General features: G+C 46.5%; 2 protein-coding genes across 6 annotated transcripts; one reads left to right on the forward strand and one right to left on the reverse strand.

Annotated features, from left to right (window-relative positions):
* The first annotated feature begins 2,060 nt into the window (after positions 1-2,060).
* Adcy7 (adenylate cyclase 7) lies at positions 2,061-42,831 on the forward strand. Of its 4 annotated transcripts, XM_027405525.2 has the most exons (26): positions 2,061-2,372; positions 19,718-20,125; positions 21,355-21,558; positions 22,414-22,581; positions 23,290-23,439; positions 23,751-23,899; positions 24,269-24,380; positions 26,448-26,575; positions 27,807-27,965; positions 28,115-28,247; positions 30,293-30,484; positions 30,750-30,784; positions 31,287-31,367; positions 31,523-31,595; positions 32,595-32,692; positions 34,196-34,280; positions 34,501-34,626; positions 35,336-35,434; positions 36,066-36,241; positions 37,041-37,209; positions 37,438-37,593; positions 38,066-38,212; positions 38,908-39,012; positions 39,195-39,309; positions 40,251-40,375; positions 40,528-42,831. In XM_027405525.2, exons 2-26 carry the CDS (start codon positions 19,955-19,957, stop codon positions 40,672-40,674), a joined length of 3,303 nt encoding a protein of 1,100 aa, XP_027261326.1. In that variant the 5' UTR covers positions 2,061-2,372; positions 19,718-19,954; the 3' UTR covers positions 40,675-42,831. The 4 variants fall into 4 exon arrangements, with proteins under 4 accessions (XP_027261326.1, XP_027261329.1, XP_027261330.1 ...); XM_027405528.2 differs by lacking the exon at positions 22,414-22,581; XM_027405529.2 differs by lacking the exons at positions 21,355-21,558; positions 22,414-22,581 and having other exon boundaries at positions 2,065-2,372.
* A 2,669-nt stretch (positions 42,832-45,500) lies between these two features.
* Positions 45,501-77,481, reverse strand: Brd7 (bromodomain containing 7). 2 transcript variants are annotated; one of them, XM_027405532.2, is made up of 17 exons: positions 77,294-77,481; positions 76,894-77,102; positions 72,632-72,761; positions 72,262-72,319; positions 68,888-69,032; positions 65,714-65,824; positions 58,323-58,507; positions 57,436-57,559; positions 56,737-56,812; positions 55,523-55,630; positions 54,644-54,779; positions 52,008-52,119; positions 49,868-49,924; positions 47,277-47,388; positions 46,884-47,027; positions 46,070-46,213; positions 45,501-45,733 (listed from the first exon to the last, which is right to left on the reverse strand). In XM_027405532.2, exons 1-17 carry the CDS (start codon positions 77,340-77,342, stop codon positions 45,678-45,680), a joined length of 1,956 nt encoding a protein of 651 aa, XP_027261333.1. In that variant the 5' UTR covers positions 77,343-77,481; the 3' UTR covers positions 45,501-45,677. The 2 variants fall into 2 exon arrangements, with proteins under 2 accessions (XP_027261333.1, XP_027261332.1); XM_027405531.2 differs by having other exon boundaries at positions 72,602-72,761.
* Between the last annotated feature and the right edge of the window lie 65,624 nt (positions 77,482-143,105).

The following is a 143,105-nucleotide window of genomic DNA, read 5'->3' on the forward strand; positions in this document are numbered from 1 at the left end:
GCTAGGGAGCCTCGGTTCATTGTGTGGTGACCTCTATGAGCCGCTGCCTTCTTACTGAGGAGTAGCCCATGTTGTATAGGTCCACGAAGGCTTGCATCGCTGTTGCAGGGCAGGCAGGGTGTCTTCAGTTTGAAGATCATGATTAAAGCTGCACATATATTGTGCAAACTCCTAATTGTAGAGTCACAGGGGAAGAGTTTTGGGTTACCTTTCGTCTGCATACCCAGCAGCTCTCCAGTGTTCCCATTCCTGTCAGGATCCAGAACTGGCATTGCCCCATGTCCTTGTCAATACGTTGTATGTTCCTTTAACTGACCTGGTGGTACAGTATAATCTGTGTGGCTTTACTTTTCTGCTGGTTCATGGTGCTAAGTACTAAGGTGCTTAGTGATTGTTAAGTAGCATCTTTGTTGAAACAACTGTTTAATCTTTTGTCTAATTTGTTTATTGTTTGCTTGTGGCAGGGTCTCACTATGTTGCTCAGGCTGACTTGAAACTCCTGAGCTGAAGCAATCCTCCTGCCTCAGTCCCCTGGGTAGCTAGGACTAAAAGTGTTTGGCTGGTGCCTGTCTTTTAATTGGACTGATGTCTTTATTGCTGTTATTATTATTATTATTATTATTATTATTATTATTATTATTTTGTTGTTGTTGTTTGTGATAGGGTCTCACTATGTAGTCCTTACTGGCCAAGAACTCACTGTGTACACTGGGCTGGCTGGCTTTGAACTAAAAAAGATCCACCTACCTGCCCCTGCCTCCCAAGTGCACCACTTTGCCTGGCCAATTGTCTTTTTGTTACTGATCTGTGGGTAATCTATTTTTAAATGTTTTATTACATTTTTATTTGATATGTGTGTGTTCACATATCACCATGCATGTGTGGAGGTCAGAGGGCAACCTGTGAAAATCGGTTCTCTCTCTACCACGTGGGTTTCCAGGATTGAACTCAGTATGCCAGGCTTGGCAGCAGGCTCCTTTGCCCACTGAGCCATCTTGCTGGCTCTGTGGGTGATCCTTGTATATTTTTCAGGAGTAATTTCCAGTTGTGTGTGTTGCAGAGGTCTTTGCCCTGTCTCTTCCTCGGTGACACCTGTTTCTTCTTTGCTTCAGGACACGCAGACCTGGGGAGAGAGTTGCTCAGTGAAGGGTATACCAATGTTTGGCTTCTCTGTGACGTTCCCTCTGTCCTCCTGTAGCTTCTGTGACAATCCAGAGTCCTGTGTGGTTTGATGGCAGACTTGTAGGCCACCTTGTACCCACCAGCACAGGGACTGGCTCTGAAATCCCGTCCATGTCCTGGTACTTGACCGGTGTGCTCTGAATGCTGGGCATAAAAGGATGTAGCTCTCAGCAAGGATGTAGCCCTTGGGAAGACAGCCCAAAGGAAAAGGATAGTAGCTGGGGCTACACCAGGGATGCCCCATACTGTGGGAGGAGGAAACATGCCTTGCTTTGAGGAGCTCACGTGGAGTTGGGGGGTTGTCTAGAGAAAAGGTAGAAAAGAATCCCAGTACTCTAGGTTACATGCAGGGAAGGCTGCCTGAGGACCAGGTGGGTGCTCTCTCCTCCCAGCCCTTTGCAGTCTGTGTGTTACTACTGAGCAACCCATGAATGAGGACTGATGCCATGGAAGGAAAGCCAGATTTGAGTCCTGGGCTCATGACGACAATGAATGCCGAGTCTTCAGGCAGGATCTCTCTGTTTTGGAATCAGAATCCTGATGCTGAGCCTGGACGTTACTCCTGCCCTAGCCCTGACTAGGGACAGATGTGGCGTCCAGAAAGACATGTGACCTCTCAGATGGATACCCTAGCCCACTACATCACTCCAGTGGAATGAGTCCAGGGAGGGAAGGGGCCTGTCTGGGATTGGCTGAGCTGGAGGCTCGTGCCAGGCTGTCATCTTTAATTGCTCAGTAAGGATGTGTCTGCTCTCTGGTTGGAGCAATCGTCTTGGGGCTTCTAATGGAGATTTTCACTTCTTGTTTTATAATTTTTTTAAAAATTGTTCCAGCTTTGAGCTTCAAATTTCCATGAAGTCATTGGATCTGGGAGCCTGGCCTGGCAGCTCCCCCACTCCTGCGGCAGGCTTGCAGGCCGGGAGAGGGGCCCTCCTCACACCCCCACCACAGCAGGAGCTGAGCGGAGCTGAGGGCCCAGCCTTAGTTAGTCCTCTGCTGTTACCACTGCCACCACTGCCGAGCAGGAAGTGGTGGGTCTCAGATGTGACTCACTCTCATTAGGTAGCCGGTGGAGGGAGCCTTCCCATGTGTGAGACTGGTCGCCTTCAGAGCAAGGGTATCCAGGGTCCAGCCTCCTCCCTGCAGGCACAGACCTGGGTTGGGCGGCTTCAGTGCCTCGGAAGAGCCAGGTAAAGTGTGATTTTGGCATGGGATGGCGTCTGTTCTTTGACTGGGGCCTTGGGTCCCAGGCCTGTGGGAGGGAGGTGAGCCCAGGCCTGGCTGCTGGTGGGCTGGGCCAGCTGGTGGGGAGAGGGGGTTCCTCAGTCTCCTGGGCAGACAGCTGGGAGGGCGGCTCCTCACTTGGAAACCCAGACGGTTTGGCTTTTCCCAGTCTGGCAAAGCGGTGCTGCAAAACGGGTCTTAGGCAGCAATGCTGCTCACTTGGCCCTGTTACCTGGAATTCTGGGAACTGCATAGTCTCAGATTCCTGAGTTTCTTTCAAGATTGTGATTTTACATTTACAAGTACATTTCATTTTTCTCACAGAAAATAAAAATTATCAAGGAAACTTATTAAATAAAGCAACAAAAGTAATTCTGAATGTGGGGCCTAGGGTGTAGCTCACCCTACACCCTAGGGTAGAGTACTTGCTTAGCATTCCTGAGGTGCTGGGTTCCATCCACAGCACCAAAAATAAGACAGAAAAAAATTTAGACAAAATATTCTGAAAGCAATATGCACTTAAGAGAAAGAAAACCAAAATGTCTAAGAAAAAGGGAACAATTCCCTTCCCTCTTTCCCTCTGTTTCAAGGCCCTAGGGTCAAGGTGGGCCACTTGGAGGGGTCCATGCACACGGCACTGGTTGGGACAGGTGCCTCTCCCCCATTCAGGGGCAATACAGGGGCCATTCTCCCTGTCCAGCCGCTGGGAGAGGGTGGCATGGTGCCTGGATGTGGGGCCAAGACAGATTTCAAAGGCTTGGACTGGAGGCCACCATATGGGCTGGCTCTGCCTAGAAGGCTCTGTGTCACCATGAGTTGTCACCAGCTCTCAGCTGTAAATGTGATGTGAGGGGCGGTCTAGTCTCATGGGCCCCATGGCATGGATATTTATTGTTGCTCAGGAGGTCACAGCCTGTGTGTGGATGAGCACATTTAAAATTTAAGTATTTAATGTTTGAGTGAGTCTTGTAAAAATCAAAACAAAAATTGTAAAAAGAGATTGAATCTGGCATGGAATGTGTTATTGTCTTGGAGCGTGGAGAGACCGCATTGATGAGGGTTGGGCTTCAGAGGAAGTCTGATGCAAGACACACTTCAGGAAGTTCAGGCTTGAGGTCTCTTCATGTCTGTAGAGTACCTTGTGTTCTGGGGCTCCCTGTTCCAGGTGTCTGTGTGGTGGTGTGGGCAGGAGAGTTTCAGTAGAAGGAGGCAAGGCCCCATTGTAGGAGCTGGAAGAAGTGCTTGTGTCCCAGTGTCTGACTTCCAGGGCTGGAAATGGCTTTGCAAAGGCCTCCATGCTGGGACTTGGCCCTGGGGCTCTAGGGAATGGAGGTGGACATGGAGGGTGAAAGCAGGAGTGACCTCTTGGAAGGAAGACAGCAGTCCAGTTTGACCCCGTCTAAAGGACAAGTGAGCATCCTTATAGTCTGTGACTATTTCTTTGACCGTGTGTGGTCAGGGGCTGGGGTCTGTGTTGTCCTGGGTCAAGTCCTCCCTTCTCCAGTCCCCACCTGTGTACTATAAGGGTAATGGGCCACCATGCTTGGGGGAGAGAATGGGGTCAGGACACCAATTTCTGACGAGGTACAGGGTCAAAGCAGAGAACTAGTCTGTTGTGGACTAGTGGTGGGACTGATATTGGTGGCCTCCCTGCCAGCTGGAGAGTCAGTTTCCTCAAAGAGAGGTCCCTGTGCAGTGTAACTGCTGTCTTTGGACCTACTGTGAGATGGTGGGTGACATGGGACTTTCCATATGCCTGCCCACCTGAGTCCTTAGCTGGGCTGAGCCTGCTTGGCCATGTAGTCGTGTTCAGCTTCAGCAGAGAGCTGTACCAGGACAGTGCACCCTTGCTGCTCCACCATTGCTTGGGTCATCCTGAGCGGCAAGGTGGTCTGTCCCTTGCTGTGGCCTCTTATTCCTTCTGCCCTGGAAGACAAAGCTGTGGGGTCCTTCATACTAAGCAGATAACCCCCCATCCCTTTGCTGGGCACAAGGTGGTGCTTAGCCCAGCTGGAGAATGATCTTGGTTTTCCTGGGAGCAGGCAGAGGGGTCACTGAGCAGGCCCAAGTCACAGTAGTCCCTGCTCAAGCCTTTCAGGCCTCAAAGGGGAAGCACTCACTGAACTAGACAGGCCTGTGCAGAACCAGACCAAGAATAAGTTTGATTTGCAAGTCATCCCCATCTGATCAGTGCCAGAGGAAGAGGTCATCAGGCTACCCACCCCTCGTGCCAGCACAACCCTACTTTATAGGACCATCAAGGAATGGAGCCTGTGTCTGCTGTGAAATGACTTGCTGTTGGTCCCCAGTACTCCAGAAATGCTGGTCATTATCATGTCATGGGGCTCTCCCCCGCCTAGGGTGGTAGACAGTGATGGTTAGATAGGGTCAATGGGAAGCTCCTGGATAGCTGGTGTCCCTTGTGTAAGTCACTCACTTTTTCTGTCTGTTCCTCTGTTTGCTCATTTGTAAGATGGGGCTAGTGGTGCCAGGTAGGTAAATATGAGGGTCAGAGGCATGCTTTGATGGTGGCTTGTAGAGCATCTGCTTCTTCTGGGCCTTGGGGGAGGGATATTTCATGGCCTCTTCTCTTGTCCATTGGCCTTTTGTCCTCTGATGCAGGGTGGCACAGCACCTCCAGCTAGCCACAGGCATCCGGCCTAACCTGCCACTGCACAGTGTTTCAGCATTGCATCATGGCTGGGCTTCCCCAGTTTTGGTTCAGACCCCCAGCTCTATTTCCCTAGTTTGCCTTCTCCAGGGACACCTAGACCAGGGCTTGCCTGCTGCCATCTGCTGTCCTTGCAGGCTGTATGTAGTATGGTCTAGGTGATGGTTCGGTAGAACTGAATGAACCCTGTGGTCAGCACAGGATGAGGGGTGGCCAGCCTGGACCCATTAAGAAGTCCACCATATTGGGACCTCTAGTAGTGTAAGGCCAGTTTCTCCTCTGCAGAGGTCAATTGTGAGTTCTGTCAGCCTCCCAGGCCTCCCATCAAGCCTGTTCTCTCAGTTCGGCACCATCCCTGTGCCCTCATCCCCTCTTGGCCAGCCTTCTGACTTGCTCACAACACTGGCTTGGCTCCCTCCTGCTGTTTGCCTGTGCAGTCCCTCTGCCCACCAGTGCAGCCTCTACACTGCATGCTTGCACTTACTTGGCTGGTGTTCCTTTGAGAGGATCCTTTTCAGGAATACCGTGGTCCGCCAAGAAGGGATCTCAATATGTTTGCCCTAAGTCCATCCATGTGGCAGCTGCCTCCTGCTCTTGGCTCTGGTCAACCCCCTCTTCTGTGGCAGGTTCCTGTGGTCACTGGATAACTTCCTTTTTATGTCCTCTCCTTATGCCTCTGTGCCTATCCCTGTCTCTCATCCCACCTGTGGCTGGCCACTAGAAGGAATTCCCTGCAATTTAGGCCTCTTTGAAATCTTTGCTACTGTACCCTATTTCTCAGAAGTGCTTTCTGGACCTCCAGGGTCACCTTCTTTGCTTCCTTCCTGGGCATCAGCACCCAGATGGCCCAACAGAGTGGCCATGGCCCTGGAATGAAGGCCTGGCTCCTGGAAGGTATTCGTGCCCCTTTTGCATAATGGCAGGCTGGCATCTGGAGAACATGATATTCCCTGAAGGAGGGAATGGGTGCCAATGGTGCTTCTGGAGCCCTACACCTGGATTGTCACCTGGTTACCGGGCCCAGTTGTCCACCTTGGAAGTGGCTTAGTCTCATGTCCAAGGCCCAGATGCCTGGCATCATTGCTTCTCACTGGCTGAGTAGGGAGAGGCAGGGTTCTGGAGCGCAGGTGGGACAACTGAAGGCTACTGGGCTCTGCAGCCACCAGGCCAGTGTGAATTTCCCTGGCAAGCACTGTGGGAGGGCACAGTCACCTAGTCTCCTGCTCAGAAGAATATAGACTTGGGGCCCACCTGCTGGGGGTGTCTGTCCCTGTCTCCATTCTCCAGGAACAGTCACCTCCTCCTCTGGGCCTCAGTGCATCCATTCACTTCTGCAGCAGGCTGACTGGCCCTGCTCCCCATGCCTGTCTTCAGGACCCCATCTACCTGGGCAGGAGGAGTCCTTTGAAGTGAGCTGGAGGTCCTGCTCTAATGGAGCCTGACTGATGGGAGGTGGCCTCTTTTGAAACACCCAGACTCCCTGGAGCCATCACTCAGCCCTTGGGGAGATGCATGGCAATGCCAGTGATGCTGAGGGGCTCAGGGGGCAGGGCTGGTATGTCAGGGGAATAAGGGAGAAGAGCTGCTTGGGGGAGGGCAGGGGCTTTCAGGCAGTGAGATGGATACCCCTGGGAAGATATTCCTGGTCCTTCTACACCAAGGTTTCTTAGGCTGCCAACCTCATGTTTAGAGTAGGCTGGCATGACTCTGTGAGGCTACGGTGCTGACTATACTATCTCATAGTCTTGGTTGTGAGCCTAGACTTTAACGGCTGAGCTATCCCTCCAGCCACTGTGTAGTATTTCTTGTAAGAAGCCACTAATAGTTAGGTTCCATTACCACCAGTTCATTCTTTGTATCAGGAGACTGAAGCCCAGAGGGGTTAGTAAACAAGTCTAAAGCCACACAGCACCCTCTGGGTGGAGTGAGATCCATACCCTGACTCTGAGCTCAGAATTTGCACTCTCAACCTCTAGGCTCTGCTGTTTTTCCATTGTGGGCACACGGTGCACCTTGTCCACCCTCCCATTTCCTCTCCCCATTTAGTGAGTTCATCACATGGCTTCCCTCTCCTCACATGTGTTGTACAAGAACCCTGTGCTGTTTTTTCCTTGTGGTTTCAACACCTTGCCCTGGGCCTGGTGGATGTCAGGAGTCCAGAGAGTAGTTGGTGATGGCAGTGGGGGCCTGGACGGCAGGGTGGACCCCTTTCTGCTTTCAGCATTTGTAGACTGAAAAGGTGGCTTTACAGGTCAAATGGGACCCCACAATTGGCCTGCCTATACTGCCCACGTGGTGCTGACTCTAATGCAGACTGGAGTAGGGTCTGCATGCCTGCTAGGCAAGATGCTGAGCAGTGTATATCCCCATGGCGTAGCATTTGAGGTGGCACTTATGGGCCGGGCAGCCTTGGGGAAGCCAACACGGTCATTGAAGCCAGGCAGAAGGGAGTGGGTGGTCTTCCTAGAGGAGCTGGCTCAGCAGGGCTGGAGCTGGCCCGGTCGATGTGCTAGGAGGTGGGCAATGAGCAGCATTTTCAGGCCACCCGAACCCAATGATGAAAGGGTGGGGCTTATTTGGGGAAGCAAAATCAGTCAAACCCTACAGCCACCAGGAAGACCCAAGAAGTTGCTGAGTTTTGGGCTGGGGTAAGCAGGGGGACCAGCTTGGTATTCTTTGTGTTCTGGCCAGGGGCACTGGAAGATTGTCCTCCAGGGAGGCCAGGGTTTGGGGAGCAGGACCTACTGAGACAGAGCCTCTTCCATGTGTGTCTTTAGCATGCAGCCTACAGCATAGCTCTGGAAGGCTGGAGTTTGGGGAAGGATCCAGGGACTAGAGGAGGCTGCCCAGGCTTCAGGTCACTTTGGGAAGGGAGTCTGAGCCTGTGGGTAGGTGTGGCTCCGGAAGTCAGGCTGTGGTTTAGGGGACACGGGTGAGGGGGTGCTGCTTTCACTGAACGCTAGCGCTTCCGGCTCTCAGATCTGCCCCTCCCCCATTATGGACAAGTCCTTTTGGCCTTGACAGGGGTCTTAGGCAGTCTTGGGAGGTGAGGCTTTCAGTACCTGGGGCTAAGGAAGCCTTTTTACAGCTGGTGCTTGCTTGTGTGGGCTGTTGGGCTTCTGGACAGGTGGTAGCACCAGGTTGCTGTTGGGACAGAGGCCTTGCTGGCCTCCCTAAGTGGCCTGCTGGGTTCTGGTGGGACAGGCTGCTCACTCCAATGATCCATCCCTCTGCTGAAAAAGCAGGGCAGAAGCTCAGGAGCCCTGGAGTGACCAGGCCTGGAGAGGGTTAAGAATTGCCTGGGTCATGGAGCTGGGTAGGAGAAGGTGGAGCTGAACTGTGTTTTGAGTTTTGTTTCCTGCCAGGTCTGGCCTGGAAACTGAGGCACGTGGGCACTGGGAGCCATCTTCTTTCTTCCTTTTCCCGGGGAAGAAGGAGTCCCTACCTGGAAACTTCCTGAGTGCAACTGCTGAGCCCATGACAGCAACAGAGCCCAGGCCCATGCTCTTGGCCTCTTCTCTCCCTTCCTTTACCCAGGAGCACAAAGTCAGGCTGGTCCCTGGAAGGTCTCCTCACCCTGTCTGACCCAGGCTCAGGTGGAAGTGGGGCCCTTTGCCTTGAGGAGCTCCTGGGAAGCTGCCACCATGGCCTTAGGAGACTTTCTGAACGTGGAGCTCCTAGTTGGGTCTGGGAGACTAAAGCTAGTGTTTCCTAAAGGAGGTTCATTAGATCAGTGCAGAGAGAGGCCCTCAATCAGCTGCTGGAATGTAGGATGCTGACCTGCTCCAATGCAGAGGGACTTTAAAGGGAAGAGGGTGAGCCAAACCCAGCATTGCCTGTGATGGACCACTGTGGGTGAGTGCATAGCTTTGTGTGGCTGTCTTGCTTGGCACAGTGTACGTCAAGGAATGCAGGTGAAAAGTTTAGAATGAGCCTGGGGGCTGAAGAGATGGCTCAGTGGTTAAGAGCACTTGTTGCTCGTACAGAGGACCTGCATTTGATTCCCAGCACCCACACGGTGCTTCACAACCATCCATAATTCCAGTTCCAGGAGATTGGACAGTTGACCTGAAGGCACCACATGCACGTGGTGTACATAGACATTCAGGCAAAACACTCACATATAAGATTAAGTTAATAAATTAAATTTAGGGCTGGCATGTTGGCTCAGAAGTTAAGGGCACACACTGGCTGCTCTTTCAGAGGACCCAGATTCAATTCCCAGGACCTACATGGTGGCTCACAAGCATCTGTAACTCCAGATCCAGGAGGTAAGGTGATCTTTTTTGGTCTCCTCAGAACAGGTGTACATATGATGCACATACCACGTGAAGGCAAAACACCCATACACATCAAAGTCAAAAATGAAGTATTAAAAATTAATAAATTGAATTTTAAAAAGAAAGAGAGAGAGAATGAGGCTGGACCTTGGAATGAGGCAGGGCTGAGTTCGAATCTCCATCACCCTAGGCAGTGAGCCTTGGACTATAGGCTAGAATCCCAGAGGTATACGCCAAGGCTAGCAGTGGCTCCTGGTGAGCTGCAGGCTCTGAGAAAAGATGCTTTTTCTCATGGCCATGTCCAGAGGCTGCAGAGCACTTCCGTCTGTTTGCAAGCCTGGGACTCTGGCTTAGGGCAGGGTCCAACACTTTTTAGGATGTCACCTGCCAGCTCCCCCAGCTCACACCAGCATCCTCGGCCCCTTCCACGGTCACTGTATGGCTACTTCCTCAGGATCCAGTTGGACTTGACCCAAGTTATCAGCTCTGCTGTTGCCTGGGACCCCAAAAGCTGGTGACTTCTGCTCTGTCCTCCCCAGGAGCCAGTGCTGTGGGCTTCAGACAGGACTGGAGGTGGGTTTTTTCCCAGCTCACTCCTTTGCGCCCCCCTGATGCTTTTTGCTGCTGTGGTAACAGAGCCACATGGCTGTCCTCACTCTGTGCTGGCTCAGCACCTTGCCCTCATGACCCCATGGAGCCCTCGCTAAGCCTTGCAGTCAGACTGCACTTCTCCTCCATTTCCAAAAGAGGAAACTGAGGCATAGAGCAGTCACGCAGCTGTGTCTGATAGAGTCAGGGTCACTTTTTCTATTAAGACTTTCTAAAAAATGTATTTATTTTTATTTTATGTGCACTGGTGTTTTGCCTGTATGAGGGTGTCGGATCCCTTGGAGCAGGAATTGGAGACAGTTGTGAGCTGCCATGTGGGTGCTGGGAATCAAACTGGGGTCCTCTGGAAGAGCAGTCAGTGCTCTTAACGACTGAGACATCTCTCCAGCCTCCTCTATTAAGACCTTTTATAATCGCACAGGCAATGGGACAACAGAACTAGATGGTAAGAATGAGAACGGAGACTTAGTCATTAGGACCAGAGTGGATTTTGGTGGGAGGGGAAACATGTTCCAGTTTAGTGTTTAGCAGGCATGACATTGATGCTGTAGAGTTTTCACAGGGAGCTGTGCACACCACGGACAGTTGCACAAGTTCTGCCACAAAGATGTGTTGTAGCAGCCTAGAGTGATCGACACACGTCAGTCATTTGCTATCCCCAGCAACGGAACATGGAATCTTGGTTTTTGTTTTGTTTTGTTTCTTTTTTATTTTTATTTTTTTTTGGTTTTTTTGAGACAGGTTTTCTCTGTGTAGCCCTGGCTGTCCTGGAACTCACTCTGTAGACCAGGCTGGCCTTGAATGTACAGAGATCCGCCAGCCTCTGCTTTCTGAGTGTTGGGATTGAAGTCGTGGGCCACCACCGCCTGGCTTGGAACATGGAAGCTTGTATGTGTTCCTACACAAATGCAAGAGTATGTGCACAATCAATTATTGCAGTAGATTTGCCAAGTCCAAAGGTGTCTCTGTGTGTATGTAGTTGGTGCATGCTCCTGCCAGGAGTAGTCGTGAGTGCCCATTTCACAGACTTTATCATGTGTCCTCGTCTTTGCCAATCAGACAGGTAAAATAGTTTTTCATGGTAGTTTTAGTTTGCATTTCCTATATCTAGTATAGGTGATGTCATCTTTTTTCTCAAATGTTTAAAACCTATTTGATTGACTTTTCTCTTACCTTTGGGTTTGTGATCTTCTCTCATTCTTGGTCTTTTTAACTTGTAGGTGTTCTTCACATATGAGGGAGTTTAGCTCCTAATGATGTGGGTTGTAATATATTTCCCTCACATGTAGTTCTTCTGTTGATTATTCTTTTGGTAAGGTTTTTTTTTTTTAAGATTTTTTATTTATTTATTATGTATACAACATTCTGCTTCCATGTATATCTGCACACCAGAAGAGGGCACCAGATCTCATAACAAATGGCTGTGAGCCACCATGTGGTTGCTGGGAATTGAACTCAGGACCTCTGGAAGAGCAGTCAGTGCTCTTAACCTCTGAGCCATCTCTCCAGCCCGGTAAGGTGTTTTTTTTTTTTTTTTTAAATCAAGTTGTAAATTTTGTTTATTTAAATGTTTGAATCTGTCAGTTTTCTCTTTATGGCTTTTGAGTTTGAACTGGGTTAGAAGGCCTTAGCCAGCCTGGCAGTGGTGAAGTACGCCTTTAGTGCCAGCACTTGGGAGGGAGCAGAGGCGGGTGGATCTGTGAGTTTGAGGCCAGCCAGGGCTATACAGTGAGTTCCAGGACAACCAGGGCTACACAGAGAAACCCTGCCTTGAAAATCAAAACCAAAACCAAACCAAACCAAAACAAAACAAAAAAGCCTTAGCTATGTGAGTGTTGACATGAGAGTGCTTGCACAGGCTCTTGCTCTCTTTAGAACCTGTCCTGTGTTGGTTGAGACACTGTTCAGCCCATATTTAAGACTCAATTGCTCGGTTTTGCTGTCCTCTAGACTATTTGGGAAACAGCTTTTCTCCTAGTGTCCATCCATCACAGCGACTCAGTGTCTGGGTGAGGCCCTGTGCAGTGTGAAGCCAGCAGGCGGCCTCCCAAACTGCCATGTGGGCTGGGCCTGGCATCAGTGAGGTCCTGAGGCCGTTAGACTTCCTCTTTCTGTTCTTCCTTATCAAGGGAAAGGGGAGCAGAACTCTGTTGAGTGTGGGTGTGAAAGTGTTTCCATTCTAAAGGGTGGAAGGAGCTACAGGGCATCGTTTAAAAGAATGAATCATAAGTAGTGGAATTTGGAGCACAAAGTGGGGACAGGACCAGTGACATGGCTCAACTGGTAAAGGTGCTTGTCACCAAGACTGACAATTTAGGATCCATGTGGGGAAAGAAGAAAAATGCTCTCCCAAGTTGTCCTCTGACACACAAACATGTGTGCCCACCCACGAAGTAAATAAGTGTAAAAAAGTTAAAGAAGGGGCTGGAGAGATGGCTTGGCAGTTAAGAGCACTGGCTGCTCTTCCAGAGGTCCAGAGTTCAATTCCCAGAAACCACATGTTGGGAATCTAATACCGTCTTCTGGCATGCATACATACAAATAGAACATGCATATGCATAAATAAACAAGCCTTTAAAAAAAGTTAAAGAAGAGGTGGGACAAACCTGATATCCCTTGGGTGACTGGCCGTGGGTCAGTTAGTTAGCACATTGTCTGGCTCCCACTGTGTGCAGAGTCCCCAGACATGATATGGAGGCCCCGAGTTCTCTGCCTTTTGGAGCTTGTCCTGTACAGCTTCTGCTGGCCATGGCCAGGTGCTTGGCATACAGGTGTTGTTCTGTATTTGGAATGCATGCCGAGGGATGAGTGAAGGAATGAATGAATGACCAACTCTTCTGGGACAGGTCCACCAGATTTGTGGACACATCTGCTGTATTTTCATTTTAACAGAGAAGCTGTGCTGGCCCCCTCCTGTAATTTCAGCACTGGGCACTTCTGAGCCTGAGGCAGGAGGATCTGGAGTTTGAATCAGTTTGGGCAACATAGTAAGACCTTGTCACAAACAATGAGGGGCTGGAGAGATGGCTCAGTGGCTAAGGGCCCTTTGGTGCTCTTCCAGAGGACTAAAGTTCAGTTCCCAGCCCCTGCATCTGGTTGTTCACAGCCATCTGTAACTCAAGTTGCAGAGATCGGATGCTTTCTTCTGGTTTCCCTGGGCACCCCAAACCCCACCCCACCTATACACAGAGAAAAGCTATAAAGATGTGAGGCTTAGGAGGTGGCCTTCTGCTTTACAGTGGGAGAAGGGAGGATCACAATGCCCAGGACCACTCTTTCCTTCAGCCCAGGTGTGGTGCCAGCCTGCCTTTGGTTTGTCCTTAGTCTTCAGATTCTTCACTGAGTGAGGCAATTTCCACCCAAGGCCTTGCAGAACCCAGGTCAGAGTGGAGACCTCAGAGGTTTGGTATTACTGCTTTTTTGAAAGAGGGGAAATTGAGGCCCAACTCAGGTGAGAGCCTTGCCCAGAGTTACATACAGCAAGATAGTGACTGGTGTGACAGTCTGGACCACGACTGTGGCCCCAGGGCCAAGTGAAGCCATCCCAGAGAAAACAGGAGACTGAAGTAGCTGCCCTGGGAGTCTCCAATGATTGCTCTGCCTGGGGCTTGGCAGACAGTCCTCTGGAGATGGGGGTAGGTGAGAGACGTATTGGGGACTGGTCCTATCACACTTACCTCTCTAGGGTGGGCCTCACTGCTCAGTTTTGGTCCTGAAGGACTTCCTTTGTCTAGGTTGGCCCTTAGCTTTGGACTCATGTGTACTTTTATCCTTGCAGGCTTGGTTGGCCCAGCAGCTTGTAACTTTGTAGACCCATGTCAATCCAGAGGAAGTTAGGACCCTTGCTGAGTACGAACAACACTGCCCCTCCAGCAGCCAGTACAGATATGGGAGCAAATAGTAAATCAGGCCGCAGGCTCCTCTACTCTACTAAGGGGAGCCCCTGTGTTCTTGCCTTTTAGCTGATGGATGCTTTCTTTGTTTTCCATGGTCATTCCTAGGCTCTGCATCTTACCCTGCATTGTTGCAGGCTTACTTCACAAAGACTAGCTGGGGACAGCTGTAGAATAGACAGGAAGCATCCTGTCTGGGCCCGCTGCGGAGGCCAGGACTGGGGTCTGACCAGCATACTGAGCTGGAAGGAAACATGGAAGCCACAACCCTCAGGACTCCAGGGCCAAGACCAAGCTGGGGAGGGAGGCCCAAGGAGAGAGGCCCTTGGGTGGGATTACTTGGTCCTGGGGTTTCCTGGGTGCCCCTGACACTTCTGGTAGCATGTGCATGAAGCTCAGGGTCTCCTGGAAAAAGATGGCTTAGAATGAGACCTCAGCAAATGAGGCTCTGAGGGTGGTGATACTGATCTCCAGGCCTGGGAACAGGGTCTGTAGTGGGTGTGACGGGAGTAGTAGATTACCAGGCTGGGGTGGGGCCAGGGCCTGGTGGGGCCTCTCTTCCTCACAGGCCTACAGAGGAGCCCTCATCCTCATGGCCCCCACTTCCCTTTTCTGAGGACACCAGGGCCCCAAGCTCTCTGCAGCTCCAGGCTCGCTGAGGAAGCTGGACTGGGGTTCCTGTCAGCTCTGTCTAGGTAAGGAAGTGGATACAAGCCTGGGTGGTTTAGAACATACGGCTGCTGGTTCCACTGGGTGTGGGTCTCCCAGGTAGCCTGGAAGCCCAGTCCTGTGCCCATCTCTGATGTCCCAGCCTCCTGCCTCCTATCACTGTCTTGCTCGGGAACATGGACACCACTGGTTAGGATTGGTGAGGAGGTCCCAGCCCTGCCTGGGATACAAGAAAGGAATGAGTGTGGCTCAGAGGGCTTCCTGGATGAGGCACCCCTCCTGGATCCGGTGGCTTGGCCTTGTCCCTGCCCCTATAGGACAGAGGGAAATGTCTGATGACCTCCACTTAGCCCCTACCCTTTTTTACCACCATGTTGTCCTTGCCTTATGGGATAGGGACAGGAAAGGGGTCGGCATTGCGGTGTTAGTGGCTTTCTGGTTGTTAGTTCTGTGAGAGTGAGAGGCAGGGTGAGGAGTGGGCTGTGCATGGCCTGTGTTCAAATCACAGCTTCCTGTCTCATTAGCTGTGTGACCATGACAATGACTGAGCCTGTCTGTAGCTCATTTCCCACACGTAGGAACTGAGAACAGTGGGCCTACAGGCAAGTGTGCAGACCCAAGCATAGCGTCTCATAAGGCCTGGAGCACTTTGTTTTTTGGATAGGGTTGGTGATCACAAAACCCCAGAGATCTCTGCACAGTTCCCCCATTTCAGGGGGATGTGAGACCACACCCAGCTTTTTACATTTAAACTCAGGTCCTCCTGCTTGCACAGGACGGGCTCTTGTTCGCGGAACCATCTCCTCAGTCCAGCCGCAGGAACTTCTGAGGGAGCTATGGCAAAGGGTTCCCAGTCTCCAGCTAATGCACTGACTAGAAGGAAGGAGTGGGTCTGTGGAGGATTCCTGTCCTGGTGAGATGTGTCTGGGTCTAACCTTGGAACTGGCTCAGGGTGGAGCTGGCCTATCCGAGTGGCTGCTGCTGGTGGGTCCCTGACCCTCTCATGGACCAGAGAGAAGCTTTGCTTCCAGCTGTAGTCTTGTATTCCTCTGCTCAGCTATTCCAGGGGCCGAATAAGAGCCCTGGGTGGGCCAAATCCTTATGCCTGGTGCATCCCATTGTCCACTTCCATCCCCAGCCACTGGTGCCTGGAAATGGCCTAATTAGATTGACAAATAAAATCTTTACCAGGCCTGGTTTCCCATGGGCTCGGTGGTGAGGTGGTGGCTCTTGCAGCAGCTCCTCAGCCTGGCTTTGTGCTTGGGGAGACAGGTCATGTCTGGGACCAGAGGAGGCAGGAGCATGTGTTGGAGTGTGCACATGTGTACTCTCACACCACACACATGTGTCCTGGTGGCCTGCAGCCTGGCTTTGCCTAGAGGAGTGTCTCTGGAGACTTGTCTCAACCATTGGTGTCTGAGGTTTCTCAGCCCAGCAGTCCCAGCCCACTGGTGTTTGGCACTGAGACAGAGAGCCCGGCAGGACTGCAGTTTGTGTGCTTGTGGCATTTGGCTTTGTCCCCTAGAGTGGCAATGGAGAAGCCTGGGCCCAGGAGCTGTGGTTTGAATCGCAGCCCTTCTGGCAAGCACCTCCAGCTGTGTGATCTTAGGCAAGCTGCTGTACCCCCTCTGGGCTCAGCTCTGCACCTGTTAGGAAATGTTTAAACGTGTGTGCAGTTACTGCAGAGCTGGGCAGTGTTCAGAGATGGGCCTTGCCTGTTCTGCAGCCCATGGCATAGGGCTGGGCACATGCAGCTGGTGCTTAGTCAGCACTTCCTGTGGATTTGAAAGTGGCCTGCCTAGATAAAGAAGAGGCAAATGAGGGAGCTTCATGCTAACAGAACTGACAGCCTGTAGGAGACAGTATTTTCCTAGATAGCAATTTGCAATATGCCTACTGCTGTAGGCCCTTGGGAAGCCTGGGCTCATGCCTAGGACCCCTGGCTAGATAGGTACTTGTGGACAGCTGCTTGGGTGCAGTCCCAAGTCCCTAGGCCTTTTCTTTTCTGTTTCTGGGCCTGTGCTAAAGTCAGAGGGAGGCAGAGCTGGAGGAATGTCCAGGGGCTTCACAGCAGTGGGCCCTGCACAGGTTCCCTGGGATCCTGTGCTCTTCGTCACTGAGGGCTCTGTTCCTTCCTGGACACTTTCTTTGAAGCTTCTACTGGAAGCTGGCCATTTGCCCTTTGTGACCTCTCCAGTAGACTGCCCACCCTGTATCCTCCACCCTGTCGCCTCAAAGTGAGGCATTCCTAAAGGGGTCACCAGTCCTGCTGCAACATGGTCTTGACTATGTGAGGCTTCTATTGCAACAGGGCAGCTGCCTCTAGGTGGAGTCTGTGTATGGTTGCTATGTTTTTATTTCTCCTCTTTTTATAATTTATTTTTATTTTGCATGCATTGGTGGTTTTGCTTTGATATATGTCTGTGTGAGGGTGTCAGATTCCCCTGGAACTGGAATCACGAACAGTTGTGAGTTGCCATGTGGGTGCTGGGAATAGAACCTTGGTCTTCTGGAAGAGTAATCTTAACCACCGAACCATCTCTCCAAACCCTTATTTTTCCTCTTGAAGGTTGGTAAGGTCAGCCTATGTATTAGTCAGGATTCTCAAAACTCCTAGAGCAGTGGTTCTCAATTTATGGGTCTTGACCTCTTGGGGTTGAATGACTCTTTCACTGGGGTTGCATATCAGATACTGATACTGTGAATATCAGCTATTTACATTATGACTCATAACAGTAGCAAAATTGCAGTTATGAAGTAGCAACAAAAATAATTTTATGGTTATGGGTCACCACAACATGAGGAACTGTGTTAAAGGGTGGTAGAATTGGGAAGGTTGAGAATCACTGCTCTAGAGGAATAGAACTTACTGACTGAAAAAAAATATATGGGATTTATTAGGATGTATAGAAATATCAAATGTATTAGAATACATTATTTATATATGAGAGATATGTATGGAATATATATTTCACACACACACACACACACACACACACACACACACACACATACGTGGCTGTAGTCCAACAATGCTGTCTACCAATGGAAAATCCAAGAATCCAGTAGTTGTACAGTCCATGAGGCTGGATGTCTCACCTGGTCTTCAGTATACTCTGGAATCCTAAAGAAGTAAGCTCTAATGTCAGTGAAGGAATGGACTTGTGAGAGTCAGAGCAAGCAGGCAAAGAGCAAAAGCTTCCTTCTTTCGGGTCCTTTATATAGACTGCCACCAGAAGGTGTAGCCCAGGTTAAAGGTGGCTCTTCCCACCTTAAAAGATCCAGATTAAAGGAGGGTCTTCCCACTCCAGATTATTTAATTAAGACAAGTCCCTTGTAGGTGTGCCCAGATGCTTAGTTTTAGTTGAATCCAGATGTAGTCAAGTTGACAAGCAAGAATATTGTCACAGCCTCCACCACAAGGCTGTAACTTGAGCTGGCCCATCACAAGTGAGTCTGAGAAGTCCTTTGGGAATGAACAGTTGTGTTGATGGGTGTAGAGGGGTCTGTGGTGAGCTCAGCCAGCCTGGAGTCCACCTGTATCTTCGTAGTAAAGGCTACCTTGTCCCTCCCTGACTGTCCTATGAGGTAGGCCTTGCATGCTGAATGGGTCAGGCATGCTGGCACATAACTGTAATCCTATCGAAAAAGGAGGCTGAGGCAGAAGGATGGCAGGTTCAAGGCCTACTTGGGTTACAGAATGAGTTCAAGGCCAGCATGGGTGTCTTAGTGAGATCCTGTATCAAAAGAAAAAAGAGGCATGGGGCTATAGTTCCATAAAAGAGTATTTGACTAGCATATGTGAGGTTCCAGGTTCAACTCCTTGTATCAGGAAAAAAAAACAAAAACAAAAACAAAAAAACTCTGTGTCTGTGGGTTGCCTTAAGAAAACACATCTCAAGCTAGGTGTGGTGTTTTATCCTAACACTTGAGAGGTAGAGGCAGGTAGATCTCTGAGTTTGAGGCCAGCCTGGACTACAGAGTGAGTTCCAGGCCAGCTGGGGCTACATAGTGAGGCCCTGTCTCAAATAGAAACAAACAACAAACCTACAAGAAAGACACATCTGGGACTGGAGACATGGCTAGTGGTTAAGAGTTCTTGAGGCTCTTACAGAGGACCTGAGTCCAGTTCCCATAGCCCATGCTGAGTGGCTCACAGCTACCTATAACTACAGCTCCAGGGCATCTGATGCCTTCTTCTGGCCTCTGCGTACATGTAGCATACTCTCACACATGCATAATTAAAAATAAAAATAAGCTGAGCAGTGGTGGCACATGTCTTTACTCCCAGCACTCAGGAGGTGGGTGGATCTCTTGAGTTTGAGGCCAGCCTGCTCTACGGAGCAAGTTCCAGGACAGGCAGAGCTACACAGAGAAACCCTGTCTCAAAACAAACAAACAAACAACAAAAAAAACAACCCCCCCAAAATAATAAAAAATCTAACTAAATAAATAAAAAGAAAGAAAACATGCTGTCTCGTGGATACTTAGCATAGTCAGGTACAGGGGTTGCCCAGGTTGAAGCTGGCGGTATAGAAGCTGAGCCTGTGGCCCTTGATCTCCCCAAGCCGTATGGATCCTGACACTGTCCTTAAATCCCAGGTATCCAGAGAGTGTGTTGTTTACACAGTGACCCTGGGAATAGAGCAGAGGTTAGACCAGATCCTACATCATGCTCATCTGATCTGGCAGTAGCTCTACTGAAGCTCAGCGAACAAAGGAAGGTGGAGCAACAAGCTCTGTGGGGATCCCTAGGGATCCACTTAGAAAAAGAGATGTGTGTGGCTTAGCCTCCCACCTTGCACACGATGCTGGGAAGTTGGTCCCCGAACTGGAAGTGGCTTAGTGAGGCTTTGAGTGGCAGTGTGCTGGCCCAGTCTCCAGGGTGAGAAAGGTGCTGTGGGTCTGTGCCATCCACTGTAGTGCCCACATGCTTGTGGCCCCTAGAAACTGACTGGGAATTTACTTAGACAGGGTCTTGTTATATAGTCCAGATGTCCTCAAGCTCACAATCCTCCTGTCTCAGCCTCCTTAGTACTACGCCTGGCATCCATAATTCCATTTCTAATGACTTTGAGTTCACACATACTCAGGTACTGTATGAAACTGGCCCCACCTTCCCTCATGCCAGCCCTTCCCTAATTTGGCCCATGGACATCAAATGCTTTTGGTCTGCTTTGACTCCACAGATCTGAGGACGTGGAAGGTCCTGCCAGTCCATCCTAGATACCCTGAAGACACCAGTGACCAACACTCCGTGGCTGGAGCCAGTGCCATGTGCCCATGGAGCCACAGGCTCTGGGTGCCTCTGCCCAGTCCTGCCTGGTAGCCTCAGAGAGGCCACATACAAGAGTGTCAGGAAACAGATGTATCTCAGGCCGTGGGGCTCCTGAGCAGGCTGCTGGACCAGGCCACTGGGGAAGAAGATGCCAGCCAAAGGGCGCTACTTCCTAAATGAGGGTGATGAAGGCCCCAACCAGGCAAAGCTCTATGAGAAGTACCGCCTCACCAGCCAGCATGGGCCACTGTTGCTCTTGCTCCTCCTGGTGGCTGTGGCCACCTGCATCGCACTCATCATCATCACCTTCAGCCATGAGGTAAGGCCTTGGACTACGGCACTTTGACCTTCCTGCTCTGATAGGAAAGCTTTAGCATGGTGGTGCCTGCATGAAGCTTCATTTTCTTCCTTTGTGAACTGCTAGGTGGGTGGGAAACAAGTCAATTTAAATTTGATCTTCAAATCTGGCTGATTTTAGCTATTATAATTAATTGTATGAAATCATCCTCTTTTTTTCACCATGAAATTCAATCTGTTAAATATCCGAGTCAAGGCTTATATATTACTTCCTTCCCTTGTCTGACCATGGCAGACATCACCAATCAATCCTTGTATTCCCTTGAATCTGGCTACGATATCAAATTCTTTTTCCTCCTTCTCATCTTCCTTCTCCTTCCCTCACTTCCCCTTTCCTCCTTTTCCTCTTCCTTTCCCCTTCTTCCTGTTGCTTGTCATCCTCTTCTTTTTCTTTTCTTTATTTTATTTTATTTTTTTTAGACAGGGTTTCATTATGTAGCCCAGGCTGGCCTTGAATTCAGTCTCTTAAGTGCTGGTATGGAATCCTTAGCCCTGTCAGGGCAGACATTACCAGCATTGCTCCTGACCTGCGCCTTGCTTTGCTGCAGCCAGTAGCCGTGTGCAGTTCTTTGTCACTCAGCATATGACTGTTGAGAACCTGCTGGTTTTCTTCATTTTCTTGCTGATTGTTGTAAATGCAATCAGAAGTTCCTGAGGTGATATCAGAGGCTGCAAGGAGTTCTGTGTTGGTAGCCAGTGCCCTGCAGGGAGTGGGAAGGGACAGTTAGACCTTGCAGCTACATCACAGACACCACTTTCCTGTCATTGTCCAGAGGTGCCCCGTGCTTCTGCCCTCGTGATGCTTAGGGTCCAGGATCTTCTGGACCCTTCTCCCCACCTGCGCCTCTGCTCTTTGTGTCCCTCCAAAGCCGGTTCTTAGGCACAGATTCCTCTCCTCCAAGACTTTAAGGTTTTGCCCTGTTCTGGCTCCTGTGGTTCCACTTGTCCCCCACAGGGGAGCAGTGGTCTCTTAGGGCAGGGTGGGGGTGCTCAAGCTGCTGCAATGATTGGGAAAGGCAGTGCTAGCAGAGATGGCGTTACACGCTGGCCTGAGGTTTTGGGGAGACCAGGTGTCGGGGGAGCCCAACACTGCTGTGTGGAAGGTGCTTGAAGTGATTCTGGGTGGACTCCTGGAGGAGTGAGTGTTCCTCGGGAGAAAGTCAGGGTACTCTGTCTGTTTGCTCTACCCAGGATCCCCCCAGACACCAGGCTATCCTGGGCACTGCGTTCTTCATGCTGACGCTGTTTGTGGCTCTCTATGTGCTGGTATATGTTGAGTGCCTGGTGCGGCGATGGCTGTGGGCCTTGGCTCTACTCACCTGGGCCTGCCTCATGATGCTCGGCTTTGTGCTGGTGTGGGACTCCTGGAAGAATGATGCCTGTGCGTGGGAGCAGGTAATGGTGGGAGCCGATGCCACTGGGCTTGGGAGCAAGCAGTTGGGATATGCAACCAGCAGTTTTCTGCCTACTTGTGGCTTTGGGGCTTATGGGAGCGGGCCAGGGCAGGCCTGTGCTGTGGCCTCCCTGCAGGCTATGACACTGGGTTTAAGATGGCCCCAAGCTGGCTCTCTTCTCAGGGTGTCCCCTTGGGTATCTGGCATTTTTGGATAGAATCTGGCATTTTGGTTAGAGATGACAGAATTCCAACTCAAGGAGGCAAAAAGGCACCAATGGGTTGGAGAGCCAGGAAGAGCTGAGTAGGGCTGGCCCTTGCTCCAGTAGCCTGGCTGCTTAGGGCTCTGTGTTCCTCTGTGTTACTTTGTTGTTGAGCAGCCTGTCCCCAGGTGGAGGCTGAGATGGCTGCTCACTCACTGGGCTAGCCCAGGTGACAGCTGGATATCTTGGTTGAGTTGCACTGGCCTGACCTGGTAGTCACAGTCGCATCACAGTCTATGCCTTTTTCTGTGACCAGGTGTGCTCAGGCTCATGAAACCATAGATTCAAGGGCAGGCATGGGGAGTGAGGCTGCACTGCCTGTGGGCAGCAACAAGTGGTGACCCCCATCCCAGCCTTCCAGTCCTACCAGACCAACAGCTGAGGGCTCTGACACAGACACAAACTCAGTATTCCGATGACGAGCAAGGCACTCTAGGTCTTCCTGTCCTGCTGTGTGTCTGTCTGTCCCTGTGCCTCACCATACAGGGGAGAGATGAGAGATCCCAGAATTGGGATGTCCCCGGTGACTACAGGCTTGGTTCTCCTTCTGCTTGGTTCTGGGCCATGTTGAATCTCTGGGTGCACTGTCCCCAGGTGCCTTTCTTCCTGTTCATTGTCTTTGTGGTGTATGCATTACTGCCCCTCAGCACGAGGGCAGCCATCACAGTGGGGATGGTTTCCACTGTTTCCCACCTCCTGATGTTTGGAGCTGTGACAGGAGCCTTCAAGATGTCCGTGTCCGGAGCACAGCTGGCGCTGCAGGTGAGGGCCACGGATGCTGGGTGTGGGCAGGTGAGGGCCTGGTGGAGGTTGAACTCTGGGACTGTTTGCAGACCAGTGGTGGCAGGCAGGGCCCCTTCCTGTTTGTCGTAACTGCCGGTTTAGGATTTTCTGTGGTCTCAGGCCCTAGCTGAGCTCAGGGCCCTGCTATGGTGAGGTCCCTTTTTGAGCATCTCTCCCCAGGGCCCTGAACTAACTTGATAGTACCCCAGTCTTGGTGTGTGTGACTCTGTTGAGTAAGTGTGCCCCCAATTCACATCACTGGGGTGCAGGGATGTGTCTTCCTTCTGACTGGCCTAGATGTCTACTTCTGGGGGAGAGGCCAGAGCTCTGGATAGCCAGCTGGGTGCTGTACCTCCTGTGGCAGGGTTTGGGGCTCAGTGAGGCATTGAAAGTATCTCCTTGGAAGTTCTTGGCATTCTGACTCTGGTTCCCTGGCCTTAATGGATGAGGTATGTGTCTGGTAGGGCAGAGGCCCAAGTCCTGGTCCTGTGGTCATACAACTCATTAGGGAACCAGCTGCTACCTTGGGCCTCAGTTTTCTGCCTAACCTAGGAAAAAAAATGACAACTTGAAGAGTATTGGGGTCAGACAGTGGGGACAAATGCCACCATGTCTGTTGTGGGGTTCACGCTGAACAAGTGTGCCGCTGGACCGTGCTGAACCTTGCTTGCCCTCGGCTGCCCTCAGCTCCTGGCCAATGCCATTATCCTCCTGGGTGGGAACTTCACGGGTGCCTTCCACAAGCACCAGCTGCAGGATGCTTCCCGGGACCTCTTCATCTACACAGTCAAGTGCATCCAGATCCGCCGGAAGCTGCGTGTGGAGAAGCGCCAGCAGGTAGAGACCTGCATCGCCACATCCCTTCTCCCTGGCTGCCGTGCATCCCACCTTGTCCTCCCACCACTAGGCCAAATACTGCACGTGTGGCCCATGTGGCTGGTCCCTTGTGGGTCTCAGTCCTCGGAGCTTTGGTGACAGGGAGGGCATGTGCTCCAACAGGGTGATGCTGTGTACATATAACCCAGCAGGAAACATTGGCATCATGGGCAGAATCTGTGGGAAGAATGACATCCAGGTGGCTAGCCTAGGGCCTACTAATCCTCTGCCTGTCCCCACCGTCCTCCCACTGGTCTGCCCTCTTGTGCCAGGAGAACCTGCTGCTTTCGGTGCTCCCAGCTCACATATCCATGGGCATGAAGCTGGCCATCATTGAGCGCCTCAAAGAGGGTGGTGACCACCGCCACATGCCTGACAACAACTTTCACAGCCTCTATGTCAAGCGGCACCAGAATGTCAGGTGGGCAAGAGAATTTGGTCACCACTTCCCGGGCCCTGGGCAGATAAGATAGTGCTCTGTTGGGAGCCTCAGTCCGTACAGGTATTGGAGGTCAGGCCCTTCTTTGAGCCTTAGTTTCTCCTTGTTTCTTTTCCTTCTTTTTCTGGGGCTGAAAACTGAACCAGGGCCTTGTACTTGCTAGGCAAGTGCTCTCCTTGTTTCTTCATCGGGAGAGTCAGATCAAGGCTCTTAAAGGCTAGGGTGGTATTAGGGGAAGAAGACCCAGTTTCCTCTAGAATCATAGCTGTCCATGTGAATTAGCTGGACAGTCTGGTGGAGAGAAAAGGGCTGGATCAGATCTCTGATCCAAACTCTGTCCACCCGGACTAGTATCTTGTATGCAGACATTGTGGGCTTCACACGGCTGGCCAGTGACTGCTCGCCCAAGGAGCTGGTGGTGGTACTCAACGAGCTGTTCGGGAAATTTGACCAGATTGCCAAGGTGAGCGTGGGCACGCCATTGGACTGCTGCTGCCTCACAGGGCATCCAGTGCTTCGTGAGCTGGGAGTGGATGGGAGACTGGGGCCGAGTGTCTACGTAGTAGGTGGTTTCTGCATACTCCATGTGAGTGGGGTGCCAAGATGCAGGAGCTGGCTCCCACCTCAGCAGGAGGAGAGCAAGGTGTGAGTGCAGGCCCAGGCTGTTTATGGGTCCAGCTCAGATGGGGGCTTAGACTTGCAACCTGCAGATGGCTTCCAATCTGCCAGCCTTGTCTCACTCAGAGTCTCAGCTTAACCAATTCCCAGGTGAACTGTGCATATAAGAAAGCTTGAGAAGCCTTCCAAAGAAACCTGTGCCCCAGTGTCATGGTGCACACCTTTAATCTCAGCACTTGGAAGGCAGAGCTGGCTGATCTCTGTGAGTTTGAGACTAGGAAGGAGTTGGGGACAAACACAACTCAGACCCAGGGAGGGAGGGGAAGCCTGTAGGGCAAGGGAACAAGGCCTGGAGCAGATGCAAATCTCTGTCTCCATGATGTGAAGGCGGCAAGGCACATGGGAGCCCCTTCTCTCTGGCCTGTCTGTCTTGCTGCCCCTGGCACGCTCTGGCTTGTATTTGACTGATGTTTTTCTAATAAAGGTTATCTTTATCCCAAGCTCCTTTTATTTCTCAATATTTGGCATCCCTGTGTCTTGCAGCCCCTTAAAAACCTATCACAGGTCATCCTGACCTCACCTTGACCACGCCCTGACAGGCATGGTCAGGCACACCTGTAGCCAGCTTTTAGCAGGCATGGCTTTCACTGTTCCCTACATCCAGGAATGTATTTTCATCTTTTACCAAATCTCCTCGTGGCTCCTGAGTGTTGGTGCTGAGCTGTGTGACTGGGGCTGCCCTTTGGGCACTCATGGCCCAAGAGTCCTGTGCTTTCTAGAGAGGTGCAGGATGGGAGCCAGTTGAGCACTGGCTGGACACAGGGCAGGACTGACCTGGGCACAGTTGCCCCCTCCCAGGGGAGGGGGAAACTTAGATGTTCCAGCCCTGCCCTCCTCCCCTTGAGAGTCAGAGAACAGGGCTGCCTGCTGGGGCACCTGGGGTAGGGTGATGAGCAGGGTGTAAGAAACTGCAAAGCAAAGGCTGGTGTTCACATGAGACCCTACATGTGGTCCCTGCTAGAGGGCTTAAGAGGACTGATGGTCTCAGCACAGTCTCTGGTGGGACTGCAGACTCCCTTCCGGGGCCCTCCTTCCCCAGGCATTTCCTTTGGGGACCCACTGTCACCCTTGTTGGCTCCAGGTCTAGCAGCATAGCATCTCTGGGCTTAACTTCTGCTGATCTCTGCTTAGGATGCCTGCTGCAACTCCTGCCTGACTTACTCTGCTTTGGCTATACTGACTGTCCTAGTTTTATTTCAAATAGCTTCTTGGCCTCAGGACCTTTGTACATGTTGGAATGCTCTTCTTTTTGTTAATATTTTATTTTCTTATCTTTATTTTTTTGTGTACATTTGCCCGTGTGAGGGTGTTAGATCCCCTGGGGCTGGAGTTACAGACAGTTGTGAGCTCCCATGTAGGTGCTGGGAATTGAACCCGGGACCTCTGGAAAGAGCAGCCAGTGCTCTTAACCACTGAGCCATCCCTCTAGCACCCAGAATGCTTTCCTTCTAGGACTGTGATGGTTCTGGTTTCCTGGGCCCTTCCTTGTTCTCCAGTGCCTCATTTTCTCCTAGGCATATCTTCCAGTTGTATTGATTGAGTTCTATCCTCCTACTTGCATGCTCATTCCACAGCTGCAGGATTTGTATCTGTAGTTTGCTGCTATGCCCTATTACCTGGCCAGGTATACAGTAGGTGCTCAAACACTACATGGACAAATAAAAAAGACAGTCCCTCCTGAATAGCCTTTACTAAGCCTGGCTTTCATCTGGAATCCTGGCTGGGTCTCTCCGTGTCTCTCATCGGCTCTGCAGCAGTTGCTGAACCAGCACCGACGTCCACTCCTGGTGGAGAGGAATCCAGCTGGCCCCAGGCCTGCCCTGAGCATGCCCTTTGCTTGCTTACCCTGCAGGCCAATGAGTGCATGCGGATCAAGATCCTGGGTGACTGCTACTACTGTGTGTCAGGCCTGCCTGTGTCGCTGCCCACCCATGCCCGCAACTGCGTGAAGATGGGTCTGGACATCTGTGAGGCCATTAAGTAGGTGCAGGTGGGCCAGGGCACAGGAACATGTCCCCTTGCTAAACTACAAACTGAGGTGGGTGGGGGGTGAGGCTTGCCTGGATTCTCAGCATGCCATGTGGAGGATGTACACTCCTTCTGTTGGCTTCCCTTACTCAGGCACCACCTATGACTTCAAAAGTCCTAGAAGCATCTAAAACCCTGAGTTAGGTCGGGCATGGTGGCTCACGCCTTTAATCCCAGACTGAGGAGGCAGAGGCAGGTAGATCTCTGTGGGTTCGAGGCCAGCCTGGTCTACATAGCAAGTTCCAGGACTACATAGAGAGACCCTGTCTCAAAAAACAAAATAAAATAAATAAAAAACTCTCCCCCTCCAAGGACTGAGACAGCAGGAGAAGCTCAGGGCAGATAGCAGGAAGGCCTTTCAGGGGCAAGGTCCAGCTCCAAGACTCCATCTGCTTTCCCTTCCTCTGGGAAGCTTCTGGTGCCAGAGGACTTACTGTCCAGCAACAGGGAGGCCTGGAGCGTCTGGGCCCTACTGCTGGCTTCCGTCTGTTGGTGAGGTGCTCAGGGGTGTGCAGGAAGAAACATGAGATGATGGTGCAGGTGGCCTCTCTAGGCGGCAGAGGAGGTGCTCCATCCAGTACCACTGTGTGTGCCTCCAGGAGCTCTTCCCACAGTGCACAACACCCAAGACACCTGCCATGGGACCCAGCAGGTCCCCATTCTGCGTTGTGTATCGGTAGCTTTTGTTCCTGCTGTCTCTAGCCCTGGTGGCTTCAGCTCAACCCTAGTCCTAGTGGTGGATACAGGTGCCTGAGGAGTGTAGAGCTCTGCTCATCCCTGGGGGATGGGTGGGTGCCACATCCTGGGGGGGGCTTCACCCTGGAGGTTCCTCGTACTGAATAGGGCCCACATTTCCTGCAGCTGGAGTAGAGAAGCCCCCAGGGTTCTTGTCTGTGCTGGGTGTTGGGTAGGGCTTAGCATCCTCCACACCCTGGCAGCCTTATCAGAGCCAACCAGGGCTGCATGCAGGACAAGGGATACCAGGGACAGTATGTGGCCCAGCAGCATCCTAAGTCCCTTTCTCTTCCTACACACCCTTGAGCTGGGTGTGAGCTTGCCCACTCCCAGGGGTAGGGTTCTTGGCCTCTCTGAAGAGGAAGCCCTGCCTCCCTCCTTGGTGCCCTGGCATACCCAAGACCTCAAGCATGGCCTTGAGCTGCTGTGACAGACTGCTCTGCTCCAGGCAGGTTCGTGAGGCCACAGGAGTGGACATCAGCATGCGTGTGGGTATCCACTCCGGGAATGTTCTGTGTGGGGTCATCGGGCTCCGCAAGTGGCAGTATGATGTGTGGTCCCATGATGTGTCCCTGGCCAACAGGATGGAGGCAGCTGGAGTCCCTGGGTGAGTTTCATTGGGGCAGGGGCAGAGACCAGGGTGATCAGGGCGGGGCCAGGTGTGGAGGCAGGGGATGGAGCCAGTCCCGCCTGCTATGTACCCCTAAATGGGTGCCTGGGCTGACATGCTGCTTTATCTGACTTGGGTCTCCCCAGCCGGGTGCACATCACAGAGGCGACACTGAACCACCTGGACAAGGCATACGAGGTGGAGGATGGGAACGGGCAGCAGCGTGACCCCTATCTGAAAGAGATGAACATCCGAACCTACCTGGTGATCGACCCCCGGGTACAAGGGCTTGGGGGTGGGTGGGGATTGGGTGGCCTGGGAATAGGGTCCCAACTACTAGCAACTGACCCTTAAGACTGTGGTGAGGTGGCAGAGACTAGCCCAAACTAGGAGGGCACTTCCTTGAACTGGGCACATTCTAGGCACCAAGGAACAATGTTTGTGTTTCTGTAAGGCAGGGAGCAAGGGCTATGTCAGCAACTCTGGGCATAGAGTGCAGTGATAGTGCAGTTCCATGAAGCTAATTGCAGGAAGGCCTCTTCACCCGGGTGACTACTCCAGGAAGCAGGGAATGGCCAGGCAAGGCAGCCTGCTCCTAGAGCTTGCTGGTCTGGGGCTCTCAGGTGGTTCAAGTTACCCCCTCTCTTGGAGCTCAGCTTGCCCTGGTGCTCAACTGGAGAGGCTGCTGGGTTTGTCTGCTGACTGTTCCAGGTTGGCAGTCTGCTTTTTTTTTTTTTTTTTTTTTTTTTTTTTTGTCTGTAGCCTTAACCTCCTGAATCATCCTTGGAGTTTGCTCAAGAATGCTGTCAGGAGCTCCTTCCAGCTTTCTTGGTCCTGGCCCTGGAGGAGGCCTGCAAACCCACCTAGCCTCCACTGCCTGCCTTGGCTCCTCCATGCCCCCCTTATCTTGCTAATGTCCACAGTGCAGCCACCACATACAGGAAAATGCCTGCTCCTAGTCTTACTGTCCCCATGTGGTCCTGTTTATTTATCTTTTTCCTTGTTTATTGTCATTCATGCTGCCAAAGATCACTGGCCCTCTAGCCTGCAGATTGCCCAGCTTTGCTCTGAGCATGCATTTAGTGGCTTTGAAATGGATGGAGCCCCAACCTCAAAGACATCTGCAGGCATAGTAGTTCCAAAGCCCACCCCCAGAGCTGCCAGATTGAGCCAGCAGAATTGCAGGATGCTGGCCAGACTCCAGCCAAGCTCCAGAGAAGCAGCAGCATGTGTGTGCTTGCCACTAGCAGTGTGGGACTGGTGTTCTGCCTGGTCCCTCTCTCTAGCTCTGTTTATCTGTTGGTTCATTCACATAACTGGCAGTTTAGAGGGACTTGTAGGAGTTCTTCGTTCTTGTCTCCAGCCAGCATGTGACCAGGGTTACTGGCAGTAGAGGAGCCTCAGAGGAAGGTCCTCAATTCCAGACCCAGCAGCTCTTGCTCACTGCATGGCTTGGCTGTCCTCTGCTTGGATCCTAGGACCTTCTCCGGTAGAACTCCACATCCTGGTCCTAGACTGAGTAGATGGCAGGCAGTGAGGGTTAAAGAGGTTTAAGTGTCCAGTAAATTTGCCACTGTGCTTTGGCCAGGCTCTGGGGCTGTAGGTGGGCTGCTGCCTGTTGGTGTTGACAAATCTGAGGAGATGGGTTCTGGAGGGAGAATGAGGGGGACAAGAGCCTCAGCAGACACAGGTTGCCTGTGCTTGTGTCTGACAACCTTGGGGCTCTTTCTTTTCCTCCCTTGCTTGTAGCCTTGCCTGGCCATCCTGACTGGAGAAGGCCAAGGCATGTGCTGGGGGGGACTTGGGGCTCAGTGGTACTAAAGCAGGAGGCAGAGCTGGACCCTCAGGGCCTGGCTAAGACACTGAGGCCCCAGCATGATGCTGGACCAGCAAGTGTGTGGCAAATGGGCCTGGAGCTGAAGTTGAGGCTGGGTGTGGCACTCCTTCAGACTGTCCTGGAGTGAGCCCATGTCTTAGTGGCTGTGCTTATGGATTCAGGCCAGCACACATTTTTTTTTTCTCATTGCTCTCACCAGAAGGAGCATGTGTGAGCCACCTGTGGGTGGGCAGAACAAGGCTCCTGCTTACCCCTTTCTTGAGGGGGCTGAGCTTGAGCTGTGTGGACATCAGCCTCTTCCTGGTCTGGGGCAGGGATAACTGAGGGCTTCAGCCAGTCCCCAGGACAACCCATGCGTCAAGAAGAGGCTCAGAAACTTAACACTTTCCCCTTTACCAGACCAGCCAATGCTCTAGGCATGTTCACATGCATGCCAGAGGCAGTTGAGGGGGAACAAGTGGGACAGGTCATGTTTATGTATTTGCAGAGCCAGCAGCCGCCTCCACCCAGCCATCACCTCCCCAAGCCCAAGGGGGATGCAACCCTGAAGATTCGGGCTTCAGTGCGTGTAACGCGCTATCTCGAGTCCTGGGGGGCAGCACGGCCCTTCGCACACCTCAACCACCGGGAGAGTGTGAGCAGCAGCGAGACCCCCAGTCCCACTGGACAGAGGCCAAAAGTAGGTCCCCTCCCATCTGGTTGCTGGGTCAGGAGCCCTCTGAGAAGGGACAGGAAGCAAAAGGCTCTGTTCTGCCCTTTTCCTCTAGCTGTATTGTGGGTAGTTTCTGCCAAGCCTCCCTTCTGGATGGGAGGAGGTGTTTGGAGAACGCTCCAATGGGGCTTGGAATCTCCTGGTCCTTTTCCAGTCTAAGGAAAGAAAACCAGGCCCCTGGTGAATTAGGGTCAGTGTTCAGGGACTGGTCATCTCCTCTCACCCCTTTCAGGCCACTCCTCTGCGCCGACACCGTGCCATTGACAGGTAGGTGCACTGCTCTCTGGGCACTCTGCTCACTGGTGGCGCTGTGCCAATCTCCTCCTGCAGGCACCCCTGACCAGTCTCTGTCTGGGGCAGCCCCTCCAGGTCCAGCCCAAGCCTTCATGGGTTTGCCAGGGCTTGGGTTTGTCCTCTCCAGGTGTGGGACTCCCAGGTCCCAGGCTCTTTGAATGGCTGGGGGCGGGGTGCCCACTGCATGCTACCCTAGGTCTGGAACAGAGGGTTGCTATGTGTTGGTGGTGAAGGAAGGTGTTTCTCTGGTTTCTATGCTGGTCCTGCTCCTAGCCAAGGTGGCCTTGGTCTGGGGGTTAGGGATATGTCCTCTGCTTCTTGCTGGGCTGCTGGCCCTTTGCTTAACCCTGCCCCCCTTTCATGAATTTGGAGACCCCACTAGATACCAGTAATCCAACTGGTAAATCCAACATCCATAATCTAGCCTCCAGCTGAGTAGGCCCTTGGGGTGATGGAGTTGGGGCTCTAATTCTAGGAGTACATCCCCCAAGGGGCGCTTGGAGGATGACTGTGATGACGAGATGCTCTCGGCCATCGAGGGACTCAGCTCCACCAGGTGAGGCCTGTGATTTCCACCCAGCTCTTCCCTCCCATGGGAGGGCTGGTCCCCTCCTGCTGGATACTGAGCCCTGGCTGTGGCCTGTGGCTCCTTCCCTTGCCCTGGGGCTGCCTCTCCTGCTCTGTGGGCACATTGTGCTGCTGTTCCCCCAGGCCCTGCTGCTCCAAGTCCGATGACTTCCACACCTTTGGTCCCATCTTCCTGGAGAAGGGCTTTGAGCGTGAGGTGAGGGTGGGGCAGTTACCACTGAGCAACAGGTCTAGGCCTGGTGGGTGGGGCATGAACTGCTGGGCTCAGCAAATCACATAGGGTGGGGAGGCCCATGTGGCTCCTAACTGGCTGTTGGGGTGGACAGGGTTCTATGCAGTCTCATTTGTGGCTCTTTCTGTTTGCCTCACCCCTTTAACTGACACCACTCTAGAGATCTGTCCCGAGGTTTGAGGCAAGTGAGTGCTTCAGACTTCCAGGAGAAAGACACCCCAAATCCAGTCTCCTGGTTGCACACCTGTGGAACCTCTTGCCTGGCTGCTGTGACATACTTTTTGGGCTCTAGTGGCTCTATAGGTCGAGAGCAACTCATGGCTCCCTGCAGGTCTTGGGTCCATATTGGAATCGAATCTACCTTTCCCCCAAGCAGCCAGGCAGGTGCCAGGTCCAGTTTAGATAGGAACCTGCCACCCATGGTGCTGAAGCTGCTTGTCCTTAGCTTTAGGCTGTGGCCATCCAAGGAGGCTCCTGCTTTCATGGCATGGTGTCCAGTACTGAGAGGAGGAACCTTCTCCATGGGGATTCTGAGTAAAATTACTAGGAAGAGAGCGGAGGGGGTTTCCCTTGGCTATGGGTCACATGACCTGAGTCTTGGTTGCTCCTTTACCATGGGAGCATGATAATGTGGTGACAAAATGGTGCCATGTGGAGGGGTAGCCAGAGGGATCCCTACCTGTTTGTCCAGGGAACCAGGCCCAGATAATACTCCTTTGTAAGGGGTGAGGTCAGGAGCTCAAGCTTGTTTCCCTGAGAAATGAAAGCAAAAGCTTTGCTGGGTGGCAGGTATTGCCAGTGCAGAGAGGAACTGTATAATGTTGGCAGGTGAATGGCTGTATGTAGCACTACCTCCAACTCCAGGAGAGGTGCCCGCCATTTTATTTTAGTGTATGAACTTGGGGTAGACATTAAGGGACCTTGCTGGTAGCTGTCTCTCACAGTCATGTCACCCCTCCCCAGTATCGCCTGGTGCCTATCCCCCGGGCTCGCTACGACTTTGCCTGTGCCAGCCTTGTCTTCATCTGCATCCTGCTTGTCCACCTTCTTGTGATGCCCAGGTCAGCCTGTGGTGGGAGGGATGAGCAAGCCCACTGGGGTCCAGTTGGAGGGGTGGTGACTTTGGCAGGACTCAGCAGAAACTGGCAAGGTGCTCCATGGCTAGCTGGAAGGGACCAGTGACTTCAGCTCTGGATCCTCCATCACTGGAGCAGAGGATATAGCCTGGAGTTATTGGCCCCTTCTTGTGACAGAGTGTGAAACTGTCCCAGGCTCCCGTCTGCTGCCTTAGCCTCTGGAAACAGTGGGCACTGTCATTTCCCCCCTTTCAAGCAGAGAAAGTGAGACTTGTAAGGGTATAGTGGCATCCAGTCTGGATTCAAGAGTCCTGAAATTCCTACTTCAGGTTCTGGGGTCCTGCTGGTGTGGATAGGGACAAGGGGCCAGAGGGAACAAAGCTTAGCCACAGATAGTTTCCAGAAAGCAGTTAAAACAAAGCATGGCTGGTATTGTGGTTTTGGATGTACTTAGTAGACTACGCAGTGCTAGTGAGATGGCTCAGCAGGTAAAGGCAACTTCCAACAAGCCCAACAACTCGAGTTCAATCCCACCCACATAGTTAAAAGACAGAACTGACTCCAGAGTTATTCTCTAACCTCCACATGCATGTTGTGGCATGTAGGTGCCCACATTTACATGCACGCGCACACGCACACACTCACAGGCTAAATAGCAAGCAAGTATGGTGACCTAGTGATTCCACAACACTGAGTGGCAGAGATATGAGGAATATGAGGACTGCTGCAAGTTTGAGGCCAGACTGGTCTACATAGAAAGTTCCAGATCAATCAGAGCTGTAAGACCCTCTTTCAAAACCAAACTAAAGCCAGACACTGGTGGCACACACCTTTAATCCCAGTACTTTGGAGGCAGAAACAGGCAGATCTCTGACTTCCAGGCCAGCCTGGCCTACAGAGTGAGTTCCAGGATAGCCAGAGCTACATAGATAAACCCTGTCTTGAAAAACTAAAACAACAACAAGACCAAAAACAAACCAAATAAAAATTATATATGCATGCTTAAAATTTTTCTATTGTATTTATGCGTGTTTTACCTGTGTTTATGTATTTGTACCACATGTGTGCTTGGTGGCTGAAGCTATTAAAGGAGCGTGTCCAATCCTCTGGAACTGGAACTGAAGTTATAGGTGTTTGGAACCAACCATTTAGGTGTTGGGAATCAAACCTGGATCCTTTTGCAAGAGCAACAAGTGCTCCTAATCCCCAACCTCCAGAGCCATCTCTTCAGCCTCCTACACAGATGCTTTTGTGTTTTACATGCCAGACATGGTTCCAGAGTCTTATGATGTAACTCACTTCTTATAAACTTGGCCTCTAGGGGGACTTGACAACCTTGATATTTAAGATTGCTGTTTGTGGGACATTTGGAGTCACTTTTCAAGGTCTCTTTTGCTGGGTGCAGAATACCCACTGGGGAGGGACAGGCGACCATGAACTGGATTACTGGTGGAAGGGACCTGGAATCACGTTTCCCCTCCTTTTCAGGATGGCCACTCTGGGCGTGTCCTTTGGACTGGTGGCCTGCCTGCTGGGGCTGGTGCTGAGTTTCTGCTTTGCTACTGAGTTCTCAGTGAGTAGAGCCCTAAATCCAGTGCATTCCTCCATCCCTGTGGCCTCTCCCTCGCCAGTAGTCTTGCTCTGGGTGCTCCACCTTACCCCCAGGACTATTGGGTGCCTGAAGACTGCTTCCAAGTCCTCAGCCTCCCAGGCCGCTTAGTGCCATCCATCCTCCCGAGTAAAGCTGTCCTTCGTCCCAGCTGCTGTTTTGCATGACTTGTCCCTCTCCATAGAGGTGCTTTCCAGCCCGAGGTACACTCCAGGCCATCTCGGAGAGTGTGGAGACACAGCCCCTGCTCAGGCTATCCTTGGTTGTGCTGACTGTTGGTAGCCTACTGACTGTTGCCATCATCAACATGGTGAGTTATGGGGCTGGGACAGCAAGTCCTAGCAGGGCTGTGCCAGGATCTTCTGGGGAACCCAGATCCTAGAATCCTAGTCTCATTGCCCAAATAGTTCCATCTAGAGTGACCCCTCCATAGCTCTGCAGTGGTCTGTTCCCCCCTCCCCGCCCCCGCCAGTGCAGGCTTAGAGCTCTTCACCCCCTGAAGGGAGGGCTTGAGGCACCCAGAAATTCCACAGATATGTGCTGCCTGATCCTCCTTCCCAGGCTCTTTGGGACTTTTTTTTTTTTTTTGTCGGTAAGGGATAAGACTCGCCCTCTGGTCCCAGTCAAATGTGGGTTGCTGAGCAGTCTGTAGGAACTCAAACCCTGCCTTATGCTAGTTCCTTCCTTTAGAACAGAGGTCTCCTCCACACTGTCCCTGACACTGTGTCAGGGACACTGTGTAGGCTACAGCTTTGGGAGTGTACTGTTATGCTTCTTCCAGGAGCTTTCTCTCATGCCCGCCCTGGCTGTAGTTGTCTCAACACTTCTATTCTCTGTCTCTCCCTACTCCGGGGTCCTCCACACCTGGTGGTTGCTGTGGACACAGCCACTTCTGGGCTCAGCTGAGAGCCTAGCACCCAGCCTCAGGGCACCTTTGGTGCCCACAGTTGTCTTGGGTCACTCACCTTGGGCCTGTCAGTTCTTCATCCCTTGACCTACGGCAACCTGTCTCCCCTTAGCCACTGATGCTTAGCCCAGGCCCAGAGTGGCCAGGAGGCAATGAGACAAGCTCGCTGGCTGCAAGGAATAGAGTTGGAATCCCGTGTGAGCTCCTCCTGGTGAGTATGCTCATCCTGACTTCCACACCACCCAGCCCCTGCCAGTCTTCTCATGCTGCTGGGCCACTCTGGCCAGAGTGCAGCTCACGGTTCAAAGATCTGAATCTGGGGCCTTGGAGAGAAAGAATGAGTCCAGTGTCTCCCAACATAAGTGGAGAAGGCCAGGTCCAGGCAACCAAACTTGTTCCCAATGCCAGGGAAACAGGACACTGGGGCTTAGCTGCTTGTTCTAAGCCCTGGGGTGGGCAAGCCTGCAGATCAGCATCAGTTGCACTCGAGGGTGTCTTTGGGTCACTTGCCCTGTACAGTAAGATTCTCTACACTCAGAGAGGTTAATCGAGGCTTTAAAGGAATGACGGGCTGGGCCAGGGCAGCTGACATAAGCCAAGGTGTGCCTGGAGAGGCCCAAGTCAAGAATAGGAGCCATGAGAAGTGGTTAGACTAGGGCTGACCCTCATACCAGTGCCATGCAGTTTCCCTGCTGATCTCTGATGGAAAGGGAAGCGGTGGGATGGCGCAGACACCTGGCATTGGAGCCTCAGCAGGAAGGAGCTGGCAGTAGATTGGTACTGCTAGCTTGCTCTGGGCATGCCTCCTGATAACTGACACAGGACATTGTCCCCACCCGCAGTACTACACCTGCAGCTGCATCCTGGGCTTCATCTCGTGCTCCGTTTTCCTGCGGATGAGCCTGGAACTGAAGGCCCTGCTGCTGACAGTGGCCTTGGTGGCTTACCTGCTGCTCTTCAACCTCTCCCCCTGCTGGCATGTTCCAGGCAACAGCACTGAAACCAACAGTACACACAGGTGGGGTCCTGCCTGCTGGTGTCTCTGGAGCCCACTACTGCAAGCTTGTTTGTTTTGACCTAGCGCCTGGCCAGAACATGGTGCGTTGTCCATGGTCCCACTGAACCAGACACTGTGGATAAATGGGTTTCTGCTTTAGGAGAGGCAGTGGCTGGTCCAGGCTCCAGGTCTCCAGCAGTGAGAGCTGGGTATGTGGCTTACTGATAGGTTCTTGCGGAGGTCCTAACAATCAGGTCCCCCCCCCCCCCCCCCGCCCCGAGGCAACGTTTCTCTGTAGCTTTGGAGGCTGTCCTGGAACTAGCTCTTGTAGACCAGGCTGGTTTGGAACTCACTGAGATCCACCTGCGTCTGCCTCCTGAGTGCTGGGATTAAAAGCGTGTGCCACCACCGCTCAGCCAGGCTCCTCCTCTTTCTGAGCCTGTCAAGGGGTGAGAAGGGAGCCTCGAGCCAGCTAAGTCTGCCCTGTGGCCTGGGTCACCAATGTCAGCTGTGCAGATGCCTGTTGCCTCCTGGGCAGTCGCGAGCTCCTGTGTGTAGAGAAGGGTTCTGCAGCCTTCAGGGCTTTGGGCCGAGGGAAGGACTTGGATGTCTTGCAGCCCACCTTGAGGACCTAGAAAAAAAAAAAAAACTGTTTGCCTTGCTCTGGCCAGGTCCTTATGCCAATCTACAGCCATTGTTGCAGCTCCTCAGTCAGCAAACAGGCCTTTTGGAGTGACCCTGCAGCCCCTTTACTGAGGCTGCCCCCTCAGTCCCCCCTGCTTCCCTGTACAGCTGCAAATGTTTACTCCCTACTCCTTAGGACACAAACACTCCTGCCTGCTGGACAAAGCACACCCAGCCACACCCTTGCTCTGGGGGCTCAGGTGACTGCCTCCTCCCCTGGCAGATGTTTAGAGAAAGATCTGAAGACCATGATCAACTTCTACCTGGTCCTGTTCTATGCCACCCTCATCTTGCTGTCTAGACAGGTGTGTAGGCTCCTTGCCCAGTCTCTGCTGAGCCAACAGTCAGTGCTGAGGGCTGGGGCCTAAGATACTGACATGGCAGAGGCCTGTCTTGGAGGTGCTGGTCTTGGTCTGCACAGGGCTGGGCAGGGTGGGCAGCACTGCAGGTAGGCTGGTCCAGCACCCTATGTCCCAGCCCTGGGTGGTGTGTCGCAGGTGTGACAGCTAGGACACTGGCTCCCTGGTTTGCAGATTGACTACTATTGCCGCTTGGATTGTCTGTGGAAGAAGAAGTTCAAGAAAGAGCATGAGGAGTTTGAAACAATGGAGAATGTGAACCGCCTCCTCCTGGAAAATGTTCTGCCAGCGCATGTGGCTGCCCACTTCATTGGCGACAAGGCGGCTGAGGTGTGTGAAGGCGGGGTACTCTAGGAGTCTGTGGGCACAGCTGCCCAGTGCTGGCAAAGCCTGGGCTCCTCAGCATTACCCCCAGAGCATGCTAGATGGAAAGGCAGGCTTGCAGTCAAGTCAGAGGTCTATGTCCACCAGAGGGTGTGGGCCAGATACCTCCCTGGCCTTCACTTCTACCCTGGAAAACAGATCATCATGAGGTTCAAACATGCTGAGGTCTCTATCATCCGGGTGTTCTGTATTGGTAAGATTTCTGTACTTCCATGAGAGGCATGTGGCAGGGCCTTTCTGACACAGGAAACGGGCCCCATGACAACTCAGTATAAAACCACCTCTTGACTGGACCCCTTCTGCTTTAGCTGTATTCAAACTGTCACAGCTCACACAGCTGGCCAGCCTGGACTCTCACTCCCCACCAGCACCTGAATCCAGGGTTAGTGGTCTTAGGGTTCTGTTTCTCCTGATGCAGGACTGGTACCATCAGTCTTATGACTGTGTCTGTGTCATGTTTGCCTCGGTTCCGGACTTCAAAGTGTTCTACACTGAGTGCGATGTCAACAAAGAAGGGTTGGAGTGCCTTCGCCTGCTGAATGAGATCATTGCTGATTTTGACGAGGTAAGGCCTGGCCAGTCTACATAGGGGTAAACAGCCTGTCACCTGTGTGGTGGCAAGGGCAGGGTGGAGGCTCAATGGTAGAATGCAAGCTTAACTATGTGTAAAGCTCTGGCTTAATCCTTAGTCCTGGAAGAGAAAACAGCAGTTAAACAAAACATTTTTTTTTTTGTTTTGTTTTTTGAAACAGGGTTTCTCTGTGGCTTTGGAGGCTGTCCTGGAACTAGCTCTTGTAGACCAGGCTGGTCTCTAACTCACAGAGATCCATCCACCTACCTCTGCCTCCTGAGTGCTGGGATTAAAGGCATGCGCCACCAATGCCTGGCATTTTTATTTTTTTAAATCAAGTAAGCAAACTTTCATTAAATCCGTACTGGACAAGTGCCAACAGGTAGATATAGGTCCTTCCAGAACAACTTTGACACAGGCTAAGCCCATGCTGTCAACAATTCAGGAACTCAGCTTGGGCTGGTTTGTGGGAGACACTGACCCACCTCTAAGTAAATGATGCTGGGTAGGTTGCTCTTAAAAGGATCAGCATGCAGAGAAGGGAAGGGATGAGAAGATAGAGGATGGGAGCTGTGTCCTCACCTGCAGTCATGAGCTCAGATGGACAAGGCCATGCATGCGATGTGTCTGTGGATCCCCTCTTCCTTTTCTCAGCACCAAGGCTATAGTGGCTTCTTTTTGTTTTGCAGCTGCTGCTGAAGCCCAAGTTCAGTGGTGTGGAGAAGATTAAGACCATTGGCAGCACCTATATGGCTGCAGCAGGGCTCAGCATCCCCTCAGGACACGAGAACCAGGTACCCCCGGCCTGTGTGAAAATCAATACTACAGGCTATCCCTAGTCCTATCACCTTACTAAAGGTTGTGTGTCAGGGGGCACAGCCTGGAGATCCCTAGCGGGGAACAGAAACTATTTCCATGGGATGTGTGTCCCTCAGTCAAGGCTGCATAGAGTGGGTATGCAATCCATGTCCTGCAGGATCTGGAGCGGCAGCATGCGCACATTGGTGTCTTGGTGGAGTTCAGCATGGCCCTGATGAGCAAGCTGGATGGCATCAACAGGCACTCCTTCAACTCTTTCCGCCTCCGAGTTGGTGAGGCTCACAAATGGGAGGCTCAGCCTTGTGCACATCCTCTTGGTTGGAGGGTGTCCTGGGCCCTTTGCTATGAGGTTTCAGCAGACTCTCTGGTGTTACCATTAATACTGACCTCTTTTGCATATGGTCATGTAACCTTTGTGGGGGAAATGTGTATTTGTGTGTGGTTTGGGAGATGACTATCTTATTTCTTGACTGTCTCCCTGGAATCTGGGGTTAGCAAATGAGTTTAGGCTGGCTGGCCAGCCAGTGAGCCCAAGAGATCTGCCTGTGTCCATGTCCCCAATACTAGGATTACAGGTGTCATCACACTTCTTACATGGGGTGCTGGGGATCCAACTCAGGTCCCCAATGTTTGTGTGACAAACTGAGCTCTCTCTCCAACCCCTTTTATTAGTAAATTTAAAATTGCATTTATTTAGTGTGACATACCACAGTGCATGTATGGAGGTCAGAGAACAACTTACAAGAGTCGTTTCTCTTTTCACCATGCAGGTTCTGGGAATTTAACTCAGATCACCAGACTTGGTGGCACCATTATTTAATAAACCATCTTGTCAGCCAGCCACCAACCCTACCTTTGAAATTTTTAATAATATACAACTCTATAAATGCAGGACCAAAAATCATGGCTACAAATAAATGATCTTGCAATACAGAGACTAAAACTGATTAAACCAAACCAGTCATAGTCAGCTTTACGGGAAGGCACTTACAGCCTATTTATTTTTGTTTAAAAAGATAAATTAGCATATACTAGGGAAGAGCTAATGAATCCAGGAGTATGGACAAGAGACAGCAGGAACCTTTCACACCTCAGAGGCACAACCTGCAGAAGAGAACAGATCCAAGGGAACTTGCACCCCCATTGCCCTGTTACTCACCTCTGTAGGCTCCCCCAGTGTTATTATATACCGCTAACTGTAAACCATCTTAAGGCATAAACCATGGGCCTGTGATTGCTGGAGTGATTGGAGCACGAAAGCCTCAGTATGACATCTGGGGAAACACAGTCAATGTTGCCAGCCGAATGGAGAGCACTGGAGAGCTTGGGAAAATCCAGGTAAAAGTCCACTGGGAAGCATTGACTAGGGGAAAAGACATGCCCTGAGGAGATATCCTGCTCTAGGACCTGGCCCTTCTATCACTTGTCCATGTGGCTCTAGCCATCACTGTTAGGAGTAGACAGCAGAACACTGTTCTTTTTCATTTCAGGTTACAGAAGAGACGTGCACCATCCTCCAGGGACTAGGATATTCTTGTGAGTGCCGAGGGCTGATCAACGTCAAAGGCAAAGGCGAGCTGCGGACTTACTTTGTGTGTACAGACACTGCCAAGTTTCAAGGACTGGGGCTGAACTGAGGTGTCTGGTAGTCAGTCTCCTTCCCTGAGGGAGCCAAGAATGCAGCCCCATGCCAGCTACAGATGGCCGTGTGGCTGCTTTGGACTTGCACTACAGGATGGCTTTGACGCGTACATCAGATTCTGTTTGAAGCAGCTACTAAGTTGTCCACAGGACCTCCATGTTTCAGCCTGTGCAGTTCCTTGTTAGCTAGATCACTGGTCTACTACGGGCTATGTGTGTTCTCAGAGTGTTGGGAAAGAGACCTTAGTGCGCAACCAAGACTGACACCCACCCTGGTGGTCAGTGAATAGCAATACACAGGGGCGACAGACCCTCTCCTGGTTCCAGGAGGCTCAGCCAGGTTGTCTAGCATGGGTTGAAGCCTCCCTCTTCCTATCAGTACCTGCCATGGGATGCTAATCTCTCATGCAGGTGGTGTTTTGGCAAATGGAGTTGAAAACAGTGGGCATATTGACAGGTAGTCTGAAACAGCAGAGAAAAATTTCTAATTAACAGGTCACTTTTTACCATCTCTGGCTTATGTTTGAAATGGGAGTTTTATCTTACTACCGACTCTTAGATGCTAGACAAAGATCTTTCCAGTGTATTTTCCCTTCTTAACCACTGTCTGCATCTAAATAGGACTGCTGTCCATAGTTAGGATTAGCTTGACTGCAGGGACACAGTTCTAAGGGATGGGGTTCACAGCAAGAGGCAAGGAGTAGCAAAGCCTTGGGTCTCCATCAAGCATTTTGACCTAAGTCTTTTGGGACAAGGTTCAGGAAGCTCAGTCTAGATGTGAGGTGTAATGCTTCAGTTTTTCTGTCTGCACTTTATTTATTTTTTTGGAGACAGGATCAGCCTAGGTTGGCCTCAAACTTTCAACTCTCTTGCTTCAGTTTCCTGAGTGCTTCGAATACAGATGTGCACTACCATGGCCAGCTTTTTTTGATTCCGTGGGAAAGCCTGTGTAGAGAGGGCTTGGATAATCTGTGTACCTCCTGACCTTTCTCCAGTCTTCTGAGCTGAGTGCAGAGCTACAAGGACCATCCATCTATCTGGCAGGAACATGTGTTGAGGTCCCTGACCTGTAAAATTGAGCCCCTTGACAAATGCCAAGCTGTTTTCCCTCAAATGAGTCAAGGCAAAAGCTAGCTTTGTGTGATGGGGCCTTAGTGCTTTAGCTCCAGACCACTCTAAGTGAGAGATGACCAAACATCCCACTCCTTTTTGGAAGTGACTTCACTACATCGCGGTATTCTTAGAAGTCACCAGGGACCCTCCTAAGGTACAGAAAACCATGCATACAGGAGTCTGCAAATGATGTATGTGCTGCAGCAGGGTGCCTGACCAGCCAGGCTAACCTGGGACTTCAGTCCAAGGATAAGTGGTCAGGGATGCAGAGGGGAGGGACAGGACCTCTCTGCCAGCACTGTATTCTGTGGAGCTTATCAGCTCAGGGAAGAGGGGCTGACTCCAGTCTGCACAAAGGACTCCAGCAGTGGTCAGGGCTTCCCAGCAGGCTCCCTTGGGGCTGTTCGTATAGAGCAGGGATACACACTCCTACTCTCCCAACATCCCAGTTATTTTTCCCTCCAGCAACAGAAATCCTAGCCTAAGTTTAAAAATAATTGGCTAAAGCTCACACATTGTTCTCTATTTTCAACCGAAGCACTGTGTTAGGAGCATTTTTAAGTTATTGTTCAGGTCGTAAAAGTGTAACTGACAAAAAAAATATCACTTGGGACTTATGCACATACTTGTTTTTGAATTTCCAAGTAATTTCTTCACAAGTGTCTTGTTTTATCATAGGAACTTTAAAAAAAACCCAAAGCCTTCTGTGGGTCAAGGATTCACTTCAGTATCCACTAAGGTGGCCCTCACTGACTACAGAAAGTAATACCCTAGGTCTTCCGACTTAACTTAGGGACACTTCCTGACAAAAGATGATTATTACTGTGTACTTCATGGAGAACAGGCCAATGCTTGGAGCAGGTGAAACAAACAACTATGGTTTGTTCTGTATGTTTAATATTTGTATCTCCATAACATCTGTCTCAAGTGTTGTTTCATTTTCATAAATTGGTGCCTGGCTCCTTTTTATATGTCCAATCAATAATTAAAAAACCTGAATGTCCTAAAGTGTTTTGAATTAAAGTATTTTTGGGTCTTCAGGAACTGGCTTGTGGCAAGTAGATCTACTGGTGAATTATGGGTTATTGCCTAAAAATGTAAGAGGCAAGGTTTCATATAGCTCAGGCTGTCCTCAAACCTTCAACTCCTAACCTTACTGTGTCTACTCCTAGAGTGCTAGGATTATAGACATGTACCACTACAGCCAGATTCTTTCTTTTTGTGTGCATATGCATCTGTGGAGATCAGAAGACAACCTTGGTATCAGTCTTCACCTTCTACCTTGAAGACAGGTTTTCTCTCTTCTGCCAGCTTCATGCTAGCGGCTATGAGCGTCCAGGGGTCCTTGGTCCCTGCCTTTCATCATCTTATGGGAGTGCAGACTATAAACATGTACACCATTGCATCCAGCTCTTTACTTGGCTTCTGAGAATGCAAGCTCAGGCTGTCAAGCTTGTACAAGCCCTTTACTCATCGAGCTGCCCTCTACTTGCAGCTCTTTGTGGCTAATTTATGTGGTTCTGGGTATCAGACTTCAGGCCTCACAAGCACTCTACCAACAGAGCTATACCCTTCAAGTCCCTAAACTCTAATATAGAGACTAAAACCAGAAATCTAAAAAGACTTGATAGAAGCACACTTGAATTGACTTATTTTATTAGCATAATGTTCTAACAAAAGTCACACTATAATTTCTTTTTTTTTTTTTTTTTGAGAGAAGAGTTTCTCTGTGTTGCCCTGGCTGTCCTGGAACTCTGTAGACCAGGCTAGCCTTGAACTCATTGAAGTCTGCCTACCTCTCTCTGTCTTCCGAGTGCTGAGATTAAAGGCATGAGTCCACCATGCATGGCTCCTATAATTTCTTGAGAATCAACTTTCCTTTACTGTCCTTGTTCTGGCTTAATAATGATTTCTCTCTCTCTCTTTTTTTTTTTTTTTTAAACTGCAAGTCACAGTAAAGTAAATTCAACAGAAATCCACTTGCACTTTCCATTTTCTTTTCCTTTTTTTTTTTTTTTTTGGTTTTTCAAAACAGGGTTTCTCTGGCACTGGCTCTGTAGACAAGGCTGGACTTGAGCTAACAGAGAACCGCCTGCCTCTGCCTCCCTAGTGCTGGGATTAAAGGCGTGCACCACCAACGACCAGCATGATTTCTATTTTTAAAAATTATTTATTATTTATTTTTGTTTGCATGCATGTTTGTGTGAGGGTGTTAGGTCCCCTGGAACTGGAGTTACAAACAGACGCCATGTGGATGCTGGGAATTGAACCCAGGTCCTCTGGAAGAGCATCCTGTGCTCTTAACTGCTGAGCCATCTCTCCAGGCGGTCCATTCCCCCACTTTTTGAGGTAGGTTCTCATTATGTAGCTCAGTGGGACTCAAATTGATGGCAATCCTCGTCTTAGCCTCCCAAGTACTGGGATTATAAGTGTGAGCTACCATACCCAGCTTGCTTTTCAAACAGGTTGATCCAGATTGAAAAAAAAAAACATCATTCATCTCAGCCCAGTGACCTGTGATAGAAGGGGACATATCTGATGGTCTCCTACTTAATCTGCTTGGCCACTTGACCTCTGTATTTCTGATAAAGGGAAATGATTCAGGGACACAGATGAAACAGGTATCCTTGGAGAAACTGAGCAGAGACAAGCTCTCCTTTAAGCTCTAGGCTCTAATGTGTCTGAAGATGATTTGGTTCATCTTTTTTTGTGTATCCTTTTGCGATAGCTCCAAATAACCACAAAAACAAAACAAAACAAAAAAAACCCACTAGACATGTTTTATTACCAGGAATCTCCTAGACCCCCTTTTCCTTTTTGTATGTTGGGGGCAGATGCAGCACCTAATAAACACAAATGAGGATACCATTCCCATCAGGTACACAGATGGCAGAACTATACCAGGAAACCTTAACATTATCTTGAGTGTGTTCACTTTCATGGTGTGATGCTAGAAAATCTCACTTGACAGAGCTATGTTTAAAAAGCTGGGTCCTGGGCCAGTGAGAAAGTTCAGTGAGTAAAAAGGCATTTTCTTTTCTGTTTCCTCTTCTTCTTCCTCTTTATTTATTTATTTATTTATTTATTTTGGTATTTGGAAACAGGGTTTCTCTGTATGGCTTTGGAGGCTGTCCTGGAACTTGCTCTGTAGACCATGCTGGCTTCAAACTCACAGAAATTCACCTGCCTCCGCCTCCCAAGTGCTGAGATTAAAGGCATGTGCCAATAACACCCGGCTTAAAAAGGCATTTTCTAACAAGTCTGGTGACCTAAGTTTAATCCATGGTATCCACAATTGAAGCAGAAAATCAACTCCCAAAAGTTGTCCTCTGACCTCTACACAAGTACCATGGCATGCATGCATGTGCCCATGTGTACACAAGCACATCCAACAATAACAACAATGGTAGTGACAACAACAACAAGAAAGCTGGGTTCTGTCAGTAACAGCACTAGCGGTAGTCTGCAAGGCCACCAGGATGGCCTGCTCACAAGACTACTTTTTTCAGAGTGTCATTCAGATGAGCTCTGGTAAGGCAGATCTTATAACTGCCTGCTTGTAATGTGAAAAATGGGGCATTGATTTATTTTGAGGACCCACTCCTTTGAAAGATGACCATGAAAAAGGCTAGTGTGTGTTCCAGGTGTCTATCCTCAGACCCAACTCAGACCAAGTCAAGGGGCAATTCAGCTGACACGGTAACAAGCCTCACAGTCCCAGGTTCAGCTTTATTTCCTAATACAAGTCCAATCTCTGGAACATTGAAAGGAACTGTTCCAAAGCTTAATTAGAACACAATTTACAAATAGTTAATATCTTCTGAAAAGCACCTCCAGGTTCAGAATGAAAAAATATGTACATAGTGTAATCAATACCAGACCAGCTTCAGCTTCTGTCAGGCCCACACTCGACAGCACAAGCCTCCTTAGGTTCTTCACACTCTGAAGAAGAAGACAGCACTCAGCATTTTGTCCCACTGGGTTATAAATAGAAGCTAGTGTTCAGTAGTCACTTCTTGCCAGTCCTCTATGCCACATTCACAGCTAAGGAGAAGCCTGGCTGAAGTCATTGCTGCATCAAATCTATTAATTCTTTAAACAAGATGGAAAGAAAACTAAAAGATGCCACGATAAAACCCATTACTTTGTATGCTAATCTCAAAAATTACATGAAACAATATCAAACCAGATGAGGGTTCTTAAGTCATCTTAAGGGAAAAAGGGCTGACTTTCCTTTTACTCATAAGAATCTCCCACCCACAGAAATAGGGCACCTACCTTCTGTCAAATCTACAAAGCTGTTTCCCATGATGGGGGAAGGAACAGAAATCCCCATTGCTTTCCGGACTCCATGTATGCTCACAACATCACCTGGAGTCACTTGCTGTGTGAGTTCTTTAAGGTTATTGGTCACTTGTTCAGCTAGAAAAAATGGGGAGAAAAAGCTCAAGGTACCAAAGTGGTTCCTTTAGACAGCCCCCCCCCCCCAGCCCTGGCCGTCCTGGAACTTGCTCTGTAGACCAAGCTGGCCTCAAATTAACAGAGATCCTCGTGCTGCTGCCTCCTGAATGCTGGGATTAAAGGCATGCACTGCCACCACCACCTGGCCCTTTAGACATTTTAAAAAGAGTCTTGCTAGGTAGCCCTTGCTGGCCTTGGGTTCATAGAAATTCTCCTGCCTCAGCCCCTAAAGGGGCTGCATACTAAAAGTCAATGTGAGTTCTCCTCTTCAGTTACTGTCCATCTTATTGTTTGAGACAGTGTCTCTCATTGAACCTAAAGAACACTGACTTGGCTAGATTCCCAGTGAGCTCCAGGGATCTGCCATTTTCACCCTCTCACTAAGGTTGGAGATGCACGCCACTGCACTTTCACAGGCTGGGAATCTGAATTCAGGCCCTCTTGTTTTCGTGGCAAACACTTTGCCAACCGAGCCATCTACCTAACCCCTGGTAAGCCCCTAAAGAATTGTAAATGTATAAATGGAGAAATACTACACTCATGTAGTTATTTTCCAGTACTGCCACTTGCTGGAAGCCTTCCTTTCATGCACCCAGCCCTGCTCTACTTCCCATCAATGGGACAAACATACCAAGGTACATTTCTCTGTAAGAAGGACCCAAGAGACAGATCATATTGGGAGGAGGCCTGGTGCTCAGCCTCTCATTCTGTGCCTCCTGGAGTTCCCTGAGCAATCTTGTAGTCTCATCAAGCTTCCTCTGGAACACTTCAGCTTCTGTGTGGTAAGAAGACAACACTGAAGAAAACAAACACAGCCTGTGTTTGATCTATGGTCCCAGGCTCTGCTATGGTGGGTGAGCTTCTATTCCAATTGAGACCAACAGCATAGCTATTTACTAGTTTCTAAACCAAGTTGGCCAAGATTTTCCTGAAGTAAGCATTAGGTTAATTAGTGGTGACATGGCAACAAGTCTAACTGCCTGTGCTGGACAGTTTCCAGCAACCTGTGATCCCAGACACCCACCTTCAGAGTCAAAGACTTCAGCCGGAGCACCAAAGTTTGTCACTGCTTGCAGTGCTGTGAGCCTGTCCTGACTGCTAGACTCCAAACGCCCTGTTGGCTCTACTTGTGCAATCTGCTTCAACAGGAAAAAAAAAAAAAAAATTAATTATTTGAGTTTGCTAAACCATGACAGTGCCAAGGAAAAATCAGTATGATGGCTTGTGCTTACAAGCAAAGTTATTCCACCTAGTCACCTTACAGTCATAATTCTGATTATGTCTTCCAAGAACTCTTAAAAATGTTGTTCTCAAATCCTGGCCAAAAAAGCATTCATAAATCCACACTTCTCTGTAATGACATGACAGTTTATGCAATCTACATCATTTGATTCAGGTCAACATTCTGACAACAAAGTACTAAGTGCCTGTCACTGTCTAAACTATTAAGTGCTTTTGGTGACTATGGCAATGCCTGTTTCAAAGGTCAGTGTTTCAGCCCAGCTATTCCACACTTGTCACTTGCATTTCTATAGATCTATGTATAGCTTTTGCAGCTCCCTGGGTCTTCCTCAAGCCCCAAACCTAGGTCATTAGTATTGCACGAGAGAACAAAGTCTTAAGAGTAGATTTGTAGTTTTGGAATCTTAAGACTCAGAATTTCCACAACTTCACCACAACTTTTAAAGAATGCATCAATTCAATTAACAAGAACCAAAAATTCATGGTTCCATTTTAATTGGGAGCTGAGTGCAGTGAACCTGACTACCTGGCTGCTCACATATGGGTTGAAGAGTGTGCAATGCAGAAAAGTATATAACAGTGATTCACCATTTCAGCCGGACCCATACAACTCTACTCAACCATTTTTTTTTTTTTAATCTGACTTCCTTTCTTATTCGTTCATTAAACTTAAGATTTCATTGGATCCTCTTTCCCTGGGTCCTATCTACTTTATCTGTACCTCACACCACAATTTTTCCTTCCTCCGGTTAAAGCTTGGCTTGAGTCTGTCCAATCTTAAAACACCCCTATATAGCTCAGTGTCCTCAAGTTGTGTAACCTACTGAGGTCTATCCTTTGCCTCTATTATTTTACTGAGGTGCTCTGATCAAGGTTATGAATGACACGTGCAAGGGTTCCTCACTGGACTTATCAGCTTCCAATCTTGCTGAATCTACTTCATTTCTGCTAACCATCCTTTCATGGGATCCATACATTATTCATTTTTGGACTTCTCCAAAGTTCTATCCTTCAACCTTTTCCATTATTGCTCTGAAGAGTCTCACTTGTATTGTTGGAATAAAATTCATTTTGAGTCACATCTGTCAGATTCACACCATAGCCCAGACTTTGGACTTCCAGGCCCATACTTGGAACAATGTCCCAAACACACCTGTCAAAACAAACTCTCTGGGCCTTTTTTCTCCAAGGTCCTTTTCCCTACACATCCTACATGAGCTAATAATCACCTATCTCACCCACCAGATCTTGTCAATTTTTTATTATGTCTCTGTTTTGTATAGCCAAGAAATCTTTTGGTATATTTCCCAAGTTCAGATTCTTTTCCTTTATGTTGACAGGCTAAGTTACTTTTTGCTTAAGACAAGTCCCACAAGTCGTTTTAAAAAACAAAACAAAACAAACAAAAAACCATGGTCTTCTACATAGCCCTGTGCCCTCAAACTCACAATGTAGACCAGGCTGGCCTTGGTTACAAAGTGATCCTCTTGCCTTTGCCTCCTGAGTGCTGGTATTAAGGTGTACATTACTATGCCCAGCAAGTCCCATAGCTTTTTAATAGTCCATCTTTATAATTTATCATAGTAGCCCACCTCTTATGTTCTAGGAGCAAATCTCAGCATTTTAGCACTGCACAGGGAACTCATCATTGGGTTCCCACCCACAGTCTCACTACCCGTCTTCCTCTTCTTGGGAACCCTAAGTCACCTGCCTTCTGAGATCACTGAGCATGTGTCCTGTATGCTGGGAGAATGAATGCCTCTTCATCTCCCAACCCTGTTCTTGCTCTTGAGAGCAATGTGTCCCCCAACCTTGAGGGTGCATGCTGGGCAGCTACACTGTAGTAATGGCTTTGGGCTCCCATCTTTAAATGCTTGTCTATGACATGAGCTACTTCTTTTTCTTCTTTTTTTAAAGATTTATTTATTATGTGTACAGTGTTCAGCACCAAATCTCATTACAGATGGTTGTGAGCCACCATGTGGTTGCTGGGAATTGAACTCAGGACCTTTGGAAGAGCAGGCAGTGCTCTTAACCTCTGAGCCATCTCTCCAGCCTGAGCTGCTACTTTTACTCCTGATGATATCCAATTTACACATTTTCATTAAAAGTAATTATTTTGTGTGTATGGGGGGGGTTACACATGCCATGGCACAGTGGGGGGGAACAGACGGACCATGCCATGGCACATAATAGTGTTCTGGAAGTCAGAAGAGAACTTTCGTGGAGTTATTTCTCTTCTTCTACCTCTATATAGATTCCAAGGTTTGAACTCTATCTGTAGGCTTGTGTGACAAGCATCTTTACCTGCTAAGCCCCTAACCATTTAGGTCTCTTAACTTATTCTCCATTTAAGGAATAAAATGTAAGCACCTCTGCTTCTCTTGCTGTGTCCAGTGCTCTGGTCTGGCCTTCATCTTCAGGTGATAACTGTATGGATAAAGGAAAAACTTTGATGTAAGCAGTAAATGCAAATATCAAGGTAAATAGAAAACTTTTGGTAAAAGAAAAGTATGCAGATTATAAGAATATACATATATGTATTTTAAATGATTTATTTTACTTTTATGTGCATTGGTGTTTTGCCTGCATATATGTCAGTGTGAGGTGTTGAATCACTTGGAGCTGGAGTTACAGACAGTTGTAAGCTGCCATGGGTGCTGGGAGTTGAATCTGGGTCCTCTGGAAGAGTAGACAATGCTCTTAACCATTGAGCCATCTCTCCAGCCCCAAGAATGTATTTTTTAAACTAAAATTAATTAATATAATTATTAGCATTCTGAATCTTTTTGAGTTGCTAGTGATGCTAAGATCCATGCCTGATTATACATAGCCAAGTGTGATAGTACATGCCTGTAAACTAGCAATTGGAGACTCAGGTAGAAGAGTCATGAATCTGAGGCTAGGTTGGGCTGCACAGATCCTGCCTCAAAAAAAAAAAAAAAAATTTTTTTTCTAGAACACTGCTATATATTTAAGAATATATTTGGTAAATAGTATATAAATGCCTAAATATATAGTCTTTGATAAGGAGAGATAGGAAGAAACTTTAGAGACTAATAGGCATTAAAGATCCAATATTCTGACAGTAGAGGCTTATTATATAACATACAAATGCCATAGAATGTAGATTATCCCCCATGATTGTACGCACATTAGTGTAATTCACACATTAAAAAAAAAAGAAACACAACTAGCTGGGTGTGGTGGCCTTTAACCCCAGCACTCAGGAGGCAGAGGCAAAGGCAGAGGCAGAGGCAGGCAGATCTCTGTGAGTTTGAGGCCAGCTTGGTCTACAGAAAGAGTTCCAGGACAGTGAGGCTATTACACAAAGAAATCCAGTCTCCGAAAAAACAAACAAAAAATATCATGGACACCAATAAAAGTGCTATCTTTTTTTGAAGGTTTATACTCTGATTAAGCTCATTTCCAATTTCTAAAAATTGTAAGCCATATATCCTTTATATGTGTAACCCTTGTTTTACATTGTAAGAAAAATTCTGTGAAAAGAAACTGCTGGATCAAAGGGCAGAAAGACCATATTTCAAATATATTACTATAGCCACTCAATCAAAGCAATCTGATTTAAGGTAACTACTATTTCTAATTAGCTGAGGGGAAGGAGTAAGTACATTTATTTTTGAACAGCTGGAAAGTATCTTTTAGGTTCAGTCACTGAATTTGAGGCACTGACTCTACTTGCTAAGTCACCCAAGGAACCAGCACCACCTGAGCAGCTGCAGTCAGGGGATAAGGCAATGGGGTCTTAGCCACCACTGAGAGTTATCACTTCCAGGGCTAAGAGTACTTGTTCTTGCAGAGGGCATGGGTCTGCTGGCCAGCACCCATGAGGCAGCACCCAAAAATCTGAGACTCCAGATTTACCACTCCAGTTCCAGGAGATCTGACTTCATACATGTGGTGCATACACATGTAGGCAGGAAAACTGTCATATACATAAAAATAAATTTAAACATTAAAAAACATGATGCCTTCCAAAACTCCTTTAATTTGGTGACCAGAACATTTTAGACACCAATAGGAATGTTTCCTGGTTCTAGTCTCTGAGTCAGGACTTAATGATTCCAGGTTATAAACTGTTTTGAACTGAACTGTATAGAGAGTTCACAAGAAGAATCAGTGTGTGTGGGGGTGATTCCTGTCCGAGGCTCCAAGTGTGGTGCTATTACTGCACAACAAGGAAAAGCACACTTTCCATCCTGCCAGCCAGCTTCTGTCCCACTCAGGAGCAGGACTCCTTTGCATTTCATTAGGCTCCATAGCACCTGCTGACTTCTGAACTACTGAGGTCTTACCAAAATTAGTAGAACATGGCCATGTTCTAGCTCTCTCGGATCTTGGTAGTTTACTAATTCCTTTCTTTTCACTGTCGTCCACCCATGGCAGGTTGTCCTTTCAGGGGAATGGAGTTCAGCTGTCACATTAGTTAATCCCTGGTCTCATAACACTGAATGTCTAGGGGTTCAAAACCATTTATAAACAGCCTGCTTACCACGTCCAAGTCCTGTAGGCTCCTGGAATGTCCTCCTTTTGTTAGAACATCCAGTAAACTATCTGCCATAACATACGGGTAATCTTGGCATGTGGCCAAAAACTCAGAGATGCTGGAAAAAGAGTTGGGAAAATCACTCCTATAGAAATAGTTACAATGGCTTTATCCCTACGACAGCCAACTCTTCCCATTAGATGCCCTTGGTTTGTATAACTATAAAACATTCTGCTTACAAACAACATTGCACCTACATACTTACCAGTGATTAATTTATCATCATGAAAGAACAGACAGACAGACAGACAGACAGACAGACAGACAGACAGACAGACAGACAGACACACACACACACACACACACACACACACACACACACACACACACACACACACACGAAGCCAAATGAAATGTTCCTGAGAATCTTTGAAGAAAACAAAGATGTCAAAGATGGGGCTCAAGTAAGTCTTGGGGCTTCTTGCTATTTCCCCTTAATAATCTTATTCAACTCAGGATTTTCATATGTATTAAAACCTCAAAAATCACACCTTTGTTTGCATAATCAGGTATCACAAGCTTAAAATACTCCAAACTGAAATATCAGCTACTTTCCCCAGTGATGCTCTAAAATCATCCCCTTTTAGTAAACTGCAAGTCTGAAAATCCCGATACCATCCCATCAGTTAAGAATCAGCAACCTACTAATTACTAATCCTCAACACCACAATAGCCGTTTCTCTGTTCTACGGCTCACATCCTGGTTTCTGCCCTTGTAGTCCATGCATTGTATGGGTGCCCAAGTAGTACCTTCAGAATCACAAGTCAGATTGGGTCAGTATTGTGTGTGCCACCAACCAGCTCCTCACCCACTGAGAACACTAAGTCCTCATAGCAATCTCCCTCAGTGACCTTTGTGACTACTGTTTTCCCCTCCACCTGTTCTGGTCCTTACAGCTCTTCCTTGATACTCTTGGCTGGGTCAGGCAAACTCTCAGTTCAGGTCCCTTGCTTAGCTACTTCAGAGCCATGATGCCCTTCTTTCAGAGAGGAGCACTGTCAGTTGGTTCCCTCTCCTGTCACTTTCCCAGCATTACTTCTGCGGGGACCACCCTGTCTTGCTCCAAAGCTCTGTCACTGTCTGAAGGAAGGCATAGTACTGTATGGAATCCTCAGTATCTGGAAGACTGTCTGGCACATAGTGGGCACACACTGCTAATTTGTGGATTGCCTTGATGAGTAATCTAAAACAAAGGTGTCCCACTTTGTGCAGTTTAAGGGTAAGAACTCAGTCTAAAGCCACAGCCAGTCTCTTAATTTAGGGACCCTATCTGGAAACACAACACAAGCACACACGCTAACACGTAAGTGCTCAGAGCTAAATACCCCTACCCCAAATATAAATGAACAAAACCCTAAAGAACAAAACCCCCAAACCAGGAGACTAGTTAATCTACTGGATTAAATTCTTGAACACAATACAATTTAACAAGGCACCAGTGCTAAGCAGAGAAAATTCAGGTTCAATGTCCCATCCTGGGCCATAGTCCTGGTAAACTGGGGCAGTATCTCATTAAACTGACTGAAAAAAAGTACTGAGCATCCTGAAGAGGAATACAGAAGTTACAGACCAACTGAGACATGCAAAAGGAATGGCTAGGAATAACTATAATGGTCTGGTTGGCACATGACAGTCAAGCTGTCCTGCATGTGGGTTCCTTTAGAAATTAAGTCATCATGTCCTTCATGGCTTAGGGAAAGTGTTTTGTGGGTTCTTAAACTCATCAAGTCTGAAACATAACTGACATGTAAAGTTTTATAGCAGAACAGGTTTTGACCTAAGAAGTTCCCAAACTTGAGTATCAGGAACATCTTTAAAAAGGTATTTCTGTAGCCAGCTGGTGGTAGAGCATACCTTTAACTCCAGTACTCAGGAGGCAGAGGCAGGCAGAAATCTGAAGCCAGCCTGGTCTATAGAATGAGTTCCAAGACAGTCAGAGCAACACAGAGAAACCCTGTCTTGAAAAACTAAAAGTCAAACCAAATCAAAATGGTATGTCTGAGATTGGAGAACTGGCTCAGTAGTTAAGAGTGCTTGCTGCGGCTGCTGCAGAGAACCTGGATTTGACCCACTCAGCAGTGGACAACTGTCTATAGTTCCAGTTCCAGAGGATCCCATACCCTCTTCTTTTTTTGAGACAAGGTTTCTCTGTGTAACAGTCCTGGCTGTCTGGAACTCACTCTGTAGGCCAGCTTGGCCTTGAACTCACAGAGATCCACCTGACTTTGCCTTCCCAGTGCTGGGATTAAAGGCGTGCGCCACTACCACCTGGCCTGATAACCTCTTCTAACCAACTATAATACCAGGCTGGTGTATATGTGGTGCACATACATACATGCAGGCAAAACACTCATACACATAATATTGATAATTACTACTACTAATAAATCTACAAAGAAAAGGTATTTCTATTAGAAAATACTACAAAGGCCAGTATCAAGAAGATATATTTGTTCTCTCTAAAAGACTATGGAACACATTTTCTGTCATTTGGGTAACTTTATACATCTAACTACAAATCACACATTGTACATTAATATTAAAGAAAAAAGCATGTTCAGAGTACTAACTGGTAACTTACCTGAAATTGTTTGGAAGGTCAGAGTCTTCCCCATATGTTGAATAGATTAAATCAGAATCATCTTTGCTGATATTGGCAAATGTAGAGTCATAATGTGGGGCGTAAGAACTATAGGGTCCGTAATTCAAGTATAACACTGTTAAAAAATTAAATACTATGGTATTTAAAATTGTTAATATACCTTTTGGTTTTATTAAAAGACAATATTCTCTAACTTTACTGACCTGTATATAAATCTAAGAAACACTCCCAACAGGTACAGTTATCCCTCAGTATACTTGGGGACTGACCGCAGCCCCCAGAGATATATTTGCCTAGAGCTTATACATGTTCTCCATTACACATCAAATCATATTTAGGCAACTTGAAGAATCTTGTGTGATATAAGTAACTGTTATACTGTATTGTTTAAGAGATAAGGATAGTCTGTGTCATTCTGCCCTATTCCTGACTGGTTTGTAAGTTGAATACAGAGGGCCACCTTCACCACAGAGCATCAACATAAATGAGTTTTACCACAAAGGAAGGAGGAAGAAACTCTGCATACTAATAGCCAATTTTTCAGTTTCTTTTGAATCTGATGATGAACTGCTATTGCAAAAATACCATCAAGAAAGCCAGTGAATGAAGCAATGAACAATAATTGCACCTTCTAGCTACGTGTTGGTGGTGCATGCTCTTAATCCTAGCAATCAGGAGGCAGATGCAGGTGGATCTCTGTGAGTTCAAGGCCAGACTGGTCTACAGAGTTCCAGGACATTTAGGGCTGTTAGAGAGAAACCTTGTCTCAAAAAACCAAAAAATATATAAAGAAAGAAAGAAAGAAATTAAACTTTGCACTTTCTTTTCCTAACTCCCTGAAGCAGGTAGGACCCTCACCTGGGGTAACTCTGTTCCTTTTATCTTCTTTGAACCCCTGCAGGGTGTTCACTCCAGACTGCAGTCTTCCGGTTGTCATCCCCAGTCTTACAGGGCAGTAGCCTGGCTCTAGGACAGAAAACCCAGCACAGTGAAAGAGGCACACATGGCAGTGATCCACAGAGATGTTATCAATGCGATATGGAGGAGTTTGGTCAGATTTTATTCTACCCATTTCTAAGCTAATTCAAACTCAGAAAGGTTTGTGGCTTAGACCTGGTCCTCTTCATTATACTCCATTGTTTTGTGGAATTCTCTATTATCATGTTACATTTCATCTAAAAGTAAGATTGTTACTAAAATAGTTCCCTCGACAGACTGCTATGCACCTATAACCTAACAGTAAGAAAACTGAGCTTTTTGAGATAGGATCTCATGTAGCCCAGGCTGGCCTTGAACTTGCCTTGGAGCCAAGGATGACCTTAAATTCTTGATTTTCTGTCTCCACATTTCATGTGCTGGAATTAGAGACATTTGCCACCACACCTAGTTTCTACAGTGCTGGGCATGGTTTTGCTCATGCCAGGCAAGTGGTCTATCAACTGAGTTAGTCCTATTACTGGTCACTGAATGTAGGCTCACCTGTTAGTCTCCAAACGCATCAAGCTCTTTGTTTCCAGGTTTCTTGCCAGGAGTACTCAATTCCTGGCAAACATCTCTTTCTGTGATGTTTCATGTGTTCTTACTACCTTACTCTCCAGGGTGTTAGGGTAAGGGACTCATCTTATTTGCTCCCTTTGTACAACACCTTGTTTAATTTATATTGAGCTCCAAAGACTATGACATTACTTCCTAAACGTAAGAATTCTGTTATTACCCATTTCTACATTCCTACTATGTTTCTCACGGTATGAAAATACATTATTTATTAAACAAATTAACATAAGTAGGAGCAGAAGCTAAGCTAGCTGTCCATGAAACACATAGCACCCAGACAAGTTCTTAGTGGCTAATAGCTGGATTTATCACTGCATGCTCCAACTACCCATTCTACCTCAGTAGCTCAGAATCAGTGGAACCAAGAACTATGGACAGAACCCTCTCAAACTATGTACCCAAGTAATATGTCCCTTTTCCTTCGAGCTGTTTAGCAGATACTGTCAGACTAACACATGAGCTTACTGTCCTTAGCAAATAGTACCAGGCTCACACAGAGTCTTAAACTGTGATCCTACCTCCCACAATGGGCTCAACAGGATGGAGAAGTCCCAATGTTGTTGTTCCATCTGGTTTTCTTCTTTCAAATTCACACTGAAATAACCGAAGTTATCAGGTGGAATAAAGTTTAACACATTCTATATATATAGTAAATAAAGTTTAACACATTCTATATATATAGTACATAGCCATCAAATGAACATCATGGGCTATCATTAAATTCAGAATACTGACTTTCATAGCCATCTGTGTCTACAGGTACTGATGGGCTAGAGAAATGGAGGATAAAGAAAGCTAATTTGAAAAACTGTGTGGGCCATTAGTTCTCCCAAACTATAAAAACAACAACAACAACAAAAACAAAACTATCAAAACTACCACAGACTCACAGACTGCTGGGGGCTGACATAAGGGAGGGGGCAGGAAATGTACCCAAAGTCATGTATAACTTTACTTGGTTATAAAACCAATGTAATCAATAGGTAAGTTCAAAAGATCAGAATGTAAGTTGTCAAAGTCTGCTGCCAGACACGGTAGTGCCCACCTGCAGTTCCAGCATTCTGAGAGGCCGAGACAGTAAGATCATGACTTCAAGGCCAGCCTGGGCTACATAGTGATACCCTATCTCAAAAAAACAAAATAGTGTATGTTATTTTCTCTCTCTTGCTCTCTTTGAAAAAAAACCCCAGCAATAGGGAACAGGGTAGTCATATCACCTGACTGTTTGCCGGCCGCCTCGTCAGCTTGCCCCCTGACTCCTGGACAACGCGCTCAATCTGCTCATGCTCCCTTTCTGAGTTGCCGCTTCTCCATTTGTCATCAAGAACATCTTTGTCTTTCCTAAGACACATATTAACAAAGTTAAAAAGTGTCTAAATAAGTAAGATGAAAATACTAAAAGGCACCCCAATGTTGAAATAATAAGTGAACACACTTGTCCTACAGTAACTAAAACATCACTCCCCAGCAACCTGGCAAAGGGCTCTAGTGTTACTTGTATTACACATTTTCCCTCCTGGGTAGTCATGAAAATACATTTTAATTCAAATATTATTTTGAAGAGGAACTATACAATTTAAATTTTCTTTGCATTGTGACAGCAGAAACCCCAACTGTTAATTCTAATTTTCTGTATAGGTGGCAGTGAGGTGCTGGTTAATCAGTAGTATAAGTGGGTTGCACAGGCGACTGTCCAGCCATGCCAGAAGCCTGCCCAGACACTGGAAAACATGTACACACCTCAGTGCCAGCCCATGTACTTAGAAATCCCTAAATTTTTATGGAATGAAGTTATATAATACACTACATTATAGCTATATAATAGTTCTATTGAAACAAACTCCCCTGACACTGTAACTCCTTAATTTGCTGTCTTAGAACTAATAAAAATATCTATTTGGAACTGTTCTGTGAGCTGTTTGGTCAATTTTCCACAGTGCTCTGTATGACAAGAGGGAAATCAGACTATTAAAACAGATTTTATGTCAAGAAAGGCAGCGCTGATACATGGGGACTTGGTTTGTCCAAGTCAAATTTGAATCAATATTCCTGTCTTGCTTAAAAACAAAAACAAGTACAACCTTCATATTCCAAAATGCATTACTTTTTATTGTCCTTAGTGGGGCTTCTGAAGGCTTGCGTTTCAGCATCTCCAGAGTCTTCCCTCTCTCGTTGCCAGCAGCCACTGTCCTCCCCACTCTGAGAGGCATCTGTTCTATCTTTCTGCTTCCGAGTTTTCTGCAAGTCCGCCATGAAGTCTATACTCTGCTTCAGGCTCTGAATTCTCTCCTAAAAGTATTAAAAAATACTGTATGGCTGTAACTGAGCAATGCATTTTCTGCCATGAGAGCCTACACTTAATAAGGAGGGACGAAAAGCAGGTGTAAGTACACCAAAGAAACTAGGAGTTAAACTCCACTTAACTCAGACCTTTTATTAATTTCCAAAGTAAGCAGAGGCTTTACAACGATACCGTATCATGAAAAAGTCAGGAGTGGACGAAGTGTGAACAGGGACTGAGAATTAAGATAGGCTTATCTCAGATTAAGAATGACTGAGGATTTAAAATCTAGAACACCCAAAGGATCTTTATAATCCAGAATCCTACAGTGATCACCAGGATTAGCATTTTGTTGTGTGTGAAAACATGCACTAGGGGAAAACCAGTGGTTGCTAGCATACTTTCTTTTTCACAGTGCATAATGTTCTTGCTAAACAGAAAAAAACATGGCTATTCTGTGAAGAATATGCTCCATTTTCCACTGCAATGATATGCTTTAGGGGTTTGAGGTTTCTGGGTATATTTTAAAGAGAACAAATTTGTTCCTACAGATTACTCTGCCTTTTAACACTGAGAGTTCCAGTAGATAAACAACCTCCTGAGCACTGCACTGTAGCAGCATGGAAAGCTTTTGTTGCAGTAAGACTGGAAAGGACTGGAAGTCAAATAACTGATACGAGTGATTCCCTAAGGCCAAAGAAATAATGCCTGCCCTCCAGTCCTTTTCATTGTGCTATGGGTGGTGTAGACGACAATACCTAAAAGCATGACTCCTGTTGTTTTGACTGAACATTTTTGTGTTTTTGAGACAAGGTCTCAGACAGTTGAGGGAGGTCCCAAACTCATCATGTAGCTGAAGATGATCTTGATGCTCCTGCCTCCCTCACCTTTCCCTTTAAGCAGCACATACTAGAAACTGAACCTAGGGCTTTGTGTATGCTTTGTAAAATACTCAGCCCATTGAGCTGTCTTCAGCCCTTACTTGGCCTTTTCGGTAGTTTGAATAAAAATGACCCCCAAAGGCCCATTGGGAGGTAATGGCCTTGTGGAAGGAAGTGTGTCACTAGAGGTTGTCTTTGAGGTCTCAGATGCTCAAGCCAGCCCAGTGTAGCAGTCTCTTCCTGCTGCCTGTAGTTCCAGATATAGAATTCTCAGCTCCATGCCTGCCTGTGTGCCACCATGCTTCACACCACGATGGTAATAGATTAAGCCTCTGAACTGTAAGCCAGTCCCATTAATGTTTTCTGTGATAAGAGTTACTGTGGTCATGGTGTCTCTCTACAGCACAGAAACCCTAAGACATAAGTTGGTACTCGGGACTGGGGTCCTACTGTGATAGGTCTGACCATGCTTCTGTTTGGAGAAATGTGGATTTTTTGATTAGAAAAGCAATTAAAGACAGGTATGGTGACGCACACCTCTAATCCCAGCACTGGGCAGGCAGATCTCTGAGTTTGAGACTAGCCTGGTCTACAAATCGAGTCCCAAGACAGCCAGGGCTACACAGAAAAACCATGTCTCGAAACAAACAAACAAAAAAGCAAAGCAGTTTAGGTGGAGCTTAACGGGCTATTCTAATAGGAACAAAGAACACAGTGGTGCTGAGGGTGACTTGAACTGAGGGAGACTGGCTCATGAGGTCTCAGAGAAGAATATTTGTATGTGGCCTGGAGATCATTTAAATAGTATTTTTTGGCTAAGAATATGGCTGTTTTTTGCCCTTATCTAACAAGTCTGCCTGAGGCTAAATCATAGTCTTTTGGATTAATGGCATTGGCAGAGGAAATTTCAAAACAGTGTAGTACTGACTGTCATGTGGTTATTAGTGTTCACTCTTCTGAAGATTTATAATGAAAAGGAGCAAGCTGAGCAAAAAAAAAAAAAAAAAAAAAAAAGTACAGTTTAAGGAGAAAAGGGACACTGGAAAATGGAATGAAGCTAAATCCTGTATTCAAGGAGACAAACAGATTAAAAGAAAATCCTGATGTTAAGAGGAATAAAGGGAGTGGTAACTTTAGGGCAAGATCCCACCCAGCTAAACTTCCAACCTTATAGTTTAGGGCCAGGGGTGGTGGTACATGCCTTTAATCCCAGTACTCAGAAGAAGAAGCTGGAGGATCTGAGTTTGAGGCCAGCCTGATCTACAGAGAAAGTTCCAGGACAGCCAAGCTTAGTGAAGGAAACCATCAAAAACAGAAAGCTGATGAAAATCTAATTGAACAAGGGGGCCATAGTTCAGCCCTAGCAAGCAGCAGAACTTGGCAGCTTTAGCAACATGGTTCAGGCTTTAGACTCAAGGATAGAAGAAAGGGGTTATAGAATCTCCCTCACTGAAGCCAGGCACATATCAGGGGCACCCCTGCACAGAGACCTAGAGGCCACTCTGTGAAGTTGTGAGGTTAAGTCTTGATTGTCTTGGAGACGCCAAAGGTGAGGGATACCTGCTGAGGAGAGCTGCTAACAGGGAGCTGTTAGCATAACCAGCCCAAGAAAAAGAAATGTGTTGTAGTCAACAAAGCTGAAAGTAGTTGGAGATCTGAAGAGAGTTCTGACATCACACATGGAGGTACAGAGTTTGGAGTTTGCCAGACTGGCTTTCTGTCTTGCTTTGGTCCAGTAGTTCCTCATTATGTTTCCTTTCCTCCTTTTTGGACCGGTAATGTATGTTGGAAGTATGTGATGTTTTTACATTTTGATTTTACAGGGGATTGTAGTTAAGAGATTGCATGAATCTCAGAAGAGACTTTGGACTTTTAATAAGTTTCAGACTGTTATAGACTATGGGGATTTTTGAAGTCGGACAAATGCATTTTGCATTAAATTATGGCTACAAGCCTATGGGGAGCAGGGAGTAGAATGTGGTTTAAATAAAATGACCCCATAGAGGGTACCACTATTGGTAGGTATGGCCCTGTTAGAGGAAATGGGTCAGGGGAGGTGGGCTTTGAGGTCTCAGATGCTCAATCCACACCCAGCGTAGCAGTCTCTTCCTGCTGCCTGTAGTTCCAGATGTTCAGCTCCTTCTCCAGTACCATACATGCTTACATACCACCATGCTTACCACCACAATGATAGTGGACTAAACCTCTGAACTGTAAGCCAGCGCCAATTAATGCTTTCCTTTGTAAGAGTTGCTGTAGTCATGGTGTCTCTCCACAGCATTAGAAACCCTAATTAAGACAGCTTTCAAAGTAATTGAAAAACTATAAAATGATGTATCAGATTATAAATAAGTGAAGATTCAATAGAGGCTAAATACAAACTTGTCCCCTATCTTCCAGAGAGCAGCGGTGCCAGTGGTTATCATTTCAACTCTTTCTTCTGACTATGGTATACTTTTAGCAAATATATACTTAATATTTGGTAAACAAGTTAATAAATTATTTATTAGTAAACTATAAGCATTTGTCCTACATATTGTTATAGTCTTTAGAATGCTTTCTAATAATTACAATATATAATAGTTATTTAACTCAAAATATATGAGTAGACATTTAGACTCAAATTTCCACTAAACACTGTTTATAAACCTCTCTAGGATCCTCTTATTTATTCTTTCAGGGCAAATTACTACAGTAGAGGGTGAAGGATACTTACTGCCAAACTTTCTCCCAGGAAGATTTAATCAGTTTGCACTAGTATTCGACAGCTTCTCTGTATCAGTGCCAAACTGAACAGAATTATTAAAACAAAAACAAAAATCCCACTCAGTATACTTTTTAAAAATGTGCTAGTTTACTCCATACTTCTGAATAGTAGTGAATTTGGATATTCTTTGTATACATCAGGTCATGTCTATCTGTGGATCTGTAGTACAGACAATAGGCTGACACTGTAGCCACTGAATAGATTACAAAATTCCCAGTAATTTTTAAATTTCCATTCCATTATTTCGTAAAGCACAAACCATAACAAAAACACTTAGGGATATTGTTAAACGTAATGTGCATAATACTAAAGTACAAAAAAATTCTAAATTTGTAAATGTCACAGAAAAAACTTGTTTACTTTGAAAGTAATGCATTTTTTTCTTTTGTAATTCACGTCTCCACATAAGCATGCTGTTTAACATAGCCTCTTTCTCTTCCAAGATAAGTCTCACTAAATCCTGGACTCAAGACCGGTTTGCCTGAGTCCCAACACTTGATGAAATGCTTTCCTCTGTCCCAGACAACTCTGAGCTAAGCACCAAGCCTACCCACAGGAGGAATGCTGAGAAAGGCTGCACATCCAGTCAGCCAGCTGCTGTGCAACATTAGGACTAGACACATCATTAATCTGATTCCAGGGCCACTGCATTACAAATACTGCTAGAATGTAGCACTCTACTCCAGTATTTATGATGACCTTTCCTTTGCTTTCTTTGCTGTTTTAAGAGACAAGAACCTCATTGTGTAGCCCATGATGGCCCCAATCCTCCTACTTTCATCTCCCAAGTGTTGAGATATCTCCATTCCTGGCGATCAGTTCTTTTTAAAAATAACACATGTACTAATACTGGGTGTAATGGAAAAAATGACAACTCTTACTATTTTTTCACTGACTACTTATTAAGATCTGCCTCTGAAAAGACACCATTCATGGGAAGGCGTGTGGACTTTCTTGGAAGTGTATATTACTAGACTAAGTAGTGTTAACTCAGAAAGTTTAAATTTAAAGATTTATAAATCACTGTTGTAAGGATCCCTTCCCTCTAGAGTGGAAGTCAAAAAGGAGGCTAGAACACAGGAGGGTTACAGCTCCAAGACATCTTTAAAAAGCAAGACAAAGAGAGAAGGGAAAGGAGACAAGCTAATCTTTCTGTTCCCAGTAAACTGTAGAAGACACTAAAATCTTTTGCTTGCTATGCTTATTACAGTATTTAGAGAAAATAGCAGCAAATCAGGATTAAAAAGAACAAAATACCACTAGACTTTTTCTTGGAAATCCATTATTTCCATGTGGTGGTGGCACATATCTTTAATCTCAGCACTTAGGAGGCAGAGACAGAGGCAGGCAGATCTCTGTGAGTTCAAAGCCACCCTGGTCTACACAGCAAGTTCCAGGACAGCCAGAACTACATAGTGAGACACTGTCACAAAATAAAAAGAAACAACAAAACATACACTTGCACCCCTCCCCCCACTCTCATATTTATTTTGGAGTGAATAAAGACTGCATTTACTCAATGTACTTTTACAACAAGCAGGTCTGGGTTTTCAAAAGTGGAATAGCTTTATTCTAAACTCTGAGTCTTTCTGCAAGAAACAAACATTTTACATTCTCCTTTACAAATTTTGCTAAACATAGGTGAGTGGGAACTGATGTTGTCTAAATATTAGGAATGCAAAAATAATCACCAATTCAAACATCTTCCTTTTCCTAGGTAAGCTGATCCAAGAATTTCTCAGAGCCAAGCATACAGACACCTGTACACCAAAGCTTTCTTCTGTTGTAGAAATTTAATACAGGTGATCACCAGACCAATTCAGAAAACCTAAGCGAATATATGTGTCTAATTTCCGCCACCCTTTACTTGCCCCAAACTGTGGCTTCAGCTCTTCATTCTGATCATTTCTCCTTCTAAATGTGTCTGTGTCATAATGAAACTCAGTTCTTCTATGTATAATCCTTCCCACCTCTGGCTATTTTTTCCAGTCTCTTCCCTATTTTAGCTCTGGAATTGGGAAAGTCATGCTAGAAGTCACTTTGGAGACCACAGATTAAGACCCCCCCTTTTTTTAAATGGGTGAAACTCACATACTTTGTTGCCATAATCTCTGTGCAGCAGTTTAAGCTCTTTCCTCCAGCTGGATGATGGCTTACATCTTTATTATGTATTGATTAAGAAGGGACTGTTCTTGCACAAAGTTGCTTTAAAATTTCCAAGTTATTTCTCATTTGTCTATTTTGTTTCTTTTTTTAAAAAAACTTTTTAAAAAGATTTATTTATCTATTATGTATACAGTGTTCTGCCTGCATGCCAGAAGAGTGCACCAGATCTCATTACAGAGGTTATGAGCCACCATGTGGTTGCTGGGAATTGAACTCAGGACCTCGATCTCCCAAAGAGCAGTCAGTGCTCTTAACCGCTGAGCCATCTCTCCAGTCACTATTTTGTTTCTTACCACTACAAGCCTGAGGAAGTGCAGGGCTGATCAGAACACTAGATTCTATCACTAAAGGAAACAGCTCTTTTTTCCTAAAAGGTCTCATACTTCATCCAATTTTATTCTGAAATTCAGGCTGCTGTTTGTTCCACAGCAAAATAAGTCTATTAGGAGCCTTTAGGGAAATAATTACAAGGAAGGGCTGGGGATGTAACTCAGTTGATAGGAATGTTTGCCTACACATGCACAAAGCCTCAGGTTTGAATTCCAACACTGAATAAAACTGGGAGTGGAGGTAGGATGACTATCATCCTTGACTAAATGGTCCATTAAAGGCTAGCCTTGGCTACATGAAACCTTGTCTTTAAAAAAAAAAAGGGGGGGAGGACTTGTGAAATGTCTCAGAAGATTAGGCACTTGTCACCAAGCTTGACAACCTGAGTTTAATCTTCAGGATCCACATATCAGGAGAGAACTGACTCCTTACAAGTTGTTCTCTGACTTATACACACATGCTGTGGCAAGGGGGTGAGCAAGTGCATGTGTGCACACACACAAATACATAAACACAATAATGTAACCTTTAAAAAAGAAATGATTGGCCATGCAGTCATGGCGCACACCTTTAATCCCAGCAGTCAAAGAGAGGCAGATCTGAGTTTGAGGCCAGTCTGGTCTACAGAGTGAGTTCCAGGACAGTCAGGGCTACACAGAGAAACCCTGTCCAAAAAAAAAAAAAAAAGAAAAAAGAAAAAAAGAAAAAAGAAATGACTATATGTGAGCATCTTCCTATCTTTTTTCTTTTTTTAAAAAAAGATTTTCATTTATTTATTATGTATACAACATTCTGCTTCCATGTATATCTGCACATCAGAAGAGGGCACCAGATCTCATAAGGGATGGTTGTGAGCCACCATGTGGTTGCTGGGAATTGAACTCAGGACCTCTGGAAGAGCAGTTGGTGCTCTTAACCTGAGCCATCTCTCCAGCCCTCTTCCTATCTTTTCTTGATAGAACTTTTCTCCTAAGTTCTTACTACTTTAATATAATTTGCCAATGAGGAAAGTATCACGTTAGGGAAGATATAGACTTTATAGTAGTCATTAATTTGTGATAGTTTCTTACCTGACTAAGAATTTTCATCCCTGAGTGTAATAGCTTCTTTGCAGCTTTATAATAAATGGTCTCTGGCTTGTTATAAATCATTGCATTAGTACACATTAGCTTGAAGTTATCCTACAAAGAGAATATCAAGACGAAAAATGTGTTAGATTAAAACTCTTAAATCTTTGTCTGAAATCATAGAGGCCCTATAAAAATTTGAAAAACAAAACATCTTTTTCTGTCACTATTTATTAAATAACAGTAACAATTTAGGACCAACAAAAAAAATACTTGTTAATTTGTTTCTATATTTTTAAGCTCTTTAGTATCTACGCATTAACTTTAAATCTAGAATATAAACTTGTTTTTTTTTTCAGTACAGTCATACACAAAACAATTATGGAGACCTCTCAGCATCTTATGTGAGGTATAGAGGAATGCAAGTGAGGCAAGACATTAGACTGTTATGTATGGGCCAGAAACAACCATGTGGCTATAGTTGACAAGAGAATAAATGACAGATATGAATTGGCAGGAGATCACTTTAATCATTCCATGTCTTGTCTATTAAAGTTTTTTTTTTTTTTTTTTTTTTTTTTGTGTGTGTGTGTGTGTGTGTGTGTATGTGTGTGGTGTTGGGGCTTAAACCTAGGAAGAACCAGCTGTATCACCAGCCCAAGGTCACTTTCAGATTCCTTAAATTTTAGCTATCATGTGGTAAGTTGTCACTACTGTACTTTGTGTGATAGCACTTGGCCACTCAAAAAGCTGAATTGTTTTGCATACTTTTCTTCCTGTGGAAAATCTAGAAGGCTAAGATACCCATTTCAAGTGCTGAAAAGCTTTAACTTACTTAAACATACTCAGGGGACAAACTTGTATTCTCTCCTGTGACCATAAGAGAAAGATCAACAACAAACCAAGCCCAAACCAAAACCAAGTTTTACAACTGTAAAACTCTCTTCTCCTCAGTAATAAAGTCTGAAATAAAGTTTCAGACTAATTTTCACTAGATGAAAATATGTCAGAAAAAAAAGTCCATTTAAGTAAGATAGTGGAATTCAGGTTTTCCATGTAAGTCAATTATTACTTATATTTTCAAACTAAAACTAAAGAGAATTAGATGCTACTAGTCTATATGAATTCTAGCCGATTAATATGTGAATTAAAAAAGAAAAAGACTAAGTAAAAACGTTTACTATTCCATTTCCTTCTGCAACTGATTAGTGTGTCCACCTTTTAGGTTAGTTGAACACTACCATGTGGGGGCCCTCCTCCCCCTCAAAAGGGTAAATTACTAAAGCCAAGTTAAGTGTGTGTATGGTCTAATACAAACTTTAATCACATAAGGCTAATTTACAAGATTAATATGAAAGCACATCCCTGAAATCAACATATACTCAGACTATTTGAAGAGGAAAAAAACCCTAAAATGAGAAACATATATGCTGTCCTGGCAGTTCCTAGACTGTTTTGAGGTCAGTGTGTGTAGACCAGAGGTAGATGCAGTGTGTTCCTCTCACCTTAGTTTTTGAGACAGGCTCTCTCACTGAACCTGGAGCTCAATATTTCAACTAGACTAGCCCAAAAGCCCTTGAGATCAGTCTCGGTCTGTTTCCACACAGCCTCCTCCCACAAAGTGCCAAGATTACAATTACCTGCTTTATGTGGGTGCTATCGATTTAAACTCAAAAGTCCTCATGCTTGTATAACAAGTACTTTAGCCACTGAACCATCTACCCAACCTCCTGAGATTCCTTACATGTATTTTTATTCCTTCTTCCTCCCTCACACTTGGGATCACATCCAAGGCCTTGTATATGTTAGGTAAGAGCTCTCTTCAACCATTAAGCCACACACTCTCAGACATCTTCTCTTCAAAAAGTTGAGAATTTAATATGTTGAAATAAATACACCCAGAGTAAACTCAGGGAACTTTTCACTTTCATCAAACTGGAAAATACAATTAAACTTTTCTTTAGTGTTTTACTTTACTTTATTAACAAAATAACATGTTTGTGTGTACACATGTGCCACGGTGCACTTTTGGCAGTCAGGACAACTCTAGGGAGTAGGTCCTCTCCTGATACCTTATGGAACTTTAGGCATCAAGGTCTGGGTGCAAGTATCTCTACCCACTGATCCACCCAAGAGTTTCTAAAATAGAAAAACACAGACTTTAAAAATAAATAAAATTATTTAAAAATGAAGTTAAAAATAAAGACTAAATACCAGATTGCCAGGTGGTGGCAGAGGCACATGCCTTTAATCCCAGCACTTAGGAGGCAGAGGCAGAGGCAGAGACCTGCCTGGTCTACAAAATGAGTTCCAGACAGGCAGGGCTACACAGAGAAACCTGTCTTGAAAAAAAAAAAAAAAAAAAAAAACAAAAAAAAACTAAATATCAGATTTTTGAAAAAAATTGTGTATTTGCATGACTAATATGTATGGGCATGTATGCACTGGAGTTTACAAGATAGTTTTATGAAGTCAGTTCTCCCCTTCTACCTTTGTGTGGATTGTAGAGATTGAATTCAAGCCACTAGGCTTGTGTGGCAAGTGTCTTCACCTACTTAGTCATCTTGGTGGCACAGATATGCAGATTAGTAAGTCAAAAAATTACTTAAATTTGAGGCTACTTAGGCCTGGCTGCCCTGGAACTCACTATAAAGGCAGGCAGGCCTTGACTCACAGAGATCCATCTGCCTTTGCCTCCCTAGTGCTGGGATTAAAAAAGATGTGCACCACCTGCCTGGCAACTAAATACATTTTAAAAAATCACCTTTATTTACCTATTTTGTGTGTGTGTTTGCTCAAGAGTGTACATACACACATACATGCACGTGTGGGCACATACATGTACACACACACACACACACAGAATCATTACCACTGCAGCACATGGAGACAGAGGAAAACTCTGAAGAGTTTGTTCTCTTCTCCATCATGGTGATCCTGAGATTTGCAAATTTTTAACATGATTTTCTGTTTTACACAAGATCCAAAGCTTGACTCTAAGCTCAAACACATTATACTTTAGTCTGCTTCTCTAAGAAAAAGCTAAAGAGCCACACTTGGTGGTACCCACCTATAATCCTAGCCCTTGGTAAGTGGAGACAGGAGATCAGTTAAGGCCAGGGTGGGCTAAACAAGACCCTATCATAAAACAAAAATAAAACTACTAATTACAATTACCTTTAGTTCCTCTATGGACTGGTAGTCATTATTCTTGATTTTTTCTTTCATGGTACTAAAATCCATTGGGTGTTTAATTATCATAGAGTAGCCGGGAGCAATAAAATCCGTGACAGGAAATGAAAAGAAAGCACTTGGGTCTTTTCTGTGTAGACACATAAAAAGGTAATGTTATATTTTATTTCTATCACAACTTACTGGTACACAAGCAAAGTCAATAATAAACTCTCATATATAAAAGAATATATACCTGCTTTTCATTAAAAAAATAGAAAAGATTTTCAAGAACAACTATTTTAATAATAAGGGGTCAGATACTTTCAACAGCAGTACTGTTATTTCCCACCCCCACCCCATGCCCCCTAGTCTCATTGTGTAGCTCTGGCTGTCCTGGAACTCACTCTGTGGACCAGGCTGGCCTCGAACATAAACATACTAAAGGCAATATACAGCAAGCCCATAGCCAACATCAAATTAAATGGAAAGACCCTCAAAGTAATTTTACATGCAGATCTGCCTGCCTCTGCCTCCTGAGTTCTGTGATTAAAGGTGAGAACTACCACCACTTGCTAATAGCAATACCCTTAAGACACAAAACCTCTTTTAGAGAAGCAACCTAATTACCAGCACGTTCTATGAGTAATCTAGACTAACTTTCCAATGACTCAGCCTGATTTAACTATGAACATACATTTGCACTCTTTCTGGTTCTGTGCCTAAATGGTATGCATTCCTAGTCCATAAAAGCATGCTTTCCCAATCAATTAATTAACATTTCTATTATGTACACGTGCCCCCACCACCAAAAAGACATTTAAAAAGTTTCTATTGGGGTGTTGGAGATATGGCTCAGCGGTTAGGAGCACTGGCTGCTCTTCCAGAGGTCCTGAGTTCAATTTCTAGCAACCACATGGTGACTTAACAACCATCTAATTAATAAGATTTGGTGCCCTCTTCTGGTGTGCAGGCAGAACACTGAATATATAATAAATAAAAATCTTTACAAAAGAAAAGTTGCTATTGGATTGAGGTGGAAACTGATGGGATATGGGGCAGAGTTGGGAACGGGCATGAGCACAGTACTTGGGTTCGCTCTGCAGCAGCATCCATCTGACTATTCCCTTGTCCTCTCCAGAAAGGGACCCAACTGAAGGCAATGGCCTTGGAAAGTTAACAGTCTGTGTGACCTTCCTGTGCCGTCAGCTTTGTGGTGACTCTGGAGCCGAAGCCTATAGACCCTGGCCTGCCTGTTTCATCCAACTGCAGATGCTCAGGATTGAAGAGGCCAGAGCACAAAATGGAGGAGGAAATCCTGACCTAAGAAAAGGGTGATGATTGAGATATTCACAGTGCCTTCAGGGGCTTTGAAAAGCCTCCTGTCCAGAGTATCTCACCGTAGAGAAGGGCCTATGAAGGCTGTGTAAATACAATGGAAGAAGGGGTACTGTTTATTTCCTAGATACTGAACATCTGAGTTCAATCCCCAGGACCAACATGGTTGAAGGAGAGAACTGACTCCTAAAAGTTGTACTTTCCAGTCACACATGAGCTATATATAGCATGCACATGCATACCCACACACATATACAACCCCTACATGTGAAAACTAGTGCTTTCTATCACAGGTTCATTCTCAACTCTAGCTGTGTATTAGAAGAGGAGCTTTCAAAAAATTAAGTAGTGGGACAGGAATAACTCACCCAACCTCACTATATCAAGGCATCAAATCATTGGTGTAGCAAGGGTTTAATGTGGTATCGGCATTTTGAGTACATGGTACTAGTATTTTTAATATTGCCAGGGTATTCATGCTCTACGGGCCAGTTTCTTAAGCTGTAGGGTGTGACTTCATATTGTGTGACATAACTGCGAGTGGGAAAGGTGTCAAGAAAAATATAGCACTAGGTAATGGCACACAATTTTAATCACAGCACTTGGGAGGCAGAGGCAGGCAGATCTCTGTGAGTTAAAGGACAGCCTGGTCTCCAGAGCGAGTTCTGTAGACCACACACACATTAGTCCAAACAGTCCAAGGGGATACTATGGATAACAAGCTTCACCAATGGCTGACCTCCTTTACAGACAAATTATCTGTACTCCCTACAATCAATCATTTTGGAGGCACCACCAGAATTGATCAAATACATTTTTTTAAAAGATTTTATTTATTTATTTATTATGTATACAACATTCTGCTTCCACGTATATCTGCACACCAGAAAGGGGCACCAGATCTCATAATGGATGGTTGTGAGCCACCATGTGGTTGCTGGGAATTGAACTCAGGACTTCTGGAAGAGCAGCCAGTGCTCTTAACCTCTGAGCCATTTCTCCAGCCCGATCAAAAACATTTTTTAAAAGTCAGGTTTAGTTCTGAGCCTCAAGGATGCAGAATCATCTAATCACTAAGGATAGCCACAGAATGTGGTTCTGGGTTCTAATCCTCAAATGTTCTCATCAATGCTGGATTCTTTGACTTTAAGTATTTCTTGAAGTAGATTTTTTAGGGTGATATTATTGGCAAATATTCTGCTCTTTTGTTACAAAAGGCAAAACACTTTATAGTCACACCTTCCAGTTGGGATAAAATAGCAATATTTAACTCTTCTCCAATGGACTAACAAAAATGACTTATCAAATGCAAAGACCAGAGATACCATTTTCTTAACTATTCCAAAACTTAAAAAGAGGCTAGCCCAAAGCCTGGTATTAATACTTGCCAGCCTGGCCTACAGAGTGAGTTCCAGGGCAGGCTCCAAAGCTACACAGAGAAACCTTGTCTTGAAAAACAAAATAAATAAACAAGTAAGTAAGTAAATGGGGCATAAAGTCAGGTATGATGGCATACACCTACAATCCAGCATTCAGGAGTTTGAAACAGGAGGATGGTGAATTCCAGGTTAGCCTTAGATTGTGAGAGCCGATCTCAAAAACCGACAAACCCAAATAAGGGGTGTAAAACTTATAGCACTTCATTTTATCTTTCAGAGTTAATTGCTGAACATAGAACCTAGGTGCTGCACAAATACACAGAAAGGACTGTCCTGCAAGAGGCGGGGTGGGGGGGGATGCAGGATGGTTATCTGTATTGTTACTCCTAGCTTCAAGTTTTAATATGAGAAACTAATTTAGAAAGGAAAAACTAGACATTTCATAACACCCTTAAAGTTGCCAGTTAAAACAAACCAAGTAAGAGTATATGTCACCTTCTTGGGAACACTTCTGTTGCCAGGTACTTACCATCTACTTTAAAATCAAGTATGTTTGGGTTTAGGCCACACATTATGACTTTAGATAACAATAAAGAGACATGGTTTGGACCTTTATGTTCAGCTTTTGAATTACCATACTAAAAAAAGCTGGAAAACATTTACCTCTGCAATTGTCTCATGAGTTGATTCAAAGCTTCCTGAAGCGGTGTCTGTTCTACTTCTAAAGCAAACAGGAAATGTGTGTTAAAAAGGCATAAGCTAGTACCTCAGTTTTCTATCTATATGACTCATCTATGTTTTATTAAACATCTCACACAGGAATTCAATTTACCACAAAAGTGCTGAAGGCTGAGAATACCAAGTCAACACTGAAGCTAACTTAGAGCCCTTATGCAGCAAGAGAAATAAAAGAACTTAGAATAAACTCACTACAAGCCTTGAAGGTATAACTCAGAAGCTAATGCCTGGTCCCTTTCCCTCCCCACAATTTCTGCCTCCTCACTCAGGACAGACAGCTCAGAGCAACTCCAACCTTCTTGTCTGGCTAGAGAGCTTGTGAGAGGCTTCTCGGGAGGTAAGTCTAATCTCACAGGGGCATGACACTGGAAATCTTTTTCTGCCTCGTTCTCCACACGGTCTCGATCCCGCTTCTTTTTATCCTCCTAAATAGAACAAAGGGAAACAATTTAGAAATGTTTCATAAACAACGTCTTTAAATACATATCATTTTAGTTTTGAAGGAAAAGTACTACTGAAAAGAATAAATTTTAAATTAAGAAATCAATGTATTTTGCTGCCATCTACTGGACAAAGAGAACATGTTCATTGAGGAAAAGAAGTCCATTTCTCTGTGTCCGGCAATAATTGATTAGAAAAATAATACTATTCACACACACAATATAATATGTCAGAGCAAACCTAAGATTTCCATGGGAAATCATGAAACATTAGTGAGCCAATAAATAGCAGAAAACTTGAACATGGACATATAGCATGTTAATCAAGTAAGTCAGTTCTGTTCAAAGTCATCAAATTCAATGTAATGCCACTCAAACTTTTAAAACAGAATTTTTCATGAAATCTGCAAACCAGTTATATACTTTTCTTAAAGAGTGAATGATTAAAGCAGAACAGTTTTGAAAAGATCACAGTGAGATAACGAGGAGCTGAGGATGTAGATAGATCCCTGGTAAAACACTTGCTGAGACAGCTTGGTTAGGTTTGATTTCCAGCACCGCAAGCAACCAAGCAAGCAAGGAAGTGAATGCTCCCTACAAAAGACAGTAAGCCTCAATGGCACCTAGCATAGTGTGATTGTAAAGACAATGCGGACAAAGGGGTACACAAGCACAACAGAATGGACTATAAATCCAGGAACCAACCCACACACCAAACTCCCAACAGTAGAGATATTTTTCCGTAAGTGAACCACAGAAAGACTGATTCTTAAAGAACAAATTTGATAAATTTGACTTAAAGATTTATTTTATGTATACATGTATGTCTGTCTGGGTGTATATATGTAAACCACATGCATACAGTGCCCATGGAGGCCAGAAGGGGGCATCAGATATCCTGGAACTGGAGTTTCAGGTGGTGAGCTGACAGGGGTACTAGAAACAGAACTCAGGTCCCTTAGAAGAGCAAGTGCTCTTAACAACTGCCTCCCCATTCCAAATTTGAAATTTAATTCATAAATTTTGGTGCATCAATAAAGCCAATAAACCAAGCTAAAATATCTAGCAATAAACTGGGATAAAGTACTTGAAACATAAACAATCATAAAAGAGAGAGCAAGAATAGATACAAAACATTTATAAAACCATATAAAGAGATTAAGAACCAAATAAAAAGGGCACCGTAGATAATTCACAGAAGGGATCTGAAACTAGCTCAGGCTCCCTAAGCCTCAGGAATTATAAACTTAAAAACTACACATCAGGGCTAGAGAGATACCTTAGCAGTTAAGAGGACTGGCTGCTGTTTCAGAGCACCCAGCTTTGATTCACAAGGTGGCTCACAACTCCAGATCCAGGGGCTCCAATGCCTTCTTCTACCTCTAATGGGCACCAGAATGCAGTAGCACTCCAGATATACACAGACAAAACACCCATCCACATTAAAAGATAAAATAAAAACTTAGAAGAGTCTCTCTCTGATGGGCAAAATTTAAATATCTGAACAAGTTTTAATAAAAATATTGAGAAATAAGAAATACCTTCCAATCAGTGGTTCTCAACCTTCCTAAAGCTGTGACCCTTTAATACAATTCCTTCATGGGGAGGTGATCTACAACCATTATTATTGTGCTATTGCATAACTGAAGTTTTGCTACTATTATGAATCATAATGCAAGTACCTGTGTTTTCCAGTGGTGAGCTGTAAAAGGGTCAGTTGACTCAAAGGGGTCGCGACCCACAGGTTGAGAACCATTGTTCTAGCTAGTTGAGTAGGTACAATTAGGGCAGCAATTACAATTACTTTACAAAGCTTGCAGAAGCTTTCCCCCATTCTCAGCTAGTCCTTTCTCTGTACAGTCTAGACTAACTTCACAACATGATACATACAGAAACACATAAAAGATTATTATTGACTTATGGTTCTTTTGTTCTGTTTTTTTCAAGACAGGGTTTCTCTATGTAGTCCTGGAACTCACTATGCAGATCAGGCAGGCCTCAAACTTAGTCGCGCGCCCCCCCCCCCAGATTAAAGTACAATACTACACCTGGCTTCCCATTATGGTTTTTAAGCTGAAATGTGCATCCGAATCATCTGAAGGCCTTGTTAAAACTCAGGGTCCCTAGAGTTACTGACGTACAAAGTAGAGCCTGAGAATGGACAGAAAGCTTTATATCTGTGACCCTATACCAGTGTGATGCCTATACAGCAATACCCAGTCTCATTCTCAGAAGATAAAGCTGAGTTCTCCCTTGAATACAAGAAACTAAGAGAATAAAATAAGAATATTAGAGTTTCAATCTAGGAGTCCAACATCTACATGGCAGAGGTTCCACAGAAGAGAAAAAGGAGGAAAGAAAACGATCAAAGATACTTTGAGCAAACACCTCAGAACTGAAGGCTCAAGTATCTATTGTGAAACATTAGAACAATGACAACAAAGGGGACAATCCCAAAAATTCCAAGAAAGCAAATACTGGTCACAAGCTAATTAGAGTGAAACAGACTGATTTCTGAACAGCAGTGACAAAATATGTAAAATATGTTTAATTTTAAATTTTAAAATGCTTTTAAAATTCCGAGAGAAGGGGGGATGGAAAGAAGTATCAACAATTAAGAGCAAAAAACCCCAAAAAACAAAAAACAACTAAGATCACTTGTTCTTCCAGAGGACCCAAGTTTAGTTCCTACTTTGGACGCTCACAGTTTGCCTGGAACTCCAGCTCTTAGGGGTATGACATCCTCTTCTGAGCTACACAAGTACACACACACACACACACACACACACACACACACACACACACACACTTGTACTAAATGTTAAAATTCTTAGAAAATACTTTTCAATTTAAATTTCTATATTGACTCAAACTCAATCTGTATGAGATTTCTACCCAAGGGCAAACATTTCTAAATGTGGAAAGCTTACCAAAATCTACCTATACATACTTCTTAGGTTTCTAAACCAGGGGTGTGGTGCGCACCGACAGTCTCAGCAATAGGAGATGAAAACTGAATGATGACACTATACTGAGTTCCAGGCCAGCTACTAACCTGATGTTCAAGTGCCCAAGAATATTGAAAGACTTGTTGAGCTCACAGGTAAGACAATTTACAACTTGTTCACTTCCAAAGCTCTCAGTTAAAAAACAAAAAGGCTCAGCTTCTGTGGTTTTGGTAGTTTAGGAAAAGAAAATGTCAGTCAGCCTGACCAGAGACTGTGACTACTGTCATAGTCTACCTAAAGGCAATAAAAACCCGATCAGAAAGAAATACATTTTGGATATTTTTTTCCTGGATAATTTAAAACATCTTAAAGAGACAATCTCTAAGGCTTGGTCACTCACCAATGTGTTTACTGACAGGGAGTAGGGCACTTAGGCTCTATACAGCAAAAGAATTCAGGAACCAAACCATGGAAAGTATCACTCTTAAGGTAAGCCACTAAGAGGCAGCTAAACTTTTGTGTAGAATTCTAGGCAATTCCGGATATGGATGGGCTCACCTCTGTGAAAAAAGTTCTTACTATTCATCCTACCATGTAAATCAAGACATCAGCTACTAATTATTTTCTATTAAGTGAAAATAGTTGTTTTACTCTTGGTAATCACATTCTCTTCAACAGACTCAAGACTTTTTTTTTTTTTTTTTTTGAGACAGTTGTATTTAGCAGCACAGGCTGGCCTCAGTCTCCTGAGTGCTGGGATTAAGGCACGTGCCATCTCGTCGCAGCTCAATTTGCCATTAAAACACTTATTTCAGAAAAACAACTCAACACCCGTAGCCCCTATTCACTTGTGAAGACCGGCTAGGTCTGGCAAACCTCCAAGGCTTCCCGGGGAATGAATTCTTACCCTTCCAAGATAATTATAAAAGTATCCTTTGGAGCAGCTCCTGAAGACCAGGGCTCCCTGCTTACAAGACGTGTGGGGACCGCACAAGCGCTCAAGAGTATTATCAAGACAAGACTTGCCGAGCTCCCAGGTGATCCAGGCTTCTAGTCTGTCTTACTCCTCCACAAAGCCAGACTCCCCAGGCGCCCAGGTGTCCCACTGGACCGAGGACAAGGAGGCTGGGAGCTGGTGACGGGGCCATAAGCAACGAAGCCACCTTTACCTTGACTCTTCTCCGTTTCCTCCCCTTCTCTTCTCCCGGAGCCTGTTTCTCTCCTTTCTTCCTCTTTTTCCGTTTTCTGTCCTTGTGTTTGTCATGGTCGCTTCTGTCTTCGAAGAGGCTAGAGTCGTGCCCGGAGCTGCCCGTGGAGAGCTCAGTGACTTCGCTGCCACCCACTTTGAGGACCAGCTTTAGGGGCTTCTCCACGTACTCTGAAACAACAGCAGGGCGCGGGCTGACCGGGGGCAGACCGAGGGCGGGCGCCCCACCTCCCAGCGTCCCACGAACACCCGCCGGGGCCGGCAGGCCCGGGTCGAACGCCGCCCCGCCGGGGCATCTCCGCGGGTCGGGGCCTTGCGGGAAGGGGCGGCGCGGCTCCGCAGGCAGGCCGGTCGCTCCTCACCCTCGTAGAAGTGCCGGTCCGACTTGTGCTTCTTGTGCTTCTTGCCCATGTCCGACCGGGCCCCAGAGCCCGCCCCCCGCGCCAGGCCCAGGCCGTGCGGCGCCGCTTCCGGTCCGGGCCAGGCGAGCGGAGGGCGGGAGCGGGGCCCGCGAGACCCCGCGCCGCGAGGCAGGGGGACGACACGCGCCCAGCGGCGCGAGGCCCCTCACGAGAAGACCACGCGCGAGACGCGGCCGAAGCGCGAGAGCGGTGGCGGAAGGGCGGGAGACCGGCGCACCCGGCGGGAGAGAGGGGCCGCGGAACGTGCGGGATGCAAACTGCCTCGAGGGGCGGCTCCTGGTGGCCGGAGGCGGCACTGCAGCCTGCGGTCGAGGGCGGGGCCGCATCTGGAGGTGGGCTCGGAGGCGGAGCCAGTCTCTCTGACTTTTTCTCCATCCCTATTTTCTCTGCTTTCTTCCTCCCATTCCTGACTCCTTTTCACTTTCCTTTGCTTTTGTTTATTCTCTTTAACAATATTATTGAACTTCATCTGTAACGGATCTGGAAAACAAGAACATTGATTCTGCCAAGCCCGCCGATCTTCATTTGATCTCCAGGACCCACATGATGGAAGGAGAATGGACTCCTGAAAGTTGTCCTTTGACACCTCTAATGTACCGCGGTACGTGCACGCCCACACACATCCCATACACAAATAAATAAATGTAGAAGGAGAAGAAAAAGAAAGAGAGAAAGGAAGAAAACAAAGCCTTATTGATGATCGTAGGGTAAAGCCTCTAAGTTAATTAAATAAAACCCACTAAGTGTGGAGCAGTACTTTAAAAAGTGAGACCTGAGGTGAAGATGTCATCTGGACTCAAAGGCTGGAAACAGTGTTGCTTAATTTGGTTATCTTGGGTGACCAGGACTCAATGGGGGTGGTTCTTTTAATTGTATGCTTTTCTCTGTTGTTTAAAAAAATAATTTGTATGCTAAAGTAACTGGAAAGAAAAGAAAGATTAAAAACCTAGAAACTAACTAGAACTTAGGTCAGCAAAGGTGATAAAGTTGTAGCTATTGACTCCCTAGGGAGGCCAGACTGACAGCTACTTTGTAGCTGTTGTCTACTTGTAGCCCAGTCAATGTCTTCCTGTTCTCTTATCTCTGGATGCCCAGCCCTTCTGGACAGTGGCTCACTGGCAGTTTTGTCCACTGGCGTTTACCCAGATATGCCATGTTAAGATCTTCTTGTGGTGGTGCAGGACTGTAATCCCAGCATTTAGGTTGAGGCAGGACTGATTGAATTTCAGACTACCCAGGGCTACATAGTGAGATATTATCTAAGAGTAGTGCTTGCTGTTGTGTGTGTTTGTGTTGTTGTTGTTGTTGTTGTTGGTGGTGGTGGTGGTGTATGTGTGTGTGTGTGTGTGAGAGAGAGAGAGAGAGAGAGAGAGAGAGAGAGAGAGGTGTGTGTGTGTGAGAGAGAGAGAGGGAGAGAGAGAGAGAGAGAGAGAGAGAGAGAGAGAGAGAGAGAGAGAGAAAGAAAGAAAGAAAGAAAGAAAGAAAGAAAGAACTTTATAGAATATGAATGGCAGGGTGAATAAACCAAGGCCCGGAGAAGCCAGGTGGCTTAATCCAGGTCACATATCTTGCTTGTCTGAGACTTGAGTCGTGTCTCCCTTTCCCCCCAATTCCACTTTCTAAACTATATGCCACATGACTCTTTGAAGATAGGTCATCTCAGGCTCCACACATTTGCAAGGTTGGGAAGAGGGTACATATGTTGGCGTACACTTGTTAAAGAGCAGTGGAAGATAGTGAGAGATGTGGAAGGCCTATCTGCAGATTTTTGTGGGTCCTGTAAACAAGGAAAATGGACAAAGGGACTTGTTCTAAAGATGGTGACTATCTTCCTCGCTGGAATAATTCTGTGATGGCAGGATGTTGGATTTGATGACACCTTATGGTACTTGTGATTCTGACCTGCCTGAAATGGAAGCTTCCAGGAGACAGGGAGATGGCCACTTCAGGGCTTCCAAGTACTAATTTACAGAAGAGCAAGGGGACAGTTCTGGGAGAGGCTCAGGGTGGCCCGAGGCTTTCATTAATTTCATGGCCCCAGCTTCCACCTCTGGCCTTGGCTGCTCCTTTGCAGCTGGCTAGCCTCTGGGAGACTGAGGGCCACCTTCTTTACCCAGGTGATCTGAGGTGGCCAGATTCCTAGTCACTGCTTTGACTCTGTGGAGTATCTGCTGTGCTGCCCCTCCCCCTACAGCCCCCAGACTGTACTCAGTTTTCTTGCAGCAGCTCCAGGATATGGTGTAACAATTTCTTCCAACGTCGAAATATCCCATCTTTTAGGGAAGCTCTTTAAACAGCAAGGTCAACAACTCAAAACAGCTTCAGGAAGTCTCTGCAACTGACCAGATTCTCTAGGTGCCTCCCTGCCAGAGAAAGCAATTAAAGCTGAGAGAGTCCCTCTCAGAGGAGAGAAGCTAAACTGAGAAGACTCTCGGACTGCAAGACCAGACCAGCTGCCACAAAGAAAGAGAAACCAGCTTGTATGCCTAGAAGAGGTTTAGCCCGAGTCACCTGAAAAGGACACTGTCCAACCCGTTGAACTGCCTGCAGGCTGTGCAGTGTGCTTCAGGTTCCCAGCTTTGGGAGCTGTCACCCATGCTGGGGTGGGCTTTGGGGATGCAGCTATCTTTGAGTCATCTCTACTCCTTAAGTAACTCCTCATCCATATGCCCGTAAGTCACCCCAATAAAACTTACTGGTTTACCAAGTTGGACTTTTGTGGAAACAGTACTCTGATCCGTCATGGGTTTCCTGTCTGGGATGAGTAGATGTGTGTGTTATGTCTCCCCAGGAAAAGTTTTGTCACACAACACAGTAGGACAGTATCTATGTCCACCTTGCAGAGGGTGGGTCAGGACATGATATCTGCAGTACATCCTGAAAGCCACTTAGATGGAACTGACTACAGGTCTCCTCTGTAGGGTTGAGAATACCTTGCTGTGACAATGGCAACATTAAAGAGTGGGGCTGGGGCTGTAGCTCAGCAGTAGAGTGCCCGTCTAGTATGCACAAGGCCTGGGTTTCATCCCCAATGCTGGAAAAAAAAATACTGAGTAGCAGTTATTTAGATGACGAGTTAGAAATGAGGCTCAGACCAGGGAGACCCTACATTAGCTCTGGGAATGGACAGAGCTATCCCAAGTCCAGACTTCATATTTACCAGTCTTGTGACCTTGGGTACATCCTGTACTTCCCCACTCTGGACCTCTCTGTCTCCTCAAACAAAGGCGAGGTAGTCAGGCTCACTACAGCAATATGATGAGTATAAGGACGAAAGAAAATGAGGCCAGTGTACCAAGGGCATTGCCTACTATATAGAAAGTGCTTGGAAAATGCCACTACTAACATTAAGTTTTAAATATTTGTAATCCTTTAAAAACATAATTCAGGTGGCATCAATGCCATTATTTCTGCCTCAGTCAATTCCAGATCCACATCTGGGCTCTTAGGGCCTGAACTGCCCCATTGTCTCTCCAGCCCCCTACTCCATCATCTCAGCCCCTCCATGCTGGCCTCCTCTCCTCACTTAATTCTGGCACACTGTCTGCTCCATTGGACTTTCAACATCCTGAGAATGGGGACCTTCAGGACAGAGACTTGTACCTTCTGCAGAACTGGGTGGAAAATGGACCATGTTTGTTGAATAAATGAATGAGCGAATGAGTCTCCCCATGCTGTGATTGTGAGCCCCTCCCTCCTTCCTTGCCTGGGGTCTTTTCTGGGGGAACAGGATATGATTATCTTAGTAGGGGAGCCGGTGAAGGGTAGAGGCACTGTGCAGGTGGCCATGGGGGTGGGGAGCTGGGGGGAGACATGGCATTCCCAGAAAATCTGCCTAGCTCAGCCTCCACCCTGTGCCCTGCTCTTGGGGAAGAGATGCAGTGGCCCGAGGGCTTCAGCTGTAGTGCTCCCATGGAGAGAGGGCACGCTTTCAGGCCACATCTGCTGTCCTGGCCACCTGATGCTGGAATAGACTGCAGCATCTGACTCCTATAGCTGGTATTGAACTCCTTGGCCTGGTTCTAGGAAATCCTATGGAGCCCTTCTAAGTTTTCCTGTACAGTAGAACCTGAAGCTCTGCACAACATGCCCCCCCCACCCCGCCTTGCTCCTTCAAGCTTGTACAAGTCTCTGTCCTGAAGGTCCCCATTCTCAGGATGTTGAAAGACATGAAGGCAGGTGAGAAGCTCTGGAACTTGGGAGTTCCGGTTCTGAACTGTGTCTTTTCTCTTCAGTTTGACCTCAGTTTGCTCATCTGATGAGTGGGTGACACACTTCTGTGTGACCAGCCTGAGAGTGGGCAAAAAGACGAGTAAGCATGCTTGGCCCCTTCCAGATATGAGAGGGTGGGCTGGGTGGGGAAGGCCTGGTTCTTCTGCAGACTTTGGTTAGGGAGTCCAGAGAGGGAGAAAGGTAGCATTTTCCAGAGCCCAGGAAATAGGTAAGTATGTGTCCCAGGTTGACAGGGTAGGTGTGTCAGGGTCCTCTTGGTGCCAGCCTGCCATCTCTGGTTAGAGAGACCCCAAGGCTTAGGGGCTGAGGCTGGTTAGTGAGCAACTCTTTTGCAATGCACCACTCTAAGGTGATGGGTGGTGACATGCAGTGCGGCTTCCAGGGTTGTTTTCAGTCACTGGTGATGCAGCCAAGTCTCCTCTTTCGGAGCCAGCAGAGAGATGACAGCAGCCTATGTGGGGACCCCGAGCCACCTCTACTGTGTGGTCTTACAAGGGCTGCTTGGGATGGGGTTGTGCCACGAGCCCACACACAAATGCTCCTTGCTGCCAACCTGAAGGCTACAGGCAGCCTCAGACCCCGCTAAGACAGAGATAAATGTGGAGGCCTGGACCCAATATGAAAGGCAAGGCAAGAACTTTTCTCCCTCCCTCCCCTTCCTCTCTGTGTGCCCACCCAGTGTTTATTGCACATCTCTTATGTGCCAAGTGGCCCTAGGAACTAGGAGGCTGCTGTGAGAACTAGAATGGCTTTGGCTTCATGGAGTTTGCAGACCCATGAGGGAGACACATGCCTCATGAGTGATGGCAGTGAGCTGCAGATGTTCTGACTCTTATGAAGAACACAGAGAGCAGTTAGGATCCGGCTTTGTCGCAGCCTGGGGTTCTGGCAGGGTCTCCTGAGGGAGCCATTCTTGACATGAAGAGGGTTGGGAGCCTTAGGAGGGAGTTTCCTAGAGGAAATAAGGGCCAGGAGAAAGTCAAAGGGGTGTGAGAGAAGCAGGCAAAGTGAAGTGAGGTGGGTTCAGCTTAGCTAAGTCCCAAGGTGGCACAACGATGGGATGCAGACAATAAACTTCACCACTGATAGCTGCACTTCAAGGGACCGGATTGGCTTCTTATAGCTCCAGTGAGACAGTGAGGTCTTCCCTGGGTCATCTGCCACAGAGTCCACTCAGTTGCCCCAGGACAGTTCCCCAGAGAGTGGTAGCTGAGGACCCTTCAGCAGTCAACACTCCCAGTTACTGGCTATGACCTTCTGCAGAGTCAAAGCATGTGGTGCTCCTGGGTGGACATACTCAGGGCAGAAAGGCGGCCAGGCTTGGAGCAAGGGTGTGAGGAGGTCAGTGCAAGAGGCCAGTCTAGGCTGGGCAGAGCCTCTGTGGGCATGGCTCAGGTATGTGATTTTGTAAGGAAACAGGCAGCAGATGCATGTCCCAATTTACAGTTTAAGAAAATGGTGCTTTGGCTTCTGGAGACCTAGGGTAGGTTTAGGAGACATGACAGAGGGACCCAGGCTGCTGGTGCAGTTCTGAAGGGAAGAGGATGGGGAGTATGGGTTGGTGTGATGGGATATTTTGGTCATTTAAGAGAAGGCATCTGGTGGGGTTAAGGAATGATGCTAGAAGCGATGCTTGGAGAAGCCAGCTGTGCAAATAGGCTAGAAGGCAGGAATGAGACTGCAGAGAGGGGAGTGACCTGAGGAGAAGGGGCCATAGGGAACTTTGAGGCTAACAGGTCAGAAAAAGACAAGGTGTCATCCAGGGAGACTGTGGAAGACCAGTGAGGGGCAGGAAGAGGACTTAGAGTGAAGGCCCAAGTTTCATGGAGATTAGAAGCCTTCTAAGGAGTCTTCAGGGCTGGTCCAAGCAAACAGAATCATGTATGCCAGGGCACTGAGGCAGGACACTGGGTGAGTGGAGCTCTGGAAAGAACAGCAGAGGCAGTAGGGTCTGAGGGCTTTGAAGCAAAGTGGTACAGGATGGAGTTCATTGTGTAAAGTGAGAAACTCAAATAGTGTGGAGTTTAAGTTTATCCTTGGGTACACAGCAAAATTGAGAACCACTTGGACTGCCTGTGACCTAGTCTCAAAAGAGAAAATTTGTGTATTTTAGAATTTTTTCTTGATTTAGTTATTTAGATTTTTGTATTGGCGACTTTCACATTGCTGGATCACAAATCTGAAAGAAAGAGCTTAAGGGAGTTGTTTTGGCTCATGCTTTCACAGGGTCTTAGTTCATCATAGTGGGGAAAGCTTGGCAGTGGGAGCCTGTGAATGAGGTTGTTCACTACATTGCAGAAAGAGAGAGGGAAGTTACGACGGAGGAAAGGAGCTCAGGCGCGCGAGAGAGACAGGGAGCTCAAGACACACACACACACACACACACACACACACACACACACACACACACACACACACACACAGACAGACAGAGACAGACAGGCAGAGCTCAAGACAGAGGGAGAGATTGAGAGAGGAGAGACACAGAGACAGAGAGCTCAAGACAGACAGACAGACTCTCTCTCTCTCTCTCTCTCTCACACACACACACACACACACACACACACACACAGAGAGAGAGAGAGAGAGAGAGAGGAGAGAGAGAGAGAAGACAGGCAGAGCTCAAGACAGAGGGAGAGATTGAGAGAGGAGAGACACAGAGACAGAGAGCTCAAGACAGACAGACTGACAGACACACACACACACACACACACACACACACACACACACACACACACACACATAGAGAAAGAGAAAGAAACAGAGAGAGAGAGATCAAGACAGGAACTTGAAAGCTCCATCTCCACTGACCACTTCCCCAGCCGTCTCACCCCCTGAAGAGCTCCACACCCTCCCAGAATAGTACAGGCTGAGGAACATCCATTCAAAGCACGAGCTGGGGACATTTCCGATCCAAGCTGGAACAGATTTCAACTTCATCCTAAGCAGTACACACTCCTTATAGATTTGAAGATTCAGACTCAAGGGGGAGAAAATTTAAATTGCTGATAACCTCATCACTTTCTTTAATGTTTTGGAATATGTCGTTCCATCGACTTTCCTGTTGTTTTCCCACACTAGAATTTGGTAGTGATTCTCTTCTTCCTGCTTTGGCAATATACCCATAATGCTCCTTTGTAGAATGTTCTGCAACCATGGACAGGTCCGTCTGCACACCCTGAGAACTGGGTAAGAGTAGGGCCCACTTCAGAGTTGTGGAACTGGGGTCATGTTCTCAACAAGACCACTAGCAATGCCCACCTAGGTGTTAAAGTTTGAGAAATAGCATTCTAGGGCATTAGGTCACTCCTGCCCTTGATTTATTTGAATAAGAGCAGGAGAGCCTTTCTATCAGAGCAACTGGACAATCACAGGGAATTCTGAAGGGCAGAAAATCTCAGATGAGCTTGTTTTTACTCACAAGCTCAAGGAACAATGGAGAGCAGCCAAGAGCCCTTTCCATTTATTTTAAAATACTTTTGATTATTAAAAATGGTGCTAGCTAGGTGCAGTGGTGCAAACACACAATTCCAGCACTTGAGACTAGAGAATCAAAAATTCAAAGCCAGCCTGTACTACATGGGTTCAATTTTCGACACCTACATGGCAGCTCACAACTGTTTGTAACTCCACTTTCAGGGGATCCGACATCTTCACACCAATGTGCATATCATAAATTTAAATAAATTATTAAAAAAACAAGAAAAGAGAAGGAAAAAACAAATCTCTCTACTCTTTTAGGAGGAAAAATCTTTGAGGGGGATATGAAGGCTGCTTTTGGCTCATCAGTCCAAATTTTCCCTCCCATCCTGATGATCCAGGAGGATGGCATTGTGCCTGTTTCTGTCTACCCTGATGTTGGCTTGGTAAGATCCACTATACCATTGATAAGGTGGTGTACTCTGTCCTACTGTCCATGTACTCTATCCACGACAGTCAAGTGGCCTGGAAACATTCATTGGAGAAGACCCATCACTGCCTGGAACTCCCTTCTAAGGCCTCCCAGCTTACTGAGGCCAAGCTCCACCTCTCCTCCGGTCCACAAAGCTCAGTATGCCCTGGCCATGACTCCCCAACAGCATCTTATTTGATAATCTACTTGACTTATCATCCACGAGTAGACTTCCTCTGTCTAATCTTTGTCTTTTGATCAACCCTCCCTCAACAACAGGGAAAATCTTACACATGCTGTCCCAGACTCTGGAGTGCTGCTTACACACTCTTTGTGATTCCGGCTCCTTCTCATCTTTCACTGTTTCAGGAAGGCATCCTTGCAACCTACTTAAGTATGTCCTCTTTTTTTTTTTTTTTGATGCAAACTGCACGAGGCTTTATTATAGTTGTTTAACGAGCTAACCCCATGTTAGCTCGGGTCTTTCATCCACCCACCATGGCGGATGGCTAGAAAAGACAGCTGGAAGAGTCTGCATAGAGATCTTATAGGGCAGCATAAGGGGAGTGTCTAGGGGTATGCACAGGCTCAGGATTGGTGTGCCTCCAGGCTTGGAGGGTTTGCCCTGTGTTGATTGGTCAACTGGTTGTTATGGCCCATAGGCCCTCCCAGGGTGGTTGCTATGCTCTGTGCATCATTGCTGTGCGCTTGTCCATAAAGCACACCCAGAGCCGTAAAGCATAGCGCCACCAGCTAACTTCTGATTGGTTCCTTGCCACGAGGCAGGCATCTGACCTCTTAGTGACCAAGACAAGATCAGACAAGCACGTGTTCAGCTGTTATGGCTGCTGAAAGGGGCAGGATCTGACCTTAGTGACTAAGACAAGGTCAGACAAGCATGTGTTCAGCTTTTATGGCTGCTGAAATGGGAAGTATGTCCTCTTCTGGTTCCTTAGCATTGTATGTGTGTGCCTTGTTCTGGGGTCTTTACTTTTCCCTATTTATTTATTTTATTTATTTAGTGCTGGTCATGGAAGCAAGGCCTTATTTATACTAAACAAGTGATCTACCAGTGGGCTACATCATCCCGTTTTCTTTTTAAATAGTACATTGTTGTATGGTCTCTACTCTAGCTGCCTGAACTCTATCTGTTTCTGGTTCCTGCCCCAGATATGTGAGCTGTATCAGTTTGTCCATTCTGCTCCCTGCTCTAGCTGTCCCACCTGACCCTGGTATTCTGCACATCCAACACTGTCTTTCCTCTGCTCACAGTCAGTCAGTAAGGGCAGCAAAACTGCCTGTGACTAACTGGTCCAGGGGTAGCCATGTGACTGAGGTCTGGCCAATGGGACAACCACTGCCTCCGGCTTAGCGATTGGTACAGAGATGGACCCTGAGTGAGGCTAGCCTTGGTGGGAACTTTGCATTAACCACTTTTTCTTGTAGTGACTAAGCTGGCTGTATGTCAGCCTGGGGCTTCTGAGGCTTCAGAGGAGACAGTGCCCAAGAAGAGTCACTTTGAGAAACAGAGCCAAGAGCCCTGGGATCAAACCCAGCCCGAAGCTTAATCACCTCTTAATCTTTTCAATCCACTGAGCCCATAGATTCCTCTTATAAGTTTGGTCACTTGAACTGGGCTTTCATCATTTGCAATGGCCGAATAGAGGCTGACATGTTTGCCACCCCCATGTGCACCTGTGTGCACACAATATCTCTATTCCTGGGTGTTCACCAAGTGTATCCTCGAATGAGACCAGGACACAGCTCCTGATCTCAGGAGTGCTAACGACAGGGACAACAGAGCTCTCTGCTTGCTCAGATGCATTTTGGAGCAGTGGGATGGTCATCTGGAAGCCAGTGCCACACAAAGTTCCTCATTCAAAATGATTGAGAGGTTTGATGGTACAGCACCAGGGAGGCTGGGGCAGGAGATTCAAGGCCAGACTGGCTACAGAGTGACTTCAAGGCTAGACAGAGCAATGTAGTGAGAACTTGTCTCAAAAAACAAAAAACAAAAAAGCCAACCAACCAATCAAACAACCCTCCCAAAACAAAATAAACCAAACAAACACCCCCTCCCGGCAAAGGAAAGGGCTGGAGAGATGCCAAGCAAGAATGCTTGATGATCTTGTGGAGGACTGTAGTTCAGTTCCCAGCACACATGTTGGTGGTTCACAATCACCTGTAACTCTAGCTTCACGGAATCTGACCTTCTGGTCTCTGTGGGCACCTGGACTCACATACACATATCTCCCCACACACTGCATAACAAAAAATAAATGATAAAAATCTTTTTAAAAAAGAAAAAGTAAAAAGAGGGCCAGGGAGAGCTCAGTAACCACACATACACACACACAAACACACACACACACACACACACACACACACACACACACACACACACACACACACACAGACACACACACCACATCACCACACATACACATGGGTGGGATTCTCAGCTTGGGATTGGTTAGGCACATATATGTGAGAAAGTTACCATATTAACCATCATCCAACGGGCCTAAGTGAAAGTACTTTCAGGACTGTGTGGCTAGCCCCTCTCAAATCTCTTGTGAAGACTCAGGTGACTGTAGCCTTGGGGGGAGGTGGAAGAGGAGGAGTCACTTGCACTATCTTGTGGTTGGAAAGGAGGATGCCTTTCCTAGAAGGAAGAGATTTCTGGGGACCAGAAACATCTCACCTGGCAGCCCATGGTATGCAGGGGCACTGGGCAGGGTGCTCAGTGGGCTTCTTGTTTTCAGCTGGCAGAAGGGCAGATATGGAGGAGCTCAGAGTTGGTTAAGAGGGACTAGGAGAAAGTGGAGGTAGGCAGACTTACACAGTGAAGTCATGGCTCTGTGATGCTGAGCTCCCCTCTGTCCACCTAGCTCAGTGACCTCAGACAGATCACCGATGCAGCAGCATGGGATGACACACAGGCAGTGCAATATAATTCCAGCAAGTTCGCCGTGAGCAACAAATGCAGTGATGCCTATCTATATATATAAACTAAAGCAGAATGGCCACATTTGTTAAGTTCTAAAGTAAATCTCTTTTTTACACTTCAGAACTCTAAGATTAGGATGAATTTTATAATCTACAGTGTAACAGAATTTCATTAGCAACTTATCATTTTTCTGGGTACATTCTGCAATCCGGGCCATCTCACCCACTGACTGGGTGGAATGAGAATGGAAAGGGTTGTCATGACCATGTGCACTTCCAGAGAACATGCCACCCTCATCTTCCAGAGAACAGAAGATGGTACTTTTTCCTCGGTGCCCTCAGATCCTGGTACAATGTTAGGACTTAATCCAGCAGTTCTCAACCTCTGGGTCTAGACCCCCGGGTTGAACAATGCTTTCACAGGGATCGTTTATGACCATTGGAAAACACAGATATTTCCATTGCAATCCATAACAGTAGCAAAATTACAGCTATGAAGTAGCAAGGAAGATAATTTTATGTTGGGGGATTGCCACACATGAGGAACTCTATTGAAGGCTTGAGAACCACTGACAATTCCTTTTAATTCTGATTAGGGCATGTGGCAGCTAAGGGTTTGGTTGAATGGATCTGATTTTGTTTTTGCAGTGCTAGGGATCCAACACAGGGCTTCATAAATGCTGGACAAATGCTCCACCACTGAGTTAATAGACCCAGCCCTGGAAGGGTTTCTGTCAAGTCAAACCCAATCCTCTCACTTGTTAGTGAATTGAGAAACTTGTGGCTAGGAAGTGGTCATTGTATATCCTGTTCTTCTGGAGCCGTCCACCTCCTCCCTGTTGCAGGGTGGGCTGCAGGAGCACACCTGGCCCATTACATCCTCCCATCATCTTGCTCTCCCATCTTGCTCCATGAGCAATTCAGTCCACAAATACCACACCTCTGGCCTCAGAGATTAGCCCAGGGCTGAACAGATATGATGAGGTTTTGCTCTGTGTGGTGGCTGCTGATTGTGCACTGTTGCAGCCCCTTGACACCTTCCATATGCATTCATGCTGACTCAATTTCCAGCTGCTCTTCCTTGGTCTCTGCCTGAGGGTGCCCTCAGGCAGCTGGAGCTTGTTCTGTCCATGTGTGCGACAGGGGAGCAGCCGGGGAGTTGAAGAGAGTGTAGGATGCCTACGGTAGAAAATCTAAGAAATTCTTAGTCCCGGCCTTGGGGTTCCCCTCGATTAAAGGGGATGATGGTGAGTACCTCAGTTCCCGTGAGTACACGCTCTACCTTGGGCCTCCAAGATTCTTTGTGGGTTAGGCTGTTTGCACCAAACTACAGGGACTGTGTATGCCGCCCCTTGCTGGTGACAAATCTTCTCTGGCCCACACCTTCATCCTCCTGCTGATACTCTGTCATCATTTCCCAGGGGTTATACTGCTTGTATGGCTTCCCGAGCGGAGCCCTGACAAAGACATGGGACCCCTTTTGTTGTCTGTGGTTATGTGATAACCCTCTTCATTAGCTGTCAGGAGTAAATGCTTGGGGGAATAGAGCCAGGCTGGGAGAACACAGCCAGAGAAGGCAGGTGGTAGGACTTTTGACACTCTAAGGACCACACACCTCTGTTCAGAGGCTCAATAGAATCCTCCTTGCTGTGCACCTGTGCTTTGTCTTCTGCAGCTGCCATCCCCACCCCTGCAGAAATCCCATTGTCCATAGCTACTCAGTACGCTTTCAGCTTCTCAGCCTCATGCCAGAAAGTCTCCCTTGGGGTTCTCCATTTTGCAAGTTGTTCAGGTGTTGTTCAGTTGTTGGGATGTAAGGGAAGAGAAACAGTTCATATATGTGAGTGTGACTGGCTGTGGGTGTAAGAGACATGTGTTTGGGTTTATGCTCCTTAGCCAGACTCATTTCTCTGTCTACAGAGAACTCAATGTAGGAACCCAAAGAGGAATGGGGCCACCTTTCTCTCTCATCTCCTTTTGATCTTGTACTGTCCTCCTCTTTTCGAGTCTCACCTCTCTGCTTCCTCCTCCTTCTCCTTTTTGTCTCTTTTCTCTGCTTCTCTAGAACCTAACAGACTCGTCAGGTTCTCTACAAAGAACCTGATGGGCTCTGCTCAACTGCTGATAGAAGAATTTCCCTTGAGCCAGGTCCAGCCTCTTACCCAATCTGCTGTAGCCTCAGTGCTGTGGTAGATGTTTGGGCAGCAGGTCCAGTGAGCTAGCCTCAATATCTCTTATCTAATTCCCATTGCCCATCACAGATGAGTGCTCTGTGAGCTAGCTTCCCAGCAGCCTCAGGATAGGAAAGACAACAGCAAATAAGGAAATAAGAGCCAATAGTCATGGAGCACCCATGTGACCTCTTTGGTAATGAAGTTCCCTGGAGTATAACCAATGCTCTGATATCAAGTGCAGTCCATATTTGTGCTGTTTTTGACCCTCACAACAAGCTTGCTGTCATGCAGTTGTATCTGCACACATGTGAACACTGAGGAAATCAAATCCACTCATCCTAAGAATGGTCTAGGATTTGAATCAAGAAGTTCAATCTAGAACAGAGTGCCTAGCCACTACTGGTCACTGCCTGGCACAACCAAATCACCTTCTAGGATAGGGAGCTCCCAGTGTCGCCCCTGTGACCATAGAGAAACAAACCTGATGCACTGACTGTCAAACTGTTAGGATGCTAGGGGGGAGAGCTCCCTCCTGCTCCCCTCCGGTCATCCTTGTTCCCACCCTGCCCCCTCCTCTATCCTGGCAGCCCAGCGCAGCTGGAGGCAGCCCCTGGGAACCACCAATGGCTTTATGATGTGCAGATGGTGTTTCCGCCAAGCCCCTTGCTTTTCATGTCAGTGGCCTCTGGGAGCTGCGCCAGCCCAGATGTCCCTGATCATGAGAAAGCCTCCCCTGGCCAGGCTGGCATGAGATGCCAGGGATGAGGCCCCAGGCCAGCTCCTCCGGCTTGATTCTCTAGTGAGAAGACTTGGCTGGGAGCCTGAGAGGAGTGTGATCCTGGGTCACCGGTGTCCAGTGTGTGGCTTAGGATGGCACGCATCTCTCTGAACTCACACAGATACTGCACATTCTCAGAGGGACATAGGACGGATTGCTTTCCCTCACACATGCTTACCCGACTGTGTCGGCTAATCTCCATCAGAGGAGGTGTCCTCTTGTGTTAGAAGAAATTCTACCCCATAGTGAAAGACTGGGCCAGAGTCAGAAACTATGTCTTCCCTACCAGGCCACAAGTTAGCACTATCAGGGATGAGATTGCGGTCTGCTGTCAGACTGGAACTTTCTTCATTCTGAAAAATCACAACACTTCCATCAAATCAGCAGTATCCTTCCTTCCTTCCTTCCTTCCTTCCTTCCTTCCTTCCTTCCTTCCAAAGCAAATCCTGGTCACAGGCCCTGGAGACAACTTTTCTATCCTGCCTTTCTTAGCTCTGGCCAGACACATTACCAGGGATTGAGAAGACAACTATTAATAAACTCCTGGGGAATTATGGGAACATGGGGACAGTGCCAGTCAAAGCAGGTGCTGAGGCTGCATGAGAAAGAACCATCTAATGGATTGCTGGGCACTAGGATGCAGTCTGTACTGTGACATGATGTGTAACTGAGATCATGGCTGGGAGCTCAGATCCCAGGGCTCTGAGGGAGCTCAGGCTGTATGATGCACTGAACAAGTGACTGACTGAGTGAATGAAGACCTGGGTCCTGTCTTTAAAGTATTGACATCCTGGAGTTCTGCTATGTGTAAGGTACCATTTCAGGCTCTTACATATACTATCTTATTGATGTCTATGAATGTTTTGTCTGGACATGTATGTTTGTATATCATGTGTCATCCTGGTGCCTGCAGAGGAGCTCACATTCCTGGAGTCCCACTATGTGGAAGAATTTTATTGATGTGTACAAACATTCTATCTGCATGCATATCTGTGTACCTGGTGCCTGCAGAGGCCCGAAAAGGGCATGGGATCTTCTGTAATTCAAGTTAGAGACAGTTGTGAGCCACAATGGGAACTGAACCTAGGTCTTCTGCAAGAGCAGCCAGTGCTCTTTGTCCACTGAGCCATCTCTCCTTCCCCATATTATCTTACTTAGTTTCCAAAACAGCCCAAGAGGATAACTTTTATTTTCTCTACTCACAAGTGAGGAAATTGGGGACCAAAGGGACAAAGTGACCTGCTCAAATGTCACAGCTGATGGATACTGGAGCTGACATCTGGTCTAAGGTTTTCTGATTTCTGGACCTGCATACTTCTTCTGGGAAAAACATTCAAATCTTTATTTCAGAGGCACCCAAGACAGATGGAGATGTGGCATGTGAGCTGAAGGAGAAGAAAGCTCAGAGGGCTTCAGAGGAGTGACATTAGACAGGGGTTTTAAAGGGTGAGTAGGAGCTCTTCAGACAATGAAGACACAGAAAGCCGGCAAAGGAGGGTGGATTATATATTTGGAAGGTTCCCTGCAGGAACTGGTGAGTTGAGAGCTGCTTCTGCCTGTGCTCTTCAGCCGTGCTGTCTCTCAGGGGAGAGAGATGACTCTCTTCTCACTGTGGGGGGGAAACAGATAGGTCCCTAATCTCATGCCAGGAAATGTGTTGTGAGCCCCTCCCCACACCCTCTGCCAAGCCAGCTGTGCTTCTGAGAGGAAGGAAGGGTGGTGTAGGCCACCTGTGATGAGAAGCTTCCTCTGGAGAGGGCAAGGGGGTGGGGAGGGCTGCCGCTCAGGCAGTGCTTTTGGCTAGAGTGGGGAGGCAAAGAAAAAGAAATGGGTGGGCAAGTTGTCTCCAGGGCTTGTGCCTGTATTCTGAATGCAGAAGTGGCTTATCACCACCTCCTGCTGGCATGCTTCCCTCTGTGCATCTTTTCTGGGCCTGGAATCCGAGGACAGATAGGTATCATTTTTGTCTATATGGGCGTGTGCAGCAGGTCTTCAATAGATCATTGGAGGTTGAGCAGTGGTCAGATGTTGTCAGTTGACAATTTTGCTAAAACATGGTAGACTGCAATTTATTTTTCTTTATCGAGTTTATCAGCATCCTCCCGAACCCCAGGTTTAAGGGGACCAGGAAAAAGATCAGAGGTCTCTAGACCCTTGGCTGTCAAATTGTTCACATATTTGGCTATCAAGGCCTTAGGATAAAATCAGAGATTGAATTAGGGATCCATGTGGAGGCAGACGGATTAGCTGAGGTAGTCAGGTGGGTGGGAGGGAGGGTTACCTGCTCTGCTCCCCAGACTCTATCCGAGCCCCTTAGGCAGTGCCTACAGAGTTCGGCTTCTTCCCATTCCAACCCTTGCATTTTCTCACTAGGAGAAGGTGCATGAGTGGGGGGTATGTGGATGGTGACCCCAAACTCCTGGCCTGAAGCTCAGTGCAGGAGGGGCTGTTTTTATGCTACTGTCTAAGACAGTGGTTTGGTTTTTTGTTTGTTTGAGACAGGGTCTTATGTAGTCCAGGCTAGCTATGTAGCTGAACCTTGAACTCTTAATTCTTTTAACTTCATGTCTGAAGTGCTGCAGTCACAGGTGTCCACCACCATACTAGCTCAACCAAACATTCTTGATCCAAGACCAGGAGCTGCAGGTCCTACACTGCCACCTAACAAAATATAAACCCTGATCATGACAGCAACTTCTCCTTTTAACCACTTCTAGTTTAGAAGCTGTCAGAGGTCTCTCTGCTCCTTTTAAGGAGCCCAAGCAAAGGCACACAGGGAGCCAAATTCCAGCCATAGTGGGTGTGAATGAAGGTCAGTGGTCTCTGCAGGACCTTTGCTGGGCCCAGTTGGCTGAGAGAGACTGTCCCATGGGACCCAGCAGATAGGCACCTGCCCAGCCAGGGTCATCACTGACTATAGCGCAATGGCATTGCTAACAGGCTGTCAGCTGCAACCAGGGCAGAGGCTTTTCATCTCTTGCCTCTCCCACCTGCCCAGTGCATCGCTGCATCAGCTTCCTGCCTGGGCTCTACTTCTGCTGGCGTCAGGTGCTCCTCCTGAGTGGACACACAGGTGAGGAGGAATCCCAGAGAGCAGGCCTCTAGATTCAGTTGTTGCGTGGTTCAATTTAAAGCCACCTCCACTGGCCATCAGTCCGTCCCTCGGCCCCCGCCAGTTACAGCCAGTCCGCTTGTCAAGCTTCAGCCTGGAAGGCTCCATCCAGGGCAGTCAGGCCTGCCTGAGATTACCTAGGTGTTCTGGTGACTTCTGAGGGCCTCGCATGAAAGATAACGCCCAAATCAACAAATCTGCCATTGTGGCTTTGAAGAGACTGTTTCAATCACTTTATTTTTGTCTTTATGTCAGGTTTGCCAGATGGCGCGGGTCTTTCTGAGGTCCTGTTCCGAGGGGGCGCAGGCAGAGCTGGTGCAGCTTCAAAGCTCCTTTTTAATCTTTAGCAACATCACAGCGGCGGGAAACTGCCTCGGCTCCCTCAAGTCTCTCCCACAAAAGAGGCGCGGCCCAGGCTCTAATGAAAGCCAGATAAAGGGATGGCTGGAATCAGAAACAGAGGGAAAAGAGCAGTCGTTAGTCTTTCTTGTAGCTGTTTCAAAAGAAATTCTAAGACAAATTATGGCTTTGGGTGTTTTTCTAAAGGACTGAAGCAGGGAGAGGCGCTGGGGGAGGAAGCTTTGACCCCTCAGCACCCTTCCCCTTGCATGAAAGGCAGAGGAGACTGAAGAAAAGCCGAAATACAACAATAAACTTTCCGCGTGTGCGCGTGGGGATGAAAGGCGCGTGGCATAATTAGGGGCGCGGGCTTGGGGCGGGCAGCCGGCCTTACCTTGCCGCCAGCGCTATTAATGAAGAGGCTGTCTCCTTTTTTCTCTGGAAGGGGTGCCTTTGGTTTTCGGGAACAGGGTGGGGTACCAGGCAACGTGACTGACATTGGATGCAGGCTAGGAATAATGTGCCTTGTGCCTCTCTGCCACATAAGGGCCCAAGTGCCCCCTGGGGACTGTCACTACCGTGTCACAGGTGAGATGGGAGTGGATGTATCTCCTTTCTGCTGGCTTTAAGGTTCCTAGGCCCTTGTCTACAAGCTCTGGGCAAAATTGTCTGATCCACAACCCCAGCCCTCCATCTTGTTCTTGGGAAGGAGAAGAGGAGGAAAGCCATTAGTTTTAGCTACTGGTTGTCTATCTGGGTTATGTAATGTCTTTTTTTTTAAAAACAAGATTTTATTTATTTATTTAATATGTGTGGGTATTTTGTCTGCATGTATGCAGTACCTGGAAGAGACCAGAAGGGGGCATCAAATCCCCTGGGGTTGGAATTATAAAAGGTTGTGAGCCACCATGTGGGAGCTAAGAATCAAAGCCAAGTCCTCTGTCAGAGCAGCCTGTGCTCTTAACTGCTAAGCCATCTCTCCAGCTTCTGATACAGTGATGACTTAAAACCAAAATGGCAGGTCCCAGAAACCTGGGAAAGCTCAGGGTATCCCTCCTGGGACTGAAGTCATGGAAATTCCTGTGGATGGTCATCAGCTACTTTGCAAGGATTTGAGAGGACCAGAAAGCTAAGGTTTGATGGGCAGACAGGCAGGAGAGGCGAAATTGGACAGGAAGTCAGGTGGACAAGACTGGCCCCGGAGCATCCAAGTCAGGGCCCCACTGGTCTGGAAGTAGGTGAGGACCACCAGTCCCAGGACTGAGGACTGCCTCCCCACAGAGCTGTAGTATAAATACTTGGACTGAGGCTCCAGCTGGGAAAGGGTTTATTAAGGTAACCCAGCTGGTTAGGGACAAAGTAAGAAATGTACTGGAGGGTTCAGATGCTGGGTTTCACTCTGGTCCATGGTTTCACTCTTCAGCTTCCTCGTTTCTATGTGCACCCAATGGCTGAGTGGGGAGCTGGGATGCTGAGAAGTAGAGGACCCCATGGTGACTGAGGTACTGAGGCCAGCTAGGAGGATAGGGCTGTGAGATGATGAGGGCCGGGTTCCCATCAGGTCACTTCCCTTGGGGCAGAGGACAGAGCTGGCTGCTCTAGCCAGTTTGCCACGGCTCTGGGCTGTTTGAGTGGAGGAGACTTCAGGTTGGAGGTTGTAACTATATGGAGAGACAGATTGCCACTGCTCTGCTGCCTGTACAGGGTTTACAGGCCTGATCAAGCAGTCCTTGCAGGTGGTACTGTGCAGTGGGGAGGCTCAGGCTCTGCCGATGCCTCCTGAGGTTCGAATCCTAGCTCCTCAGCTTCTTCTCTGGGAACTTTGAACAAATGTATTACCCTTTCTTTGTACTTTCGCTTTCCTCTTCCATGAAAAGGGGCGGATAATTGCATGTTCTTTAAGGGTTGTCATGGGAATAAGTGAGTTGCACAGCAGTATACAGAACAGGTACCCAACAGCCAGAGCTGCTTTGGTTGTGGTCAGTGGGGTGCCATGTGTTAGCCAGAACAGGACTGACCATCCACCAGAGATCCTGTTCACAGGCTGGGCTTGAGTGTTGGAAGGGACCTCTGCTAAATGACTCTCATTCTCCCTTGTCCTCTGACAACACACCCCTGTTTTATGTTCTAATGTGGGGCTGAGCCTACCGTGGCCATGCGACCCTATTCCTCAGCCCACGGGGATTGGCTCAGGGAGATCTGTGGTCCATGCCAAGCGAATCCTCCCAAAATTTTGGTGCCAGAGTATTAGAAAAGATGTACGTCCAAGCTGGTTTGGGGGTCCACGCCTGTCATCCCAGCACTCAGTGCAGGGTCTGGAGTTCAAGGTCTGTCTGGTCTACAGAGACGGAATGCCACTTTCTCCAACTTTGTAAAGGAAGCTTTGACGGTGGGAACGAATGAGACCATTGTCTTCTAAGAAAGCATGAGATGGGGGAGGGGTGGTGAATGAGCTAGTGGGGAAGCAGCCATGCCTCTGATCATGCCCCTGACAGATCCAAACATCTTTGCATTAAAGAGGTTCCAGCTGAGGTGCTTGCAGTTCAGAGGGTCTTGGTCTGCATGGAGACTGGCTTGAGGACGGAAGGGGCTGTCACCCATGCTCACAATGCTTTCGTACCTAGGATCTCACAGTCTCAGATGAACTGCACCATGAGAGAGTGGCATCAGCATGGGACCTGCTACACTGAAGTGTGGTTGGTGTGGCTGCAGTGGCACCGAGTCTTCCTGAGGGGGTAGTCATGGCGTTGAGCTGGTTTCTGGCATAGGGAACAGATAATGGAGAGGTGAGCATTCTCAGGAAATGGTAGAACTCTGGCTAAAGATGCCCTCCAGGGAGCGAGACTAGAGGAGCTGTGTGGGAAGAGCAGTAGACAGTCTTGTCTAGCTCAAATGCCAGTCAACTGAGTGACGGGAAGGTGAATTGGTCAGGTGAGTAATGGTAGTATCAGAGCATGAGGTTATTGAATTTCTTGTACCTTAGATTTTATGGGCTGGACAATGGGTGTCATGGAGGTACTTTTATTATTTTTTTATGTTTTGTATATGTTTATATGTGTATGTATGACGTATGTGAGTATGTGGAGGTCAGAGGACAGTTCTGTGGAGTTGGTTCTCTCCTTCCGCCTTGGTGTGGGTTTTGAGGACCAAATCCATGTTACCAGACTTATGCTGTAGTTACCTTTACCCACAGGACCATCTCTCAAGCCCAGCTGTGTTTGGTTTCAAAGCTGAAGTGAGTCAGGGCTCTTTAGACGATCGTTAAGATGGGGAGGCTGAGGTGCAGACCAGGTGAAATCATGAGGGTGTGATCTGGACTGGGCTGGAGATGGGAATCACAGGAGTTTGTTGTATGTTCACTGAGCTTGCTTCTTGGAGGGATCACTCCATTGTCCTTGATGAACCCCCTTCTCCCACCTCAGTCCATGTGGTTGGCTTGAGTAGGACTGACTCTACACCTACAAAGAGTGACCCCAGAATGAGCTAGCTGTAGCTCCACCCTTCCAGCTCAGGGCTCGTTGCAATGATGACTGTGTGTCCACTTGGACCAAGACAGTCAAGGCTGCTTTTGTCGGGTGAGTAATAGAAAAGGAATTCTATGTTCTAGTGGGCATGGGGCTGACAGGAAGTGAGGCTGAGACCTCTGGGAGCCCTTACAAGGCACACTAGAGTCTAGAGATGAAAACTGTGATAAATAAGAGGTGAGATCAAGGCCCGAGGCCACTATTGGAACTCCTGAGTTAGGCCTCTCCCTGGGCAGTTCAGCACCTGAGGCAATGACTCTGAATTGAGCTTTCTGTAGTTTGCTGTTAAGGGTCCTGAGACTCGTGAGGTCAAGCGGGATCACAGCCACAAGGGGAAAGAGAGAGCCATGGTAGAAAGAAATGTCTAAGCCCGAGTATCCAAAAGGATTATTTTGCTAGCAGGCACAGGGCCTATGGGAGAAGCCATTTTTACTGTAAGTGTAGACTCTACCAGAATCTCATAGCTAGATGCACCAATGGTGGCTGTTTCTCACTGTCGGGAGAAAGAAATGAATTCCAAGAGACCATGTTGATCCTGGGGAATTGATGATGAGTAGCACACGCCATCTGGCTGAATTTCTGACTGAGCCATCCTCCCTTAGGTCTGGTCTTTTTTTAAATAATGTTTTGTACCTTCTAGAACGCCACTAGACTAACATTCATCCCTTCTGAGGATGGAGCCTCTATAATAGTTGTAAACAAAAGATTGTCACCACAGGTGCCAGGCAGGGTGGTATACTGGGAAGTGGGTGGGACCTGGGAATACGTGCAGGAGGAATGAGGGCTAGGGGATAGATTGGTGGGAAAAGAGGCTAAAGAATAGGGTGAGGACAATCTTGGACTCTGGGACATCACCCTGGTGGGCTAGTCACTGTCATGAGCTGACTCTGAGAAAGGATTTTAATGATTTTTGTGGTGCCAGGTGTTGAACCTAGTGGTTTCATGTATTCTGAGCATGAACTCTACAACTGAGCTATATTCCCAGCCGTGCTTTCACTTTAAATAGAAATATATTTATTTTATTATTTTTTATTATTTCTCTCTCTCTCTCTCTCTCTCTCTCTCTCTCTCTCTCTCTCTCTCTCTCTCTGTGTGTGTGTGTGTGTGTGTGTGATGTATGTACAAGCACCTGTGGAGGCTGGAAGAGGACATTGGCTCCTCTAGAGCTGGGGTGGCAGATGATTGTCAGCTGCCTGGTTTGGATGCTGGGAACTTAACTCGGGGCCTCTGCAAAAGCAAGCAGCAAGTGCTTCTGGCTACTGACCGTCTTTCCAGCCCCCTGTTTTACTTTTTCTTCTGAGACAGGGTCTCACTAATTTACACACCCTGGCCTCGGACTCACTCTGTAGCCCAGGAAGGCCTTGAACTTGTGACCCTCCTGCCTCAGCCTTCCAAATAGCCAGGATTACAGGCCTGCACCATCAGGCCCTCTACAAGTTAATTTATTTGGTAGATAATGCCAGGCAACAGTGATAAGAGATTAGGAAAATGAACAGACATGTGCTGGTAAAGTAGGGGAAATAGACCTTTTTAAACGTTTTCTTCTTTTCATGATGACAATGTTCCCACCATGTTTGATTTTAAGCTATTAATGTAGGCTAGCTGAATGAAGAATTAGGAGAAATGTGGGACGTGGCTCATCTGTTTGCTGTGGCTATAACAGACTATTCAAGGCTAGGTACTTTAGAATGGAAAAACTGGTTTAATTTACAGTTTTAGAGACTGAAATGCCAACCTCAAGTGGCCCCCTGTGTTTGGAGTCTGATGAGGGCCTCATGATAGCTGACAATGTAATGATAGGGGAGTGTAGAGGCAGTCACATTGTGACAAAGGAATCCAGGGAGCTTCGAGGGTCAGGTCTGGCCTTACACATTTGTGTGTGCATGTGCATATGTACACATGTGTGTGTGCATGCATTAATGTGTGCAAGCCAGAGGTCGAAGTTGGTATCTTCCATGATTGCTCTCCACCTTAGTTTTGGAGAAAAGTTTTCACTAAACCTGGAGCTTGTCATTTCAGTTAGCTGGTCAGCAAGTCCCAGGAATGCCCCTGTCTCTGTGTCTTCAGTGTTGGGGTTACAGGTGTGTGCTAATATGTCTGCATGCTGGGATCTGGACTTGGGTTCTCATGCTTGCACAACAAACAATTTACTCACTGAGCCATTGCCCTAGCTCCCAGGCCTGCTCTTTTTAATAACATTTTTACCTATCAGAATGCCACCAGACCAACATTAATCACTTCTGAGGGTGGAACCCCTATGACACAGTGCCTTCAATCAGGCTCCACTTCTCGAGGGTTCCAAAACCTCCACGACACCACACAGGCACCCAGCTTCTAGCACAGGGGTCTTTGGGGACAGTACACAGAGATGGTTTCCATGCATGGGCATTAGTTGTCTTTGGCACATCCCAGGAAGCAAGAAAGGGGAGGGAGGGAGGCAGTCAAAAAGGGTGTTTAATTGAGCCGATCTCCTGTGAGCATCTGGGGGTTCATCCTGACAGGGAGGGAAGGGATACATACTTATGTCATTCCACCATGAACTGGAAATCTTCACTGAGTCCCTACATGTCAGGGGCTGAGGCCCTTTCCCAGGGGTTGGTAATTGGCTGGTACTTCTGGCCAGGCCAGGGCTGTGTTTGCCAGAGAAAGACACCTGGGGGCTAGCTGGCAAGCTGGGTCAGAGTAGGACAAAATGGGGTCCTTGGGTTGTTGCCAGCAGCAGGCAAGGCCTTCCTTCTAAACACTTGACAGTTATCTCCACCAGGTCTGCCTTCCTGTGAGGTGAGAAAGCCTCTTTAGCATTTCGATGACATGTTACTGTTCTCTGCATTTGTGGGGTTTCTTCCAGGTTGCTCAGTTCTGTCTTCTGTTTGGCCTATGTAAGGGTAGCGGTGAGGGTCATATTATGATGGGCTTTGCAGAATTAAATTCCCGTGGGCTCCAGAGAAAATGCTCTTTTCTATTGCTCTTAAACTTCACTTGCCTTTTGAGACTGGATCTCTGTGTGGTTTAGGCTGGAGCTCAGACGCATCCTGCCTCAGCCTCAGGTGTGATGGGATCACAGGTGTGTACTGCCATGCTCAGCTCTATTTTCTTTAAAAACCAACTCTATTCATTAGCTGATGACTTGCTGACTGGTGGCTTGCTGTGTATCACAGACATTGACCTTCCTGCCTTTTGCTCCTGCATCTGGCTCATTAATATGAAGAACTATGGTTGTCTGAACTCATTTCTGGACATAGGAGTGTGGCCAGCCTTGATGTGTCAGGGGCAGGAGTGGTCTTTTAGGCTGAGCACCAGGAAATGGTGGGTAAATCTTCCCAGCAGGATGCCCCTCGGGTATGTCTGAGGCCTGGTAGGGATGGACCTACTGCCACCTCATGGAGGCAGTGCTGGTACCTTCTGCTGCCATCCTGCTATCACTCTCCTGTACTCCTGCTGGGCCTGTTCCCCAGAGACCTGCTTCCAGGATTCCTGCTCTGGTTTCTCTGGTTTCAGTGTTTCTCTCAGATTCTATGTTACGAACAAATCCTCACTTGCCATTGTTAGTGGTCTTTGGGGGTGATCTGGATTCAATGAGGGCAAAAAGGCACACCACAAGATGGCAAGAGTGACTTTATGGGAAGAAGAAGAGAGGCCAAAGTGGACTCTCTCTCTCTCTCTCTCTCTCTCCCTCCCTCCTTCTCTCTAATGTGATATAACCTGTGCCATGTGAATGTGGTAAGAAGGCCCTTACCAGATTCAGACATAAAGCCAATAAACCTCTATGGTTTATAAATTACCTAGTCTCAGGTGTTTTGTTAAAGAAACAGGAAAAAAAGAATAATAAATAGTCATAAATCTGGGCCATACAACATGTCAGCCCTTTTGGCTTTGAGCTAGCTGTCCTACCAGCAGTGCCTTTTGTCCCACCCTCTACCCCCTTAAGTATGGTACATCTTGAAGGGCTTATCAGTTTTAATATCAGGGTGAAGAATCAAAGTCTGTAAAAAAAATCTACATACAGGAGGCAGGTGCTAAAGGAAGAAAGGAACCCACATATCTGTGTATCTTCACATCTGCCTATCATCTGCATGCCTGCATATCTGGCCCCTTGTCTCCGGAGCCTGAACCCTGTGCTTCCATCTGTGAGATGCTCATTCCTCCAGTCCTTGGCTACTTCTCCTGCATGGCTGCTCTCAGGAGATAGATAGGCTCTGGCCTCTACCCTGTTCATGCCCAGCAGCACAGGAGCCTATGTTGTTTAGTGTGAACCTTTCTCAGAATTTTCCTCTCCTCTCCAGCACCCTGATACCTCTCTGGTCCCTGCTGCTGTCATCTCTCACCTCCAGTATTGGCACTTCATGGTTCTAGCCGACTTCAAGAAGCACCTTGATCAAGTGACACCTTGCTGGAAGGCCTTAGCTGTGGCTCTCCATTGCTGTGAAGACAGACCTGCAGGAGCTGGACCCATAGAAGATCTGGGGGATTTGCCATTCCAACAGCCTTCCCCACCTGCAGAATCAAACTACTTTTAGTTCTTAGAACCTGAACACTCTTACCTCCAGGCTTCTGTGCAGGCTGCCCCCTCTGTTCTAACACACTTCTTCCCATGGCAAATTCTGTTGTATCTCTTCAGATTAGCTTAAATGTGACTTCCAGGGAGCAGGTACCCTCAAATCTCATCTTTTCCTGAAGCTCTGGGCATGGCCTATTCTTGCTGGGATAGGCCTGAATGAATCGTGTCTTTCTGGTGAACGATAAGCTCACAGGTCAGGTCCTTGACTGATGGCATTTGTGCTACACACCAGTCATGCAACCTCATACCTGAGCTACATCGCCAATGTCTGGGGAGCAAATCACAGGGTAAAGTCAGTCCCTTGGTCCTCCCCTAGCAGTGAATCTAGAGAACACAACCCAGAGGAGAAAAAACTTCTGCTTGGTGGTCTTTGTGCTCTCAGGTTCCTGAGGAAGAGAAGGGAGAGAGAAATGGCCAGGAGGAGGGAGGAGGCAGGAGGGGGAATAAAGGAGCTGCTCCATGGCCTGGAAGAAATGAGTCTGCAAGTCTCTCTCATCTCTTGTCCGAGAGTCACACAGAAGAGCGCAGAGTCCCTCTCAAAGTTTCAGGCAAAAACAATAACTTGGTTCTGACCTTGCTCTCTTCAAAAAGCAAGTTGCTGCTGAGCTGCAACATCAAAAAGAATAAATAATTGTTTTTCTTTTTTGTTGTTATGATATGGATCATCTGAGCGGTTAGTGGTAAGCAAGCAGCTTTGATTCCACTCTGGCTCCCTAGCGTTCCAGCCCCTCTTTATGTCAGCAGGCTCCTGTTTCCACCCCAGGACAGCAGAATCCCTTGATTAAATTCATATTTGTTTTAATCTTTCCCTGTGTCTGATCTCCAGCTCAAAGATGGTCAAGGGGAAAAAAAGCCAGCTGCCCCGCTGCGGCCAAGGGAGGGCCCGTGTCAGGCCCCACGCTGTTTCTTCTGCCCGGCGTGATAAGGCGGCCAGCCTGTGGTGCCCGGCTGGGCCCGTGGTGCCAGCCCCAGGCTGGTAGTGCGGCAGCTGCAGAGACACCTATGGAGCTGCTGGCTGCAGGAGAGCAGAGAAGGCCAAGCACGAAGCTGGCCATGCTAGTGTGAATCTTGGGCTGGATCCCTGTGCTGGACTTGCATGACAGAATTTTCTTTAAGATTCTTCTTTTTTTTCCCACTTTAAAATGAATTTATGGCTGGGCCAGTTTCACCCGACTAGCCATGTTAAAATTATATGCAACTTCATTTTTTTCTTTGTGTTATTTGTCTGCAGTGTTGGGGTTCAAACTAGGCAAGCACTCTGACACTGGGCTCAGCCATGAAGATTTTTGAAGTTGAAGAATTTAGGAAACTTGGGGCATAGTTTGTTGTTATCCTGCTTGGTTCATTGCCAGTCATGGCCATTTGTCGGCATGCTGTATACACTCCTTTCGTCTTCCCCATTCTCCCATCCCTCCACTGCATTTGGTGAACAGCCTGGAATACACAATGTGGCTTTGGACATAGATGTGAATGAGTGTTTATTCATTTATTTGAGACAGGGTCTCATATAGCCACTTGGAATGTACTCAGTGACAACCTTCAACTTCTGATCCTCCTGCCTCCACTTCCTGAGTACTGAAACTACAGATGTTTGCCACCACATCTGGCTTTAAGGATTGCTATGATTGAACCTCTGGCTTCCTGTCAGGCAAGCTCTCTACCATTCGAGCTACAACTTTACCCTGTATGTATGGTTTTGATTGTGGTACAATACACACACCACTTAACTTTTTTTGTTTGTTTGTTTTTTGAGACAGGGTTTCTGTGTAGCTTTGGAACCTGTCCTGGAACTAGCTCTTGTAGACCAGGCTGGCCTCCAACTCACAGAGATCCGCCTGCCTCTGCCTCCCGAGAGCTGGGATTAAAGGTATGCGCCACCAACACCTGGCTACCACTTACCTTTTTATGTATAGAAGGGGACAGCTGGTCCTTTCTAATTCAGTTCAATGACTACAAACTCAACCAACCACTGATGGCCTTTAAAAACAAAACAACAACAAAGCAAAACAAAATTAAAAAATAGGAGCTGGAGAGATGGTTCCACAGTGAAGAGCCAATTGCTGCTCTCCAGAGGACTTGGGTTCAATCCCCAGCCCTCACATGGCTCTCATAACTGTCTGTACTCCAGTTCCGGGGCATCTGATGCCCTCTTCTGGATTCCTTAGGCACTGCATGCATATGGTGCACATACATACATGCAGACACAACACCCATACACATTAAAAAAATAAAACTGAAAAAAAAAATGGCTCATTTTTGTGGTGCCTCCTAGGCAGTTGGCTGTGTCAAGATGAAACTTGAATTTCTCTCTCCCAGCCACCGGCTGTCAGAAAACCATTGAAGCAGATGATGAACATAAGCTTTTTACTTTCTGTGAGAAGCACATGGCCACAGAAGTAGCTGCTGATGCTCTGGGTGAAGAGCGGAAGGTTCATGTGGTCTGGATCAGTGGTGGGAACCACAAACAAAATTTTTCCATAAAGCAAGGTGTTTAGACCCATGGCAGAGAGTGACTGGTGTTGAGTGAGGGGGCACTCTTGTTATAGGCCAAGAAGAACCACAGAGGGAAGTCTGTCCACTGATGCATCATGGGTGCTAATCTGAGCGTTCTTAATTTGGTTATTGTGATTAAATAAATAAATAATAAATAAGGAGAGAAAGATATTCCTGTATTGACAGATCAGATACTACAGTGCCTCAGCAGTTAGGTCTAAAAGAGCAAAGAGAATCTGGCAGCTTACCAGTCTCTTTAAAGAAGATGATGTCAGCCATTATGTTGTCAGAAAGCCCTTAAACAAAGAAGGTAAGAAACCCAGGACCAAAGTACCCAAGATCCAGCATCTCATTACTCCACACACCCTGCAGCACAAATGCTGATGTATTGCTCTCAAGAAACAACACACCACAGGGCTGGAGAGATGTCTCAGTGGTTAAGAGCACTGGATGCTTTCCAGAGGTCCTGAGTTTAATTCCCAGCAACCACATGGTGGCTCACAACCATCTGTAATGAGATCTGGTGCTTTCTTCTGGCATGCAGGAGTTCATGTAGACAGAGCACTCATACCTAAACTAAATAACAACAACAAGAAAAAGAGAGAAAATAAGATGCTAACAGTATATGGGCCAGACAGGTTATATTTAGGAATATGTATGTATGTACTTGTCGAATTTGAAAGAGAGTTGGAAGTGGTATATGGGAGGGTTTGGAGAGAGGAAGGGAATGGAAAAATGTTGTAATTAAATTATAACCCAAAAAGAAAAAGGGAAAACTGAGGAGGAGGCTGAAGACTATGCTAAACTTTTGGTTCAGAGAGTAAAGGAAGCCAAAGAAAAATGCCAGGGACAGATTATTAAGAGACATATCAGCTGTCTTTGCTGAGAGCTTCCACTTCCAAGTCTGAGTCCAGTCAAAGTAAGGCTTTTAGATTAACAAATAAGTTATCAGACCTTGAAGAAAAAAATGAAAAACGATTAATTCTAGACAATCCCAAAGAGACAGGTGTCCTTGCCTCATGCTGAACACCACGCTAAATCAGTGTGTGTGAAGTGGTGTGGGTGTGCTGTTTGGTTAGTGTTTTGTCAACTTGACTCAAGCTAAGGTCACCTGGGATGAGGCAACCCACTGAGAAAATGCCTATGTCAGATTGGCTGTCAGCAAGCCTGTGGTACATTTTCTTGATCAATAATTGATGTTAGAGGACCCAGCCCATCTGGGTGGTGCTACCCCTGGGCAGAGGTCCCAGGCTGTATAAGAAAGCAGGCTGAGCAAGTCATGGGGAGCAAGCCATTGAGAACCATTCCTCCATGGCTCCTACTTTGGTTCCATCCCCTACTGAAGTGTTTGATGTTTGTGCTTGAACAGACAAGTATTTACACAGCTTATTATTATAAGTAATCCAGAGATTATTCAAAGCCTGTGGGAGGGTATACATGAGCTATGGGTGCAAGGGACTGGAGTTGAGTGTCTGCGGGGCGGGGGGGGGGGTTCCTGGTGTCCATTAGCTGTATTCTGTTTGGGGTAACAGTTGAGAGCATAGGCTGAAGTCTCATCTGAGGTCAAAACTCCAGCTCTGCTACTTGCTAGAAGTTACTTACCCTTGGTGCCTAAGTTTCCCCATCTTTGGGGAAAATTTCCCCTACTTTATAGAGTTGGCTCAGTGAGTTGGTTACGATTGAAATCTGAAGTGATTCTACAGATTCATATTTTGAATGATTGTCTGACACCTCTCACCAGAAGTTGACACTGTTTTAGGTGGTTGTAGCACCGTTGTGAGGCAGGACTTATCTGGTGGAAGCAGGCTGCCAGGCAGGACCTCTGAAAGGTATAGCTGTGCTCCTGGTTCTGTCCACTTGCTGCTTCTTGGTATGCTGGTGTATGAACAGTCACTGCCACATGCTCCTGATGGGGCGGTCCTTCTGTGTACATGTTTGTCTTATTGATTGATAAATAGAGTACTGTTGGCCAATAGGAAAACAAAATAGGTGGGGCTAGGAGTCAAGGAGGATTCTGGGAAAGGGAGGAGAAAGCGCAGAGTCACCATGTGAGCCCAGGAAGACAGGACGCTTGCCGCTGGCATCCTATAAGATAAGTCTTATAAAATATATTTATGATAATTAAGACTGGGCTAGCAGATGAAAAATCCTAGTCATTGGCCAAGTAGCACTTGTACCTAATATGTCTCTGTGTGTTACTTGGGACCTTAACGTGGTGGCGGGCAGGACTAGGGTGGCTTGGCAGAAAGCCTAATTGCTACAGAATGGTGTCAGAAGTGGGATGACCTTACACCCCAAGGTTCCCAGAGGAAGCAGGGAACCTGCCACCACAAGCCACCAGGCACTGCGAGCCACCTTCCCGAGACTAGTCAAGTAGCAGCAGAACCTGGGCAGCTGGCGGTAGTGTTACGAACTTCCATGTAAACTTCACAAAAGCTTAAAAAGGGATTTTAGCGGCAAAAGAACAGAGACAAGCACTTCTTGTTAGCAGCATTTTCTCCAGAGGGCTCTGTTTTGCTAGAGATAGCAGAAACTCAGTTCCCTTAAGAGAGGTTTCCTGACTCAGCCTAAGCAGAAAAAACTGCAGGGCTCTTTTAAAAAACTGGCTAGCTCAGTCAGTAGAGCATGAGACTCTTAATCTCAGAGTCATGGGTTTGTGCCCCACGCTGCTGGCAGTGGCAGTGACTGCACAGCTCTAGGAGCGGAGGGTAAACGTACCTCCGGCATCTTGGAATCAGTGGCTAAGAAAGCCGACACTTTAATTTTGGTGTTGTTGTTTAGCAGATAAAAGACTGCATGGCCAGAAAAAGTAAAGATTTATAATAAAGACAGATTAAGATGAAGACAAACTTCTAAAGGTTTGCACTGTGGTTAAAAATATATGTAGGCTTGTGAGAGAAAAAGAGAAAGAAGAAAAAGAGTAACTGGGTGTTGGTGGCACACGCCTTTAATCCCAGCACTCGGGAGGCAGAGGCAAGCAGATCTCTGTGACTTCAAGGCCATCCTGATGTACAGAGTGAATTCAGAGGCAGCCAAAGTTACACAGAGAGACCCTGTCTCATAAAAGAAAAAATAAAAGTAAAAGGAATAGAAAAATTAAAAAGCCACGTAAAGATGGAAAATACACAGAGAGTCTGGATACTATATGCTATATTGTTGTCTTTAAATTGTTTGATTGCTGAGGAAAGAGCAAAAGCTGCTAAAATACATTTGGTTATAAATACTGCTGAATTAATCCAACTTATACATTTTAAAAATGCTTTGACTTCAAAATTTAAGTCTAAGGACAGGTTACTTGTGAAAAGAGTTTTTGCTTGTGTCTCTACAGAAAATGGAAAGCTGTGGATTCCTTCCAGACTATTATGGTTTGATCAAACAAGACTCCCTGAAGCAGTGACCCAACTGATCCTATATCTGAAACAGCTAAAATGATGAAGTCATAGACCACTACAGCCAGGATTTCTGGGTTTTCTCAGGATCCCCATGACATCACCCCCAACCATCAGGAAGCAGTTTGGAATGAACAATGCCCAAATTCCCAAATATTGTTTATAAATGTTTGTTTTCATTTAAATGGGGTTGATTATAAATGGTAATGATCATAGTCAATCTCTTTTTAAAGGAAAAAAAGGGGGGAATAGTATATGGTGATAAATACTTTACATTAGTATGGATTTTCATTTATTGATACAAATTTAAGGTCAATTTTGTGATGTGCATAATTAAATACAGATTATATAATCACCTATAATAGTCACAACCTACAGTTAGGCTAGTTAGATTTTCTTGATATACAGAGATGTATTTGAGATGGTTAGGTATTCTTCAAACCTTTCAAAGACCTACAGAATACATGGCATTTAAATGGTTTAGGGTTTTTCATGACAGTGAGACACAACTGCTCTTGGCACACCAATTACATCAGAAAGGAGAATGGGCATTGAAGAAACTCGTTATGGAGTTTGCTTTCAACATGGCAAGATTAGCCATTTGGGCAAGAAACTGCTCTTGCCTGGACTGTTTGTTCCTGTATAAACTGGACATGCAGGACCCACAAGAAAGTGACTGCTGAACTTACAAAACAAGACAGTCCTGAAGGGTTCCTGTTGAAATGGAGAAGTGTGCCAGACACACTGTGGCCTATGGGCTGAAGATGGATGCCCCAACGTTACAGAGGAACTTTGGGTGACTGTCCAGGTAGTGAGATGTCTCTGTCAATTCTAGAGTTTATATATTATTCTTTTGTGATCTTTTATGGAGTTGAAGACAGATAGTTATGGTTATAGTTTTCTTCAGTTATTATAAAAGATAAGTTACCCTTCTTTTTATTTAGAAAGAAAAGAGGATGCTCCTACCACTGTAGGCAGAACCATCAGGCCTTCCAATTTGATGGATTCTACCCATGAGCCAAAATAAGTCTTTCTTCCCTCAGGCCATACAATGAGAAAAGTAAGTAATACAGAGTTAACACTTGAACATTAGTCGTAGGATTGAGTGGCATGGAGTAAAGGCTCACAAGTGTCAGTGCTGTCCACTCTGACAATTTCTTTTGCTCTGTCCCTCAGCCCAGGGCTGTTGAGTGCCACACATGCTGCTTGCTATGTGTGCAGCTGGTTCTGTGCTGCAAACTGCATCCCATAGGATGCATTACTTACACTGAAGTTACTGATCTCCCAAGCGCTAATGACTTTTCCACAATGCAGCCAAAAGCACTCCTTTTTCAGGCCAGTGGAAGGAATTCCCTCCTGGAAGCAGGTCCTGGGTTAAGGGTCAGCACTTCTCTCTGTCTCTCTGTCTCTCTCTCTCCCTCCCTCCCTTACTTTCTTTCTTTTCCTCTCTGTTTATTTATTTATTTATTTATTTATGTGTATGAATGTTTTGCCTGTGTATATGTATGTGTACCATATGAATGCCTAGTGCCCATGAAGGTCTGAAGAGGCTTTCCGATATCCTGGGACTGGAGTTACAGATGGTTGTGAGTTGCCATTTGGGTACTGGGGATTGAACCTGGACCCTCTGCAAGAATAGCAAGTATTCTTAATCACTGAGCCAACTTTCCAGCCCCAGGACACTTCCTGTAAAAGGTGAGATAGTAAGTATTGTTGGTTTCATGGGCCATACAACTTCTGTAGCAAATTCTTAGATTTGTGGTTGTTGCACAATGACAGCCATGGGTTACATGTGAATGAATATGCATGGCTTGTTCCAATAAAAGTTTATTTACAAAAAGAAAAGACTGCACCTGAAGGTCTGTGTACCCTGTACACAGGTACCTGGTGTCACTGAATACTGTCTACCAGTCACAGAGTGCTCAAGTAGTTTACTAGCAGTGCTGTGAGAGGCTTTCTCCCTGCATTGTTGACACTGAGGGCAGAGAGCCACAAATGGTTCCTGTCTGCCTTCTGCCTCTTTTACTTTCACTCTCTGAATATGACTTTTCTCATCATGAGGCTGAGGCAGGCTGGCTGAGACATTTCCCAGTGAAATTTAAGGTTTTGTTTACTCAGGGCTCTTGAACAGCTGTCACTACACTGGTTTTGTGCCAGGCTTTATGCTTATGTCCCCGCCTCGAGACAGGATTTCTCTGTGTAGCTTTGGAGCCTCTCCTGGCACTTCCTCCATAGACCAGGCTGGCCTTGAACTCATGGAGATCTGCCTGCCTCTGCCAATGCCAGTGCTGGGATTAAAGGCATTGCTTATGCTTATGCTTTTAGCCCTTTCTGGGCTCTCACCAACACTAAGGAGTAGAGAAGAATGATATTTCCTCTTCCTCAGATGAAGGCATTCTGCACAATGCCAAACATCTGCTTCTTGTCCTTCTACAGGGTGCCAGAGGAGGGCAGAGCTTGCCGGAGAAGGCCCAGGATGTTAAAGAGGGAAGGAGCTACCAGCTACCAGGGATGGAGGATGCCTGGAGCCTCTGAGGGGTCTGTGGCTGAGCAGCCTGCTCCAGCGGCTCTAATATTGTTGCTCCTGGGGGAAGATCTTGGACCAGATCTGGAGGCTTTATCCAAGCCCAGCAGAAACAAAGGCTGTGTCTGGAGCCAGCAGGGCCCTTCTATATTTAATTCTATGCCTGGCATTTAATGGGGTGGTGGTGGGGAAGCAAATAACTTGATTGAAAATGAGCAATTAAGAGCCAACATTTCCAGCCATTAAAAAAAAAGCATTATTGCATAACACCTACCTATAAGTATGTGATGGATTTTTACCAAGAGACTGTGTCCTGGAAGTCATCCATACCTGGAAATAGAGCCTAAGGACTAGGGATGTGGCTTAGCATTGGAGTCCCCACTTAGCATGTGCAAGGGCTGCATTCCATCCACCACCAGGAACACAGCAGTTCTTCTTATGTCCTCCAAAAACTGGCCTCTCCTGTCATCTAACAGCATAAATCAGTTTTATCTGGTTGGGAACTTGAACTTTATGTAACTGGAATCATCAGTGACTGCTCCCTCCTGTTTGTCTTTCTTCAACATTGTGTGAGATTCATCTAGTCTATTGGTTGCATGTAGCTTTAATTCTCTTATTCTCACTGCTGAGAAAGTATGCTCTCTCTGCCCCTGTCTCTCTCTTACACACACACACACACACACACACACACACACACACACACACACACACACACAATCTACCATTCTTTTGGGACATTCTCATATATATTTTATTGTGGCTACACATGTAACTTTCTGTTGGGCATGTACCTAGGGATATAGAATAGAGTAGAATAACTTGGGTTCCTGAGGGACGTGGTAGCCCAGCTTTCCATCAGCTGGGAAGATAGCAGATGTTTTGATTGTGTTCAAGCTTCACCAGGTTGTGGGGTCAAAAGAAATACCTCTACTAGTTTGGTGGCTCTGATTGGACAGCCCCTCCACTTTCCTACCTGTAGAGGTGTCTGTCAGTCACAACGATGACAATGTTTATTGAGTTCTTGTACACACAATGCAAGTACCGCACAAAGCTTAGCTGACTTGGGTGGTGGTGGTAGAGTAGCAATAGTCCTTTGGTTAGGTGCCCTTAATATCATTCTGTCTTACAGATGTGAGAACTAAGACCCAGAGAGGAGAGCTTCTTGCTCAAGGAAACAGAACCAGTGAGTGTTGTTCTAATAAGAAACAGTCTGGGCAGTCTGATGTCAGTGCCTCTCTTCTTTGCCTCCTTGGCCTTAACTATTATATTTTATGTTTTATTTTTGGCATTGCTGAGGTTGCAACCCATGGTGCCAAATATCATGGAGCCAAATCCTCAACCCTCACCATACACTTCCTTTCCTCTCCCTGGACCACCACAGAAAGGCACACTTCCTTGGGGTGTCTTGTGCTCTAGGCCACTGCATGGTTCTGGTTTATCCCTGGTACTTCCTCTGGCTTCCTCTGAGCTACCACCTGGAAGGCTGCTGGTCACTGTTCCACAGGAAGACAGGAAGCTGGAGAGATGGCTCAGTGGTTTAGAACACTGGCTGTGTCAGGCAGTGGTGGTGCAGGCCTTTGATCCCAGCACTTGGGCAGCAGAGGCATGTGGATCTCTGTGAGTTCAAGGTCAGCCTAGTCTACAGAGTGAGTTCCAGGTCAGCCAGGACTACACAGAGAAAACATATCTCTGAAAAACAAAACAAAACAACCCCACAAAACTCAAAAAAAAAAAAACAACAACAACAAAAAACCACTGGCTGCTGTTGCAGACCAGTGGGGTTCAATTCCCAGCACTCACAAGGAAACTCACGGTGCCTAAATGGGCTTGTGCCTGCATTGTGGTACTCTTTCATGGTAAGAGCCATCCTGGCCTGTGCCTATGAGCTGGACAGACTCAGGAGAAGCATGGGGTAACTGTGGCAGGCCTCCCTGGGGTGGGCAGGGTACCTTTCTTAAGTCCCAATTTTGAACTATTTTTGTCCAATAGTCATTTTACTCTCTGAGAAAAGGGGAGTTGAATAAATGACTCAGCACTTTGTTGACCCAGATTTGTCTAACAGAGATCATAGCTTGGTCCAGTATCGTGGACATATGTCAGGTGAGAGTGGTCCTAAGGCCTGGACAAATGGAACATTGAACTTGAGACCTGATTTATGTAACAGTTTCTCACCTCTTTATTTCACATTCCAATTTTAGGATAACATTTAAAATTTAATGCTGTTTTTGGGAACAGTCAATAAAGAGGTTGGTCATGCCTTTGTCACCATTGGGAGTCTTGTTTTTCTTTATGAAAACAACTTAAATACAAAGAAATATGTCATTAAAATGTGAGGAACAGCTAACCCTGTAAAGAAAGAATATTGGGTTTACATGAACTTGTAATTTAATACTTCAAAAATATCATTGATTATAAATGGCAGTTCTTGAAATACGTTTTTAAAAGTTAGAAAACAAAGAAATAAAAAGAATAGCCACTAGTTACAAATATATCATTAAAATATTCATTTCCACTGTATTCATCTCAGTGGCTCTGTTTAGTACTGGACACAGTTTAAAAGCTATGCCTGCATTGTGATGCCACTAGGACAGCCAGAGGAGAGCGCCTGGAACGACATTTGAGATGAAAACTTTTAGGCATGATCAGAAAGTGGCTGAGTGAAGGTTAATGAGAGAATGTGCACTTAGCATGTGCAAGGCTCTGGGTTCAATCCCAGCACACAAAAAGAAACAGAGGATAGACAAGCACACTTTGAAAAAGTTGTATGATTGCAGGCAGAGTTTGTAGAGACCAGAATTCTCCCAAATCATGACAACAGGCTAGAACAAATTGACAATGGATAAACGGCCCAGTCCTTTCAGGACTGGGTGATGAGCTACTGTGTAAAATGGAGAGAAGCAGGGACGGTTCTCACTGACGGCCCTCTGACCTGCATTTAACTCCAGCTGTTGAAACTGATCAATGAAGGATCTGGGCCAATGCACCTCTCCTGCGCTTCAGTGATAACTGGTCCAGCTCATCCACTGAGCCCTGTTCCTGCCCTCTTTCTGGTACTGGATTTTTCTGACCAGAGAACTATGATTTAGCTGTTCTCCTGCTTTTTCTTTAGGATCTGTATTTCAGTGGGGCCAAGTAGCCCCAGTTGTGAAGGGGAAAAACCCTCTTTTTATATGAAGGAATGAAGCAATTAGAAACTGACTGTATGTGTGTATGTATGTATGTGTGTATGTGTGTATGTATGTATGTGTGTGTGTATGTGTGTATGTGTGTGTGTGTATGTATGTGTGTATGTGTGTATGTGTGTATGTATGTATGTATGTGTGTGTGTATGTGTGTGTGTGTATGTATGTATGTGTGTGTGTGTGTGTATGTATGTATGTGTGTGTGTGTGTATGTATGTGTGTGTGTATGTATGTATGTATGTGTGTGTGTGTGTATGTATGTATGTATGTATGTGTGTATGTATGTATGCGTGTATGTATGTATTTGTGCCAGGGTTTCTCTGTGTATCCCTGGCTGTCCCGGAACTCGCTCTGTAGACCAGGCTGGCCTTCAACTCAGAGATCCACCTGCCTCCTGAGTGCTGGGATTAAAGGTGTGCGCCACCACCACCCATCTTAGAAACTGCCTGTTTTTAACTATCAGTGAAATGTAAGTGACCCAGACCAGGGTCATCACAGATGTCAGGAGGATCAGGCTGATTGAGAACTACACTGGTGTACAATGCCAAGTTATCAGTCCCACTGTCTGCTCATCAAAGCACATGTACCATTGCATATGGGCACATCTGGCTCTGACCAACGACCTCAGAATCAAATTTAGCATTAGCAGTAGTGGGGAATCTGGGCCTTCTGCTGAGACACTTCACGTGTGAGGTTTTCTTGCTAATGACGTGGAATCTGTCAACTTAGCCCTGGAATTCTGGCTTGTGTAAAAGACAGAGGACTGGGGGATGAAATGATTCCACAAGGAAACTGTGATAATGAAATGTAAGATATGGTCTTCAATTAGTTACTAGTTAAGCCAACCATAAAAGACATTTTGGAACTAAATGGGAATTACATATGGACAGAGTATTGAATAATAAGTTAGCACTGATTTATTAGATGTGAGAAAGAAATTATGGAAGTTGCTTATTTTTTTACATGTTGAAGTATCACGATAACTTACTTACTCTTATTTGTGTGTGTGTGTGTGTGTGTGGTGGGGAGGGAATTCAGATGCCACAGTGTATGTTGGTGGTCAGAGGACAACTTTTGGGAGTCATTTCTTGACTTCCACCTTATTTTGAGGCAGGGTCCCTCTTGTTTCTGCTGTGGTGCTATGGATCTCATCCAGGCTAGCTGGTGCACACACATCCTGCTAATTCTCCTGTGTCTGCCTGCCATGAATCTAAGAGTGCTGGGGTTGTGATTGCACAATGCGTCTGACTTACATAGGTTCCAGAGATCTGAACTCAGGTCATCAGGCTTGTACAGCAAGCACTCTTACCAAATGATCCATTTCCCTGAGTCCTGACATAATGTCAGGTTTAGGTGGTTCAACCAAAATACTATCAACCAAAACAAACCAACCAACAAACAAAATACAAATGATGCATATATGTTAGCCAAAGACAGAAATTTCAAACATTTCTTCAAAAAACTTAAAAATGAAAACTGTTTCACTGTTCATACAAACTTTAAGATCTCTCAATAGTCTGGTCACAAAAAGCAAAACTGTAGGGAAGAAAAATGGACCATGTATAAAATGCTGACTTTATGGTCCCACAGCCACAGTAATCGGAGTGAGGTGTGAGTAGGTGTGGGGCTGTGGCTTTGCCTCACTGCATGAGCCCCTCTGTACTGGTGGCTCACAGCTCCTGTGGGAGTTGTTGCCAGATTTATGGTTGGGTTTACAAAATTCATTCGGCACTCTGGCATTAGCACAAGATATGAAAGCCATGTAGGCGAAGATGCCCTGGAAAGGCCTCTTGAAACAAAACCAAACAACAAAGAAACTTCTGGGCCAAAGACCCACCAGAGCCCAACGTTGTCACTCTGCTCCTTACCTTGGTACCATCACCCTTCCTGAGGCTGAGGCTGAGGCTGAGGCTGAGGCTGAGGCTGAGGCTGAGGCTGAGGCTGAGGCTGAGGCTGAGGCTGAGGCTGAGGCTGAACATGATGGCTTCTTCGGGTCCAGATCTGTGATTCTTGACCTTGGCTGCGAAGAGAGGCTAGTATGGCTTTGAACAAGCTGTTTGTCTCCTGGGATATTAGATTTCTCAGCCATAAACAGAGATGACAAGATCTGTCTCCCAGGTTTAGGTGGAATTCATGTAACATAAACAAACATTTTAAAACAAACAAGCCAGTAGCATTTGGCTTATTCCAATTCTGGGTCACTATCATCATTGTGAGGCACTTAGTCACCTTCCTCACTGAAAGTCTGCATCCATGAAACAATCACTTCCCACTCACCTGTGACCTGGCCCTGGCAACTACCTCTCTATTCTGTGCTCTGTGGATTTACCCATTTTGGATGTGTCGTATAAATGGAATTACACAGCATGTGACTTTTGTGTCTGGCATCTGTACTTTAGCATAAATGTTTTCAAGGTTTGTCCATGTGTTAGCATGTCAGTACTTTATTTCCTTTTATGGATGAATAAAGCATACATATACACAATACTCCACATTCGCTTTGAGGTTTCAGTGACCTGAGGTCGACTGTGATCTGAAAATATTAGAAAGAAAACATCAGAAACAATTCTGAAATTTTAAATAACTTTTCAAATTTGTGAGCTTCTGTTACTGTCATACTGTGCCTGAAGAATAAGTTAAACTTCATCACAGGAATGTATGTATAGATAAAAAGCAATTTATAGATAGGCTTTGGGACTGTGGGCATCAGGCATGCACTAGTACCTTGAGAGCATCCCCTGTGGATAAGGGATGAATGCTGACCCACACTTTGTTCATCACATGTGATGAACATTTGGGCTGTGTTTCTAGCTTTTCACTCCCACCAATACTGTTATGTGCAAACATGCATCACTGTTTGAGTCCCTGTTTTCAATCCCTTTTCCTGTGTACTTAGGAGAGAAATTGTTGGGTCATAAGGTAATTCTATGAGTTTTTGAATAACCGCCAAGACTGTTTTCCACTGCAGCAGAGCCATTTTCCATGTCCACTAGCAAATTTTGAGGGCTGTGATTTCTCCACATCTGTGCCAACACTTGCTATTTTCCATTTTTTAGAATGCAGCCATCCCTGTGAGTATCAAGCAGCATCTCACTCTGGTTTTGATTTGCCTTTCCCTAATGACTACTCACACTCAACTTCTTTTTATGTACTTAGTTGGCCACTTGTGTGTCTTCTTTGGACAGCTGTCTGTTCAGACATCTTTGTCCTGGTTTGACCTGATTGTTTTTGATGTTGCTATAGATCTTTATATAATTCTAGATATTCATCTCTTAGCATATCTACAAGATACTCTTGGATTGTTGTTTTTGGTGCACACAGGGTTTAGTTTTTTTCTTTGTTTCTTTTTTTTTTTTTGAGGTGAAGTCCATTTGATCTGATTTTTCCTTTATTGCCATATTTAAGAAACCATTGTCAAATTTAAGGTCAGGAAGACTTTCTCCTACATTTCCTTTAAATAGTGTTATAATTTTCATTCAGAATCTGTCTATTATCTATCATCTATCTATCTATCTATCTATCTATCTATCTATCTATCTACCTATCTTCTATCATCTATCTGTCTTTCTGTCATTAATCAGTCTACCATCTATCTGTCTACCATCTATTTATCTATCTTCTATCATCTATCTTCTGTCATCTAGCTGTCTACTATCTATCATCTATCTTTCTATCATTTATCAATCTATCTGTCTGTCTACCATCTATCTTCTATCATCTATCTATTATCTATCTTCTATCATCTATCCATCTTATCTATCTTTCTGTCTATCATTAATCTACAATCTATCTATCTTCTATCATCTATCTGTATATCTGCCTACTATCTATCATCTATCTTTCTATCATTTATCAATCTATCACTTGTCTACCATCTATCTTTCTATCATTTACCAATCTATCATCTTCTGCCATCTATCTATCTATCTATCTATCTATCTATCTATCTATCTATCATCTATCTATCTTCTATTATCTATCTTCTATCTATCATCTATCTTTCTATCATTTATCAATCTATCATCTGTCTAACATCTATCTTCTATTTTCTATCTGTCCATCTATCTATCTTCTATCATCTATCTATCCATCTATCTATCTGTCTACCATCTATCTTCTGTCATCTATCTATCTATCTATCTATCTATCTATCTATCTATCTATCTCAGATCTAACAGGGTCTCCAAAGTCCAATCACTATCAATTTTAAGCTGGTGCCAGTTGGTTTCAGAAGTCAGTAGCTATACGGGCTAAAGAAAAAAGTTAGCCAGGTCCAATACATCGTGAAAAGATGGTTGCTATTATAAATGAAATTACTTTGTTAATCTTTTGTGATTAATTATTGCTAGTGCACAGCAATGGTGCTGATTTTTGTGTAATGATTTAACATGTTACAACTTTACTGAATTTATTAGCTCTACTAGATTTTATTTTGTTTAATTTAGAATTTAATACATATAAAATAGTGCTAAGGATAGACAGAAAGTTATTCCTTATTTTCCATTTTGGATGTTCTTTAATTATGTTTCTTACCAAGTTTCTCTGGACTGAACAAGCTATGTTGCACAAAAATGATGAAGGTGGGTATCCTTGTTCAGGGATTTTTCCCAAGGTCACACCCAGTGTTCCAGAATCAGGACCTCACTTTTATCTGTTTGGTCTCAGCATCATGGCTGAAGCTGTCTAATCATTTCCCTCAGGTGCTCGTTTGATATTGCCAGCAATCTAAACACACTGGACCTATCCGATTAATGTTCATTCAGATCTGCTTCTAATACACCAAGTACACAGGAGTATTGCCCTGTCGCTCAGTGAAGGTAGGCGGGGTCCTGTGGCATGGTATTAGGTGCTAGCTGGGGACATCTGCCTTGGATTGTGAGAAGTGACTGCTATGATGGGTCATAGTCCTTTACTGACCTTCATCATTCTGCAAAGCATATAAGAAACAAACCTTTAGCTAGGCGGTGGTGGCGCACACCTTTAATCCCAGCACTTAGGAGGCAGAGGCAGGTGGATCTGTGTGAGTTTGAGACCAGCCTGGTCTACAAGAGCTAGTTCCAGGACAGCCTCCAAAGCCACAAAGAAACCCTGTCTCGAATCCTCCCTCCCCCCCAAAAGGAAACAAATCTTTGTTTTGTCAAAGCACAGGTGCTTTAGTGTTATTTGTCACAGCAGAACTTATCCTCCCCTGAACAGTGATGTTGTGTTGTCTTGTTTTATAGATGAGAAAGCTGGGCCTCAGGAGATTGACCAATGTCAAAGAGCTGATTTAGTTTTATAATCAGAGATGGAGTGCACATTTCCAGCCCCCTAGGGTAGATTCTGACCTAGTGGCTGCTGACAGATGTGTAGCATTCTGTCAAAGGCTTCCCTGGACCTGCAGAGGGTCTATATGTAGTGTTAGGAGGTCCTCCTTTTTTTATCATTTTTTTATTTGAATTAGAAACAAGATTGATTTACATGACAATCCCAGTTCCCTTCTCCCCCTCCCCCCGTCCTACCACCCCCCCAACTAAAACCCTACCTATCACATATCCTTTCTTCTATTCTTCCCCTGACTCAACCTTTCTGCTCCCTCATGACCTCTGCATCCTTCCTCTTCTTCCCTTCTCATTCTCCCCCCTCTTTCCATGCTCTCACTTTGCTCAGGGGATCGTGACCCTTTCCCCTTCTCCAGGGGACAATGTTTTGTCTCTTTTAGGATCCTCCTTGTTTACTAGCTTCTCTGGCAGTGTGGATTGTAGGCTGGTAATCCATTACTCTATGTCTAAAAACCACATATGAGTGAGTACATATAGGAAGTCCTCTTTATCAGAGTAACTGTCATTTTGTCTGGAAATGACTATTAGTCTGAATTTTTCTTTTTTTCAAGATAGGGTTTCTCTGTGTTGCCCTTGCTGTCCTCAGATTCGCTCTGTAGATCAGGCTGGTCTTGAACTCACCGAGATCTGGCTGCTTCTTCTTCCCGAGTGCTGGGATTAAAGGTGTGCACCACCACTGCTCCATTCCCTACTGTGATGCAACCCTTTCATTATGGGATGGGCATCTGGTAGTGGTGGGTGCATTCTGACCTAGTCTATTGGAGACCTCTCTGCTCCTTGCCATGGTTTTAGAAGCCATGGATTTCCCGGTAATGCTTTATGAGAAGCAAGAATATGTGTATGGTCTCATGGTTTTATGTCTGGGCCGGAAGCCCAGATCTAGCTTGGTTCATGTATGAGTTTTGTGATACTAGGTCAGTTAACCTCAGTTTCTTAGCTATAAACGAGGCTGGCAAGGTAGCAGCCTGGGTGTGGTGCTGCACACTTTTAATCTCAGTACTTGGGAAGTAGAGGCAGACAGATCTCTTGAGTTTGAGCCTTGCCAGGATGACAGTGTGAGACCCCGTCTCAATAAGAAGTTGAGTGAGCTAGGCAAGTCATATAAATGTGCATAGCAGAAATAAAAGCCACCAGCACCAGACAATCATTGGATATCTGACTGTAGGCTCTTTGTCTTGTAGGTGACTGCAAGGCTTAGGCACAGCAGAAGGTTTTCAGTTGAGACACTGGAGTCCCATAGAAGGTGGATAGCAAAAGAGTTAGGGGATCAGTGAAAAGCAATTCTAACAGAAGTGGGCATGGCTGCAGGTGTAAGCACAGATGGTAAGGGAGAAGGACAAAGAGCTGGCCAGTGGTCCACAGTTCCCATCTCAGCAGGTCACAATCACCCAGTGTCAGGACCTTGTCCTTTTGCTGTGGTGGGCTTGGGCTCTTACCTGACTACTGTGTATCTTCCTGGGGTATCTGGACCCACTGGTGGGCTAAGTATCCTGGGCTGTCCATGTAGATGATTAGCTACTGGCTGGGAGCTGATGGCCACACCTTCTCAGCCCTTACTTTCCATTGCAATCTTGACCATGGCCATCTCTTCCACATAGTACAAAAGGAAAGATGTTATGGGACGTTTCCAGATGCCACGGGCAGAGGCTGGTGGCTGAGGCTAGGCCTGCCACTGTCTCCTCACTTTAAAAGTGAAGCCACTGGCTTCTGACACACTGGCCCTGGGCACTTCTGAAGTCACCATCGTGCTCCTTTGGATCCAAACCTGCCCAATCCCTTTTTCCAACTCAGCTGAAAACTTTCTAATCTCTTCGCAAAGTGTCGAGTATCTTCCAATGCCTTGAAAGGTGCTTTTCTAAAAGTAGATCAAACAGTTTTGACATTTGCTGCGGAGCCATTTAAAGCCCGATTCCCGGCCCACTGCTGGCAAGGCAGCGCATCTGGCTACAGATAAGGGCTGGAGTGGCACATCTTGTCACAGACACACGGAGCCAGCTCATGGGAGCAACATCCCAGGGCAAAACATTGCCCATAAAAGTTAATCTGCTGCTTCATCCAGCTGACAGTTCATTCGCTCATGAAAGCTAGCCCCAGGCTCCCAGTTGAATTCTACACACACATTTTTTTAATTTGCTGGAATTTGCAAAAACACATCAGTGTCTCTCCTGCCTTTGGGTTTTTATGTTTAGCAAAATAATCCCACGGCATTGCCTTCAAAGGGCTCTCAGCATCATGATTCTCCAACTGTACTCTGGCCTTCCAAAGAGGGAGCCTCCTCACACCGGAGACCCTGTGTGGGGTATGAGGCTGGTCGCCCATTCACTGTGCAGGGAAGACCGTGACCAGACAGACCTGGCAGGATGGGAAAGGCCACAAACTCATATGCCTCAAAGGTCAGGCAAATAAAATGAATGAGCCAAGTGGGCTGGCTGGGGACAACAAGGAGTATGGAGACTGCGGCAAACTGGAGCCTGCCAGCCATTTTGAAACTGGGCAGCTGGTCTCAGTGCCTGATAATTGTCACTGAGTGGGAATGTGGGCTCCATGCCACCAGAGTTTCCCATTTTCCAAAAGGAGCAAGGCGTTTGGCATTTTTAAGATGTGAAATCTCTCCATTTTTAAATGTTGGCCCCAATTCCCTGAAAACACACTTGCGGGCCAAAGCAAACATTTCTGAAGGCCAAATCCAGCTCATGGCTGCCTGCTTGAAACTGCAGCTCACAGGGCAGAGATAAGGAGAGGGGAGCAGGCTCACCCCCTTTCCTCAATCTTCATGGTCATCTAGCTCAATATCCTTTCACAGAGGGAGAAACTGAGGGCCTCCACCCAGAGAGCTCTCTGACCTGTTTCTTCCACCTATATTTTATTTCCCTAAGTCTTGAAAATGTCAGACCCTAAGAAAAGACACAGGCATGGCCTCTCTTGGGATGTGCATCTCAACTCAAATAGATGGTTACTTTGATGGTCTCATTTCAGAGTGAGAGCAGCAGCTGGGGCTGTCTACAAGGTCCTCCCTTGTCAAGCACCAGGGACAGGTCTCTTCCCATTCTGCAATATCTTGGATGCGTTCTGCTCTCCTACAGGGTTCTGGACCTTCACCGGTTGCAGGGATTTGGATTTCCAGACAGGCAGGTCTGCCATGGAGTTGGCTCTGCATTTGGTGCTGGCGGCAGGGCTACTGGGACCTCCTTCAGCATTCAGCAGGACACATTTAAGCTGTCTGGGACTCGATTTATATCCACCAGAGCAGAAGGGGTCTACAATAAAGAGGTGGCTTACTGGTCTTCCTGCCCTGTTGACATAGAGTTAGACGGTCAGCAAGTACTCCCTCCTGTCCCGGCCTCTACCCATGTCCCTGTCCTGCCCCCACACCTCTTCATGTGCAGGTTGTCATGGCACTGACCACCAAATTAGCCCTTTGTGATTTTATGTGGCTTTTATTGGCTCAAGCTGGGTGTTGGTGATGGAGCCAGATGTGAGGCCATGGGACCACTTGAAAGGCCAGCTAATTGGCTGCATCTGCCCTCGCCTTCTTATCCTGACAGGCAGACACGCAGAGCAGCGACCTGGGAGCTGGGAGGCAGCTGCCTTCTCCACATAAAATGAGGCAAAGGCCAAAGGGGAGACATGCTCAGCCTAGAATTCTCAGCCTGGAAGGGCATGGTCTGTGTGTGTGTGTGTGCATGTGTGATATGCATATGTATGTGTGTACACACACACGTGAATGCATGTACATTGAACATTGTTCCCTGAAGCCAGGGCTCTTTTGTTCCCAACTCAGAACTGCCTGTGACTTTTAAATCTGTGGAGGTGAACTAGTTTTTTTTTTTTTTTTAATTGAACAGTAGCTAATAAACAATAAAATGTCTACAGCTTCACATGTAGAGTAATGTCTTCACAAATGAGTAAAATTCACATAGCCATATCTCTCTGGAGAAATTAAATTAAATTAAATTAAATGTTTTTCTCAATGGTTCTGTCTAGTCAATCCTTCCCTTCCCCAACCTGAGCAACCATATTTCCTATGCCTATTGCCACAGAATTTTGCATGGTCTTTAATATCATGTAGATTGAATCATAGACTACATGGCTGGGGAGATGGGCTTGCTGTTCAAGCATGAGGACCTGAGTTCAGATTCCCAGTGTCCGTGTAAAAACTTGGCATGGTGATGTATGTGTGGAGGAGGGTGGAGGCAGGAGGATTGATGGATCTTGTTGACTAGCCAGCCCTAGGTTCAGTGAGAGAGCTTGTCTAAAAAGATGTCCAGTGAACAGTGATAGAGGAAGTCACCCAGTGTTGCTCTCTGGCATCGTTGTGCACATGCATGGCTATCTTTGCCTATATGCATGTGTGCGTACACAGACACAGACACACATACAGACACACAGACACACACAGATAGACAAGCATACACACAGATACACACACACAGACATACACACAGAGATATACACACACAGACAGACACACACAGGCACAGACACACACACACACACACACACACACACACACAGAGAGAGATATACACATACAGACAGACACACACACACACACACACAGACACACACACAGAAACACACACAGATATACACACACAGACAGACACACACACACACAGACAGACACACACACACACAGACAGACACACACACACACACACACACACACACACACAGACATACACATACAGACAGACAGACACACAGAAACACACACACAAACGCAGAATTATAATCACAGATGTGCAAGCTTCCTGTGTCTGGCTTCTTCTGTTCAACATACCATTTAAAGACTTGTCTGGCTTGCTCCATGTATTGGTGGATGCTATGGTTTGGATATGAAGTGTTCCCCCGAAAGGTTCCTGTACTGAGAGATTGGCTCCAGCTGCTGGAGGTTCTGGAAACTTTGGGAGATGAGGCTTGTCTGGAGGAAATGAATTACTGGGAGTGGGGTGGGGTGGGATGAGGGATTGAGGGCAGAGGTGGGGTGGAGGTGGTGTGGGATGGTGTCCTTGGGGAGTATATTTCCCCTGGCCTTTGCCTGTCTACCCCTCAGCCTCCTGTCTGAAATGATGTACCAGCTGTTCCCTGTCATACATGCCCAGTGATGTTCTCTCCAGGTGCATGAAGCCAAATGACCACAGGCTGAAGCCTCTGAAATCATGAGTCTGAATAAGTCCTTCCCTCCCTTGAGTGGTTTCTATTGGGAATGTCATGGCTACCAGTATGACAACAACTGACAAGGTAAGTCTGTTGTTTCATTGCTGAATTGTTGTCCACTGTTTGGGAACATCAAAGACCGTCTCTATCCATTCTTTAGTTGATGGACATTTGGGATGTTACCAATAAAACAGGACCTGAGTTTTCTAACTGTATTACAAATTACCATAGAGCTGCTTAAAACTACTCCCAGTTCTATAATCTCGTGGTTTCTGTGGTCTGGGTGTATCACTAGACTTAAAGGTGTCATCTAGGGCTATGCTCTCACCAGAGGCCTAGGGGGTAGCTCTTCTGCTAAATTAACAAAGTTGTTAGCAGAATTCAGTTTGTAGCAAGTACAGGCAGAGGTCTTCAGCTTCTGAAGTCACCCACCATTCCCTCTGCAGCCTGCCTGATGGCTTCTTCTCAGGCTATGGGTGATGCTTCCCAGGTCTGCTTCTTCTGTCACTAGTCTCCAAACTCTCTCTTAATAGACTGGTCAGAGCCAGGCGGTGGTGGTGCATGCCTTTAATCCCAGCACTTGAGAGGCAGAGGCAGGTGGATCTCAGTGAGTTTGAGGCCAGCCTGGTCTACCAAGGGAGTTCCAGGACAGCTAGGGCTACACAGAGAAACCCTGTCTCAAAAAAACAAACAAAAACATTATTTAAAAAAAAGTAAACTGGGCTGGGCATTGGTGGTGTATGCCTTTGATCCCAGCACTTGGGAAGCAGAGGCAGGCAGATCTCTGTGAGTTCAAAGCCAGCCTGGTCTCCAGAGGGAGTGCCAGGACAGGCTCCAAAGCTACACAGAGAAACTCTGTCTTGAAAAACAAAAACAAACAAACAAAAAAACCAAAAAAAAAAAAAAAAAAAGACTGGTCAGATTAGGTCAGGCCCACCCAGAATAATCTATGTCCACTGATTCTGGGTTTAGTGACATCTTCAAAGCTTCTTGCACCTATGCCATATGAAGTGACCTTGTTGCAGGGGTCATAGCATCACAGTCACACTCCATGTGTGTTTGGCAACTTTTTATTGCTGTCAACAAGTACCTGGCACAACAAGCTTACAAAGAAGGTTTGATTTTGGCTCATGGTTTTGAAGGCTCCAGTCTATAACCTTTGACCTTGCATGTTCTGGCCTGTGGTGAGGTGGAACATCTTGGCAGTGAGCAAGAGCAGAGCAAAACCACTTGATCTGTAACTGCGAAGTACAAAGAGGAGACAGGGAGCAGGAATCTGAAATGATTTGAAAATCTCCAATAGGCCCTCCTCTTGAAGATTCACACAGCTCCAGACGAGGCTGGCGGGGTGGGGGGGTCAATCCAGATCCAAACAGTACACTAAGGGGCCTACTGGGGTCTTGGGGCCTTCTTGGAATTCCTTCATAGGCAACTGTGAACATTCTGGAGCTATTTTGTCATTTGAATATGTGAACCCAAATAACAGTAACTACTTGAAAAAGCAATGACCTCCAGTGTCCTTTTATACATAATCCATATTTAATTTCCTCTAGTCTCAACAGTGGACTTCAGCTGGCTCATCAGCAGCAGGCCACGGCCAGGGCCTCTGGGCACCGTGTTCCTCCAGGGTGTCTTGCCTAGTGTCTTTTGATGTGGTTGTAGGAGAGGGTGGGTCTGTCATCCTGCTGAAAATCCCACAAGTGGATTAATAGGACACTTGCTTTTGTGCTTGCTTAGCCTGCTTCTAGGTTTCCTTTTTGTCTTATGAGTTCCAGGACAGCCATGGCTATATAGATAAACCCTGTCTGGAACCCCCCACCCCCTAAAAAGGTGGGGACTTTGAGAGGATGGTAGGTCCTAAGGCTCTGCTCTCATCAGTGTGGTTAGAACCTGTATAAATGAGGCTTGTGGGGTTGTTTTACCCTCTTCTGGCCTTTCTACTATTTGAGGCAGCAGAAGGTGCAGCAGACAACTTGTGTATTGTTCTGGGACTGTCTGGCCCCCAGAGCAGTAAGAATAAATTTTGTTGTTCACAAATAACCTGGAATAAGGAGTTTTGCTATAGCAGCTGGAATGGGTCCAGGTGTGGCTCAACACATTAATCAATAACTCTTGCCTGAGCCAATTTATTTTAATTTTTCATTGTGTATCTGTGTGGGGGTGGGGGTGGGGGGTGGGGGGGTGGGGGGGTGGAGGTATGTACATGTGAGTGCAGTACCTGTAGAGGCCAGAAGAGGGCATTGGAGCCCCTGGTGCTGAAGTTGTAGGCTATTGTTTAAGCCATCTGATGGGGATGCTGGGATCTGAACTCAGGGCCCTTGTAAGGGCAGTATGTACACTTAACTGCTGAACTGTCTCTCCAGCCTCCTGGGCGGAATTTTGATCAAGCACCTCCATTCTGCAAAGCTAGAACATAGTCTGAAATTTTCCTGGGTTTGGTGTTTGGGGGGCCTGACTTCCTCTGAGGCCAGACTCTTCTGATTTAGGTCTCCCTTCACTAGTGATCTGAGTTTGAAAAGGGTTGAGTCACCTTCTTTCACATGCAAGTCGGGCTTCATGTGTTGCTTGATTGAAGCCTGCAGGGGCTAGCAATGTTTCTGATGAGCCATGTGATGACCCTCACAAAGTCTCCAAAATTGAACTGCTATAGTTTAGATTTGCATAATCAAGGATTTGGGCCCATAATCAACACTTGGGCCCAAACAGACAATGTTGAAGCGATGAAACCTTTAAGAAATAGGGTGCTGGAACAGAGGAGAGGCTACCTTAAATGCCCTCCCCTGATAATGAGATTGATGACTAACTTATATGCCATCCTATAGCCTTCATCCAACAACTGGTGGAAGTAGAAGCAGACACCCACAACTTATCACTGAACTGAACTGGAATCCAGATGCAGAGAAGGACGAGTGAAGAGCAAAGAGGTCTAGACCAGACTGGTGAAACCCACAGAAACAACTGACCTGAACATCAGGGAGCTCTTGCTCCCCAGACTGATACCTGGGATACCAGCATGGGACTGATCCAGACCCCAGGAACATGGGTTTCATTGAGGAAACCTCTGAAATCTATGGGACCTCTTGTAGTAGTTCAGTACTTATCCCTAGAATAGGTGTGGACTTTGGGAGCCCATTCCACATAGAGGGATACTCTCTGAGCCAAGACACATGGGGGTGGGCCTAGGCCCTATCCCAAAGGATACGATAGACTCTGATGACACCCTATGGAAGGCCTCACCATCCAGGGGGAGCAGATAGGATATGTGATAGGTAGGGTTTTAGTTGGGGGAGGGAGAAGGGAACTGGGATTGTCATGTGAAACAATCTTGTTTCTAATTCAAATAAATAAAATCTGCAGAAAAAAAAGAAATGGGGTGCTGGGCATGGTGGTGCATGGCTATAATTTCTGCTTTTGGCAGTCTGAGACAGGAGGATTGCAAGTTTGGGGCCAGCTTGAGCTGTGTATGAAGACTGTCTCAAAATAACAGAACTAAAAACAAAACAAAAAGTATTTCAGTTGCAAAGCAATTGGGGGCACGGTTCACAGAATGCTTACGGTAGTTCATGGGACTTAGGTACAGAAGAGTGGGTTGTTAGAAGACGAAGCCCAGCTTTCCCTCCCCGAGCTCTGTTTCTTGTCTTGTCATTGTGATGCCATCTGCCAAAAGGTCTTCAGTAGAGCCAAACAGAAACTGGCATCACACTCTTGACTCTTCAGAACTTTGAGCTCAACAAACCTTCTCTCTCTCTCTCTCTCTCTCTCTCTCTCTCTCTGTTTCTCTCTCTCTCTTACACACACACACACACACACACACACACACACAAATTAACCAACCTTGAGCAATTTGCTAGTGACTGAACAAGATTCAGATACGAATGCATACACAAATAGTGGATGAGGAAATGCTTACCTTGCCCTAACCTGGGCTCTTGGGTTTCATGAGACTCTCACATGGGTTTCAGGTTCCCTCCCCATTTCTTCTTCAGGCCAGCAGTGTAGATGAGATCTTGCCATGTGCTGTGAGGTCTCTCAGTGGTTGTTTTTTGTTTGTTTAGTTTTTGTTTTTTAATGGGAACATGCTCCTGTGGAGGGGTTGACCATGCTGTACTGAAGGCCTTCAATTCACCCAGGGCCACGGTGCGTGTATCATTTAGAACTGTATCTTCATGTCAGCAGTTAAATTAGGACTGGAAGTTCAAGTCAGCAGCTATGCCTGCCGGCTGACTTGAGCCCTCCCGAGGCTCCATCCTGAGGAGTGGCCCATGCCAAACTGCATGTTGAAATGTCGTCATGCAATGCTGGCGCCACCTCCCATTCATTCATGCAGCATGCCTCAGCCACTTAGGGAGTGTGAGTGGAGTATGACGTGACCTCTGTCCTGGCTCCCATCTTGGAAAATGGCTTAGTAGCTGGGTTCTGACTCCAGGCCAGCTGCCCCCCCTCCCACCCCTGAGGAGAAATCTGCCTTTCATTTAACAGTTCTATTTCTTTCTTTCTGGAAAAGCCTTTGTGGTACCAATTAAAGGACTCTTTTATCCCCTCCTGTTTGAGGAATTTGAGGACCGCCTATGAAGAGCCTCTTTCCTAATCCATTCCCAAGACTGAGAGAGCAGCTTGCTCTTGGGAAGGGTACCTGGTGGGAGGTTCTGGAAGAGTCTTCCTGGGGATTCTGAGGTTGATATCAGTGGAGAGCCAGAGATGTGTCAGGCATGGTGCCCATTATGTTCATGGGTGACCTCATTGCATCTCGACACTGCAAGGCCACAGGATCATCCTAGTCCCATGTTAGGTACATCACACATGCCCCACGGTGTTAAACTTGATCGTGGGGTATGTCTACCATTATGCTCTTTGCTGACTTTATCATCTGTTTCCCTGTAACTCCCTTAATCCAGAAGCCTCAGGATCAAATTCCAAGGACATTTTAGCAGTTTTCACCATATAGGTTGATGAAATCCTCTGGTTCCTTCATCAGTCTGTCTTAGTTACTTCTACATTGCTATGATAAAACACCATAACAAAGGCAACTTATAAAAAAAAGTGTTTGATTTCAGCTTATGGTTTCTGAGAACTTGCATCTCTTTGTTGAGATAGGGTTTCTCTCAGTAACTGGCTATCCTGGACCTTGTTCTGTAGACCAGGCTGGCCTTGAACTCCGAGCTCTACCTGCCTCTGGCTTCTGAGTGCTGGGATTAAAGGTGTGTACCACTAGCTCGAATGTGAGAGTTTACATCTTGATCTGCAAGTTAGAGGCAGAGGCAGAGAGATACTGGGAATGGCATGAGTTTTTTGACATCCCACTACTACATGCCTCATCCAACAAGGCCACACCTCCTAATCTTTCCCAAATTGTTCTACCAACTGGGGACCAAGTATTTAAACATATGAGCCTACGGGGGCCATTTTCATTCAAATCATCACACAATCTTTCCTTTCCTTAAGCAGGCCCAGCACCCTGGTCATCTTGTGAGTTGATGCTAGTTACTGGCTGGTGCTAAGAGAGGCAGCAGAACTGGCTACATCTTGACAAGCGCCACTTTTGAGCCATTGAAGGAAAAGTGAATCATTGCTGAAGAGGTAGAGGGCTCATCAGAATTGAGGGGTTCAAGATTCCTGAGTGTTATGATAAAGCGCTATTCCATGGCAGGAGAGGGTGACCAAGGTGTGTGTGTGGGGAATGACGATGATGACGATGACAAACATGCCAGGCAGACAGAGCGTAAGTGAGGAATTTTATTAGAAAGGGGGAGGTGGGGGAAGGAAAGAGAAACAGGTAAAGAGACAGAGAGAGGACAGAAGAGAAGAGGGAGACAGGAAAAGTCCTGTTTGCCCCAGGGGAACATCAGGAAAGAGAGAGCATAAGTGGGCAGGGGTCTGTCTTTTAAAGGGGTCCTTTGCACCTGCGTGTGGACTAGTAGTCACAGAACCCTGGGCTGACTAGGGTACTGCCTGAGTGCATTCTGCCAGGTGACAGGGGCAGGCTAACATAATGCCTGAGTCCTTACCCTGAGTACACTGACCTCATGGCCTGTATCTGTGCCTACTGCTTCCCAGTATGTCTACTTTGACATACTTAGACTTGCTGGGGTTGATAATTCCACATTCTCTGGAGTGTGGTTGCTTTTACAATTAAGACCTGTGCTCAGTTGTGAGCGTTTCATGTCCTCTTCCTGTAAGAGAGACATAGTCTTGCATTCTGCCTTAACCTGGTGACCAATCTCTGCCAACCCTCCATTGGGCTGTCTCAGTGAGGGGGCAGTGCAAAAGTTAGCCACACCCCAGAATGCTGAGTCATTCTATCGCTGAGCACATTCTCCTCCTGCCACTTGCCTCAGAGAAAGACATTTTCTAATTGTATCACTTCTGCCTGGCAGGTGCTTTCTGTATTCTACCCACACCCAGAGACTAGGTCCTGAATGCTAACTGCCTAGCTGGAGTCTTGTTTGGGACCTTGGGTGATCCTGTGGGGCCCCCTGGAGGAGGAGCAGCCCTTCAGAATTCTTTGGCTAGAGGAAGAGGGTCAGGGCCTTGTCACTTCTGCTCTGCCCTGTCCTTTGTCATGGGCTCCCCTAGAAGGGTGTCACCATAGGCAGGGCTGCTGTGTCCGGTAAAGACCATTCCTAGAGGAACTCAGCTATGAGATATCAAACATCACTTCTGGAAGATGGAGGAAGGAGCAAGTATCTCTGTCCTGAAGAGAAATCTGGGCTGCACACAACGGTCTCAACCCTAGAGGGTCTGTCTCCCATTCCCTCCCTATAACAGTGTAACAGAGTATACCTTAGTGCTCCTGTCTGTGTACGTGTGCACAGTGCCCTGCTTTACCACCATGCAGTGTACTTAGGGTGTGCACAGAAGGCTGGGTGAGCAGGGAGAGCTTAGAGCCCACAGTAGGTCACTTGTGTTGTAGCTAGTGGGGGCTCATGTTGCTCCATGGACCTCTCCCCTCACCACTGTTCCTGAGGTTGAGAGGATCAGTCACCTCATCCAACCTGAGAGGGTTTGGACTCTGAGTTTCTGTGCACTACAAGTGTCACAGGTAGGAAGTGTGCCTCATCAGTTTTGTTCTATAAAACCAGAAGGAGATTGCTCACACCATTCAGACTTTCACACTGTGGTCAGACACATGTGAGGAAGCATCCAGTCCCATCCCACCCCACCCCACCCCACCCCCCCACCCCACCCCACCCCATCCCATCGCTTCCAGTTTGCTAGCAGCTGGGCATCTTTTCTCAACCTCCCTGGTCATTTGCTTCCTCCCTCTATGGCTTTCTGACCATTTCATTTTACACTTTCAAGGACCATTTCAGGTTGTCCTTCACTTGTGGGACTCATTGCTTTGCCCCTGGACTGTGCCTCTCCCCTGCCTACTCAGCAAGTGGAGTCTTTGACTCTTTGCCTTTTATATCTGGATTGGTACATTTGGTTGACAGTATTCACATAGCTGTAAGGGAGCCCACGATGAGTTCCCAGTCCCTTTAACATCTGCATTGGGAGATGACTTAACTTCTCCCTAAGCTTCGTGATCTGAGGAGTTCCTCAGAAATGACACCAGATTTGGGGCTCTCTAGTCCAAAAAGCAATAATTATCTACTTAGGTGCTAATGGCACTCTACTGTACACAGTTATGGAGGGCTGTAAAGAAACAGAGTGCACCAGACACTGGATTGATGCTCGGGAAGATTTGTCATACCCTCTTTCTTCCAGGTTTTCCTGGGCCAGATGTCCATCCAGTGTATGGATAGCAAATTCAGTGTATTTGCACCCACAGCCCTTGAAGTGGGGCACATTTGGCACTCTGGACAGGATGCTAAGACTGAAGGGCTCTTACGGCTCATTTGATTTGATGTTGAATGTGCAACTACCTGACGGCATGAAGGAGAAAACGAGGCTCTGTGTTTTCCTCTCTCCTATGCCTCTGAGTGACTCTCAGAGTTTTCCTTTTCTTGTTTTGAGATTCAAAATATGATCATTTATTTCTTACTCTTACAGATTCTTATTTATTTGTTGGTTTCTTTTGAGACAGGGTTTCTCTGTGTAACAGCCCTGGCTGCCCTAGAACTAGCTTTGTAGACCAGGTTGGCCTCAAACTCTTAGGTAGTCACTTGCATCTGGAGTTCTGGGACTAAAGGTATATACCACCTCCCCTGAGATTCTTATTTTTGACTGGACTCAGAAGTAGAGGCTCTCGGTAAGGGCAGTCTATGTCTCTTGGCAGTCTGTTCCTGGTGTTTTTCTTTAGCCAGAACTTTACCACTTTCAGCAGCTTCCTCCTTACTTTCCTTGGTGCATTGTTTTAGGAGCAATGTGTCAGCGTTTGTGTTGCAGGACATGTGGAGTCACCAGATGTCAATGATGGCTGCTTTGGTCCTTGGCTTCTGCCCTTCATTGTTTAAGGGCTTTATTTATTGCTTCCTTTCTCTTTTAAATATTTGCTTATTTATGTATTTGATGTATATGGATGTTTTGTCTGCATGTACGTCTGCATGCCAGAGAGGGCATTAGATCCCAGGGGATTACAGTTACAGATGGTTGTGAGCCACCACGTGGGTGCTGGAAGTTGAACTCAGGACCTCTGGAAGACCAGCCAGTGCTCTTAACTACTGAGCCATTTCTCCAGCTCATTTAAGGGCTTTCTAACAACACATTGGATATCATCATCATCATCTTTTTTAAAAGATTTATTTACTTATTATGTATACAGTGTTCTGCTTCCATGTATGACTGAATGACAGAAGAGGGCAGCAGATCTCATTATAGATGGTTGTGAGCCACTATGTGGTTGCTGGAAATTGAACTCAGGCCCCCTGGAAGAACAGTCAACTGCTCTTAACTGTGGAGCCAACTCTCCATCCCACCTTTCTCTTTCTTTTTTAAAGATTTATTTATTTAAGGTGCTTTGGAGTTTTGGCATGCATGTATGTCTGTATGAGGGTGTCAGATCACCTGGAACTGGAGTTACAGACAGTTGTGAGCTGCCATGTGGGTGCTGGGAATTGAACCCAGGTCCTTTGGAAGAGCAGCCAGTGCTCTTAAACTGCTGGGCCATCTCTCCAACCCCCTGGATACCATCTTTTATAGACACTGAAAAGTTTTGGGATTCTGCTAGCTCTTTTGAAACCCAATGGCCAAGGCTCAGTAGTGTTTCTCAATCCAGGAATATCCTTTTCTTTCTTCTTTTTTTTTTTTTTTAAACAGTAACACTTAGCTTGGTGTCCACAATATATCCTGAACAGATCTGTACTTCCTCTCTCAGATTCTCCTCGGTCTCTAACAAGAATATCTCTTAGTCAATAACATGCTCTGCTTTGGGTCAAGACACCTTGCTTCATGGAAAAAACATATTTGCTGTTCCCATCCCTGATCTGGACTACACAACCCTTGTGCTCTTCACTCAGGACATCAGCAGCCTTGTCTGTGGCCATGTGCTTCTCTATAAGAAACAAAACAAGTTTGCATTCATCATCTATTTCAGTATAATTCTGGCTGCCAATGGCTGGGTGAGAGATAGGAAAAGGAGGCCTGACTTGCGCCCTGTGACTTTTACTCTTTTAAAGTTAGGCAACACCATACTCCTCAGCGTCTTGACAGCAGTAAAGCCCATTGCTCAGTGCCCAATCAACACAGCAACCTGCATCAAGGCTAGAGGAAAACTGCCTGGCTGGCGGGCCTCATTCCTTAGGAGCCCAGGCTTCAGCCAGCCATGGCAAAGCACACCTTTAATCCCAGAATTCAGGAGGCAGGGGTGGGTGGTTCTCTGTGAGTTCAAGACTAGCCTGGTTTAGATTTTAGAGATTTTTCAAAGGTAATCTTTGACTTTATGCAGTTTTCCTTTGATTTGGAATTTTAGATCAATTTTCTACAAAAGAGAGGCAACTCATGGTAGAGGGTAGAAGTCTCATTTCAAATGCTGTGTATAGATAGGTGATTGATTGTGATGGTCTGGTGAGTTGCAGAAGAGGGGATGATACTTGATTAGTAATGTCTGCTAAGGGGACAGGAGTGGGTCAGTTCACCCTGGTCTTGGGACCTTTGAGATCTGTGGTGTTTTGAAAGAAAATGGCCCCTAAAGGGAGTGCCACCATTAGGAGGTGTAGCCTTATTGGAAGCAGTGTGTCACTGTGGGGGCAGGCTTTGAGGTCTCTTTTGCTCAAGCTTTCCTCAGTGTGACTACCAGTCAACTTCCTGTTGCCTGCAAAATGTAGCACTCTCAGCTCCAGCACCACATCTACTTGCATGTGGTCATATTCCCCGCCATGATGATAGCAGACTAAACTGCTGAAACTATAAGTAAGCCACCCCAATTAAATGTTTCTTTATAAGAGTTGTGATGGGCATGGTGTCTCTTCATAGCAATAAAAGCCCTAACTAAGACAAGACCTGAAGGTTGGCTCTCAACTTTTCTCCTATAGAATTGTTTCCTCTCGCCCTTCTGTAGCACACATCACTGCAATGTAAGAACATTAGAGGTTCATGGAGCCCTCTTTTAGGTCAAGATTGTACTTATAAATAGTCCTGAACGTAAATGTGTTCTGTCGCCTGTGAACATGAGCCATGCAGACATTCCCAGAGCTTAGTGATTCAAGGGTATATAAGAAAGTTGGAGTTGGGTCCCACTAAGCTAAGGCTAGACAGCCTGGAGAGCTTACCTGGGCTGTGTACTGACCCACTGGGGAGTGGCTATGGCAGGCACCTCTTGGTGATCCCGCCTAGAATCCTAAAAAATAAAAATAAAAATAAAAAATAAAAATGAAAAGCTCCTGGAGAATGAGTGGTATGTGATGAAATGTATTTAACTTTTACTCCCATTCTGGCATACCAACTCCTAAAACTCTTGGCATTTCTTCAGGGACAAGGATGGGTAACTCAGAGTGGGCCCCAAGCAGCCTAGGGATGGTCAGTGAAAAACCAGTGTATTAAAGGGATGGAGCTACCATTCCCAACCTGATTCTGGCTGCTGAGGGGAGGAGACTGGGATATAAAGAATCTGGAAGTAAGACGTTGCAGAGGCATCAGTGCAGACATGGAAGTGCCCAGTGAGGGTGGGGGAGCGGCGTGTCCTTCTTGCTGCACACCCTGTAACTAGCTGTTCCTGAGCTGTGTCCTTTCTAGTGGACCAGCAACTGTAAGAATAGCAATTTCTACAGTTCTGTGAGTCATGTCAGTGAATTACACCCCAGGATTGGGTTGTGGAAATCTGGCAGAGGTGTGGCTGGCACCTGAGGTGAGCAGTCTGTGGGACACAGACCTGGGCCTATGCAGTCTGATGTGCACCTTGGGAGCTGGGGTTAGAATCAAATGACTTGTCAGACACCTGGCTGGTCCTGGGGGTTGGAGAATGGGTCTCAGGTGGCACCAGCTGTGGCCCTCCACTGATACTTTTGAATGAACAAAGAAAAATGGCCAGTGTGAATTAGGTACCACACCCCATGTCAGAGTTCATATTCACTCACTCAGAAAGCTCCTCTGGAATGGTTGCACCTCAGCTTGTCTTAGGTCCAGTGCAACTGTGAGCAGTCAGTTCCATGAACACACTTCCTGATCTTCCACATCTCATCCCTGGGGTTACATCTGTCAGCAATCCTCACTTACCAACAAGTAAGTTCCCACTGTGTGTCAGGCTCTGCTCTGAACCTGTGGAACACAGTGGCAAGGTAACTGTCAAACCCCCACAGGTTGCATTTTACAGCAGACCTATAAGCTCAGATTGCCTATTTATAAAGTCACACAGCCACAAGAATGAGGCTCAACTTAACCCCTGCCCAACAGACATTATTGCTTGTACTCTTACCTGCTGACCAAGGCTGTGCCTTAGCCTTAGTGTTGGAGAAATCCCATGGCTCACTTTGCTGAGCAATTTAGAGACTCCTAGGTCGGCTGCACAAGTCTCTGTCTTTTGACCTTCCATCCCACTCCCTTTTCTGTGGTGTATGGGCCTTCTAAGGAGGCTGGTGGGGTTCCTGAGGGAAACCCCAAGGGTCATAATGCATATTCATACACAAAACCCTGTGTTCAGCAAATTGCTGAGACCTAGACCCTCTCTGGTTACCTGCCACATCAGAAGTATGTTCTGTGGGCTGCCAAGTAAAGCAGAGAATAATACTGCTGAGAATTTAACTGTTTTATGTTGAAAAAGCACCATTCCTGGCAGGCACTGCTGAGTGGAAATAGGCAGAACAAGGCCGAAGACTTCACCACTCTGGCTGCTATCTGGCTTGGGTGGGTCTCCTGAACCTATGGCCACCTTGTCAAGACTGTCACCTCACCAAGGCCACTGGCTGCTAGAGAGGTGGCTCTGGAGTTTCTATGCCCTGGCTTGGAACTTCACACTGGGATCTGCCTGCTGGTGGGTTCTGTGGGTGACACAGGGGCTCTGTAAAACAACACCAGCAACGTGAGAGTGGGGTGTAGTAGCACATGCCTGCATTTATCCCTTGGAGGCTGAGGCAGGGTGCTCATGTGTTGTGGGATATTTGTACACTGTGTGAAGATGCATTGCTGTGATTGGTATAATAAAAAGCTGTACGGCCAATAGCTAGGCTGGAGGTATAGGCGGGACCTCTGGGGAGAGAGAGAGAACTCTGGAAAGAAGAAACACAGAGTTGCCATCAAGGCACGGAGAGGAAACAGGAGGTGCAAGCTGGAAGAGAGGTACCACCATGTGACAGAAAGTAGATTAATATAAATGGATTGATTTAAGTTATAAGAGCTAGTTGAGACAAGTCTAAGCCAAAGGCCAAGCTTTTATAATTAATAAGTTTCTGTGTCATTATTATTGAGCTGGTGGCTAACAAAAAAGCTTGCTACCATCATGAGTTTGAGGCTGGACTGGGCTACATAGCAAGAAGCAGGAGCTGTGTAAAAATAAAAAAGAAGCCACACTGAACTTGGGGTGACTTTGACTTCACCGTAATGGAGACGGTAACCTTTATTTTATCTGCCTTGTATGAGGACCATTAAGTCTATGTGAAAAAAGATCAGAGTGCCCCTTAGGCTGTCCTGCTGGCCATGAATTCAAAGTCTGGCAGTATCTGGACAAATATGATAAGTGTCACCAGGTGTGGACATAAGGAGACCCATGGCTTCCATCTATGGAGGTTATAGGCCAGCAAAGTGATGGACGCTTGGGTGGGGTCCCATGTCAGGGAGGCAGTTCTGAGAGGCTCTACTTTAGGAGGCTTCTTCTGGATGGGGAAGTCAGGGAAAAACTCTCAGGGAGGTTTTCTCAATACTTGAAAAGTGTGAAGAGCTCAGAAGCCAAGGTTATATAACTGGACAATGTCAGTCTTGTCAACAAAAGGTGCTGGAACAACTGGGCATCTGTCTGCAGGAAAATTAACCTGGACCAGACCAAACACCCTTCCCAAACACAGATGCAAAATGGACTAGATCTGGGTGTAAAACACGAAAGTATATAATTCTTGGAAGACAGCAGGGCATATGGGCCCCCCTGAGTTAGGCTGTGACTTCTCAAACAACTCAGAAAGTATGATCTGTGAGAGACGACTGGGTAAGCTAAGATCACGACATTTAAAAGCTTCAGTGATGGAAAGATAATGCTAAAAGATGAGCCCCTGATGAAGTGGGAATATTTGCCAAAGACTTGTCTGCTAAGTGTTATCCAAAACATTCAAGGAACTCTTGAAACTCAACAATAAATAAACATGCAACCCAATGAAAATAGGGGCAAAGACATCGACATCATCAAAGATCTACAGATGGCAGGGCCAGGTGTGGTGGTGCACATCTTTAATCCTGGCACTCCGAGGCAGAGGCAGGCTGATCTCTGTGAGTGAGTTCGAGGATAGCCTGATCTACAGATTGAGTTCTAGGACAGCCTGGGCTGTTACATAGAGAAACCCTGTCTTGGAAAACAAAACAAAGCAAAGCAAACCAAACCAAACCAATCTACAAAAATGGGGAAAGAGCTCATAAAAAGACATTCTTGGATACTCCCATCACATGTTCTGGAGAAATGCAACAAGCAGTGAGCTACCAGTGTGAACCCGTGGGAATGTCTAAACTGAAAACAGGATACCACCAAATACTGGTATGGCTATGGGACACCAGGACTGCCATGCATTGCTGGAGAAGTGGAGTAGTTGGCACTTGGAAGACGTTGGGCAGTTTCCTGCAAAACTACACCTGTCCTACCCTGTGGGCCAGCTGTTGCATCCTTTGGTGTTTTCCCAAAGAGGTTGAAAACATATGTCCATCCCAAAGCCTAAGCATGGATGCTCATAATAGTTTCACTCATAATTGCTTGCACTCAGTAATTTGGGAGGAGTAGGCTTCCTTCAGTAGGTGTGAAAATAAGTTACAGAGAGGTGAAATGCTGCTTAGAATGTTACTCAGTGTTTAAAAAAAAAGACACAAGCCTCTAAAACACAAAAAAGGCTCAGAGGAAACTTATATGCACATCACCAAGAGAAGCCAAGACATTGTGATGCTAAGAGTGATGTTCTTGAAAAAGCAGGACTAGGGAATTGAGAGGATCAGGGGCCACCAGGGACTGGGATCCGTGTGGATAGGTGAGGTGGAGACATTTCAGGACAGTGAAATGGCTCTGGACTATGCTGATGAATGCATTCTGTAAATTTGTTCAAATCCATAACAACGGATAACACGGATGAAGGACCCCCAGTATAAACTGAGCTGTGTCAGTGTAGTCTCACTGCTGGTAATGAATGTACCTCTCTTCTGGAGGATATTGCCAATGGGAAAGGGTGTGCGTCTTGTGGGACATCTATGTACTTTTGATATAATGCTGTGAGACTAGAACTTCTCTAAGCACTTGAAAACAGTGGGAAAGTTATGAAGGTAAGGGAAAGGACAAGCTATCTCAGGAACAGCATATGCAAAGGCCCAGTGACAAGGGGGAAGCCTGATTCTAATGACCTGAGATGGGTTGGTGAGCTAAATGGCGAGTGACAAGACCTTGAAGACAATGCTAAAAGTCTAAAACTGACTCTTTTTAGGACAAGTTCAGAGTTTTGTCTTGCATTCAAAGCAGTGAAAACCTAGAAACATTTTAGCCAAGTGGTGACTTAGTTTAATGGGTATATAAAATTTTTATTTTTCAGATTCATTTACTTTATGTGTATGAATGTTCTTCTGCATGTGTGTATATGCCCCATGTGGGTGCCTGGGTCGGAAGATATCAGAATAGGGAGCTGGAGTTATGGATGGTTGTGAGCTACCATGTGGGTGCTGGGAACCCAACCCTAGACCTTTTCTAGAGCAACAACTGCTCTTAACTGCTGAGCCATCTCTCTGGCCCCATGATTGGTAAATTAATAAAGCTTACTTATAGCACATAGGTACCTGGGTTCAAGCAAGGAAGCTCCCAGGAGGTTTTACAGTAGCTAGAACAGAAGACAGTGGGGACCTGAGGGCTGGGAGAGGTGGGTAGATTCCGAGGCAGCAGCTTTGCTGTGAAGTAGGGCTGATGATCTGGTTGCTTTTGTACCACTGTAACCAGAATGTCCAAGAGAACACCAGAAGGAAGGAATTGCTTATTTGGGCTCATGGTTTCATAGACTTCAGTCACAGTCACTTAGTCCCATGTGCTTGGGCAAATGTCATAGCCGAAAGACATGTGGCATAGGAATGTTGTTCACCTCATGGCTAGCCAAGGCAGATATGTCCCCAAAAGCTGACTCCCGGGGAACCTCTTGTAACCAGGCCCCATCTCCTATGTTCTGATACAAGCTGTCATGTAGTAAATCCAGCTCTCAGGCCAGCACCTCATGGTCCAGTTGTCTCTAGAAAGGCCATCCCAGACAGACCTAGAGGAATGCATCTCTAATCTCCCAGGTGACTCTCAATTTAGTCAAGTTGACAGTAATAGACAGAAATAAGCAGGGTCTGTCCTGGCCATGCTGACTTCCTGGACAGTGGACTTGTAACCTCACTTTTCCTCCTAAAAGTCACCAAGACCAAGACAGCTTGAGCTATATTCTGCCCTCCTGTGTTTCCACACCCAGCTCAGTATCAGTTGCCCAGAGAGGCCAAGCCCAGCATGGGAGGCCAAGCCTGCTGCCTTTCTCTTTCTGGCATGGAGCTTAGGCCCTGAAACCCCAACTCAGTTCTGGATTTCCCAGTCAGTCCTGATGTCTGCAATTCTACTGCAGTGTCTTTACCCCTGGTTTTGGAGTCAGACAGGCCTGGGTCTGGGCCCAGGTTCAGCCTGGTACTACAGCTAGCAGAGGAGGTCAAGTTATCAACCTTTCTGTGCTTTGGTTCCCTTATGTATAATATGTAGGGGTCACCTATAAAGTAGTGAGAATTATAATTAGTCATTTCATAAAAAACAGATGAGTGCTGGGAATACATTTGGTGCTCAGTACATACTAAACATTATGGCGGGAAATACTGAGCAAAGGTGGAGATGACGTGTGCAGTGTACAGCTGCCACAGCACTCCAGATATCATCGCTGTTTTTTGTTTGTTTGTTTGTTTGTTTTTTTGTTTTGTTTTTTTTTTGCTACTGTGCTCAGGTGGAAACAGAATGAGAAGCTGACATCAGAGGGCATGCGAGCCAAGTCGACACATCCATAAGATGCAGTGAAGAGTGTTGTTGTTGCTTTGATTGGTTTTAGGAACAGAGTCTTGCCCAACTTGTCTTGTCCTGCTGTCCTGGACCTCAGGCATTTCCTGCCTTAGCACTCCTAGTGCTAATGTTGTAGGTGTGTGCCACCACACCCAGCAGGAAGGAACATTTGAAAGTTTAGATCATGTCCCTTTGTGGTCATTGCTTTGCTGGGCATGGTAGTATATACCCTTAATCCTAGCACTCAGGTAGGAGAAGCAGGCAGATCTCTGTGAGTTCAAGGTCAGCCCAGTTGGCTTACAGAGAGAGCAAGTTCCAGACTAGCCAGGCCATTGCTGTCTTTCTGTCTCTCTTAAATGTGCACACACAAACATACACATATAGACACGATCGACAGATAGTTGTAGAGGAAAATTGAATGGTGTGAACTTGGTGAACATGTAATATTAAGTAAAAAAAAGAAAAAAAAAGAAAAAAACAGGATGAAAATGTACATATAGGGTCGGATGGTGATGCACACCTTTAATCCCAGCACTCAGGAGGCAGAGGCAGCAGAATCAGGCAGACTCTGAGTTCCAGGAAAGCCTGGTCTACAGAGCTAATTCTAGGACAGCCAAGGCTAGAAAACTTGTCTAGAAAAAAAAGAAAGGAAGGAAGGAAGGAAGGAAGAAAAGAAAGAGAAGAAAAAGTACATAAGCTATGGAGCCTGAGGAGATGCCTTGGTGAAGAAGAGCACCTGCTGTGCTGTGCCGTGCTATGCAAGCATGAAGACCTGAATTGCATCCCCAGCACTCATGTAACAAGCCAGGCATAGTCACACACACTTGCAAGCCTAGTCCTGGGTGAGAAGAGACAGGAGGGTGGTTGGGACCTGCTGGCCACCAGCCTAACTCCAGGTTCAGTGAGAGACCCTGTCTCAAAGGAGTAAGAGGGGGCAGGATAGAGTGGGACACATAGAATCCTCCTCTGGTCTCTGAGGCATGCCTGAGTGCACATACCTGCATGTGCATATACCATACATGTGCATACAACAACAACAACACACACACATACACACTAAAATTTTAAAGATAACTAGTTAAATGTAGCAGGCTGAAAAAGAAGACCAAGTTCAGAAGAAGGGGTTTGATTGGAGGGGAAAATCAATGAGAGGATAGATAGCGAGGGGGTATGAGCAAAGTACTCTATAAAGTATGAAATTGTGAAAGAGAAAACAAAATATTTAAATGAACATATAGAAGGTGAGATAACGGTGTGGTTTTTTCTATTATACTTTTTAGAGTCCCCAAAATTAAAAAGCTTCTGCCATGAATATCTATTTCTTTTAAAGTCTGGTAAAAGACAGCAATGTTACATTGATAAATTTTATTTTACACCAGGTATGGTGGAACACTCCTGTAACCCCAGGAACCAGAGCTCTGTGGCACAGGAGTGACATCATGAAGAAGGTGGGGTTTTAAGAGCCTCCTGTGGAGTGCATAGCAAGACCTGTAGTTCCTCCTTTTGATTCCAGGTGGGCTCCAGACTGACTGCTTTGGCCAATCCCACACCACTTAAATGCTACTAAAGTTT

The sequence above is a fragment of the Cricetulus griseus genome, chromosome 3 (genome assembly GCF_003668045.3).
Source record: "Cricetulus griseus strain 17A/GY chromosome 3, alternate assembly CriGri-PICRH-1.0, whole genome shotgun sequence".
NCBI lineage: Eukaryota > Metazoa > Chordata > Mammalia > Rodentia > Cricetidae > Cricetulus > Cricetulus griseus.

Bases quoted from the DNA above. Each gene is read 5' to 3' on its own strand.
- Adcy7 (XM_027405525.2), top strand. From the start codon at position 19,955: ATGCCAGCCAAAGGGCGCTACTTCCTAAATGAGGGTGATGAAGGCCCC. The intron at 27,966-28,114 runs GTGAGTTTCATT...GGGTCTCCCCAG, and splicing joins GAGGCAGCTGGAGTCCCTGG to CCGGGTGCACATCACAGAGG. The intron at 40,376-40,527 runs GTAAAAGTCCAC...TTTTCATTTCAG, and splicing joins GAGAGCTTGGGAAAATCCAG to GTTACAGAAGAGACGTGCAC.
- Brd7 (XM_027405531.2), bottom strand. From the start codon at position 77,342: ATGGGCAAGAAGCACAAGAAGCACAAGTCGGACCGGCACTTCTACGAG. The intron at 72,320-72,601 runs GTGAGGAGGCAG...TGTTTGCTTTAG, and splicing joins CTCTGAGCTGTCTGTCCTGA to AAGTAGAACAGACACCGCTT. The intron at 47,389-49,867 runs GTGCTTACATTT...CTGTTGAAGCAG, and splicing joins ACACAGCAAGAGAAGCAGAG to ATTGCACAAGTAGAGCCAAC.